The 121,896-nt window shown below is 46.3% G+C and overlaps 2 protein-coding genes across 2 annotated transcripts; both read left to right on the forward strand.

The window, feature by feature from the left end:
* The first annotated feature begins 12,124 nt into the window (after positions 1 to 12,124).
* ALDH1A3 (aldehyde dehydrogenase 1 family member A3) lies at positions 12,125 to 45,476 on the forward strand. Its single transcript, XM_066196210.1, has 13 exons — positions 12,125 to 12,237; positions 15,608 to 15,712; positions 21,098 to 21,238; positions 23,394 to 23,523; positions 24,760 to 24,821; positions 27,691 to 27,819; positions 30,178 to 30,291; positions 32,676 to 32,778; positions 33,757 to 33,941; positions 38,244 to 38,408; positions 39,950 to 40,107; positions 41,387 to 41,461; positions 42,807 to 45,476. The coding sequence occupies exons 1-13, from the start codon at positions 12,139 to 12,141 to the stop codon at positions 42,877 to 42,879; spliced, it is 1,539 nt and encodes a 512-aa protein (XP_066052307.1). The 5' UTR covers positions 12,125 to 12,138; the 3' UTR covers positions 42,880 to 45,476.
* A 1,606-nt stretch (positions 45,477 to 47,082) lies between these two features.
* On the forward strand, positions 47,083 to 119,591 carry LRRK1 (leucine rich repeat kinase 1). The gene is made up of 34 exons (XM_066196145.1): positions 47,083 to 47,257; positions 50,069 to 50,277; positions 66,510 to 66,673; positions 67,507 to 67,678; positions 69,972 to 70,151; positions 70,761 to 70,909; positions 75,523 to 75,749; positions 76,254 to 76,381; positions 76,518 to 76,681; positions 77,382 to 77,519; positions 80,258 to 80,370; positions 81,472 to 81,548; positions 84,766 to 84,895; positions 85,430 to 85,542; positions 86,392 to 86,606; positions 88,520 to 88,684; positions 90,613 to 90,785; positions 92,753 to 92,873; positions 93,115 to 93,274; positions 93,889 to 94,165; positions 97,106 to 97,277; positions 98,664 to 98,827; positions 99,985 to 100,124; positions 101,545 to 101,794; positions 103,207 to 103,373; positions 104,393 to 104,590; positions 105,221 to 105,498; positions 105,682 to 105,876; positions 106,641 to 106,792; positions 108,372 to 108,489; positions 109,794 to 109,910; positions 114,864 to 115,699; positions 116,280 to 116,381; positions 118,179 to 119,591. The coding sequence occupies exons 2-34, from the start codon at positions 50,211 to 50,213 to the stop codon at positions 118,354 to 118,356; spliced, it is 6,000 nt and encodes a 1,999-aa protein (XP_066052242.1). The 5' UTR covers positions 47,083 to 47,257; positions 50,069 to 50,210; the 3' UTR covers positions 118,357 to 119,591.
* Positions 119,592 to 121,896: the final 2,305 nt, after the last annotated feature.

A 121,896-nucleotide genomic window follows, 5' to 3' on the forward strand; every position in this document is an offset into this window, starting at 1 on the left:
ACACCATGCAGGTAAGTCTATAACCTTTGCTTTAAGAGAGATACTGTGATTAACCACAAGCACGTTGTGTCCTTGTTTGTCTGGGGAACGGTGATTTTCCATTTTAATTGCTTCCTGTATGACACATTTTGTTAGGTTCCAGCCTCCTGTCAGCTCTTCTTCTCACTGCATTTGTTTCCTGATGTGTGTGTAATTACAACCATGAAAGTCCATCAGCAAAACCACCATCAATCTGAAAGATTAACAAATCTCACGCTTTCCCTCTCTCCTCCCCCCAAAATTAAAAAGCCCACTGTGGTTTCCAGCACACATCTATCATTACACACTCCTGGGTCTCAGGTAAATTAGCAACCTGATTCTTTTCCCTGCTGTCACTTAGAAGAAAAGGGCTTCTTATTTGCCATCCAAGGAAAAGTACAGTAAACCTAGAAGTAGATAAAAGGGAAGTAATCAAATATATTTAACTGTACTCAGCCAAATCCCATTATTTGTATAGATGTTAGCTGGTGCATTTGAAGAATTAGGGAAGCCTTGTCTTTTATAGGAAATAGTACTGCTTGATTGAAAACTGCAATATCTGTGCAACTGTTCCTCTGCTTACTTAAAATGAGAAGTTCAGCTTTACGCATGAACAGTAGATATATTAAAAGGGGTTTCATGTCCTTGCTCTTCCACTAAGCACATACATTTGGGGTGAGGACAGCATCCCTCTGTGTTTCTTTCAGAGATGGGAACTGCCTCATCAGTGTGGGAATGTTCCTTCGATTGTCCTTCTCACTTCTACCTGAAAGATGTGGAGGAAATAATTTTAGATAAGTCACCTCCTACACATCTGAGGGAATCAACTCCCTGGGGTGTGAGGGACAGCCTATGGGGTGGAGGGATAATGTAGGGGCAGGCTGAGCAGCCATGGGGAAGAAACATACTGGGAGTACCCCATGGAGATTATAACCATGGTGAGGCAGTAAGGAGAGCACAGAAAGCCTTCAGCTGGTGGTAGGAACCCAGGTTTTGAAAGAACATGGACTACACGACAGCAGAACTTGTGCAAGGGGTGCTCCTTCCCTTGGCAGCTGGTTCTGTGGGAAAGGGGGAATGCGCCACCTCTAGACGGCTGCAGTCGCTGGTCACCAGACCTTCCCTTTTGGAAAACCCTCCAGTGCCAAAACAGAGGGTGCACAGCTCCTGGGAAAATACACCCAAATATACCCAAACCCGCCTCCTCATCCTTATCCACAGGATCAAATTGTCTTTCAGGTGTTCCTGTGCAAACAGTGTGAGTTTCGCTGTGAAAGTGTATGATTAAGGTGTTCCAACACAAGCATTGAAATTCAGGTCCCTGGATCAAGGGAAAGCTTCCCCTGGATTGTGCTCATGCCTGCACACAGCTTTTCTCAGCTCGGTTTTGTGCTCAGAAGACACAGTTTTGTGTGTTATCCAGCCAGGTAAGTGACTGGGGCTCTGCAGAGAGCTTGGGTTCTTCAGGGTGATGACCCAGCTCACCCTCATGACAATGGGTGTAGCAAGATGAGGCACACTTTGATCCCAGATTCCTGTTTTATTTTGCTTGTAGGGAACATCACAACTAAACATTGTTTCAGTACTTTGGGGAGAAGAAGAAGGCAGACAAGAGTCCCCACAATGTTTTTTCACATGCCTGAGTCAAATTACCCTCCCTTCTGTGGGACTTCTTCTGAAGTAACAGATCATACTGTAACCAAATATTGCCATCCAGGAAAGCCATTTTCCATCCAGCAAGGAGGCTTCTTCCTTCTCAGCAGCCAATGAAAAGGGCCTTTGTTCTCGGGCTGAACACCTGGAGAGTGTTATCAGCAGTGGCCTCTCCGGGCCGGCACACGGAGCAGCTGTGACAGGACCCAGTGGCTTTAGCGTTGGGAGCTTCAGCAGCACCTGGCAGCTGCTGGCACCCAAAAAATGTCCTGTCTGAGCCTTTGCATGGGTAACTTTGGGTGGCTCCTCTCTTCTGTGGGGACCAGGGTCTGTATTTTCTTTCTTTTCCCATCCTAAAATGAGCAGCCTCACTCCACAGGGTCTCTGGATAACCTCAAGGATGTGACACCTCTGTAGGGAATGGAGAACAAGCCTTGGCATTACCTTTCTGGAGACACTGGTGATGTTAGCAGTGAAAAGCTGGCACAGAACACCAACATCCTGGGCACAGGGTTTGACACCACACATTGATGAATAAGAGGTGGAACTGTTGCCTGGCATGAGGTGTAGGACATTCAGCAGAGAGGGAGTCGCCTGATGTGACCAAGGACAAGATTGCACAGCAGCTGATGTGGTCCTGGGCACAGCTTTCTGCTCTCTCCGTACAGTCAGCACCACTTCTATCTGTGTCTATGAAAAGACAGACCTACAGCTCGGAAACTCAAGGAAACCAAACACATTTGGCCCATCAGGTAATTCCCTGGAGGTAGAACTGCACTCTATAAACCATTACTGCCCTAGATATCAGCTTCAAAATCAAAAGGTTGTCATTCTTCCACCGGATTTTACAGGATCTGGAGAAAAATGTGTGAGGAAGTATGGAGAGTCAGAAAGCAGAGGTTGTCAGTGGATCTGCCGTGGGGTAACCTGGAGAGCTTGCTGACACTGTCAGGAACCTGTGCTGGGTCTGTGAGGGTTTTTACCAATGGCCTCAGTGGGAATTGTACCTGCAACCTGCGAGTTAAGCAGGTCTAGACCTACAGATCTTTCTCAGTGTGTTGGTTTTACAGTGAAGCCAGGCAGTCCAGATCACAAAAAACTCCCCCCAAACCCCAACATAATTCTTATTTTCCTGCTAACCCCGATAAAGTTTTGACTCTTACAAGGGAGTCATCCACTGGGGGATTTCAAAAATGCCTTGTCACAAGATGCACAGCTCTGCAAAGTATCCGTTCTGAAGCAGCTCTGCCAAATACCAAGAGAAAATTGCATAACATGAGAAGGAGCAAACCGCAGCTGGAGCTTCATCATCCACAGTGGCAGCTGAGCATGGACGTCACGAGTTCTTCCATACCCGATGGCATCCCTTCCATTTTCTTTGGACTGTAGGAGTGAAAGAATAAACATTTCAAAAGGTTCAAATGAGACCTTTGAGTGCCAGCACCGAGTCCCTGCGAGGCTGGGATAAACTGACAAAATAACATCCTGCAGAAGCTGTGCCTGGGACAAACCACCATTCCTGCATCTGTGTTCTGTGGTTTGTAGCACAGAGGCCACTTTAAACCTTGGTCTCTGTCCAGGCACTAGTACCAGCTCTCCCATGACTTTATGTTTGCATCTCTTTCTTCATCATGAAGGGAAAAATTCCAGGTTTGTTCCTTTTAACTTTGTTCATGGTAGCACTCTTGACAGAAGGACTTAGTGCCTATTTAATGTCTTTGCAAGGAAGAGAAACTTCTCGGTTACATAAAAGTTTGTATCAAAATTCAAGAATCCGGATTAATTATAGAAGACTTGCCTTGTATCATTCAATTTGTTTGAATAGCTTTAAAGATTAAGCAGATCCAAGGCCTAACAGAACCAGAGCCAGTAAGACAATAGCTGAGATTTTCCTTTGAAACAAAATATACAGGTGGTTTCTGTGAGTTTCTGTGTCTATCTGCCCGGCTTTTTTATTTTTATGTCGTATCCAATATCACAGAACCTGGCAGTAGAAATCATATAGCAATTTGTGAAAGCTTGTTGCTGTTCTAGATATCATATAGTCTGTTCCACACCAGCAAAGACAAAACCAATGCCTTTACTCCTCGAGTTTTCATTCAAAAGGATAATGATCTCTGGTAACAAAATATTTGGCAGTAGCATTATTTAAAATGCACAGAGGAAATGTTTGTCCCTAATTCAAGGGACTGTGGTCACACAGTCTCTATTCACTTGGTATTTACCAGCGAATGCCAAAGGCTAATCTGCAAAAAGCCCAGGAACAGAGTTAAGTTTATCACACTCCATCCTTCACCCATCCCATTGTAAGGGAGTTACAAAATAGTAATTATTGAATTTCTTTGTGGCCAGAGAACTTATAAACCGTGTTATACCCAGCAGGCTCTAATGGCTCCTTCGGTAAGTATCTAATTAAGTGGTTGGGGTGTTGGTTATTTTTCCTTTCACAGCATACTTTTGTGTTTTAAAATCCCTTTGCATTAAACGACTTCTCGAGTTTTCCAAATTTCTCACACGCACAGAAGAGGGAAGTAAGAAAAAAAGCAGAGGGGAGATTTCGGTCGTGGGAGCAGGAGGCAGAAACGAGGATTCGCAAAGGCTAAAGGCAAATCCTCCCCAAAATCTCCATCCGAAACACTGAAACCTGCAGCTACTGTCTGTCTAGAGAGGGGGAAATAAAGCCAGCCCGAGGGGAATGGGTGCGTTTGGGAAGGAGAGGCAGCTCCCCCAAAGCCCAAAGCGGTTACAACACCTCGAGGGCTTTGGACGGTGCAAATCCGAGGTCTGGGCAATTTTACCGACCCCGCTCGGCATCCCTCGCCCGCCGGTCCCCGCCACCGCGAAATCCCGCTCTACCCCGGGGCAGCGGAACGCGCCGGGCGGTGCCGGGCGAACGCACGATCGGGGTGGGGAGGAACTGTCCCGGGGAGAGGAGCCGAGCATTCGCCCCGCTCCCTCCTCGCCTTCGGGAGGGATGCTCGGCTTCGGCGGGGACGGCGGGAGGTGAGAAAACTGCCCATCTCCGGCCCGGAGAGTCCGGGGAATGCTACCTGCTCCCGGGAAAGCTACGTGCTCCGGGAAAGCTACGTGCTCCGGGAATGCTACGTGCTCCGGGAAAATGCTTCACAGCGAGCCACGGGGCTGGTCCCTGCCGCTGCCCACCGCGGTACCAGCGGCCACCGCCTCCCCGCAGCCTCGCTGCTCCTCCGGGCACCACGGGGACGCTCCCACCCTCTCGGCCGAGCTTAAACCGCGCAATAGGTTGGGGTTTTTTTTTTATGGAGCCACATCGAGGTGCCGGTTTTGGGTTGGAAGGGGCCGAGTCCCCGCATCCCGACTCGGTCCCGCATCCCGGCTCGGTCCCGGGCGCACCTGCCCCGGCCTCGGGGCTGCGGGTCTCTCCCGGGCTGCTCCTCCCCTGCGCCCCCGATCGCTCCGGCCCTTTCTCCCTCGTTAGGGAAGTGTTAGAAAGTTGCTGAAGTGCGAAATGAGCCTGCGAAACCTCGTTGTCCTCATTAAACTCTGACAAGGAGGGTGACAAGAAGCAGCGGAGGGGAAACAATGCGGCAGTGTTGGGGAGAGCCCCGCGCCGGGGCAGCCTTTGTGCCCGCACACAAAAGCTCTTGTTTGCATGTGTTAAAGTCCATTAAACCGCGGCAGCCCCAGGTGCAAACGCCAGCCCGGAGAGGCCGCGCCACCTTCCGCGCCCGCTGAGCGCCGCGGCCGCTCCGCGCTCGGCCCCGGCACTGGCGGGCGGCGGGGCCGGGGCACGGCCCGGCGGGCTCCTAATGAGGGCCCGGGGCTGGCCCTTCATTAACGGACACGGGGTGGGTTTCGCTCTCTGTGCCCCCAGATTCGCCTGTCCTCCGCCTCTCCGTCAGTGGCAGCGACGGGACACAATGTCGCCTATTGTGCTGCCCAGCCCCTCACCCGAGGGGACACGGATGGGACCCCGCGCGCGGCCCAGGGTCGTGGATGCTGACCTGGTGCCTAAGAGCCTGCTGGACAGGGGCCGTGGTTTGGCTTTTTCCCACTGTGGCTTGTAAAGCTGCCTTTGAACACCGTAACATCATCAAATCTTCACAGTAAGTACCGCCAAGGTTAGGAGCAGAGCAGTTTTCCGACTCCTGGTTCAAACAGCAGAATTCAACCCAAAAGGTGGAAAAGAGAGGAGCTGCGCAGAGAAAAGCCACCAAAAAAAAAGAAAAAAAGAAAAAAAAAAAAAAAAAAAAAAAAAAAAAAAAAAAAAAAAAGCCTTGCATAGGTCAAAGCCTACAAAAACAACCTCATCACAGTGTTACTGTTTCATATGACTGGCATGGCAATTTATCCAAGAAAAAGTATTTCCAGGTTCTGTTGCAACAAGTCCACATCACTTTATCCCCAGTGGTCTGCCAGGGATCTGCCCCGCAGCTATTTTAAATTGTGCTGCTAATAACAATTCATTACAGTTGATAGAACTGGGAGACTTGCCTTTTATTTTGCAATTAGCCATAAAGGCTCTGATCTGGCAAATGCTCTGCACTGTGAGCATGTGAGTAGCTGTGCTGAAGTCATCTGGGACTGTTCATGTGCTTAACATTAAGCCCATGTGGGTTTGCAGGATCAAGGTCTGAGACGGGATCATCTTTAAGGATGTTTGTTTACCTGCTCTGTTCTGTATTTTCGAGATTCACGATGGCGCCCTGCAAACCCATTTCTCTGGGAAGACGTGGAGTGTCTTGAGTCAGCTGGGCACAGCTCACAAGTAGCATTCTGAAGCTGAGTGATCCTTCCCGTAAACAAAAATGGTTTGCGGGAGCTTGATTCGGGAAGACATGACGGCACTGGGTACGTTGCATTGCGAACTGTTCAGCTGTGTGAGCCTGTGTGTACTGAGGCGTTAATGCAGAACTGTTGGGCATTGGGCCCAGAACAGATGTGATGATGAGTGAGAGCAAAGAGACAGGGAGGAAGGAGCAGAAGAAGAAAGCACATTTTAGGCTTCTCAGTTCCTGCCTAGACAACCACTGCTTCCAAAACCTGGGCACCGTCCCCAAATGCCTCTTATCAGAAGAAAGTAAGAAGCAACATGATCTGCGGAGAAAACAAACATATTTGTTTTTTTCATTTGCCAATCCTGCAAACAATAGCTGTTTGTAGGCAAATAATCCTCAGGTCTGCATTGCCAGATCAATGCAGGGAGTAGTTCCCATCGGCTCTGTGGTGCCAGACACACTGAATAGTTTGTAAGGAAACAGGTCCTTGAACTTCTCCACAGCACAGACACTATCTTAGTAGGTTATCTCACACTTACTTCTGTTCCTGCTCCCATTCTCCTCGTCTTCCAATGCTTGGCCTGGCAGGGAAAAGTGAAAACTAGAGGAAATAGACCTTGTTTTAATAGAAAAGCCTTCAAAATGTTCAGCTGTTTGTTATTTCCTTGCCACTTACTTTTCCAATTTACTTTTGGAGCCAGGCTAGCTAAAGGAAAGGCCAATCCTTGTGCACAGTCGCAGTTTAATACCTATGATATGCATGAAGAAAATTAATTTGACTGAGGATTTTGCTTCATGAAGTAATTACAGCATAAAGCATAAAAAGGCTGTGTTTTGTCTTGAGCCGCCAAAGTCCTGGTTTGCATTGTGAGGTCATGTTTAGGATTACAAATGCTTGCACAAATAGCATCTTACAGTATCTCACATCACCTCTCTCCACCTTTACTAACAGGACTTCTGGAGGTGGAGAGGAACAGGAAAAGAAACTGTTCTTCAATCCCAGACGTGTTAAAAGTGAAGCTTAAGCCCACAGGGCACGAGAAGAGCAACAGAAATGGGGGAGGGTGCTGAGTTCATGGGGCTGCTCACACTCCAAAATATATCCCATGTCTACTCATGGAAGGAGAGTTGTAGGCACCAGCGCAGCCCAATTAAGGTTGGATTGATACAAGAAAAACCCTCATGAAAGACATACCATTTCCATGGTGTCTTCAGGACAGGCTGATCTTTCTTATTTTGACTTTTTAAGGCACCTCTCTGGATTCCAATCCTTTTGAAATTGTATGTGAATACTTTGATAAACTGAGTAGAGCTAGTTTTGGTAAAAAATGGCAGATTTTAAAATTGATTTGGTGATACTTGCAACGAGTTTCACAAGTGAAGGCAGCACTTCAATTATCACTATCTTGCAGCCAGAAAATATTTGGAGAAACAAAGCAAATCAAAATGTGCTGGCAAAGCATGTCTCACTGCCTTCACATGGCCAGTCCCTATCAATCAGTCACTTCTGCTACCAGGGAGCCCATAAAATGCCAATAATACCACAGTTGAAAACAGTCCATCCTGCTGCTAACTTGTATCATGGCAAATTTGGTCAAGACTGATGAAATGTATTGGATTTTAAGTTTGCTTAGAAGAATTGACTCAAACTCTAGAGAACCACCCATGGGAAATAATAGTTACAGGAATGGTAAACTTACAAAACACCAGAAAATGCACAGATTAAAGTCACTGGGTAGCAATGCACTCACCAGCACTTTCTGCCTTACCTGGGTGTTTAGGTGGGAGATCTTTAGATCGAGCTTGTGCAATGACTGCTGGAGCTGAGCTCTGAATTTCTGTCATCAAAGCACTCGGGCTGTGGGTGACTCACATCGGGAAACTGAAATTATGAAGACCCTTTTTTTATTCATCACTGCCTGCCTTCTTTCCTCACTGATAATACAGGGTCAGCATCCTCTCAAAATGACTGGAAAAGGAAACGGTGCATGTGAAACTCTCAGACACTGCTGTCATGAGCACCATGGAAAAACCATACGGAAATGAATAATTTTGTGCCCAAAGCACAGTTTGAATAACAGGCAATAAAAAGCCCCTTCGCTGCACATTAAACAAGAGGAGAATAAATCATGAGGGGAGCTGCTCCCTCAGGAGCAGCAACCATTGCCAATGCAGAGTGAGGGGGATGCCTGTAGGAAAAGGGTGTGGATAACTCAATTACAGTTCATCTGGATGAGGAAAACCAGGCAAATTCTGGACACTCCAGACTGTTGAATGCTGGAGCGTAGAGCCTCAGTAGCATTTCAGAGTATATTGTTTCACACACGTATTTATGTTTGTGTGTGCATGGGCTTCGGGGGATATGGAAAATAAGTGGGATAAGCTTTGGCTCTGTTCCAGGTTGACTGCTCTACACAGCTATGGCACTGCTGGTCAGCTGGAAGCACAGGCTGAGGTCTAGATAAAAAAAAAAAAAATCTTTGAAATATCAACTGATCAATTTGTAGGGTATCTGTCAATGGCTACAGCACCACTGGCTGGGCAAACACTGCCCTCTAATATGTGCCCCACTGCCAAATCTGTAATCATCCATGGGGCAGGATGCCAAAGGGGTCTAGAAACACCCTATTTCCAGGTAGCCTGGAGATGCCCTCTGTATACAACTCCTGCACTCCTGGGCTGAAGGCAGGGCATAAAATACAGCAGAGTGTATTTGGAGGAGTTGCCCCCAGCAATATTCCCTTCATTAAGGTTAAATAAGGTTGGGAAGTGAAAGAAATTAATTCCTACAGGGGCACTTGGCATCCCTAAAAGATAGGGAGACAGCAACATCATAGCAGGAACATGTCCTAGGACTGTGCTTGGCACAGACAGGCAGGACAGCACAGAGAGTTGTGGTCAGGTCTCACTCACGGTGGCGGATTTAAGAGTGCACTTGTCCAACCCAACAGTGGGAAGGTGATCTTTGTTCTCCTTGGCAGAGCAGAGCTGGTGTACTGACAGTATAAAAACTCTCTGTGAGATACAGCTCTGCAGAGCAGCTCCAGGGCATCCACAGCCATTGCTGTCACTGCAGCAGCTTAAGGACACGTTGCCAAGATCTGTGTGACAGGAGAACACAGCAGAGTAACTCAGCAGTGATGTGACCTCTCACTGACAGACGCTCTTCCTCATGCTTGTGTTTTTGACACGTTGACCAACTGTTGCAAACTTAGGTAAAACCCATTTTTTCAGTCGCTCTATCCTAGTGGTGGCATGGCCCTCCTGAAACGCAGGAATGAATGTAAAATGTCTCACACTTGTTCTGGTCAGGGCTCTGATGATGCTTTTAGGGCTTCTCCCACTCAGAAGTCTGGAGATGTGAGTATTTCCACCCCTGTGGATCTGGTAGAAGCACTAAAGACACATCTGGTGACAAAAGACACATCTCTTCTGGGGCTGGTGGACTTCCTGCTTATGCCAGGATTGAGTTTGCCCAACAAGGGACCAGTCAGTGTCCACAAAACTCTGACAGCAGAACATTCTGTTACTCTTCCTGTGACGTTATCAGAGGAAGCACTGCACACGCTTATGTATATTCATTAAAGTCTATTATTTCAGCTCATTCATATGTTGCTGACTCACCATTCATTCACTTTGTACAACCTTTTAAAAGTCTTACACATCCCCAAACCCTGTACATGGAATTTCTGCCTTAGATGTATCTCACACTGCACCAACACTAACTCCAAGAGGCAATAATTTTCCCAGGAGTGTCCTGTATAAAATCTTCCTCATCAGAGATAAGAGACAAGGTCATTCCACATGAGCCAACCCACTGGAATGACTCTTTAGACACTGCTTGTTCTGGAACTTCTTATTCATCGTTCTCCTCATCCTGATATTTTGTCCACTAATTGCAAAAGTTCTTTCCACTTCCACTGAGTTTTTCTGTGGGCAAGGCAAAGACAGAAATGGATAAACTCCTCTTCATTGGGACTAGGAGTACATTGGGATTTGGCTAAGAGATTTCTTCTAGCTTGGGTTCTAGCATTTGTAGCTTTTGTGGGAAACAGCAACAGGACAGTTAAAAATGGACAGCTTAAAAATAAACATTTCTGCACCAATCACCATCAGATAGGTTTTCACCTGGGCAAAGGACCTCCAAAAACATCCTGCAAGCTACAGGGAGTGGGGGTTGATTCATCAAGGTACTTTCCCTTCTGAATCAGCACTAAATCTACGCCACTGTGATATCATGGGCTATCTGCCTTTGGAAGCTCTGAGTATTTTTAAGCATTCTAACAGCAAAGTGCTGACTATTGCTGGGGATTACAGATTCTGCGGAACATTTTGGAAGATAACTTCTGGCATCTTGCCACTTGTTATATGGAAAATATGTTGTATTATCTTCCATGTGTGTGGGGGTGTGAGGGTGCTCCGAGTGTCCTGGCCCTCAGCCTGCAAAGACTTACACATATTTTATGCAGAATAAAGTTAAGCAATACATAATGAACTTGTTCAGGCTCAGAGCCTAGATCTGTCACTTAAGACATGTTCCATATCCTTCAGGACTTCTCGAAAGACAGCATCTTTCTTGGCGCTCCAAGTACGCTACTATGAGGACCATGCTGGAGGTTGGCTGAGTGGGACACAAATATGCTGTTATCAGTGTAGGACTTTCCAGTGGAAGGGCCTGGTCCTGCCCCAGCTGGCTGGAGTCCTTTGATTGGGATAGTCAGACTGGGATGAACAAACTGGTCCCAGACTCCTGTATGCATAGCGGAACGTGGAGGAGCTGCTGTCAGATGCACATCAGACATTTGATGTCATGTTCTTCTCTTATTATCAGTCCTGGAAAGCTCTCCAGAGGCAGAGTGAAGGATGAGGTGTAGCAAGTTGAGGTAAGGATGTCAGGGCACCAGCAATAGCAGAAGGCGGCCCTTATTTCTAGGAGACAGTGGTGTTATTCCCATGGAGACCCCCTGCAAGAGTCCTCCCATGAATGACTTCTTGGTGGGTTTGGGTGGGATGCAGAGCAGAAGGCAGAGGGCACATCCTCCCATGCCCACCCCAATGCCACCCTTGGAGGGAAGCCAGGGTGGCTGCTCTACTCTCCAAAGCCATCTGGGCACATGCGGCTCCCCTCCCTCACTGCTCGGGGCTGCGGGGAGCCCTGCGGGAGTCCTGCGGGGAGCAATGCCGGAGCCGTGCGTGGAGCTCTGAGGGAGCCCTGCAGGAGCGCTGCGGGGAGCACCGCGGGGAGCCCTGAGGGAGCAATGTCCGAGCCCTTTGGGGAGTCCCGAGGGACTCTGTGGAAACCCTGAGGGGAACCGTTTATGGCCGGAGGGGAATCCCTTGAGTAGAATCCCTCTCAACCCTGTGGAGAGCCCTTTGGGATCCTGAGGGGAGCTCTTTGGGATCCTGTGAGTGGCCCTTCGGGAGCCCTTTGTGACCCCTGAGGGGACAGCGGGGCCGGAGCGCTGTGGGGACCCCGCGGCGGCGCGCGGGCGCCCCCCCCGCCCCTGCGGCGCGCGCGGAGCCTCGGCGGGGCGGCGCCGCCCGTCACCTGCGGCCGCGCGAGGGGCCGGGGCGGGGCCTGAGGGGCGGGGCCGGCGCGCGAGGCGGGGGGCGGCGGCCAATGGAGGCGGGCGGGCGGCGCGCGCGGCGCTCTTAAGGCGGCGCGGGCGCTGTCAGCGGGCAGAAGGTGCGCGGGTTCGACGGCGGGGTGATGGCTGCCCTCAACGGCACCGTGGAGAACGGGCAGCCCGACAAGAAGGTGCCCCCGCTGCCGCGGCCCCTGCGCAGCCTGGAGGTGAAGTACACCAAGGTGAGCCCGCCAGGCATGGGGCGCTGGGCGGCGGGTGGGCTTCACCGTGGTGTCGCCGGTGCTCCGTGGAGTCGGGGTGGCGGTGAGGTGTTATGTTTATAATACAAAATTTTCATTCTCAGTGTTGTTTTTCTTAGCTTCTGTTATTCCTTCTGCTGTCTGAGATAGTAGGTTTATGGGGGTTTGAGGTTGAGCAAGCAGATGACAGTGACGTTTCTAATGGAGCAACATTTGCCCCAATCCCTAATGCCCAAAACCTACCTTTTTCTTTTTAATAAAATAACTCCACCAAAGCTGTTGCTTTGCCCCAGGCACCCTGGGCTCCTCTCCCTGGCTGTGGTGCCTGACACCATCTTCCCCTCCCAACCCACCCGTGAACGCCTCCGGCTCCCCGCTGGCACTCAGCAAAATCCGATTTGGATGGGGTGAGCCTGGGCAGGGCGAGGAGGGGTTTATCCCTCAGGAAGCCGCTTGCTGGGGTTTTGTTCAACCGTCCTTGACCCACAGCTCCCCTGCGGGGAGGTGGCTCTGTGCCAGCGAGGGGTTTGGGTGGTGGTGAGCACAGGGCCAGTGTCTGGCAGGACTGGGCCTTGTGGAAAGGCTCTGCCATGAGACTGGAGCCATCCTGCAGCTCCTCAAGAGGAGCGGTGCTCATGTTGGTGACTCCTCGTCCCAACTCCATGGCTTCCCCACGGGATGAGGAGTCAGGCACTGAGCCCACACAAACCCTCACCTCTCCGCTCTCCATTGAGTTTCTCTTTAAACAGTTGCTCCTGACCTTTTGGTATAAACTAAAGGCTCCTGAGCTTGATATCGCTGTCCCTCAGTGGTGGGGCTGGCTTGGAGCTGAGCAGGGCTGCAGAAATCCCTGCTCCCAGCACAGCTGAAGCTCTGCGATCGCAGAGTCGCTTTTTGTTCCACAACAGCCTGACGCGCTGCCTTGCGCAGTGGGGAAAGCGTCCCGGCTGGTAATGCTGCTGAGGAGCCTTGGCTGCCATCATTTCAACTTTGTGCTTGGACTAAAAGAGCTGGAGGGGCTGAATGAGTATGTTAGTGTTGCATTTTTGTGTTAAGTGTTAAGAAAAAACAAAATTTGAAGCCCATTCCCTTGTAGCGAGAAGGAATGAACAGCAGTAGCTTATCCGGCAAGGTGTTGAATTGAATTATGCATCCAAAGTACTGAAACAGATTAGCAATTAGGAGTAATCACTGGACTAGACTAATTTTTAACATCCGAAATTTATCTACTCTTTATTTGTCAGATAAACTTGTCATTTAGTAGCAAATTGGATCTGCAGCTGCTGATTGCAGAATGGCGCAATGCTGCACAAACAGCTCTTTCCTGCGTCCAAAATGGACACGGCCATTTGAGTTCTTCTTAAACATCCAAATGTTCTGGTTTTTGTTATTTTTATTGTTGTGAACACTTTTAAACACTCCTTAGGGATCTTATCCTGCGGCCGGGTATGTTTTAAAACATGCAGTTTATGTTCCACGGTTTTGCCAGAGACCGTGAGTGCTAAAAGAGTCAAGGTAATATCTTTAAAGTGGAAACCAACGTAAATTAAAAGTGTGAGTTTGATGTGTGATCTGATGCTCCTGGTGCATCTGAGAATATAATGAGCAGTAGTCAATTTTCATAAAACTGTGAGGGGTTTTGTGTAAGCTCTGAGTTTCACCAGATGTTTACAGCTGACAGCACGCTTCCCTCTGCTTAGAGGAGATTTTTATTTTTGGTTCTACCAGTTATGGGGCTGGGGGAGAGGCAAAGTTTTTCAACAGAGATCTTTCTTATAGAGAAGCTTAGTACTTGTCATGGGTGTGTGATGGGAGTGATCTGTCCACAATTCCTTGTCTCAAATTCTGGCTATGAAGCATGAACTGCTGATATGTTATTCAATTTGATTTCAACTCCTGGCACTAAAGACTCATGATATGTGGTGGAGTCCCAGAATGATGCCATTGTGTATGTTACATTTAAAACAGCCTGATCCTGTCACTCGTGTTTTACTACTCAGTAGGAGCATCACTTTCCCACAGAATTAGCATTGAATGCAAAGGAAAATATCAGTATCCTTCCCCAATTCTTAGTTTGTGAGCATATACCTGATACTGTAATTTTATGGTTCCTGTCATATATCCCACATTTATAATATGACTTTTCTTCATTAGGGAAATAAGGAAAAACTGAAGTCAAAATGTGTAAATGTTAAAACCTAGCACTTGGAAAACAGGTTGTTTTGGAGCTCTGGTGTCCTAAACTGCAGTTAACATTTCTGACATTGTATCTTTTCTTGTGACTTCCCTTGGCAAGGTTTTTTGTGAAATTTTCTTTTTCTCAGCCTGTGTGAAACAGGTGGGTCCAGCAGTGCAATTTCTACGCCAATTATGCTTTGGATGCTTTATGCAGAAATAGTAAGAAAAAGTCCTTTCAGGAAAAAAAGCTGCCCAAGGAAAGCAAACTATGACCCAAAGCAGTGGGAATTCCGAATGTAAGAGATGCAGCATTAATCTCCTGGTGGTGTGTAGAGACTCATAAACAAGATTGCAAATGTGGATGGCTTCCAAATAAAAGTACTAGCTTACAGCCACTAGCAGGCTACTAATAAAGATTACTTCATCTAATCTTATTTAAAGTATATTTATAAAATATAACACTGCCAAGTCAGATCACAGCGTGGATAAGATGCATGTTGAATCAATTAATTGTATATAGGTATTCATGTTCTGTTTACAGTGAGTAACAACACTCCAGTATTTAATGCATTTTCAGTTACGCAACGTTGGGACTGTTTGTTCTTGCTCTGGAAATGCAATATTTTGAAACACTTAAATCTTGTCACAGATGACTCCAAGTGACGTGGGAGGCTTGATCTGGCCTGTGACAAGGCCTGGTGGGGTAGAACTGAGCCAGAACCTGCCTCCTGCAGACGCTGCCCCAGGGGGGAACAAGCTGTGGAGGTAGCCCAGGGCAGGGCACAAACAGCCAAGTAATGATTGTGCAGCAACACGTAACAAGGGGCTCCTTCTGCCCCAACCATACAAGTTTCTCTTGGTGTCTGCTTGCTGTTCTCATGGAGATGTATTTCAAAAACTGCCCGTTTCTCACTGCCAAATCCCAGTGTTGTTCTGTGTGGGACCCATGCTCTGCCTTCCTCTGGCTCTAAACTAACTGGGTGCACAAAGTTTGTAGAAATGCTTCTGTATTCTCAGCAGTGTCCCTGGGAGAGAGACTGAGCACACTTGACTCTGCCATGGATGGAAGTTGAAGAGCCTCTGGACCTCGAAGGAGCACTTGTGGGGTTTTTTTGTCTGTATCAGCTGGTTTTCTTTCTCCTGCCCATCCCACTCCCCTTGCTCTCTCTTTCAGATATTTATTAACAATGAATGGCACGAGTCTACAAGTGGAAAGAAGTTCCCCACTTACAACCCTTCAACGCTGGAAAAAATTTGTGACATTGAGGAAGGAGATAAGGTAAGTGTTGGACAAGCTGTGCGAAAGACATTTTCCAGGGGGTTTCTTTTTGTAGGGAAGCACACAGAGGAAAAGCTGGCTTTTAACAACAACATCCATCTGGCCAGACCGAGCTGGAGGTCTGGGACACTGGACGTGCTGCTCAAGAATTACATGGGCTGGGTGGCATCAATCCTGCCCAGCTTGTCAGAGGCACTTTCCCTGGTAGGAACTGGCTGCTGAACACTGTCAGAGGAATGAGATTGAGCATCATTCTTGTGCCATAGACAGGAAGGAAGTAGCGAGCCTGAGCAAATAGCAATGATGCTATGTGCACACCCCAGCAGGATTTGGGCCCTGTGTTGGGAGTATTTTGTACCCCAGCTGCAGGGCAGCCTGCTGGAGACACTGAACTGAAACTCCCCCTTTTTTCAACACAGAGAACCTGAGTGCTTGGGAGAGTTTAAGCTCGGTCATGCAAACATTGATCACTTGCTGCTGGAAATGTGGTGTTCCTTTTCCAGCTGGTGTTGTGGGTTCTGGCCTCCTCCACAAATGTGACAGCTCTCACTAAAACCAAATCAGTATCTCAGGAGCTTTAGTGCCTGGCTGGCCCTGGTGTGCTGTAGAGTAACCTGAGATGTAACTGCTTGGGTTTGGTAACAGTCTGAAGTGAGGAACAATCACATGTGACACTTCTTTTTGGTCCAAAGCAGCTCATCATGTATGGGCCAAATGGTCTGACCTATGGAAAAGTGCTGGGCCAACATCTGGCTTTGTGCAGGAAGTCATGGGAAGGTGATTCACAGCTGCTGTGCTGTGCCAGGGCTTTGGTAGCTCATTGCTATGGGCAGTGTGGCCATTTCTGCCTGCAGTGAGATCTTTTTCTTGGTATTTAAGCTTGTCCAATGCTGGCGAGGCAGCCTCCAAGACTTATTGCCACTGGGGATCTGTGCATCCATGGGGCAATTACACATTGAGGCAGAACCAAACATGATGTGTAATTTCTTTATCCTGACTGGGTAGGACACAACAGTGTTTAATTGCAGTGGCATGTAAACAGTGGAATTGAAGCTGACTGATGCAACTGTATTTTGATAGGCAGAAACCATGACGTTGTTATTGTTCCCTGAGCGAAGTGTCTCCTCAAGCAGCTACAGAGTATTAACATGAGCAGTTTGTGCCTGCTTCTTAATGTTGGCTAAAGAAAATTGTTACACAGAACTAACAGGCCAGTTTCACCTCCTTGAGATTTGTCCCTGTCTGAATTCAGCTTCTAGCTTGCAGGAGGGTCACTGTAAACTTTTCCAGTCAGTGGAGCTCTCTCCCTCTGAATGCTCAGTACAGGTGATTGATTTCTTAGTGGAAATTGCAGACAAAAATGTAAGCTAGATGTGCTTTGGGTGCTGAAAGCCTCTTCTCTACATTACACCTTTTAAAACAATATTTTGCTCCAGCTAGGATTTTCCAAGGAACTGAGTGGGGATTAGACCTGGATCTGGGTTAATTAAAAATAATCATGGGTGACAACCATCCCCAACTAGCTGTATGCCTTCTGGTGATACTTAACCATGTCCCACTCTCTTCTGGCAAAGTAAAGTCCCTGAAGCTTCTCTTGCATCTGGTTCATCCCCTCCTGGGGCTGTAACTCCAGTCTGCTGGAGTCACCACAGGAAGTGGTGAGTTGTGTTTGGTGGTGCTTTCCAGTGCCTTGTCCCCATGTGCTGCTGTACTTGCTGTCCTGGTCAGTGCCACTGTAGGGGTGGCGGTTCCTGCTACTGGCTCTGGCTTCAGCTGTGCTCTGCCAGGTTTGGCTCTGCCTTCACAGCAGGCTGAGAGCAGAACTCCCCTTCCCAAGCCCTGAACAGAAACCTGCCCCTCCCTGGCCATACAGAGTGTTTTGCTTAGGCTGCACGTGAGGGGTGGAAATTTGGCAGCCAATATCTCAGCGATGACAGTTTAGTCTGGTGCTGAAACTTGGCCAATGCTTTATAAGCCTAGAAGCGAAGGTTTTGTTGTCTGTTCTTTAGTTACAGAATTGTCCTTGATGGACAGTTGAGGGATAAAGAAAAGTCTGTGTGGAAAAAGAAGCCCTGAAAATAAAATGGTGGACGTTTCCACTGGATGCTGGATACCTCACAAATAAAAGCTTAGTGTGCAACTGTTTGCCAAGTTGATAATGGAAAAGGAGTAACTCTAGTGCTGTCCCTAACACTTGGAGGCAGGCTTTTTCCTTCTAGCAGCTTGCTGACATCCATCAAGGGCAGGGGAAAAGTGCTCCTTCCTCAAAGGAGTGCCCGGCTCTGTTGCCACAGAGGATGGGCAGCAGGTCTGCAGCTGTGACTCCCAAGTATCTGTCATGATCATTTCTAAACAGTGTGGATTTGCTCACAGTCAGCCTGCCCCCTTCAGACTGTAGTGGCAGGCTGGGGTAAAACCCCAGCAGACTTGCAGTGCCCTCAATAATTATTTTGGACATTTCAGACTGTTAGGATGCTGTTTGTAGCTGTTTTGAATTCGAGTTTGGTACTTAAAGCCTAATTCAATGTGTGGACACTTTGCAGGGGAGCAGGTCAGGGAACATCTTCTAACTGAAAACCTGTGACATTCTCATGCCCTTTGTTAAGAGTGCCTTTCCAAAGATGTGCACAGGGGAGGCTTTTTGAAGTCAGTAGGTGAATTAAAGGAAGAGGGTCTCCAGTGGGTGTGCTCCCTTCCTGGTACATCTCCACTCTGGGGCACCCTGAGATTGAAGAAGAGCAAGGCTTTTTTTGCAGATGTTTTCCCCACTCACAGAGCCAGTGGGGTGATGGCCTTCACTGTGCTCTGCAGCCTTCTGCTGGGGCAGGAGAGAGGAAAAGAGGATGGGAAAGAAAAAAGGAGTAGCCATGAGCAGAACTTGAGGTAGAGGAGGAATATGGATGAGGCAGCTTAGGACAAAGAACAGTGTTCAGTTTGTTCGGGGGGAAGGTATGTGATTGTGTAACTGGGGGTTGTATCATAATTCAAACACCCCAGGTGGGTATGAAGGTTTGTAGGCATTGCCCAACACTGTAAAGACCTTGCAATCTTAATATTCTTAGTGGAGCTTTTTTTGTAATGCTCAGTAAATCTGTTACAGATCCTAGTGGAGCACCAGGATGCATGGATCTCCTCCTCCTGTGGTTTTGTGCATCACAGGGTGTTCCTGGCACCTTGACAGTTTAGAGTCACTTTGTCACGCCTTGTGCCTACCTATTGCAACATGCCTGCAATGAACATGCCATTCAGACTCCCCTAATGCCTAGTCATAACAGGATGGATTAAGAATGGCATTTCAGCCTTCCTGAAGAATTTCCTTGTTTTTGCTGGTCTCTCAGGTCTGTTGAGGCTGTGCATTGTCTTATGATATCACTTGGTCGTGCTACCCCGAGGGTGTTTAGGTAAAGCCTGTTTGCCTGTGTGACAATGACTGCAGGCTCTGAGCCACTATTTGTACCCAGAATGTCTGAGAAAGACGGTTGTCTTCATTTTTGTCTCTACAGGAGCTGCAGCAGGGCTCATGTGTTCCCATTTTTAGAGGCTGGGGAACATCTGGGCATGCACTGAAGTCCTCTGCCCATGCAGTCATCTCACTTGTGTTCTGAGTGCCAGGGTGGAGGGAAGACCCTCAGTACCAAAGGCATTGTGCCACTGCAGACCCAGTTGCCTGCTCCCACCCTGGTTGCAGAACTAATTAATTCCTGCTAAGGGAAGACTTGTTTAAACCTGACACACTTATGTTCCTTTGCCTGCTCTGTCACATAAAATATTGCCTTCTTTCAGTTTAAGCCTTCATTCCAGCAGGCAGGATGGGGGGATACATAAGTGTGCAGTGGCTGGTGGTGCCTTCTGGCTTTTGTGATGTGCCAGGCTGAATCCAGATCAAGTCCAGCAGGGTGAGCCATTCAAAGGCCTGTTGTGCCCGTGGGTGATGGGCCCCAGGCAGGACCTGCCTGTCTGTGCTCAGTGGCTCTGGACACCTCTGCCCCACCAGCATCCCTTGCTGGACCAGAGCCATCCTGTGACACCACAAGTTTCCTCCAATGACTTCCCATCAGTGCTCTTCCAAACAGTGGGATTTCTTTTCCTGACAGTATAGGTCAGACTGTTTCAAAGCTGTGTGATCTTTGTAAAGAAATGGAGCCAAATTTAATGCAAGGTGCCATTGCCTGGGGTGATGACTTGCAGTTTGACCATGGACTTTTTAAGAAGGCAGCGTGTCTCCCTACAACATTTTTTCTTGGTTGGGCTCCACACATTCCCCCCATGAGGGGGATGTGGCCAGACCTTGTTGGATCAGTGCAGAGGCTTATTTCCTAATTGTGTCCAGGTAAGACTTGAGAAAAGGTATAGATGAGAGCAACTGGTGAAGTGCTGGGAGGAATGATCAAGGTCTGACACCCTCCATCCTTTCCCACCTTTTTGAGCCATATATTGCAGTGAGGTGCAAGTTCTGCATCAGCTGAAGTGAGGCTTGGGCTGTGCCAGACCTTACATACAGCAGGAGTCTGCCCAAAGCTTTATCAATGCTTGGGGTATGGCCTTGGCCATGTTGATGGCAGTGTTCCCATAGATTCCATTGGATTGGGAGCCCTTGGCTTCACTTTTTTAATCCATGTATGTGAGGTGAAGGGAGGAGTCCAGCGCATACTGTGGCCAGAGCAAATGTGTGAAACTCTGGGGGTGATGGTGTGGGAAGAAGAGAATTTACTCCCTATCTGGTTAGTAACTTGGTTAAACAGAGTTGGGTTTGGTCCAGAGGATGGGAAAGCTGTTGGAAGATGAAGGGAGAATGGCACTAACTTTGTGTAGGGAAAATGTCTTTGTCATAGCATTGAACAGCAAAACCTTTCCCATCTGGTGGAAATGTTCTGGGAATGTGTTCTAGGATCTAGGGGAGATTTTTAGTGTGTTAACTGCCTTGGCATGGGCTCCGGGGGAACTGGATGGTGGGATCTGAGCTGTAATTACTTCCCTGGGTAAAATCTTGATCTCATGGGGGATTTTCCTGCCCACACTTGTTTAGAGGAGGCTAATTCATGTAGGCCAGTGGCCTGTCATGATTCTTCATCCTCCCCCAGTGTCACATCCTGTATTGGCAGGAACACGATTCTGGATTATTTTATAAACAAGTCAGTTACATTAAATTACCCTTGAAAGACCCAATTGGTATTCAGATCTCAAGGTTGTTTATGAGCCCAGGCCAAACCTAAAACATATTCCAGGCTTGAATTCAAATCCAGGAGTGAAATGAAAGTGGTTTTGTTGGACAACTTGATTTTGGCCACCACAGCATCAACTAGGAAGCAGCCTGGCGGGGGGGTCTATGCCATTGCCCAGCTCCCTCCTTGTAACCTGAGGTTTCCCTCTGTGTGTGTTGTGTAGCCTGATGTGGATAATGCAGTGGAGGCAGCAAAGGCAGCGTTCCAGAGGGGCTCTCCCTGGAGACAGATGGATGCCCCAAGCAGAGGACGGCTCCTGCACAAGCTGGCTGATCTCCTCGAGCGGGACAGAGTCACCCTGGCAGTGAGTACCGGGAGCAGTGATAAACCAGCAACAGTTGGCTCATAACTCTGCTCCATCCCTCTGGTGTATCCATATCTACCTAGTATTTTTCTTTTCTCTCCCTTCATGAAGGGCACAAGAGTCCATACAGGAGTCATGACTTTGTTCCTCCTTCTGCAGGATTTTAGGGGTCTTAGAAGGCTGACAGTTCTTGTACATAGTTGACTTCTGCAGAACTTTAGCTAGTTACTGAAATGATTAAAGGTAGGAACACTTAAATTTCAAAGCAATATTTTTTTGGTTTTTTGTTAACCATCATTGATATTTATAGCTGTCTCTCAGCTCTTATTACAAAAAAAAAAAAATAAAACCTCAGACCAAACTACCACAGCTGACTCATTCTTTATTACAAAAATGCAGGTGGGTTTGAGTTCTGTGCAAATTCCTTCCCTTAAAATGGGGGGCTGGAAAGAGAATCTTTCTCTTGCTAGATATTATCCAAAGTTTAAAATGTATGTAAGTGGGAACTGTTTCTTTCCCTAATGAATGTACTTGCTCAGGAAAATCTCTTTATAGCTGTGAAGCTATGTTAACTTGGACTTTTCCACAGAAGAACTATTGCTAATGATTCCACGATCCTGTCCTGGAGGAGTCCTGCTGGTGAAGAACAAAGGGATAAGAGCCTGAGCTAAAATGTGCTCAGTTGGTAGAAGCCTTTGGACTCTACAGGCCTCGTACATCTTTCCAAATGGCACCCACAGATCCTCAGCTTGGGGCCGCTGTCCATCCACACCTAAGCTCTTGGAGCTGAGCACTCTCCAGTTCAGTGCTGCTCTTTTATCTTCAGGGAAAGGCATTGATGACATTCTCTGCTGTCAGATGTGCAGGTGACTGAGCCAGTGTCCTGCTGAGGTCAGTGGGAATTGACACTCGTGGGGTGTGCTCAGGAGCTTATGGCTGTGTGACTATTTTGAGCTGGGTCTCCTTCCACAACACAGTCTCTCAACCACATGACAGCTTTCAGTTTCAGCAGGGCAAAACCAAAACATTCAGTTTTGAAGACAGTTCTGGGCAGCAAATAAGAGGGAAGAAAAGAAAAAAATATATATATGTGTGTGTCTGTGAATAAACCCTGTTTATTTTTTGCTCACTTTTTGGTGTGACTGTGGAGCACCCTTAACCAGAACACACTTCAAGCTTTCTGCTCTCCTTCTGGTCTGGGGGGAGCTTGTTTGGCCTTGCTGTTTGCACTGCAGAAAACCAGCCTTGGCTGCGTGCTAAGCAAGGACTTGTAAAAATCAGTTGTTTTAGCAGACATTCAGTGGATAACAATCCTTGCCATTCCAAGGGGAATGTCTGTTCGAGTGCTGTTTGGACCCTAATGTCTGTGGAGGATGACAGGGTATGACTTCATGTGTAAACAAAGATGTTTCAATCTACCAAGGGATAGTACTTCCTTTATGGATGTGCTGGCCATTTGCACCAATATCCCATTTAATGACCTGAGTGGAGAACAAAGCATTCCCTGAGCTAATGTCCAGAACAGTGTGAAGGACACAGGCTCAGCCTGGATTTTGTTTAGAGCTGATCAACACCAGTGGAGCAACTTCTGCCTTGCCCTGGGCTCAGTACAGATATAAGCCCAAAGGTTACATTACCAAAACTCTGTAAAAAGTATGTTTATGATTGGACAAAAGAGGCTTTTCAGGGGTTGGGTTTAGGCTTATGAAGTAGAAAAATTAATTTTTTTTTTCTAATAGAAGGAAAGTAGCTCTGCCTGATTTCAGTGACACCATCTGGACTCCAGAACATCTGTGTTGGATGGTCAGTTAGGGTGAAGTCATGATACTCACATTGTTTCTGACCAGTGCCCCAGACCCCAGCCCTGTATCCCACCCACACTCACCTTCTGGAGACTTCTGGAAGGTGCTCTTTCAGCACAGCCCCTGAACAAAGCAACTCCTGTACCCATCACAGTTACTGTGTCTACTTTCCCTTCTGCAGTATTTGTACTAACAAGCTCATTCTCTAAATATAAGAGGAGGGAAGAACATTCCATGTCTTCAGAACAAGGCACAATAAAGCTAAGATGAGGGTTTTTTAAAAGCTCTTTCTTAAGAAAAAAACCCCAAAACACTGACTTGTCTGACAGTGCATGCAACTTGGTTTTTTTCAGACTCTGGAAACAATGGACACAGGAAAACCTTTTCTGCAGGCTTATTTCATTGACCTGGAAGGCTGTATAAAAACACTCCGGTATTATGCTGGATGGGCTGATAAAATTCAGGGCAGAACTATTCCAGTGGGTGAGTACCTTCAGACCCAGTTTCAGAGCTGGGATGGGATGAGGCTTGAGGGGGAGGGAGATCCATGGAAAGGCTGGCTTCTGAAAACCTGTAAAAATAGTCTGCACTTCCTTTCTATCTCAGGATGCCTTTTAGAGCAGATGTGTTTCAATATTGTGGCTAATGGGAGAACTTGGTTAATGCCTGGATAAATTTCTGAAAAATAATGTGTGAGCTCCTCTGTTGCTTTTTTAACAGAGAAACTTTTGGTCAGAGCAGTCACACAGAGAGAACACTTTGGCCCAGTATAGAAGTTCAAGTATGGTTTTAGTGAGAACCAGTTAAGAGAATGGATGCCCTTGTGGCACAATGGGCAATATGGAGTCTTTGCAAATTCAGCCTCTTCAGTCCCTGCATGTGGGTGACCACTGAGGCTGTGTGAAGGACAGACACTGTAAACAGAAATTAGTCACCAGAGGAAGGGCTCTGGAGGGCTGAGCTAGCTCAGTCTGTGCAGACAGCAACGGGAGCCATGTCAGTCATATAAACTGAGATTTGTCACCCTCATTCAGAGTGGTGTAAAGCTTTGCTTGTCTGGACACTGCTTGTTTGTCCTGATTTTAAATCACTTTGAAAAAGCATCATTAGAAATGTTCTTGCTCTCTTTCACATCTTCCCAAAGAAGCTAGGTGTTCAGCAAGAATGAATTTGAAAGGCAAATGTTCTTTCTGCTTTCTCTTTGGAAGACTAACAGCAGTATTTTAAGGTGAATAGTATTACTTTAGTTTCAGAGTTTCATCTTTTTGTGATTTCTTACCAGGAGTGTAATTCCTGTTACACTGAAGAGGATTCCTGTATAAAATAGTTTTTAAAACTCTCTCCCTTGGGGAGACAAGTGCTTTATGTTTTTTAGTAGTACACAATCTGAATGAAATTTGTTTGCTCTGCAGTGTGATAAAAAGTTATCCTCCCCTCAGCCTCAACACAGGGAGTTTGCAGGGGGAACTGAACCCTGGTTTTAAAAGGTCCCTGTGTGACTGTGAGTGGTGTTCAGCTTTCAAGCTGACACAGGACCTGTACTCAGATCTTCATCTGCCTGGGGTGTTCCAAAGACATGAGTCAGGATGAGCAGACAGTGTTCTGTCTTACATGGGTTTAGTTCTGTCCCTAGCCTGTTAGTGTGCAGTTGTCTCACACACTTTCTGTAAAAGTGAGGATTTTGACTGTTTTGTCCCCTTTTACTCTCTTGTCTTGCAGATGAAGATTTTGTCTGTTTCACCCGGCACGAGCCGATGGGTGTCTGTGGAGCCATAACCCCAGTAAGTGACAGTGCTGGTGCCCTGCATCTCCCGTAGAACTGGAAAATCCGTGTGCTCTCCATCCCACCCTGCAGCCATTTGCTGCCTGGTTAAGCACAGCTGTTCTGCAGGGAACTCCCATCTCAGTGGCCTGATGTAGTTTTGTGTTTTACCCCCATGCCAATTGCTCTTGGCAACAGAAATGCTCTGCAGTGGAAGGGTGGGTCTCCTAATCAGATGCTCTGTTGCTCTCTGAGGCTGACACCAGTCACCAGAGACCAGTCAGAGCTCTGACTCTCACACTGCTGGGACAGCCATCTCATCATTAGGAGTGCTGGCTTTTTGCTACCTCGTGTTGATGCATAGTTTTGAGTTTTAAATCAAATCCATTATCAATTAATTATGTCTGGCTGCTCTCTGAGCTTTCTGGGATTAAACCTCTCTGAATAGAGTTTTCTTTTCCTTGAGGTCTCGTTCTCTGCTGAGGGGACAGTGTGGCTAGCTCTTGGAATGCCTCCAGTGTTAGCATGTGTTGCTTGCTCTGTTTCAGCAGACAGCCAGGAAGACTTTACAGCTCATGGGAGACAGATTTTGTTCCTGTCTGGTTGTAAATGCTTTGAATGTGGTATCCTACAATTTGTGAGGCAAGTGGTGCTGTGTCAAGATTCTCTGTTTGGATACAGCACCAAGTCTGCCAGAGCTCAAGATGTGTTTGGACAATGCTCTCAGAGCTGTGGTGGGAGCCTTGGTGCTGTCCTATGTAGGTCCAGGAGTTGGAATTTGATCGCAGTGGATCCCTTCCACCTCACGATGTTCTATGATTATTTGGTGCCTGGATCAATTAGAGTTCATGGAGGTTTTTGACTTTTGAGATAAGGTTAAAGACTGAAAGAAATGCATGTGGGAAATTGGACTTGCTGGACCCTGGAAATACCAGGTCTGGACGAGATCCCAAAGATGTCTGGGGAAATTCTTCTTTTTCCTTTATCAGGACTGAATTTATACGCCAGATGATGAGAGGACATGGTCTCTTTGGCAGTGTCAGGGTGAGGCAAAGTGGGAGGTTATCAAACAATTGTCGTGGTGACTACGCAGCTTTTCTGGCTGAGCAAGCAATGTCACTGCTGGTGAGAAGAATTTGACTTAAGATCAAAATCTCAGGTTCCTCACACTGATCACTAGTTAAAAGGTATTTCCCTGTCACTCTCAGCCACCTTTGGCACTCAGCAGTGCTTTGGAAACTATCCCTTTAAAAGCCTACATGCAGGTTGCTTTGGAAGGCCACTGTAGGGGACATAGTGGGACTTGTAAGGTCTCAGGTTGACCCTAGACCAGCAATAAATACAACAGAAAGTAGAGAACCAAATTTGACTTAAGTTCAACACTGTGTTTGTATAAAGAATGGTTGGGGTCAACAAAACCACATCTGTCTTCAGTTTATTCAGAACGAATCTTCTCCAATTTTGTTTTTTTCCCAGTTTGATCGCGGTAACACCAACAGCCTGTGGGTTTGTATATTCCTACTTGATTGAAAAAGATTGTCACTGTTCTGGGTATGTTTCCCTAGAGCAATTAACAGTCCTCCCTTTTTCCTATGGCTTGACTATATTTAAAGCAATGTTCTTAGCAAGAGAAGTTCTTAGGAAGTGCAGCATATGGCTGATTTTTATCCCAAGGTGATATCATGAGACAGCCCTGGAGTCCTTTACTGTTACTTTCACCAGCCACTCTGCAGCAGAAAGCTCCTAATGGAGCTATTTCATGCTCTGAAACTGTAGAAAAGTAGTGTAGGTGTAAATGGCTCAAGCTGCACAGCCTGGCCTCCAAGAAACTTAGGAGAAAGAGACAAATGGGCAAATTATGGGATGTGGCCATTGGAGCAGATCACTGAAATGGAACAGGTCTGGGAAAAAGAGTGAAGCAAGTGGAAGAATAACACTTGAGACTAAATTCTGCTTTGTCTCAGAATAGAACTCTGTCTCTTTGTCTTAGAATAGAACTCATGGCTCAAAAGCTACACTGCTAATTTATTTGTAAGTGTGAATTTGTGGATTCCTGACATACTTGGCTTCTTTGTTGATAGCTGAAGGCCCTTGGCTTGAGTCTTGACAAGAAGTCCCCTTGCTGTTGGCCTGCTTCCATCATCCCTGAAGCAGTATTAATTATTTTTAATGAAGAAATCCTTTCTGCTGCCAAATGACCTTTCTGAGATTCAGTGTGAGCTAGATTTTCCACTTCTTGCTAAGACTCCAAGATCCCCAAATACATATGACCATGAAAGAGATTAGCACAGAGAAGACTGATGTAGACTGGTTCCTAATTCCAAATAAGAAAACTAATTGGAAAGGAACAATTTACAATATGAAGGGAGTATAAGATCTCCCCTAGATTTTCATGACTGAACAACTCACTGCAGTTTCCTAGTTACAAAACTGGAACTGAATGATATTATATAACTCCTAACTACTCAGCCAGTGCTTAACAGAGAAAAATTACGTTTTTTTTTTTCAATGAGTAGTCGCATTCTGTAATTCCCCACATACAGATGTTGTACAGAAGTGATGCATCAGGAAACTGCCTCCAACACAGTTTCTGTGAAGAGCCAAAATCACAAAATGTGATCAAACTCCTTTAAAGAATGAGGTCACATCGTGCAGAAGGCTGTCCAACTTACAGGATTAGTGTGAGGACTGCCAGCAATATCAGGGATCTCGGGGGGAAATCGAGGAAGTTATATTCCTTAGTCCAAACAAACACAGTATTATAAACAGACGCTTCTCTTTGTGGCTTTCCTCCCAGTTCCTTTCCTCCCTGAGCTGGGAAAAGGCTGCCTAGAAGTGAGTAGGTGACTGTGGCAGGCTGATCTGACCAGTGACCTGTGTTCTTGCAGTGGAACTTCCCCCTGCTGATGCTGGTTTGGAAGATGGCACCAGCGCTGTGCTGTGGAAACACTCTAGTAATTAAGCCAGCTGAACAAACTCCGCTCACGTCGCTCTACGTTGGCTCTCTGATCAAGGAGGTGAGGAAATCTGAGCAGCCCATCGAGGTTCTGTTCTCTTAAGGTCATAAGCAAGACTGTATTTTGAATTGGCTGTCCAAATTTTTGGGTTTTAAAGAGTTTGAGCATAACAGACTTCCAGCTTTAATAGCCTCACAAAGGAAAGTGAGAACAACCTCTTCAGTCTTTTTTTTTACAAAGGCCTTTGTGACTGACTGGGAGGTGGCAAACATCAGAAAATGCACAAAACCTGTGCAATTTTTCTCCTTTCTCAGGAAGCTGCAGGGAGAAAAAACGATGCTTTTCTTCCCCTTCCTTGTCTTCCCCTCTCCCAAATGAGGGAAAGACATCAGCTCAGTTTTATTAGACAGTGAGGCAAAAAGGAGTGTGATTAGACAGCACTGTTGTGTTTGTTGTTTTTAAGTGGGATAATTCAACCAAGACAGAGTGCCCTGGGAAACAATTCCTCATCATTTCTGTGGTTCACAGAACAATTTAGTTGTGTCTGGCCTGTAAAGTCAACTGAAATAAAGGCAAGATGATAGGTTGGGATTTTAAAATGCTGATTTAGGGCTTGTCAGTTAGTATCTTGTGTGCCAACAGATCTGTTAGTTGTACAGAGGGCGTGGGAGGTGCACAGAACCTTCCAGCACTGCTCAGTCCATCAGCTTCCTATAGCTATGGATGTGACTGACTGAGGAAAACTAAAGGAGTTGTAGATGGGCTTTTGCCTCTCAGCTGGAAGTCTGTTTGTTAGGCTCAGTCAAATGATGATTTTGTCCTTTCTTGCCTTAGCCTGAGAGAAAATAGACAAATATGTTGATAATTGACACTTAGGGCCCTTCCATCAGGAAAGGAAGTGAAAAAATAATACCAGTTAAGTATCTCCTACAGTTACTTGGCTTAATGAGATTACACAAGATGAGTGAGTGAGCACAGGGTGCAGTTGTCATGACTTCTAGTGAGCCCTGCCACACCACTGCTTTTTTCAACTCTGATATGCAGCTCCCCAAACACAGGCATAGCATTCTCCCCAGAAAAACATGATTCAATTCTGGTAAAAGTAATTTTTTTTTTAAGCTGAAATGCTAAGCTTGCTGTTTCTCACAGTTGTCCTTCAAGGCAGAAATGTAATTAGAGCAGAATAATTTTATTTGAAGATGCTCATTTCTCCACCCAAAATTAGCTAAATTCTTTTCAATGTTTCAGAAAAATGAGTTAAAGTTTTTGAGCTTTCATCTTTAAAAGGATGCAGAAGATGTTACCACACACACAAAGCTATGTGTTACGTTCAATGAAATAATTTTTGGCCAACCAAAATATTTTGTCTTTCGTTTTTGCTGAAAAACAGAGAACTTTCTGGCTCATGGTATTCTGAACCAATTTTTTGCTTCCTTGTGGCTTTGCTGCTGACTCCAAACACCATTACTTGCACAGTTTGACATGCATTCTATTTGCTTGAAAACTCATTAGCCAAGATGCAAACTCCATTAAATGCACTTTTGTCATTGTCACATCCACAGAAGAAATGAGACTGCCATTCCAGTTTATGAGAAGGAAAAATGGGAAAAAAAAGAGGATAATTTTTTGCAAGGCAGTGCATGAGCAATTGCTTCCTTTTTTTCTCTATTAAAAAGAAATGGCATTTATTGAGATTTTGTATTAAGAAGTCATAAGAAATGAAGCAAATGTATTATATTCTGCAGTTTCATTAGAAATTGCAGGGAAAACAACCTTGTTCTATCAGTAGTAGGGGAAGGCTAACCAAGAAGAGCAATAATCCTTGAAACTCTTGTTTCAGGAAGTAAAACCAAACCAGTCAGTCCCCCAGTTCTCCTTGCACTAGAATTTCACCTGAAGTTTTGCCATTTGTCTGTTTTGGCAAAATTACTAGTTGGCTAATCTAGGTTGTAAATGTGGTGGAAACTTGCATAAGTCTTGTTACCATCTGCTTTTGTACTCCTGTTTTATTAGCCCCATCATCTAGTGAGGTTTTACTGACTTCTTAATCCCTCTGGTCCCTGAAGAACCACAAATGTCAACCTTTGTTCAAAACAAACTTTCATTCATTTACCCTTTGGCTTCAGCTGCACTGCAGTAGCTGGGGGCCAAGTTTGGCAGAAAGACTTCACTCTCCTTTGACTTGAAACTGGGACTTCTCCAAGAATTCTTACTGAAACTTGGCATTTCCTAAGCATGGCTGTAGTTTCACCCACATCTACTCCAGCTGGTAGCATGCAGCCATGTTTCTGGAAAGTCTGAAGAACAGGGATGTATCTGGTAAGAGCTCAGAGGACTACAGTACAACTAATCCAGGCTTCCTGAGAAATGAGCTGTGCTCTCAAATTCTCTCCAGAGCTGTTTTAATCTCTGTTTCAGGTGGGTTTCCCTCCAGGTGTGGTGAACATTGTGCCAGGCTACGGCCCCACAGCTGGAGCTGCAATTTCTACCCATGACAGCATTGATAAAATTGCTTTTACTGGATCAACCAAGGTAGGTGATGGATTTCTCAGACACCTGCTGTTCCTCTTTCATTCTCTTGTAAACTGTCACCCATACAAGACTTGGACCTATGGAGTGTCAGTGATTTCTGTATAACCAACACTTCTTCCATCACATTCCCTGTGGCAGGATTTCTCAGGAGTGTTTGGTATTTGTCTAATTCAGATCCTTGTGCTTGTAATCCCACATCTCTGAAAGCTGGGTTTTGCCAAACCACCACATTTCTGTAAGAAGTAAAAGGTGCTCTGACACAGGTAAGGCTGGCAGTGACTTAACATCCTGTCATTGACCCGATGGAGCTTCTGGGCACGTTTGCCTGCCAGTCCTGCCCTGCAACTGGAAAACATGTCAGTCAGAGCCCTGAACAATTCTTCCTTGGCTTTAGTTACCTCTGAGGAACTAGGACTTAAATAAAAACATGGCTTCATGCCCAAGGCCTTCTCTGCTGACGTAGAGGGGATTAATATTTGAGCTTCATTCTGAGACCTGCACAGTAAAGCACCTTCGATTTAGCTTTTTTTCCTGTAAATAGATGTGTCTGGCTTGTTTATGAGAGGGGTGGCCCCAAGACCTCTGCACTATCAATCACTTACAGCCATCTTCTTCCATGCTTACATGGGCAAAGTGCCTATGGCTTGGCCAAGACCATGGAATTGAGCATAGCTGAGACATGCAAACAAATCTGACTGCAGTAATTACTGCTGAAAATTCTCAAACAAAAGCTTGCTTAGAAAAGTGACAATTTTTCTGCTGACTGCTTTAGATGTTTCTTGCAGTAGATCTGTACCTCCAGAATAGAGGCAGTGTCCAAAGAATGGAAATGCTCACACCAGTGGGGGCAGCTGAGGCAAATTCAGTCTCTTACTTCTTTGAGGAACACTGTTCTTGCTGAGCATTTGCTGAATTCATCCATTCTTATGTCTGGCCACGTAATTGCAGAGTGTGATGTGAATGTATAATGATGACAAATTACCTTGGAAGGTGTTCCTGGTCGGTAAAGGTAACTCCAAACACTCAGAAGCTGCAGCATTTACCAACACTACCATCTAGTGGCTTTGTGTACATCCTGTGCTTATCCCATAGGAAAAGGTGTGCTAAGCCTCTGTTTCTGTACAGGGATCATGGGAATAAACAGAACACAATAAAGTAAAAGTTCACACTGAGCTTTTACTTTCTTGATAGTTGGTCTAATCTCAGAGTTTACTCAGTTACATGCTTCTCTCCAAGTCCTAGATCAGAAACCTTTAGCCCAGATGAGACATTAGCTGTGTGAAAACAATAGAGCTTATAGACTCATCCAGCCCACATGGATCTGTTTGGGTTTTTAATGAAAAAGGAGTATCCAGTGGATTAGTGGTAGAAGGAAAATCTCAGCTGCTGGAGCCTGTAGGCAGAAAACTCCTGTAGGCACTGTGCTTGTCTCCTAATCATGGGTGTGCAGGAAACACCAAGGGAGACAGATCCTTTGCTAATGCATGTGTAATTTAGAAGTGTTTTCTTCCCCCTCCACCCATCTGTGAGTTCAGCTGCATCTCTGCAGCATTTGCAGCACAATGCTACTGTTTCTGAGCCAGGAAGTGAAGCTAATTCAAAATATATTTTGACTTAGTTATTAAGCCCCAGCTTGGGCTCAGTGCCAGCTTGGAAATACTGATCTTAAACTCCACGAGAGTTTTCCCATATAGCTCTCTTCTCTTAGGTTATTAACTTGCTCCTCTTTGGCCAGCCAGCCTGCAGTAATGCCTCTTGCAAAGCTAGGATGCATCACTTATTTCTGCCTCTAGGCCTAAGCTCTGAGTGACTAGAGATGATCTCTCCTAAGTTCAGGAGTCATGCGGGAGTAACAAGGGCAAACCAAGAGAAATGCAGACCTGTATTTGCCAGCCAGCTTCCCCACGCTTTCCTTCCTCACAGTTCCACTCCAGGGCAAGAGTAGTTTTAGTCAGAGATAAAGGTAAAGTTTCCATGTGCAAAGGTAAAATACAAGAAAACAGTTATAATATGAGCAAATTCAAATATTGCATCACTCTTAAGAAAACAGCCTGCCCTAACAACTAAACTTCCCAAATAGTTTTAATTCATACTGTTTCTAACAAAATTAGATTACTAAATTCTGAAAGCAGAGGAAATCCTTCCCTTCAGGGTACAGATGAAGTTCTCCCACACAACCTGTCCTTTCAGGCCTGCCTAAACCAATCCTAAATTCTGGGGCTGGTTTTGACCTAACTCATCACAGCAGTCGGAAATTCAAACCATTTCAGAGTGTTCTCCCTGACCTCTGCTGCTTCAGCTGCCATCCAGGCTCTTCCACCCTTGTTGGAATCACACTTGAGATTTTTAGAGGAAACAACTTGTGTCCTCTTTGTGTCTCACAGGTTGGAAAACTGATCAAAGAAGCTGCTTCTAAAAGCAACCTCAAAAGGGTGACGTTAGAACTGGGAGGGAAAAACCCCTGCATTGTGTGTGCAGATGCAGACTGTGAGTATGGGCTGCTGGGTGTGTTTGCTGTAAGAGGATTGAGGGTGGTGGGGTTTGTGTGTCTCTGCTGTCCTCTGGCAGCTCACAGGGCTTTGTGTTTCCACTCCAAAGGCTGGAGGAAACCTCTGTCCAAGGGCAGGATATAGTTCTGCATTCCAGGAGCTCTTCTCCAGCATGGGCATCATTCCCATAGCCTGTGTTGCCTTCCCTGGGGGTGGCTGCAGTTGCAGATAAATCGTGCACTTGTGTGTTTGCTGCTTGTGGGCTTTCTCTTTGGCTGGCAGTGCTGCAGAGCCTGAGCCAAGCACTGGGGAAAGCAGTTTTCTGCAAAGCAGCCCCTCTGCAGGCATTCCTGTGCAGGGGAATTTTGTAGGACCTGATCCAATCCGGCTTTCACCTCTATCCTGGTGGTCTGCAGGGCTCATTTTGTGTTTCATTGTGATTTTGTTACATGACTTAGTAGTACTCGGAGATATGTGTAACCTGTGACCACCAAAATGCTTGGAAATCCTGTTTAGCTTCAGGAAAATCCTCTCCAGTCCCGCACAGCACAGGTTGCAAATCTGAGGTATTTCTGCCAGCTGCTAGTAGTGAACATTGCAAAGTGCTGGCCAAAGCTGGCATGCTGTTTTCTGAACAATGATGACTGAAACTTGTCTTTAAGAACTAATGCATGGTCTCAAGAATTCCCACAGCAAGAAAAACTGGTAACTATCTTCAGTGAGTCCTTGTGGAAAAAAAATACCAGGAACTATGGTCGACTAGACCTCAAGACAAAAGGCAGAAAGGGAGGCAGATACAATAAAAAATCTGGTTTTGGGGGCAGTGAGGCCCTGTGAGTGCCTTCCATGGGTGTGGACCATTGTCAGCATTTTTAAAGGAGGTTTTCCAAAGAGAACGGAAAACAACAAGTCTGGAAACACTGGAATGCTGGAGCTGTGCATGTGTAACACTTTTCCCTCCTGGGTCATCTCACAGTGGACTTGGCAGTGGAATGTGCCCACCAAGGCGTGTTCTTCAACCAGGGGCAGTGCTGCACGGCTGCCTCCCGCGTCTTTGTGGAGGAGCAGATCTACCCCGAGTTTGTCAAGCGCAGCGTGGAGTTTGCCAAGAAGAGACTGGTTGGAGACCCCTTTGATGCCAGAACTGAACAAGGGCCCCAGGTAACTGTGTGTCTCAGAGCAGTTGTTGTTTGGTTTTTGGTTGTGGTTTTGTTTAAGTTTCCTTGTGTAAATATTATCCTTACGGATGCGGTCCCAGCAGAAGTGCCGAGGGGTGAGTAATGTATCGTGGCTTTATTTTTCCTCTCTATTTTAAATATCAATTAATCACAACTGTTGAAATGTTATGTTGTAATTTTTTAAAAAACACAAATGTATTTAATTCAGTTCTTATCCAGCTTTATGGAAGGGGCTGTCTCCCTGGTACAGTAACACAAAGCATGTTGCAGTGAGCCATAGCTCTGTGCAGAAGAGTGCAGCTAAATGGCTATTCAGCTTCTTGGCTGTGTGGGTGATGACAAGTAGTTAGAGCCCAGAGACTCCTGAGTCCTCACTTTCCCTCTCCTCCTCTGCTGCCTTTCTGATCCTTTGGAGAAGTTTCAGCTGAATTAGGAGGAAGAAACATGCCAAACTGCTGTCAGAACCAGCCTCCTCAATACTTCGAGAGCCTTCCCCTTAGTTTTTCCTTTTGAGGCAATCTGAGTTGTGCTGGAGAGCTCTGGGGGAAGATGATCCTTAGGTCACATCTTCTAACAGGCCCACTATTTGGTACCAAAAATAAAGCAAGGTTCCCAGAAACCTGTAGCCAAAGCCTCTTCTCAGGAATGCACTGTGGGTTTTTCTTCCTGTGCTGCCTGTGTAGGATCCCTCAGAGAAGGGGTGGCTCTGAGGACATTTGCCTCTCCTTATCTGGATCTGAATGTGCACATGATTCATGCATGGCAAAACCTCATTGCTTGCCCTTATGCAGGGGGAATAAGATGATGTACATCCCCTGCACATGCTGAGGCTGCATCTGGCCCTGTAACTTGCCTAGAGATTTCAAACTGCTCAGGACTCTTGGGAAAAGAATCCCATGCTGAGACTTGCTCCAGCAGAGATGAGCTGACCTTCAAACACTGATTTCATGAGACCAGCTCCTGAATCCATTCAGTTGTGAGTTTTAAAGGGTGAAGCACCCTGCAGTGATTGGAACATGTTGAACTGGGCTGCTTGTTTAACTTCATCGGTGTTCCCAGCTCTTGCCAGGTTGTCAGAGCACTTCCAGGGTGCACTAGGGCACAGCCCCATCCTCTTGGATCATTTCTGTGGCTTAAGGGAGACCCTTTGCATACAGACCTCTAATTAAGCCAACCTTCAGGCTGACAGTGGTTGTAGCTCATGATCTCTTTGGTCCTACATCGGCTGTAGGAGATGATAATCCTGTTCCATAAGAACATGAAGTTGATGTAAGCTAGTCCTGGAAAAGTGGTCCCGTGTTTGTTCCTACATGGCACTGCACTAGATTGGGGAACTGGCTGATTCAGGTCTAATCCAGCCTTTTTGGAAGTGAGGAAGAAAGGTTTTACTCAGGTCAGTCCCCTGATGTGGATTACTCTTCACTGGCATAGACGCTCATGGCATGGCAGTGGGGAAAAGATTGTGTCAGCTGCAGTATTAGGTTATGCTGATATAAACTATACCGCTCTGATTAAAATTGGGTCAACTTTAAACAGCATTAAATTTAGACAGAAATGAGGCATGCTTCTGATGAGACTTCTCCAAAACTCACATGTGTCTGGCAGTGCTGACTGGCTGGAATTCAAAGGACACCACAAGAAACCTGAGGGGTGATCAGGACTGTTTGAGCAGAGTGCCAACTTCAAATGCAGACCAAGGGCAGTTTTTAACTTTGGATTCCTGCGAGCTGTATCACAGGAAGCAATAAAGTAAATCTGCACAGATGGCAAACTGGTTAACCAGTGCATTATACAACTGTGAACAGCACACTGCACTAGATGAGACTGACATCTTGGGGCACTAGAACAGGGATTATATTAGAACAGGACTAGGCTGCTTTTGTTATTTTAGAACCCCAAATACTGGGATTTGTGGACTGCAAGACCTAGTCTACAGAAATAAAAAAGCACTAATCATGGCACTGTTAGCCAGTAATTATTCAGCCCAAAACACATAATTTGATTTATCAGAGTGAGTATTTTCCTTATACTGTAGACATGCACTTTAGGATTAAAATGTGAAAATAAAACATTTGAGTAGAAAGGGTTTTGTCCAACAGCCTGTTGGACCCAGTTGTGGGCTGTTTTGTAGGATTACAAACACTAGGTTTGCACATGGAAAAAATTCTCCATGTGGTCTTGACTGAAATGAAGCAAGAGATGAAGATTTGGGGGTTCCCAGATTTTCAGTATTGCAGTGATCCTTAGAAGCTCCCTTCTCTATTGAATTAGATGAACAAATAGTAGAATTTGCTTTACTAGATCATGTGTTTTTAATAGAATTCAATGCTTGAACCATAAATAATAGTGGAGTAGGGGACAGAATTTAAACAAGCCTTGTAAGCTCTAGTTACAATGACAAACAGTTCCACCCTTGCATGTCATTTTTACAAATGTTTTCTTTCCCCAGTGTCTTTTCATCTAACTGTATTTTGCCTTGCAACAAGTTACAGCTGTATAAATATCCTTGTTTTGTTTTCTGTGATGTGAAGTGGATGGACTGGATTGGTCTGGATCACAGACATGCCAGGATGGAAAGCACTTGCAGATATTTTTGAATTATTTACACTTGGCAACTAAGCAACCAGACAAATAGACAATGTGTATGACACCTGCCAAACTCAGCGTGACACTGTATCCTACAGGAGGGCACAGATTTCCTTGGGCAGTAGCAGGAATTAAGGGTGTCCTTGGGTAGCACCTTAACACGTGAGAGAACACAAGCACTTAGAGCACGCTGCCCGCAGTGCATGTGCTACACACGCATCTGTTTGCCTGGAGATGTGCTGGCCTCTGTTTCCACTGTGTACCAGAAGTACCTTAAGGGACACCCTCCTGCAGCTTTGATATTTGTCTAAAAGCATGAAAACTTGGATTGTGTGTGGCCAGGATTAACTAGGGACAGGATATAGTCTGTAATCTGGAGGAGTCAAATGTGGAACACTCCGTGTAAACAGTCCCAACTGGCAACTGGCCCTGCTGAAATAAAACCAGATGCCTAGGGAAGGGGGATTGAGCCAGAATAAGCATCTGGAGATACCTGGCAATCAGAATAACTGCCCAGGCTTCCAGGACACCTTGTACCAGTGGGTGGAGTCTTTAATCACCTCAATATATTTGTTGAGCTTTTCATTTAGATTTTCTTTTTAAAAACATCTCTGTAAGTCTTTTACTGTCTCCAGCATGCTGTCATGAGGAGTTTCATCACTTAATTCCACATCATGTCAAGAGCCAGGTCTGTTTGTTTGAAACCTGCAGTTCTGCAGCCCACTGCTGCAGAAGAAGGATCAGCAGTGATTGGAAGCGCTGTGGCCTTCTGCACCTCTTCCCAGCACAGAACACACTGTGCTTGTGGAGTACATGATGTGTCCTCCAAGTCCTGGTGCAGCTGTGCAGCTTCAGGGTCCTGTCACTGGAGTGGCCTTTCCCCACCCCTACAGAAATCGCTGGTTAAAGGCTGACTGCAGCACTCACTATGTGAGATTGCTCCATATTTAGGAGGAGGAGTTAGAAAAGGTAGTTAAAAGTGAGGATATGGCTCTCAGTGCAGGAAAAAAAATGCAGGATTATACCAGTCTCTAAGAACTGTGAAAAGTGATTCTGATTTTAAAAGCAAGGCTTTGGTGCAGCAGTTGTTGTGAAGTCACCCCACCAACAGGGCTTGTCTTAGAGGCTGTTCATGTAGTGTGCACTGTGGAAGGAGATGGAGGCAGAACTTGCTTGGCTCTTCCAGCTGGGGACAGAGAGCTGTGAGTAAAACTGCACACTGCAGCAAAATTAATAGTTCTGATATCCTGGTCCTCCCTCTCCTGTACTGATTCTGTTGTCAGTCAAATCGCTTGCTGAGCTTTCTACTCCATCTTAGTCAGTTCTCATACTGCTACGGAGATAAACCAGTGCTTGGAGAAGGTCAGCAAATCCCAGAGCTCAAGTGAGGTGAGCTGTGGGAGCACAGATTCAGGACAGGGAGGAAGGGAAAGTGGGGAGACCCCTCTATATGACAGCAAAGCATTAGATCAGATTAAACTGTTGCATATCACTTCACCTTCTGTTTCCTGTGGTTCAGAGCTGCGCCCATGTCCTGTCCTTCTCCCTGCTTGACTGCCACATCCTAAACTGAGCTGTAAACTGACCCAGTTTGACAGTGCCCTGCAAACGTCCCCCTGGGCCACATTCCATGACTCCTCTCTGGAACCATGATAATAAAGGTGCTGGTGTTTGTTTCTTTTCCTTTTGTGCCTGACAGATTGACCAAAAACAGTTTGATAAAATCCTGGAGCTGATAGAAAGTGGGAAGAAAGAAGGGGCTAAGCTGGAGTGTGGAGGTCTTGCCATTGAAGACAGAGGCCTGTTTATAAAACCCACGGTGTTTTCAGAGGTCACTGACAACATGAGAATTGCCAAAGAAGAGGTACAGTACAATGACCTAGAAAAACGTGCTTTGGAATCAGAAATAGTGATGATGGAGGGGGTTCTGTCTGAATCCTTAATTTTAAATATAAGTAACTGAGTAAAAATAACTGACACTGTGGCAGGCTGGAGCAGTTGTCTACCCTGTAACTGCCAGTGATAGTGGACAGTGTAATGTGTGTCCTTGCTCTATTACTTTGTAGAGAAGGGCTTGATTTATTGCAGAAAGGTGGGAAAAGAACTCTGGGACCTGATGCTGGTAAGGAGCAAAGGAACAGCCACTGAAGTTCTCTGAAGCAGCCTTAGCATCTGAAACAATCCCAGATTCCATTCTCATGGCAAAATCCCCTGAGACTGACTATTTCTTTCCTATATGAAAACATGGTCAAAGCCAGCAAAGTGCAGATCTAATACCCTGGCTTTCATTATTCATATGCAGAAATCTTGAACAAGCTGCATGTGATTAGATCCTGTGATATTCCTTTGAAATAGAAGTTAATCTACTTTTCATCATGTTCCCTAATGGAAAATAAGTAGTTGCCAAAGTCCAACTGGCATTTGTAGTTTATAGTTTAGCCTAGTGCTTTTTATGGGGCTGCTTGCTGTTCACTCCTGGCAAGATGTTTAAATGTCTCAGATCTGCCACAGAATCTCTAAGGAACCTGGGAAAGATATCAGTCAGTTAGGGCATGAGTTACATGCTAAAAATAGAGAGAAAAAGAGCTGAAAATCCCATGACAGACCTTTTCTTAATGAACTGACTGCAAATCCCAAGCCATGATTCACAAAGCTTATCCAGTTCCATTCATTGGCAGTTTTGTTGCAAATGCACATTCATCCTTTGCCTGGGATTGAGGCTCCACGTAAGAGCCTGGATATCCCGAAACAAAGACATTTAGAAACCCTTGTATGAGCTTAAAAGTGGCCCAAATGAGTCTGTATCTCACATTCAATGGGCTTTATTGTGCTGTGAGAGACTGCAGTCCAAGAAAGGGCTCCACCTTTGATACTGTACCCCATGAGAGACTCCATCCCAAAATCTGGGAAGCCTTCTGTATAGCTGTTGCCTCTACTGGCAAGCCAAGTTTGTGGTCAAACACAGGCATGGGTAATGCACTGCATGCAAATAAAATGCATACAGTGACAAAATCAGGGTTAAAACCAAGGAAGAAAGCCTTGCAGTCCTTGAAATAAATTAATTGTTACTTGAGTACACTCAGCTTCAGAGTTCAAAAGGAGAGTTGTAAATGGAGTAAGGATGAATCGTTTGTAACTTATCCAGATCTAACTCTGCTTATTTTGATTGTTACAGATGATCCATTACTTGTTGGATCTTAACATTTATTAACTACTACAGCACATCACAATGCTTACTTTGAAGTTTATTAGTAATTTTTAAGACACTCTATCAGTGACCCCTAGGAAAGCTAAGACATAAGATTTTAAATATATTATCCAAACAGAGCATCTGATTCTGATTACTTCAAAGTTGCCATGATTAGCAGATGCTTTCCTGTACTAAAGTTTAATTGATATGTGCAGATTTTTGGGCCAGTTCAGCCAATTATGAAGTTCAAGAGTATAGAAGAGGTGATAAGAAGAGCCAACAGCACCGAGTATGGACTCACGGCTGCGGTGTTCACCAAGAACCTGGACAGAGCCTTAACCTTGGCTTCAGCTCTGCAGTCAGGAACAGTCTGGTGAGCAGCCTGGGAACGGAGGGGGGCTGGGGTTTTGTTTCCTGGGAGGAGAAAGGGATTTAGGACTTGCAATCATGTTGGCAAGGTAATAAGGTTGTGGGCTCCATCCTCGTATCTGCTGTTCATTTAAGAGTTGAACTTCACGATCCTTGTGGGTCCCTCCCAACTCAGAATATCTGTGGTTCTCTAAATGCTGGAGGTAAGATGAATTAGTAGCCTGCCTAATTCTTGATGTTCTGCTCAGAAGCAACATCCATTCCTCAAAATAAGGTGGTGAGACCCAGACAGCATGTCAAGAAATGAACTGTTTTTTCCTTCAGTCGAGGTATTTCTTTGCCAGGGTTGTAGTAAGTTCCACCAGATGTGATGCTTTCCAAAACCCTGTATGTAGTAAAAAGCAATTCTCATGACCTTTAGCCAGCACCAGATGGGATTTTGCTGCACAAACCAGTATGGACAGTAGATGGCAACACACCACTGTCACACAGAAAAGCAGCTGTTTTTGCATACAAATTTTCTTATTTTATATTAGAATGGTTTTAAAGATGGAATCCTGATTTTTTTTTCCCACTCGAGACAGAAAGTTGATCTGGTGTCTGATTCTGATGCACAGGATTAATTTCAAGAGTTGGCACCAGAAGAATCAGCCTCAAATACTTACATAAAAATGGGATGCTGGGCTTTGAAGGATACATGCGCTGAAAAACATGGGGGTGCACACTCACAGCACAAGCCCCACCTGTGCTGTATGACCTTCAGTCATTTGATCTTACTGAAATGCTGTGGAAGTGTCTGCATTTTCTACCAAGTATCTATAGAAATGGGCCCAGTCCTTTTATTTTACTGTGACACAATTGTCTGACACAGTCCAAATGTTTTCTATACATGGAAGGGGATGCTGGGGCCTCATTGTGAGTGTTTAGACAGCTTTCTGAGTAAACACGTCCATTTCAGAACGCGCTTAATAAATTAGGGAATAGCTTGGATTATTTATTTTAATCATGACTTGGAGCATGGCATAAATTCTAGCTCAAGCATGAATATCTTTGCCATTAGAGGATATGAAGTGAGATGTAGGTCAGACTGAGAACTACTCAGATATTTTCGGTTTCTTCAGCAAAAGCAGATTTTATTGCAAAAATCTGATTTCTCAACTGACTGAATTGTATAAAAGAGAAAACGGAGAGATTTCAGCCTTTTATTGTATTGTTGGTGTTGTCATCATCTTGCTTTTCCTTGGTATTGAATTGTCTTCTAAAAATTGATGTTTTTATTGTAGGATCAACTGCCACAATGCGCTCTATGCTCAGGCTCCTTTTGGTGGCTTTAAAATGTCAGGCAATGGCAGAGAACTGTAAGTTTTGCTCAATATTTTGTTTCTGTGTGGGTGGTGAATGCAATAACATTTGTGACTGTGAAAACACTGTTGAATTTGCTTTTAAAGTTTAATCAGGCTTGCAGCATGCTCCACAGGGAGGTGCTAAGCCAGTGGAGCGTGGATGTAAAGCATTCCTTTAGGAGCACCTTCATCTGCTTTATAAGCTTTTAATGGCTCCGGTTCAGTCAAGTCTACTTGGAAGTACATTTCCATACTAGTTAGATTTTTAGATGAAGGGAGAAGTATGGCACCACGGCTGGGGACACTGGTATCCACCCCAAACCTGCTCCATCTTTCCATCGTGGTGTCTGTGCCTCTCTTGGCTGCTTGTATCATTGCTCCTTGTTCAGGTGGGAAGGAATGATCTCCCAAATTCTACATCCCATCTTCCAAGGTTGCTGCTAAATTACAGAAGAGCCCTCTGTCCTTCTTCCCCTTCTGGCCTGTTACAGTGGGGTTACCAGACACTTCAGCTCTTAATAGCTACTAAAGCTGAAATTTTTAAACCAAGGTCACCCCACAAGTTAGACACAGAGCCGAGACATTGTGTTAAATCTTAATTTTCTTCTTGTATAGAAGACAGGATTTCTTAGCCCGTTCAGCAGCTCCTCAGAGGAATCTAACACACCTTTTCTTTCACAAGCCAGATTTAATCCCAGAAACCATTTCCAGTAACTGTTCTGGTACATCTGCTGCTCCGAGACATTCAGGTGCCTCATCTGCTAAGCACAGCAAATAAATGAATCCTCGATGGGACACAGATATATATTGAGACCTTATGGTTTGCTTTGCCTGACTGCCTGGCTAATTAAAGGATGTCAGAGGTTTCCCATGGGAAAGGCATGGGAACAGAGCCAGTTATCACCAACCAAAACATAATGCAGTGGTGGGCTCTCTCATCAGTATGCATTTCTGGAGCAACTGCGTCCTCCTGATGACATGGTATCTTGTAGATAGAAGCTTTCTTTTGATGAAAAAATAACTTTAATTGCTGTCTAAGCACCAATTACTGTGTGTACATGGCTGTCTCTTGTATGGCTTCTCACAGCAGCACTCAGTTTGCACTAGGCAGAGGCACAAGTGTCATCTTGAGGGTTATGGTGACCAAAGCATTCGGTGTTTCTTTCACAACCGGGTGTAATTGTATGTACTTATGTGCATGTACTTGGTGGTTATTAGAAGTGGTGGGACAAGTGGATAGCTGGTGTAAATTGTTCAGGTCTGGTTTTAATGACCTGCTGTCAAAAATGCACATGTGTACAGGGAAATATGCATCAACATTCAATAACGGTTGTCCCTTTCCTCCTCTTTTCTTTTGCAGTGGGGAATATGCTTTGGCAGAATACACTGAAGTGAAAACAGTCACCATTAAACTCTCCCAGAAGAGTCCATGAAAACAGGAGGCCTGAAATGCTGACACTCTGAATGTGACACATGGGGGGACGTGTTCAGAGCAAGGGGGAGGGGAGGGGTGGGAAGGAAAATGGAAACACCTGTCTGTATTCCTCTAGAAACACTGAATCTACTGGACTCCATTTTGCCAACTGGCTCTTCAAAAACTGATTCACTAACCCTACTGGCAGTACACACTTGTACTCTACAAGTCTCTGGCTGTACATCTGGCTGCTCCCTGTGACTCAGAAGCTGGTCTGTCACAGTGTTGGTAGGACATCTGTTTCCAAACTGTACCCCTGAAGGACATGAACATCACTGGCATGTTAGAGAGCCTGCTGGTACCATCAAAGGTACTGGCAAATACCTTCAGAGGCACTTGGGTTTCCCTTGGCAGAGGTGGACTCGAGTGGTAAGAGTTAGAACAATTTGACTGGAGTTGGAGTTTGTGTGAAGATTGCAGCTGGAGTTTGGAATGGAGTGCAAGCTTTCATGGAAGGATCTGTAAGGAAATTCTCTTTGAAAGAGCTATCATGGTCTCTCTAAAGATATGTGCATTCTCCATCCTGGTGATATTCTAGCCCTGAAGGAGATTCGTGGGAGTTTCCTAGAGAACTCCTTTGGGGCCAGTATGTCACCCAGCAGAGCCAGCCTTTCAAGTGTCCTTGGAACCTGATGTTTGGGTGTGCACACACTACACATGCTGCAAATGCAAGTTGCTGACTTGCTGACCTTTCTGACTCCCAGTGAGTCACAGTTTTATCTCAAACCTTCACTACAGCACTTTTCCCAAGAGGATTTTGCACTGCACTTACCGTGGTGACACCGAGTTGGATGCTGAGCATGTAGCATGGTAGATACCCCACAGAAAACACTCCATACCAGTCCTGATCTGGGGAAGGAGCAGAAGAGCTGCAGGAAACTGTCCTGCACACCCTTTATCTCCAACTTTCAGGCTTTTTGAACATCTCTTTGTTTTTTGAGCCAGGATTATGAGAGTAAAACTTACAAGCTCTTCACACTGTTTCTTTATCCTGTATGAATGTAGCTTAAAATACATTCCTGGAAGTGCAGTGTGAAAAGGCAGGTGCTCCCAAGCACACCTTGAAGTGCTAAAGAGGAGGGTGTCCAAGCCAGTTCCCATGGAATAAGCTGTGGCTGGAGTTCAGTCTGTCGGCAGCTTTGCAGCCATTGTCCCTGTGAATGCTGTCACCTCGTGGCCAGCACAGAGTAGCTGATCCTTCACTGAGAAAACTGCCTTGGATTGTGCCTTGCTCACAGCTGTCTATGGAGTGGCTGTCACACCAAGTTCATGCCTTAGCACCTCCTGCAGTAACTTCTTTGCATGCCCAGACGTTATTGAGATTAATCAGTATGAGATTACTGCCAAGCCACAGGCTATCTTCAGTTCCTGGGTTCACTGCTTTTCTTCTTCCTCTCCTCCTGACTTTGCTGGAGAGCCCTGGCAAAGGCACAGCCAGTCCCATGTCTGCAGGAGTTAGTGGTGACAGCTTGTTAGGAAGTTCAGCTGCTCCCTCTGGGATTGTCCTCTGAGAACAAACCCACCGAGGTTCCTTATGGCTTATCAGCAGATCTCCAGGGAGCACTGATAAGGATTGCTGCTCCAGATGTCAGAGCTTGAAGCAGAAATGCAGGTCTGACCTCTCTTCTCTGCTGCAAGCCAGGATTTACCCAGTACCTTCCTTTGCTCACAGATAGGCTCAGACAGCAACAACTTCTGTTGCATGAGTGGAGCTTTTTTTGGAGGAGGAAGGAAGGTGGGTGGCGATAAGTAAGGAAAAAAGTTTGCATGAGCCTAAACTTCCTTATTAGTTGGTGAATGTTGAAATTGCACTTCAACATCACTTCACTTCTGACATGACATACCTCCAACAGTGTAACTAGGAGCCTGTTCTTCCACAGGGTGTGAGGCAGGTAAGTCTCCCCATCCAGTGATGAAAATGTCCTCCCTTCCCCATGAAAGGCCAAATGCGATCATTGTAAATAAGTTTCTATTTTTGTAAGACACTTAAAAGAGTGCAAACATCTTCTCAGACAAACATTTTACTCTTGCCCACCTGAGGGTTTCCTTGGGTTGCAGCCAGACAGTAGGGAGGTGAGGCAAACAGTAAAAGGCTGGTTATCTTGATGTATCTCTGTATTTTTGATAAACAGTGGTGGAAACTGAAATAATCTGAAATTCTTAAAATCCTACACTTCTGGCTTTATCTGTATGATATATCATTTCACTTTTTTCCCCCCTTATCAAGTTTTTAAAAAGTCAATGTATCTCTTATTGTATAAATCAGGGTTTGACTCTACACACTGAATTTTCTAAGTTATATAACACTAGACACTAACTTTAAAATAACCCCTTAGAGGGTATATATATTCCTCCATTGCACAGTAAGGCTTTCATATGAATACTAGTTGGTTTTTTTAAAGAAAAGAACTATATTTATAAATTAGGATACAGTTAATCTAATGTATTTTTATAGCTAAAGGTACATGAAAATGTTATGTTTAAACCTCATGTATATATTTAGACTACGGATATCTTTTTTGTAATAGTTCTTGTTCCTAATAAATGTTTAACTTTGTGAAATGGGTGTATCTGAGGATTTAGTAGCTCACTGGGGGACTGTGAGGGAATCCCCACTTGGATTATTTTTTGTAATTTGGGAAGAATTAGCCAATTTTAAGAGTAAAGTGCTAAGTGTGGTCAGTGTTCTGCACATAAAAGCTTGAGTTGTGCCATTTAGTATAAGCAGAGGGAGGAGAGGAGAGCAGAGCTGCAGCTGGCAGGGGCAAGCACAAAGTTGGATGGATCTTCTTTTCCTTCTGAGGTGAGCTTCAAAATGAAGTGCTCCAAGACACACTGGCTCCTGCAGCCAGATGGGGCTTCCTGCCTTGCTCTGGCTGCTCCCTAAACCCCTTGAGACACATCCACCACCAGTGTGGCTCTGCTAAATGTATTCCCAGCCCAGTTTTATTTCTTTCATCTGCAATGTAGATAGAGTAAGAACATTCCATTGTCTTTTAACTCTCTTCCCATCTGATGTGTGAGAAATTCCTGTCGGGGCCCTGCACAGGCGAAGCCAAACTCCTTGAATTTTCCACTCGCTGACAGCATCACTCTGAAGCTTTCAGACTCCAGAAAAGGGAAGGCTGGAGATACAAAGGCATTACTGTGAGTGACACAATCAATTGAGGCATAAGGAAGAGTGGGATGAGATTTGGGGAGGGAAAAAAGGGAAAAATTAGCTTGAATATGTGGGTAAATTCTTGCCAGAGGAAATTAGAGGCTCTACCATAATAAAAGAAAAGGAGTTATTTTAGGGTGTTTTCAAACATTATGCTAAGAAAGGTCGGGGTAAGAGCTGGGCTCTGAGGCATAAAAGGGAGCAGGATGGGTAAGAGGTGGAAAAGTGCTGAAACCAGGTAACGCTGTTTCTCAGCTAAGAGTCAGAAAACAATAGTATTGGTACGTTCTTGCTGTCTACCTATGGCTGCAACTAGACGCAGCTCGATGGGGACCTGAACATCGCGAAAAGCACCGGGGCACACCCATCTGTGTCTCCACAATCATCCCAAGAAGCCCCCAGGCAAATCTCAGGCTGCCGCAGCCGTTCTGTGAATGCACATCCACCCTCAAGTGACCATCAGTGACCCATTGCTAGGTACCGACCAGGGTAAAAAAACATCCTCTGTGTTTAATTTACAGAATAATTACGAGCAGCAAAGCAAAAGGCACGCAAACATCGGGGGATTTTTTCTTAGTTGTTCCGACGGGGGGGGGGATGGAGCAACCCCTGGCTTGTCAGAGGCTCCTGGACAGGAACGGGTCAGTCTGGGGAAGGGCTGCGCACACCAAGATCTGACTCCTTCCGAAGAGAGGGGGCAACCGCGCTCTGCTCTTCCAACGAGGACCAAACTCGCCGCGACCTGGGGAAGGAGCAACTTTCCAAGTCCGGGCTGTGCTGAGCGCTGCCGCGGTAAGGCCGGGCCCTGCCGGGACGATGGGCAGCGCTGCGGGAAGGCTCCCGCTCCAGCCACCGCCACTCCCAGGCTGGGTTTTCCAAGAAAATTCAAATCCTCGGAGCCTAAGCGGCTGCCTAAGGGGCGGGCGGGTGTGTGGGTCGGGTCTGGGGAAGGAGCTCCATCCTCCTCCGGGCCAGCCCTGCCCTCGGGGGCAGGCGAGGGGCCGTGCCGGGGGACTCGCCCTTGGCCGCGGTGCGGGCCGGGGGCCGGAGGAGGAGCCGCTGTCCCGCTCCCTGTGCTGCCGGGCTCCCTCCGCCTCCCGGGCCGCGGAGCGAAGCGTACGGGCGGCGCCGGACGAGGAGGAGGCGGCGGCGGGAGCGCCGGCCCGGGACGCAGGAGGTACCGTGGCTTTGCTGCCGCTTCTCGGGCACCTGCCCCGCCGCCAGGGCAGTCGGTGTGTGGTGGGCTGCCGGGGCGTTTCAGGTGGAAATGAGGGGGGGGGAAACGCGTTTGTTTTTAAAGAAAATGAAAGTTCAGAGGGAACTTTGCGGGTGGAGCGGGCCGCCCCGCCCGGCGGGGACGGAGAGCACCGGGACTCGCTCTGAGGGGAGGCCCCACCCCGGCGGCTGGAGCGCGGCTGGAGCGGCTTGTGAGACCCCCCAAAACGGGGTGTAGCGCCTGCTGTCCCCCCAGCCGGCGGCCCAGGTGTGGGAGTAGGGGATGGCTGGGTGCTCTCTGCTCCCCCGGGGAGGAAGGATCCGGGTCCCTGCGCTGGCGCTCCGGCCCCAGGTTCGCCGTCACGCCCGCTGTGACTCCGGAGCCCCAGCGCCTGCCCACCTGTCCCTCTCAGACCCGTGGCGATACCCAGCCCCAGGTGGGATTGTCAGAAACAACAGGTGGTTTGCGTAAAGCTCTGAAGTTTTAGCCGGGTTTTTTTTTTTTTTTTTAATGAATTAGGAAGCGATTTTGGGCAAACCGTGATGTTTCTGGGGGCCTGGCTGTTTTCCGGCACAGTGCGCAGGGTGGGACTGCGCGGGCTGGTGAAGTGGAGGAGGAGGTGGTGGTTCAGGTATGGGCAGTAGCAGGTGTCAGGGCTGGGAATGTGTGAAATGGGCTGTAAATCCCGTTTACACGTGTTCAGGTGTATTCTGCATGGTCCATTTCGTTCTGAACGAGATTCTGCAGAGCCCATAGGCTCCCTAAATCAAATCCACACGTGGTGTTTGCAGGTGTTACACTTGTGTGCACCTTGCTTTAAGGTAAAGCTCTGTAGGGTTGGGGTTTTTTTAATTATGTACTAAAAGGTCCTGAAATGTGGAAATCCTGCTTATATGGGCACTGTGTGGCAGTAACACATATGGCTACAGCATTCAGTTACTTGCAGTTATAGGGAACTGATTACCAGGACCACACCGCTGTTTTTCCTAAAACTTATTTTTCCTTTCACTTTATACGAGGAGAATTTCAGCCTGGGGAATAGACTGAGTAGAGAGCTAAAAATCAGGAGTGGGATGGTTTTCAAGCCTCGGGAGTCCATGCTGACCCCCGTTCAGTGTTTCTTGTACGGTTGCTGTGGGTGCACGTGGTTTGTCCCCATCTCAGAGCAAGGAAGTGCCTCAGAACCCATCGTCTGCTGCAGAACTGGTGGGTCAGAGTGTGATGGGGAAGTGTTCAGTCTCCCTGGAGCTGCTCAGTGCATCGAGGGCACAGAGCAGGCAGCTGCTGGGAGCATCACATCCCCACCGTTGTCAGAGGTCACAATCTGGACTGCTCTGGGGAGCTGTGAGAGCCTCCCTGACACGTCTGCCTGGGTTGTCCCACCTGTGGCATGGAGGGAGCAGCTCCTCCTGCCAGTGTGGCCAAGGGAAGCTGAGTCCAGGAGAGAAGCTGAGTCTGGTGGGGGCCAGCATGTTCCAGGGCAGAATTCAGTCCTCCACCAGCATGACCCAATTCACCAGTTTGTGGGTCTGGGATTAGGGATCACTTCCCCTCAGCCTCCTGCAGCACCCAATGCCCAGACTGGGGCACAGGGGTGTGAATTTTGGCTCCTGCTGCCAGGCACTGCGAAGTCAGGGTCAGCGGAAGCTGAGTGCACCTAAAATTCAAATATTTGCCTGGAAACAACTGAAATAGGATGCAGTGATTTTTAGTGTTGTTGGCTGGAGAGTGTTGTCTTCCTGGAGAGTGGTGATGGATCAGCATATTTTTATATTCCCCTTGGCCTTTGATCCCAGTTCGGGAAGCCAGTTCTGCTCAGGGAGAGTCAGGGAAGATCTCGGGCCTTGCTGTCTGGAGTGGGTTATGAGCTTTGCTGAGCTACAGCCTCAAACCAAAACTTCATCATCACTCACCAGACATGAGAAGAACCAGTAAGAGTCAGTTGAGGGGCATCATGTTTCATCTGAGAGATGTTTACTGAATGAAACTGAAAGCAGAGAATGAAGGAGCTCTGATGCTGGTTGGACAAACACTGCAACTCCTCCAGTAGTTTGAACGTCTGTATGAAGAGGTTAGGGGGTGGCTGTGCAGCTGTGAAAAGGGAAGGAGTTGGAAATGCCTCGGGAGACTGAGCTGTGCAATTTTCTGCTGCCTGTTATACAAGGCAGTTCACAAGAAGCCAACATTTAATAGCTCCTAACAGCCTGATTTGCCTCCCTGAATGAAGAAGCTTGATGCTTCCAGGGTGGGAGAGTTCTCAAAAACGACTGGGCAGAGGGGACAGGAGCTGGTGTGTTTCTCTTTTCTACAGAGGATTATCTCAGTAACCACATCAGTATTTTTCAGTTTCTCACAGTCTTACAAGAGCCGTGGTTGTCTTTGTGGATGGGAGAGGTTTTGAGGTTGCATTTAGGATTTTTCCAGCTGCACTGCAGGGTTTCAATGGTCTGCCTTTACACCAGCTTGTGGAGAATCTGAAACTGCAGCTGTATCCCCTGCCCACCCCCTTGTCCTCTGCCCAAAGACTGAGCAGCCTTGGTAGTGAAAAATTAATAACATTATCTTTCTGTAGTGCAGAAATTGTTGGTCCCCTCTGTTAATTCATGTTATGCTCTTAACAAAGCTGTTATGAAAATAACTGTATTTACAGGAGGATCAGTGTATTTCTGCAATGTGACATTTGGACAACTGTATTAATAGTGGAGAGGAATGAACATCTCACCATTGCTATAGCAGAACGATTAATTTGTTTTGTTGTTTGTTTTTAAACAGAATAAATGATCTTTCTTCGGGATGGTGCTCACTAGCAGCCTCTGCTCGTGGATTCACATGATGGGGATCGTTCAGCCTTGACAACACTGCTCAGTGTGAAGTGGAAAGTTTGTCTGTGGGACCTTCACAACTGTGACCCAGAATGTACTGGTGTGTGGGAACGGAGGAATCCGCTGTTTGCAGGGAGAGCAACATGGATCCACAAAATGGTAAATAGGAGGATTTATTTCTTCCCTGTTCAGACTGGGAACAAAAGGTTCTAAGAGAACTTAGTAGCCAGCTGCCACTGGGCTTTGATGAAGTTTAAAAATGGGAAAGTTCTTTGAGCCCCAATCTTTGAAAATTTACAAGTCTAGAACAAAGAATTTAACTTCCAGGGAGAGTGATGTTGAACTGTGGAGGTGGTAAGAATAGCATTCCCCTGAAGATGGATGTTCTCCAAAGGCCTACGGAATTAGTCAATATATGTATCACGTCTCACCAGTTCCTAAATATGTTTTACAAGATCTGTGCTTTTTCAGTGTGTGGATGCAGATATGTTCCCAGTCACTGATGCAATGGGTTTTCAGGGTATGAAAGCTGCTAAAATCAGAGCATCTCTTCTCAGCCTGAGCAGATATTAACCTGCTCCAGTTTTACCCTCAGCTCCAATTCAGTGGCTTGCAGTGATTTCATGTTGGGCTCGATTAGAAGGTTTGTGTTTATGTAATAAAGAAATTCCCCTTTTGGAAGGGACATATGCTTCAGGTTGCTTCCTGTGAGTTTTTTTCTTTTTTTTTTCCTGAGCAGGCAAATTATTTTTGGATGGTTTCTCTCGCTGCAACCCTCAGCTCCCAGGCACTGCTGCCTTTCTCTGAGTCAAACCCCAGTTATGTTTCTGCAGCAAGAAATAGCCTCCTGTTCTTGTGTAACGGTGTTCCCCCCTTGCAGCAAGTGCTTCATTAGGAGGCAGCATCTGCGTTTGAAGTGTGGGAAGAAGGTGTGTTTGACGCTTTGTAGTGAGTAAGCAGGCTTCAACAGAAGCTAATGTTTTTGCAGCCTTATTTTGGATTTTATCAGCAACTATGAAGCAAAACCTGATAGTTTATTCAGAGGCCTCCTTGTCTTGTTTGAAGACATTTCTCGCCAGCGTCACAGGGAGCTCTGGGAACTCTTCCCTTTCTCCGTACGTATTCTGCTTGTTCTGTGATACTGATTTTTCTGCTTGCTTCTGGTAATTGGCATTGTACCTTTCTGTAACGCTTGGTTATTGAATATTCTTAAAATTCTTGAATTCTGTCTTCTGTGTTTCTCTCTTGAAGAAATTATCTCCACTTGAATACTAAGCTATAAACCATGAGAAGAATTTTAATCTGCGCTAACGGTCTCAACTGTTCAGAATTGCTAAATTTTTGTTCTGCAGTCGTGATCTGACAAGTTTTCTCACTGCTTGAAAATACAGCAAATAAATTATTGTAGGAGTGAATAATGAAGCGAAAAGTGGAATAGTTATATTTTCTACATTTTGAGTTCAGTTTTTTTTCTGGGAACTTTATTACACGTTGCTGTTACGTAATTATATTCAGTTAAAGTGGTTAGCTGGAAGCATGCGAATCCCAGCGGTAGACTCTTCTATATGGATATATCTGGGTTATATTAAAATAGTCTACACCATTGGAAAACTGGGGAAGGGATCCTTGTAAAGCTTAAGATCCCTGAACAAGGCACCAGTACTGCCTCGGTGGATTTGCTCTTTACAAGGGTATTTGTACATGCTTAAACTCATTGTTATTTCAGGATTGTTTGGGTCCTGCCAAGAATGATTGTCATCAGCTAACTGCTCCACTCCCTAAGTTAGCTGGTCCTTGTTCTGCGCTGGGATCCCGTTTCAGGGGCTGCAGCAGGAACACGGTGACTCACTCAGCCTCCACATGCGAGCCCATTGTTTACGCGCCTTTAGGAACAATGTGGATGCAGCCTCCTGCTCCCATTCAACGGCAGCTGCTGGGAAGGGGAGTGAGATCCCGGATCATTTCTTTAGTGCCGACGACCTCAGTGCTCAGAGCTTGGAGTATTTTTTTTTTTTTTTTTTTTCGGGCAGTAGGGACCGACTTGTGGCTGTGGGGGGGTTTAACCAGAGCACGGTAGTGCCGGGGGCTCCGGGATGGGTCAGTTGGATCAGCAGGGCAGGAGGCACCTTCCAGCAGGTCCCTGTGCACCTTCATTATCTAAAACCTTAGGATTTTTAAGGAGTTGTTTTTTTTGTTTTTTTTTTTTTGTTTTTTTTTCCTGGCAGCTACAAACCCGTGGCCAACTGTATGTGGAGAAAACGTTCACAGCATCTTTGTTAGTTAGAAAATGTAACATAGGGTGCAGGGGCTCACCTTGCTCAGGTGTCTTCTCTGCTGTTCCTCACAGTTGCCAGTGATCTTCCTGTATGCCAGAAGGATGCCAGCTTTCCCCAGGAGTGGGTGAGCTGTGTGTCAGAACTGGAACCTCTCTGCCTTCCGGGGATGGTGCTCGACTTCTCTTTGTGGTGCTGACCCCTTGGAGGGGATTTGTCACCGGAGCACAGGATGAGGTTCCCTTGTGGGTGCACTCAGCATCTCCTTTGTCTCCTCAAACCCTGCTTCCCCTCTCCTGGATTTGTTCATCTTGTCCTAATTAAAAGAAACTGAGCAGGGATATGGGGGTGGCTGCAGTCTCTCATGAAATACAGGGTTTGGGGTTTTTTAAAAACTTTGTTAAAGAGCTCTGCATAATACAGAGGAGGTGATGTGAATTTTGTAGGAAGTACAATGGAAGCCCAAAGGCATCACTTTATGAATGTGTAGAAAAGCATAAAGATTCAAGCCTTTCTATGGGCTGATTGATTTCTTTGAACCTTATGAAATTTCACAGCTGGGATTTAATTCTTGCGTGGTTTTCTAGAAGACAGTTCCTCAGAGGTGTAGGAGAACAATCATTGCCTTCTGAAACATAAGGGTACTTGTTTTAAAAAGCTTATCTCCTTCTTACTGTGAACTTTATCCAGAGTCACAGAGGATTTATGTGCCGCTGGTGTGTCTCAGAGGTGGGACTGGATTATCCTTCAGACATGCCAGAGGGTGTCTCTTCTCTCCTGCTAAATCTAGAAATGAACACTGAAGAGGGTGGAAGGTGTCTAACATTACATAATCAGGGGCAACAATGCCAAGGAGAGCTGCCTGAAACTCGATAGTAGCTTTGCAGATACTAACTAACTGTACCTTTGCAATTTCTTTGGAGGCAGATGAGATGTAACTTGGTGGCTTTCCACTGTCCAGGGAAGCAGAGATGGACATGGACAGTGTGCCTGGAAAAGGGACCTAAATATTACATGAGGGACCAAACAAGTCACCAGAACATAGAACTTGAGTTGTCATTTGGAGTGGACCAGAGGCCCCTAAAGCTGTGCTTTGCAGGTGCTGTGGTGACCCTGCAGCTCACAGGGCTTTCTATTTTATCAGAAAGAAGCTGCCCACAATGGCAGTGACCTTTGCAACCCCAGCTGGGGCATGTCTCAGCTCAGATCTGACTCACAGGGAAAGCTGCTACCTACCCTGCTGCTTCCTGAATCCTGGAAAGGGCACTGGTGTGAGTAAAGGTTGAACTGGAAAAGCCAAAGGGTCGTTTAACAAGAGGGACTGCTCAGGAGCAAGTGCAATTTTAAACAAAAAGTTTCACAACAGTTTGTGTGGTGACAGTTCAAGGTTGGCCAAGAGCAAATGGAGCAGTTTATCCTCCTGGGGCATGCTCTGTGCCCCCAGCTTTGCTCCTGGTTGGCATCAGGGCAGGGTATGTGCAGTGGTGGACTTAATGGCCCTGATGGGCTCATTCCAGCTCAGCCTGTTCTCTGATTCTGTGATTTCCTCACAGTTCTGCACCATTGTTGCCTTAAATGTGAAGGGCAGGAACTTGCAGCATGAATGATTTTGTTTAAAAATCTTTTCCTGCTTAATAGAAGAGGAAGGGAAAATCAGCACCACTGATATCAGTTTGTTCCTCATGAAATCACCATGCAAACCTTAAAACCTTCCCATCAGCCCTGTGTGGGGACAGGAGCAGCAGCTGGGCCCTAGGGCACGCTGTGCTGTATAACAGGGGAAAAGTACTCACAGCCTGTGTCCTGCTTTTTCCATCCACACATCACCCTGTAGTAACATTGCCCTGAGTGTTTTGTGACAGTGTGGGGTGAGAAGGACAAGGAGAGGATCTGGGAGGTGAACTGAGCACACAGAGCACTGGAGAGCTGCAAAGTGTGTCAGTTGTGTGAAGTTCTCCATAATCAGACTAAATCAGCCTTGAAGGTTTTCTGGTTTTCTTCCTGCTTGTTAAGCTGTGAGTAAATTTGAGTCCAAACAGCAAGCTGAAAGGGTTCCTATGAGCCAAAAAAGCAGAAAATAGAGCAGGTTTTATATGTGAATCAGTCTCACTGCAGAGTGCCCTGCAGAAGGAGAAGTAGGAAATGCTCAGCAGGAATAGGAAGTACACCAGTAAGGCAGTAATAGGCTTGTATTTTTAAATATTTAAATAAACTCTTCATACAGAAGTGGTGCAATCTCACAAGGGGCCAAGGGCTCCTGCGGAAGGCTGGTCTGCAGCTGAACATGCCTGTGGTTAAACCTGCCCTCCTGTGCCGAGCTGGGTGTTACAACATCTCTCCAAACCCAACCTGCATTTCAAAACGGGGCAAGGAATGCTGAGGCATTTACAATTTTCCTGACAAAAGCCATCAAAGCCAGCCTGCTCTTGAACTTGAGGGCTCTATCAAGGAGGGCAGAGCTGCTGGGAGAGCCAGTGGTGCAGTAAAGATCTTGGGAAGTTAATTGAGCAGAGAGTCTGACCTGAGAGCCAGTTTGATTTACAGGCAGCAGTAAAACATTGATCTTTATCTGAGCTGCATCTGGAATTATTTGCTGCTTTACAGCTTTATTTTTACACCTTCATGTTAAAATGTATTTGTGGTTTATTACATTGAAATGTAACTTACGACAACTCTGTCAAGAAGCCTGGTAAAAACGAAGGTGATAAGGTAGTAAAGAAAATCCTTTGCCCGTAGAACTTGTACACAGGGAGTTCTTTACAGTGTTCCTGAGGTGTGATGTATGAGGAGGCTTTCAGGTGAGGGTTGATTCTGGGGTCATGGAACTGCTGTCCTGTTTCAGTGGGAAAAAAGCAATTGGTAGTGTTCACATCAACTCAGCCTTTACCAGGCCTGTAATTGATGTATTGTTTTGACAGAGATGTTGCCGGTGATTTTATACTTGCACTAAGAAAATGCTATGAATTGTGGGGTTTTATCCTCCCCAGAGTCTATGGGGGCCTTATCCAAAACCCATTAAATTCTTTGCACTGACATAATGGGATCTTCAGGGATCCTTAGAGCATTAAGTCTGTGGTTGGTTTGTTTTTCACTGCTCTGATCAATAATGGGGCTGCCAGGGCTGTGCTTGCAGAAGGCAGTGAGCTGGGAGGAACTGTTTGCATTGCAGATGTGGGGATGGATTTTATACCATTCAACTCCCAATCTGCTGTATAAAATCACAGAATCATGGAATTTTTAAGGCTGGAAAAGACCTTTAAGGTCACTGAGTCCAACTGTTCCCCCAGCACTGCCAAGCCCACCATTAAACCATGTCCCCAAGTGCCACATTGACACAGCTTTTAAACCCCCCCAGGGATGGTGACTCAACCATGAAGTCTGCCTCTTAATAGGTTCTGTTTCAGATCTTACATCAAGTCAGGCTGATATTTAATTCCTTCCCTTAATCCAAGTCTGTGTGCTCATTAGTGGGTCAGCAATTGCTTATTTGCATGATTATGTATCACCACAGCAGCAGCTCTTTTATGTAAGCTGCTGATATTTTCACAACAGAAGTGTCTCCATGTTTTTTAATTTGTGCCTTGCCCTCACTTTAGAGGACCTATTTAAAAAGTCTTTTAAGTTTTAGGAAAGGTTCTCACCCTTCCAAAAGCCCTTCTGCAGTCAGAGGGACTCTGGGAGTCAGCAGTGTGTGTTGCTGGCAGGACTTGGGGTCTGCCATGGAGATGCACAGTGGGAAACCTGGGGCAGGTCCTCTCTGGTTTGGCTCTCCCTCTGCAGTTGGAGTGGGCAGCAGATCCCTGGTGAGCTGCAGGAACTTCTCATCTACCAAGACAAGCCCCATTAGTGTCACCCAGGGGTGAGGGAAAGGGTCAGTGTGCCACGGGAAGAGTGGTGGGAAGGAGCGGGGATGTGGGGCTGGGATCTGGAGGAGCAGCTTCATTTCCTCTCTCATAGTCAATGTGTGGTTCCCAGGCATAAAGGTTGGCATTTCAGATACTGCTGGGGAAAACTCAGTCCCAGGCTGTCCCCGGCTCCTCTCTGTGCATGGCTGAAAATCATGGAAAAATAACGAACCAAAGCAGTGACTCAAACAAGAAGTCTGGATAAATTTAGCTCAAATATTCTTGGTATGTTTGTGGTCACTGTGGAAATTGCATCACTTCTTGTTTTAATGATCAAAATATTGCTTGGAAAACTGGCATGGCTACCCGAGGAGAGCTCAAAATGAAATCCTTTAGAAGCAAGTATGTCTTTGGAATTGCCTCACCTGCAGTTAATTGGTTTTGGGGGTTGTTTGTTTTATTCCCGTCTTGGTTAAGGAGTTTTTGGACTGGAGGTTATTGCTGCTTAATTGAAAAGCCACAAGGTTTAGAGCTGATGCACTCTCCAGCGTGATTATCTACTTCATATAAAAGTTCTGGCTGGGGAGTAGGATTCAAAAAGAGTGCTTGTAATTGCTGAAGACAAGACCTCCTCCAGAATCTCCCTGCACGTCTTTCTGTCTTTCACATCAAAGAGCCTTTGAAAATGCTCTTATTTTTGCATCAAACAGGAACTTTTTTCTTTTCTTTTTTTTTTTTTTTTTTTTTTTTTTTTTTTTTTTTTTTTTTACAACACTAATGGACAGGATCCCTTTTCAGATCTCATACATAGCCAGAAAAACAAAAAGTCTGGCTCCTTAAGTGAGCTTGTAATCCTGGCCATAATTCTCCCATGTTTTGCACCTTGGATCTTTCACACAGTGGCAGGGTGGGAATAAAAGCTGCCAAATCAAAGCCATTTGCATGGACAGGACCAGGTTCCTGGATGCAATGGGTGAGAGTTTGTCAAAGGTTAGTGGGGAGGGGAAGAACTGTGCCCTGCCTCATTTTGCTGTCTCTGCCTTGGAGCAGACATCCAAAAATGCTGTGAGCTGCAGCGGGGTCACACCATGGCCATAGGAGCCTCCCAGGCAGAATCCCTGTCCTCCCTTCACTGAAATGGGTGCTGGTATTCCCAGGCACCAGGAAGGCAAAACACCTCCCTGCAAAAGCAGGCATTTCTGCCACTTGGAGGTTTTGTCACAAGTAGGGGAAGGTTTTGTGGGGTTTTTTGGTAGCCCCATTAAAGCTTTGGTGGCTGCCTGGGCCAACAGCAGAGGACTTTGCATCAGGTTTCTCTTCTGCTCCAGACACAGCTGTTCAGGTGATCCTCCCTCTGAGACTGTCTGTCCTGGAAACCAGGATCATCTCTGACTGTTGTGGAAGAGGAGTCAGAAGTGGGAAGTGCTCACATTGAGTTCAGAGAAGCTGCAGTGGAGCCTCATTTTCTTCACTATTTTGTGTGGATTTTTGTTTTCTTTTCCAGACTAACCTATCCATCCCTTTCCCCTGGTGCTCTTCCCAGCTCTGCACTTCCCTTGGCTCTGCTGTTGCCAAATTGTCCCTTCAAATCTCTTCACGCCAGCCATATCCAATATCTTGATTGCATTTTCTTTTTCTCTGCATGCAACACTTTTACTTGAACTGATCCAGAGTGGTTGTCTTAGTGATAAATGGGAAGTGAGGGTAGCAAGGAGTATTTTATTAGTCAAGCAGGCACAGTAAAGAAGCTCATTGAACTGTGTCTAACATGTACTAAGCTTGGATTTTGCTGTGTGGGATGTTTGCCCCCTCAAATCTCTTGAAAGGCTTCTTCCTTTAGATGTGTCTCCTGAACCTATCAGGTTTTTTTTAATAAAAAAATATTATCTCATTCTCCAAACTTTAGTCAGAGTAGCTGGAAGGAATGTGTGGGTCAGTGTCCTTGTGTCACACTCCTACACCTTATGTCTTTCTGGAGGGATGGATTTTGGCTGCTTTTGTGCTCCTTACTTTTGACCAGCAGTGGGGTTGCAGTGCTGTAAATGGGTTTTTCATTGAGGAAGGTGTTTATGTGTATTATTAAAGTGAAACACAAGCTTAGGAGCTGCTTTTCCCAACTCAGAGAAGGTGTGGGATTGCTGAATGTGTCTTTGGTGGAGCTGGTAGAAGATTTGTGCTAAGAAGAGACCTGAGCAGAGACCTTGGGCCCATCTTCCTCTCACTCACACACAACAAATCCGTCCTGAGCCCTCCACACTTAGCCTCTCACAGCTGGGACTAAAAGCGTTTGCTTCTTTCTAAAGCAAATTTTAAATACTTGTCTAAGCAGCAGAAGTGGGCTGGCCATGAATTATTTGCATTCCCCAATGCAAATAATTAATATTTTAATTTTTTTAGAAGAAGAATTCTGAGTAAATTATTTCTGTGAAAGGGAGAAAACATTGGTGTGTGGGATTTTTTTTCCCTTTTGGTGAAAGCTTAAATGTTAGGGAAAAGATTCAGATGTGGAGTTTCAAATTAAATTTTATTTTGTGGAGTTTCAAATGAAATCCAGTCTTAGTTGGGTTTCATGACTGTAATATTTGATTCAGTTGGACAGGAATGGTCTCACTGGAGACACCTTTCATCATTTAACAATCCTCCCTTTCCAGCCATGCCTGGAAACGAACACAAAGAAAATCCAAAAGTGTTGTCGTACCTCTGCACGCTTAATGTATATCTTCCAATTTAAAATTTGGAAAGCAAGAGTGGCATAGCTGGCCTTGCCTGCAGAAGCACATTTCTGAATGATTCAAGCTGTAGGATGGGAACCAAATCACTGAGGCCAAAAGACAAAAATAGAAACTTTCACTCCAGAGCTGAGTCATTCGTATTTTCAATACAGCAACTCTCTGGCCATTTGGAGCTCTCAATAACTTCTCACTGGGGATGGAAGTTAACAGCATCACTGTTCTCTGTGGGCTTTGCTGATCCTTTGCCCCCAAAGAGGGTTTTGCTGGAGGGATGGGGGGTATTCCCACCTTCTGTGAGAGGCAGTCTTTGCCCTGTGCTTGCTGCCCCATTCCTTCCCTGCCCAGAGGGAATCACAGCCCTGCTCCTCTCCCACCAGCTACGGCCCAGAGCAGAGGAAGTGGAGCTGCACTTCACCAACAACCAGTGGGGAACATCCTGTCCTCTTGCAGAGGAGAGGCACGTCCCAATCCCTCGTTCCTTTTCCATGGATAACTGCAGGTGTCATTAGTGACCCTGGATCCATTTTGCACTTTCCAGTGTGGTTTGCACAGTGCCATGATAGGTTTGTCCTGACAATCATATTCCAGTGTAGTTCTTTGTTCTCTCTCTTACTCCATTGCCTTATAATGCCTTTGTGCAGCCTCTTTTATGCTTCAGCAAAGAATAACCAGCTCAGTTCTTGGACAATACAAACAATTCCCAGAGTCCCAGGAATTTGGGAAGTGCACACACAAATGCCTGCCCAGATCTGGCAGTGCTGGTGCTGCCCACTGATGCTGCTGAGTCCCAGTGTTAGCAGGATTTGAGGCTTTTCTGTTCCCTCTTCCCTCATTATCCTGGATGATGAAGAAATGATTGTGTAAGTGTGGAGCTAAAGCCTTTGGAGGCGTCTGTTTCTCATAATTCCATTCTGGAGCCCTGTGAAAAGGCAGAAATCCAGAGCATTTTTCCACCCGGGACTTAATATTTTCCTTTCAGGCTTGCATTAGCAAATGTTCTTTTTCCTTGCAGGTTAAAAGTGTTATAAATAGAAAATTTCCAATGATTCTGGTGATAATTGTTCACTTTACACAACTGTACCTAAAATTGTTAGTGTGCCCTGGGTGCTTGCTGGAGAATGTTCAGTGCAGATCAGCACAATGCATTTGTGGTACTGGCATGTAAACAATTTGAAAATACTTCCAGAATCTGTAATAATAGTGAAAAAGATCCCTTCAGTGCTGGACTTTTGCCTTTGAAGCATTTCTCTGTGTTTCATATCTGGTTTCTTTTGGGGTTTTAAGTCTCCTTTTGGGGCAGTGAGCATTGATTTTGAGCTCTGTTGTAGATGTGGGTGGCTTTTGTGCTCATCATCTTTTCCAGTGCCTTTGGCAGGCAGAGCTTAGTACAGAGCCACTCCTTTAATTAGCTGAAATAATGGATGTTTGGGGGAAATGGAACCACAGGAAATAGGCAGAAAAAGTGTGTGGAGGGCTCCCACTGTCCTGAGAAGCTGGCACATCCCATTTGTTGTGGGAAATATTAATTAGGGTCAGAGGGGCCATGACCCGGTTCTGGCACAGACTCTCCAGTGGGGATTTGGAACTTCCCAGATGAACCATCTTGTTCTCAGTGTCTTCTCGCAGGGGAATTTATTGGTAGTTCTGGCCATTCTTGAATCCTGACAGGAACATTTTAAAGCAGAGTTGGGTGAGCCACATATATTTCACCAAAATCTGAGAAAGGGTGAAGCAGATCACTGGCTTCTTGCTTGAGGCAGCTTCTGGCAATGTGGGCAGGTGGGGGGCACAAAGATCTTGGTCTGTAGCTTTATCTTCTAAGAAGTAAATGAATGAACAAAGTCTAGTAACTTTTTTTTTATTTGATAAAAAGAAACCTTCAAGTGTCAGCTAATTAGAGAAGGACCACAAAAGATACCTTTGCTTCATATAGCATTTTTACCCACTTGGGCTGACTGAAAAAATTATTTCTTTATTTTTTATTGAAGAACACAGGGTTTTGAGTTTTCTTCCTGGTTTAGGATGGGATTTTTCAGTATCTCAAAAATTTCCAGGGGACTGAAAAGTTTTTCTTACCCATCTAAATGGAAAGTGCATTGTAGGGCAGATCCATCATCCTCTGAAATCACTGGAGGTTTCCTGTTAACTGCTTCTCAGTTTGTTGGCCTGAAGTTTTCCACAGCAGCATAAGATGCATGAGTCTGTGGCAGAGACTCAGAAATAACATTAATTAATTTCTATTAATTAATTAATTAGTTAATTTCTATTAATTTTGCAAACCAGCTGGGTAGAGCTTTTGTGGAATAGTACTGAGAAATGTTCAGTGACACCAGTGAGTTTTGGAGTGTTTGGAGGTGCTGGCTTTAAATACTCAGCACATCTTCAACCTCATCCCTGTCCCATTTTTTTATCTGTGCTGTGGCAGCGCTCAGAAGTCAAAATGGCAAAATATTAAGCTGGTGAAGGTTAGCTGTAGCCATCTGGTGCTGTTGAGGAATTAATATCTGAGCTCAGCCCGGAGAGGCTCCCTGCCCACCCCCATCCCCACATCCTCTGCACCAGAGGCTTGGATTTCACTGTAATGGGACATGGAGATGAAAATATCTGTCAAGGCTAAACGGTGCTAGTTAATGCAGACAAAGGAGCAGCCAGCCAGCCATTCCATCCTGTGGCCACTGCAGGAGCTGCTGGTGCTGGAGCAGAGGTGGGTGGTTATCAGCCCCAGGAATTAACAGCTGAACTGGGCATCGCTGGGTGGGATGCTGTGCTAGAGCTTCAGCTCGATTTGCTCCCGTCTCTGGAAATACCTGCACACATTATGACAAGGTCAGTAGCGGTTTTCAAGTTGTATTATTATTGTAATTCTGTTTTTTGGAGGAGGTTAGCTTCCTGATTTATCCTGGGTAAAGCATCTCATTTAAATCTTTCTCTGCTAAATAAAAACATCCTGCCCAGTTGCCAGAGAACTGCTGGTTATCGAAGGGCCTAATGTAGCATTTACAAACTTGTGAGTTTGTGTGTCAGAGATGCAGTGATTTGGGCTGTAAAGACAATAATCATCTGTGCATTGTGCTGCCTTGTTATGCAGCTGTTTGCTGATTCACAGCACTGACCTGCAAACCCTCCCCTTGTACTAATGGCATGCTGTCAATTTAGAAATTTTAAAGGGTTTTTTTCACCTGCTGTAATAATAAGGCCTCTGACAGGGTCTAACTACACATGACCCTAAAATTCTCATGGTACTCTTTATTACTAAAAAAGGCTTATTTTTATTTTGTTTCACTGAGCTGGGTCAGCAGTCTGTTGCACATTAAAAGTGATACCTTGTGCCCTTTTAATGGCAATAAAATAACTTTGTTTTTTTATTTATAACCTCTGGTTTCATTGGAATATTTTTTAAAAGAAAATTAATCTTACCCTTAGCTTTTATAAAGGGTTGTTACAGCAAATCCAAACTTAAAAGTTATTTCCAAAGTATAAATCATTGAAATCAAGAGAGAAATAATTCCAAAGTTAGTTGCTTTTGTACAAGCTATTAAGTGGTGTGAGGAATAGATGATGGATGCATTTTTAGTGTCAGCAGATGCCTCCCCTTTTCCCCTCACTAACAGCCCTGGGTTTGCTTACAGCTTTTCGAGCAGAAAGCAAGAAAAGAAAAGAAGCTGTGGATCTGTGGAGAGGTTAAACAAATATGATGCAGAGATGCAGAGGCTGCACATTAGGGAGTAAACTCCATGGCTTTATTTTCATAGATGTTCAAAGGTGTTAGAGAAAAGAGCCCTCCTCAGTTCAAATAGGCCTCATTTATCTGCTTTTTGGTGCTCCTTTGGGGCAGTGCTCTCAGAGGAAGAACCTGTGCCAGCTCAGGAGCTGCCCAGATATGTGTGCAATAAAGCAGAAAATGGATGGTACAGGAATATCCAAGAAGTCCTGCTGGGCTATCATCCCTTGCTGAGCTGGTTTGCACACAGCAATGTGCATTGTGCAGTAACACAGACCCTGTTGTGCAAAGTGCAGGAGCCGGTTCCTAAATCCATAAAATCTGAGAATTAAAAGCACTTTGCTACATCTGTGCTCAAATGCTCAACGTGTTGCACAATCAAGTCCAAAAACAGAGGTTCAGTGTTACTGAGTTCCAGTATTGCTCTCCTGTCACATTGCTCAAGGCTGGGTGTGAGTGAGGTGACTCTGACAGGAAAGCCATGAAGAGCTCAGGAAAGGAGCAGGAGACATGTAAGGTGAAAAGCAGAGCAGAATTTCTTTGGATTTCAGCCCAGATTTCTGCTAAAAATGGCTGGTGCCTGTATTGGCAAAACTTTATTCCCAGCCTACATGAATGCCACTGCTGATGATAGGTCAGTCGTGCATCTTGTAGAAATAAAACAGTCTTTAGTCAATAAAATGTAGTTTTCGTCATTTATTTTCCCCCCACTGGTGAGTATAAATTAAGCTCATAGAACATGCTGGTTCTTAATTTGCCCTTGTATTTCAGAAGCCAATATATCATTTACGAAGTCACCAGGAAGTCTTCTGTGAACTGGGTAATCTTGTTGGTGAGATGCTAAGCTTTGCCTTGGATGGCGTTTGTGTTTTTTGGCAATTTGGGAATGGATAGCCAAGCTTCTCTCATTCAACCTCTGAAAACTCTTTTAAAATCTGACAGCGCTATGTGAGTACAGCTGCTGGTTGAGGGCAGCTCACCAGTTTTATCTGTATCTCACCAGTTTGCTCTTTCCAGGCTTTCAGTTGATAGTCACAAGGACTGTTTTTTGCTGGAGATTGGCAGCTTCTTCCCTCAGGCCTTAGGCAGGAGGTCAATTTACTCTGCAGAATGCAATCATAGAAGGAAGCTTTGGTGTAAGAAATTTGAGAGATGGGGTAGCATTATCTTGCTGCCAAGAATATTTAATATGGAAATATTGGTTTCAAACAGTAGAATTGCCCAGATTTCTTACATTCAGTGAAACCTTTATTGAATTCTACTTGATGGACATTCAGATGTTCAAAACTGAGCAGTTTTGATCAGATCAGTAAAAATTTGCCTAAAACAAGACTGAAATTGAGTTTAAGGACTAAAATTAATATACTGAAGATTCTTCTGGGAATAAACTCCATGGAGCCAGCTGTGACCTTCCAGTTCCTGGAGATCCCAGAATTCCTAGAACCTAACTCATGGCCCGTGTTCCTCCGGTGCTGGTGGCACCAGGGGTTGTGACTGAGCCATTGCACTACTGAGGACTTCAGAAATTGTGTGGGGTCCAAAAATGCAAGGGGAAGCCCAACACATTGGCTGAGTTGTTTTGTGAAGTAGTCATTTGGCAAAACACAGAAGTGGTTTTGGGATTAGGGTCAAGCAGGCAGAGTTCCTCCTTCCCTCAGTCACAACTCTGTGACCCTGCTTATGCTGGTTTGAGTGGGGCAGCTCCAGCAGGAGAGTTGGAAAATGCTCCTTTAAGGAGAGTGCTGTGTATGGGAGGTTGGCTGGAGACTTCTCTGCTCGAGGGGGATGTGACACCAGGATCGGATGAATCTCTGATCATGGGATTCTTGTACCTCCACCCTCCGAGGCCATGATCTAAAATCAAAGAGAGATGGTCCTGCTCAATTCTTTGGCAGAAAGGCCGTGCTTTTATATCTGGAATGGCTGCAGATGTGGGCCTTGAGTGACAGTCCCCAAAATCAGGACTGAGGCAGGAACTGAGTAAAATATGTCCTCCCTTTCTGCAATCTGTAGGAAGCAAATTGAGGTGGCTCTGCTCTGTCAGCCCTGGTTTGCTGGGCTCCTTGAGCAGGAAGCTGAGGAGCTTTCCAGCTGTTTTGTATCTCCAGTGTGAGGCATTTTTTCCTCCGAGGGGAATTCCACGGCTTCTCTCTATGTTCAGGATTTCATCACAGGGTGCCAAGTGGGGAGGCTGCTTGTTCCAGTAACTGCAGTGTTTGTTTGAATCTGTACTTTTAAAATTTTCTTAGTCCAGTTCTGAGTTGTTTTGACTGGAGAAATACTTTGCTCCAAAGCTCTCCCTTCCATCATCCTTTAAACATACTTGCCTAAGAATATTTTTTTCCAATCTTTGGTGTCCATGAAAATGAAAATTAAATCATATGTGATATTTTTCGTGATCTCTTATAGATGTGTGGTCTGCTTTAAAAGAGTAAACCTAATGCAGGAAGAATTTATTTTCCCTTGTACTCCCTAAAATTAGAGAATTACAGAAGCACTACACCCATTACCATGAACTCTGAGATACTGTTTGTTGTGCTGTAATTTAATCCCACTTTCATGGGCCTTGATTTCTGCTCCTTGTCCTTCACAAGTCCTGGGAAAGGTTATTGGTGAGGGCACACTTTTAATGGCACAAACCTCTGGAGCCATCTCCAGTGTCTGAGCGATTTGAGCTTCGTTTAAATAATTGATGAGAAGTGTTAGTCAGAACCTACTGGTGATTCAGACTGCATTATTCAAAGATATTTACTGACAGTTATAGATTGCTCCGAATTTACTTCTCTTTCCAGGCTCCATTAAACGAGGCCCTGCATGACATATGTGACTATTTAAAAAAAAATAAATCCTTGTTAATACATGTGAAGAACTGTGGGATTATGTGCCTTATTTAACCAGTTGTAAATAAGAAATAATAATTCATAATGCTTTAGCAGGAAAAATCACTTCGTTTTCAAGTGGAAAATGCTTTTTTCCTCTGTCTTGCTTGTTGTTCAGGAGTGGACCTGTAAACATCTTGTATTTCAGTCACTTTAATGCAGCTTTCCCTGTACTGGTAGCTGGGGAATGGTTGGGTATGAGGCTTCCTGCCTGCCTCATTAGCCACCAACCAAAGCATCTTCTCTAATGGCTTCATCTTTTAATCTCTGACACTTAAGAGCTCTTCTGGCTCTCAAAACCATTTAGGAAAAGAAAGTCTGATATAGGAGATTCTTCAGAATTGATTAAGGTGATACTAGGCATCTTGCAAAATCTCCTTTTACCTTCCCCCCCCCCCCCGAGTAAATATTTCCAATTTCTTTCATTTCACACTCGTAGAGGTGCCTAAAATCCTGATTGAAACTGCTGGAGGACAGTGGGATTCTATCAGGCTGTTGACAGGAGTGAAGTGTGACTAAAGCAAGGCCAGTAATACCAGATTTGCCTTTCAGATTCCTGGCTTTGTCAGAATTCCTGCAGGTGCCAGTCCCATGTAATTGCTCCTCTTCCCTTATTCCTCAGCGGGAGGAGGAGTGTGCCAGGCAGACGAAGGGTTCATGTGTCCATGTGTGTAAGCTTCCACACCTTCCTTTGGAAACCACCTCCAGGAGCCATTGGGGAACTCAGCGTCCCTCTCAGTTTCATGTCCCTGTTGGGAAGTACTTTCACATTTTATCACTTTCCTTTATCAGGCTCTTTTTTATTTTTTTAATTATGTGCAGTAAATATTCCACTGAAAATCACCAACTTCTTTTATTCCCAGGATTCAGTGATATTGCAGCTGTGCATGAGTAAGGAGCAGGTACTTCTACCTGACTTCTCTTTCCTGTTTTTCCTGCAGGAACTGTGGACATGGGTGGCAAACAGTCCACGAGTGGCGACGTCTCCGTCATCCAGACCCCTGTGACAGAAAGCATCCAGGATGCCTACAAAGCTGGGGACACCAGCAAGGCCCAAGAGTTGATTAGGTTGTCCTGTGAGGAGACTGCACTGCAAGTGGAAAAGGTTGGGTTGGGTTACTGCTCTCTCTCAGATTTTATTGGCAAAGATGCCAAAATTTCAAGGTGCTGCTGTCTTCTGTCATTTTTTCCTGGAGAAAATCCATTCGGTTGTATGGGGATCTGCAGAAACTTGCTCAGGGACACAGTTTGCCCTTGAAAACACAGATCAGGAGCGTGGGACAGACCACAGGGAGCAGTGTCTGTAGGAACAGGAGGCTGTGTGAGGAGGGGTGCTGCTGCTGTGGTCACCAAAACAGAGAAATGGATTTTTCCCTGTAAAAAGGAAGCAGTTTAAAGACTTAGCAAAAAATGTATTCCCCCATCAGTGCAGAGATGGTTAATGGCCCCCTGGGAAGATTTTACTGCCTGTGTGTGGAATTTTATCACAAACTCTGTGCCAGCTTCTGCGCTGCTCTGCCTTCAGAGCCTGCTCTTCACACAGAGCTCATGTGAGTGTTTTGGGAGGGTCCCTGCATGTCAAGTCCAGTCATTTTGGCTATCTCCAAAACAGGTAATACTGCATTTTGCAACTGAGCTGTGCAAATACTTTTTCTGTTGGTCCTTGAAAAATGGGTTTGCACTCACCTTTCTGTGCCTCAGGCACCTATGTGAAAAAACCATACAAAAGAGACATACTGTCATACAAACCCCAACAAATTAATATAATACATTTATCACCAACAATTACAATGGCCACTGGTGTTTATGACATTCCCAATTAACCACGGCGACAGTGCCTTGGCGTGGGCAGAAACAAACCCATCTACCTCTAGAAGCACTCTTTCTCTCCCTGCTGCCCTGAACAGAGAGTTTCTTCTGCTGTGTTCCCTTCCCCAGTGTCAGCTTTTAGGCATTGCAGCAGCATATGGAGATCTGCAGGCGGTGAGGTACCTGCTGAAGGAAGCGTTGGTGGTGTTACCCACAGAGCCCAACGATGACAATGCAGCGGTGGTGGCGGCGTATTTTGGGCACAAGGACATCGTGAAAGAGCTGCTGGATTCCCTGCGTGGTAAGCCCTGGGCTGACCCTGCCTCTCCTCAAGTTTTCAGGAGCTGTGTGCTAGCAACTCCGAGCAGGCATTTGGGTTTTTTTGCATTCCTTGGAAGGGGAAGGCTTTAGCCATGGGAAAGTGCGTGGAGGGATCAGATCTCTGCCGTGCTTGAAGAAAACTTCCCCCCTCGGGGGTAGAGAAACACATTCATAAAAGTATTCCATGTTTGCAGACTGGAAGTGGAGGAAGATGCCATTGAGACAGTTCATTCCTGTCAGGCCTCACAGCTGGCTAACATCCCAGACCCTACAGTGAAATTAGGGGATTTTCAGGATGCAGCATCATCCCACTGCTGATCCAACAATCTCAGTGGTGCTGGCAGTGAGTGGCCTGACTGGTCAGGGACACTTGGGGTGCACAGCTGACACCCACTTTGTTCTCTGCTTGACATTTTGTTTTGACTCTCAGGGGAATTCCTTCTTTAGAATAATCGTTATATTTTACTGAAATTTTATTACAGTAATTATTTCAAAGCAGAGACATTTTTTGACTCAGACACGATTCCTAAGGCAGCAGTGGGGGCGGGGGGCAGAGCACAACTCTGACTCAGGACTTAGAGCTGTGTTTGGGTCCCTGCTGCTCTCTCAGTGTTCTGTGAACTTGGCAGCTGCTTCTCCCTGGGGCTTTCCATTTGAGGTCCAGAGGTCCTGCAGAACATCTGGGGCAAATCCTTGACCTTAGGCACTGCAGTAACACAAGAGCTAAGCTGGCTTCTGCAATATTTAACCTCAATATAGCTCTAGCTCCTCACTGGGACTAAATAGTTGCCAGTGGCCTCACTGAGAGCAGGAATAACCTGTTGGGAAACCTGCTTATTTGGTATCCTGTTAGAGCACTGGTGAGCAAAATAAATGTTGCAGTTTGGGGGGGTGCAATTAAATGAAACATTTCCTTCAGCCAGAAAGGAAACTGAGTAACCTAGTAGCAAAAATGAAATTATATTAATATGGTACACTGAGTAATGAAAAGTGACTTAAGTAGTTTCTGGAAGCTTAGTTCAGAAGTGACCAAATTCCCTCCAACTCTTGCTTCGGGGGGGGTCAGGGGAGGAGCTCTGTACAAACAGCAGCTTTCAGACATCTTTATGCAGAACCTTCCAGCTGTTTTCTTGGGAAGTTACACAGAAACCAATCTCAGGGCTTAGGTATAAATTGAATAAATTTGCAATTTGGCTGTTGCACTGCAGTGATTCTCCCTGGAACAGTGAGAACTACTTGTGGCTTACAGCTTAAGTGGAGCCCATTTTTTTGCAGCAGGAGGGTGAGGGATTTATTGGAGTTGTTAAGAATGCAAAGAGCGATGTAATTTCCACATGGATAAGCTGCAAAAAAGCCTTGACATGTAAGACTTGGACTTGTGGATGTTCCTGTAGGTGTTTCAGAGAGGATGTGAATTTGTAAAATATATGGAGGTAGTACAGGAAATGAGGGAAGATTTGGGGACTGCTTATTGTTAGCGGAAATAATTCTGTCCTGGGCATTTAGTTACATGCCCAGAATTAGGCACACCTAGAGCAAAGTTGAGTTCTACAGGAAAACATTATTTCTGAAAAAAAAACAGTTTGAGAATGACTGAAACATCAGCAAATTCACGCAGAAATCAGAACATGGTGTTGTAGTTTTTAGCCTTAAATGACATTTGTCTGACTTTACTATGAATTAATAGTAAAGAGTTGACCAAAAATGAAATATTTGAAGGGGAAGTGAAAGTTTTTGTTGGAGACTTCAGGTTGCAGCAAAAACAAGCTAAAACAATTCTTTTTTTGTTGACTGAAGCATTTATTTTTATGTATCCATTAACATGAAAACTCATCTGGTTTTCCCCATTCTTTGTATCCCCTTTCATGAACTCAGAAGAAGTGGCCAGTCTTGGGTGTTTGGATCTAATGTCTGTTTGGATCTGGATGCAAAGACAGTCCTTACCATCCCTGTTTGGGGTCAGATGTTTATTTATCTGCTGGTGTTTCAGCAGAACTGTTGCTGCCTTATGAATGCTTAGGTCAGGGACAGATAAAAACATTCAGCCATTAGCTGGGTGGGTAAAGAAGAACAGTTAAGCAAAGCTGAAAACTTTGTGCCTGACCAGATTAGGACCCTTCTCTGACACACTTCTGCAGTGTTAACCTGTTCCTTTTGTCCTCAGGAGCTTTACCCTGTCCCAAACCCCTTTGCACAGCCACTGTCTGTGGGTATTCCTCGCACATCGCAGCCCAGTGCCACCAACTAAGCCACATTTTGTATGTTTTTGGTAGGTCCTAACACTTGCCAGCAGCTCCTGAACTGGATGCTGGCCATAGCCTGCCAGCAGGGCCATTTGGACATTGTCAAGCTCCTGATCCGTGCCTACAGTGCTGACCCTGAGAGCTGTGCAGTCAGGAAGAACGAATTCCCCGTCCTCATCCGCCTGCCCCTCTACGCTGCCATAAAGGCAGGTGTGTATTTGCATGCTTCCACATTTTGCCCCTTTTCTGCCAGGGCTTCAAAAAATGGCTGAGCTGTTCACACACAGGATGGTATCCATGGCTTGTCTGGAGCTGGATTTCCAGCAGGATGAATGAAGATAAAATTGGCTCTGAATCTTTCGGTTCAGCCAGATTGGAGTCAGGGCCTTGCGAAGTTAGATTACTGTAACTACTGAGAGGCTGAACTTTCCTCTATAAACTCCTTGGGAAAAGACCCTTAAAAACCAGAATCCTTGCAAGTAAAAGCATTATTGTTATGGACACTCTGGCACACATGCTTGATTTAGGCTGAATAATTTACACTTCAAAGCACAGCTGTGTGTATAGTTTAATAAGATGGGAAAAAAAGAGAAGAAAGAAAGAGCCTGGGCCAGCACTTTTGCACAGTGTCTTTGCTGTCTCAGTTTGACCAAACTGAGTCCTGCCACTGGAGGAAACAGCCTTTACACAGTTCAGTTTCTTTTTTGAACACCCCCACAGTTTTTTTCAGAAGTGGTTATTTCCCAGGATTTCTGTTCGGCTCCTTGCTGGTTCATTTACATGAGGTGAAGGGAGCAAACAATCTGCTTTTCTCCAAAGGGAATGAAGATGTAGCTGTGTTTTTGTTGCGGAATGGAGCTTTCTTTTGTTCCTACATCCTGATGGACAGTCCTGAATCCAGCAAACACCTTCTGAGGAAGTATTTCATTGAGACAACCCCACTACCAGGTAGTGCTCCAGCAAAAACAGTAAGTAACCATTTATCTGCCTGAGGAGATGCTGTTTTAAAGGGGCATCATGTTAATAACTGATAATTCTCTTTGCATGCTATGTGGCTGCTGCTTCTTCTCAACCAGGGGCCTTGTGGTTTGCTGCCCTTTTAGAAAGCCGTGAAAGTAGCTTTGATGCTGAATTACAGGATGTAAAACATCAAGGCTTTTAATTGCATGCTGTGCAAGACACAGCAGCACCTTCTGTGGGGCAATTTAAACACCATCGTGTGAGCCAGGGTGTGCTGGGCAGAGGAAACACCAACTTTGGGCTCAAAGTCTTCCAGAAAAGAAGCTGGGCTGCTTCTAGCACAAGTTTCCCCTGTGCCCCCAGGGTCATCACTTCCTTTAGGTTTTTGTTGTGCCCCCTGGTTGCAGGGTTATGCCACAAACTCTGTGGTGTCCCCAAGGGCTGGCATGGCACAGAGCTGAGCGTGGGAACCCTTCTGTGTCAGACAGTTGAGGTAAAAATGGGCTTGGGTGGCTTTGTGTTAACAAGGAGCATGAGCAAAGCAATGATCTGCTGAGTATCTTCCCTACTTCAGATCCTCAGCAGTAAAAAAGTGTCTCGCACTGGTATTGTTACTACTTAATAGGGAAGCACACAGTGTTTTGTATTATTTATACTGTTCTCCAGCAATTCAGATCCCTGAGCTTTCAATTCTTACGGTTTTAATCACGTCACAAAAATTTTGCAGTGAAAAGATGTCCCTAATCAATCCAGTTGAGTGTCTGCTCAGCTTGTAGCATTGCAGGCTGTTGCTTCTGCTTTGGTGTTAAGTGAAAATAAGGAGAGAGGTTTTAGTAGCTTTATAAACTTCTCCATTCTCTGTTTTCCCGCGAGAATCCTCTCACTGGGTTCCTTTTGACACCCTGGGTGTTAGACCACATAAGTGAGCTTGACTTCTTTAGGTTCAATCAGTAGATTTAGAGCCCTCCCTGTGCTACTCCTAATTCTGTTGATAGATAAACAAAAGGAATCTGAATTCTAGATGTGGATAAGAGTTGATGAAATGTCTTTCAGAAGAAAAAAAGAAATTCAACTGGATAATTCAGCTTGAATAAACTTGAAATAAATGTTTGAATCACAGGCAAGAGGTCTGTTTTCGATGAGAATTTGCTGGCAATATTTAACTTAGCTGCTGTAAAAATGACTCAGCTTTGCTGTTGTCACACCCTAAGCGAAAAAGAGAGCAGTCTTCAGACATCAGCTAATTGCCAGAAGGGCCTGGTTTGAAAAGAAAGAAAAAGAAAAAAAGCAGAGGAAAAAACGTAGAAACTTGACCTTGATTCTCCTAGTAGCTGTTTATTTTTAATATGTTTGCTTATTTAATGCTTTCTCTTTGAATTCATTTTGGCAGACTGGGACAGATTCAGGAGGATCTGTCCTAGTTTGTCTGCAGAGCTCAGATCTTTGGAAGTGACACTCACACACCCTGATAACTTCTTAAAAAACAACTTTGTGGCAGCTGCAGACAAACTACCTCGGCGCTTTCTTCTTGTCTCTGAGGGTTCATCCTGAGATGGATTTTGCACTGGGAGGAAGCAGAAATGGATTATATGGAGATTGGGACGTGTGTGGCAGCCAGCTGGATGTCAGAAAGTTCTCCTCTTGGACAGGGAGGGCAAACCAAGCTCTGATCATTTCAGAGTGAGCCCAGAACTTCAAAAGGCTTTGTCCCTTCTGTGCTATCTCTGAGTGGAAACACTTGAGCACAGCTGAGCTCCAATCGATTTTACAGTAGTGAATGCAGAGCTATGCATAAAATGTGCCTGAGAGCTGGTTTTGGCTGCCACACCTTCCAGACAGCTCTTGCACTGAGCAGAGCTGCCCTTTCTCAGGCAAGAGGAGTTACATCTCATTTTTCTAATATCTGTTTCTCCTTTTTTTTTTTTTCTTTCCTGGCATAAATTTATACCCACAGCAAACCACAGTTTTGCTAAAGAGAGGAAGTGGTCCATTTTTACAGGAACAGGTAACAAATGCCAAAGAGAACCTTTGCAGTGAAGTGGCTGGGCACAGATTCCAAACTTCAATAGACGTAGTCAGCAGGGAGATAAATTAACTTTCCAGTGTGTACAGTGTGAGATATATTTAATTTTTCCATTGCAGGCCAGAGAAGAGTTTTGTCTGCTGTATTTTCCCTAGGAGATATTTTACCAATAATTTTATATTCAAGCATACAAATGTATGTGTGTGTGTGGGATCCTCCTCTCATTTCTTTATCCTGGTAATCTCACTTACATCACCATCAGCACTGAGCTCTGCAGCAGTCCCACACAACATTCAGAGCAGGGTTGTTGATGGAGGGAGCAGATCCCTGTCCTCAGATTATCCCATCTGCAGCAGGAGCGAGGTTCTGATGGAGCATGTCCCGTCATTTAGGAGAAATGCACAACAGCCTTTCTTAATCACCTTACCAGACAGCCTCAGATTTAAGTAAATATTTTTCATATTTATAGTTGATCCTTTGCCCAAGAGCAGCGGGGTTTCTTGCTGCTGCACAATTTCCAGTCTTTTGCCTCAGTGCATCCCCTGACGTTGCTGCAGTAGAAGATTTCAATTTAGTCTTCAGGGCTTGTATTGAGAAATTCTTCCTTTGGCAGGAGAGGGGAGTCTGAAGAGGTTTTCCTTGGCCTTCTGAAGAGCAGGGAGCTGCCTGCAGTCAGCCCTGAGCTAACGTCCTCTGAACTCTGTCCCTGGTTTAGCACAGAGTTCACCACCAGCCCCAAAGAGAAGAGGGTTGGGCTGAGCTCTGCGACTTTGGCATCACAGACCTTTGGCATAAAAGAAACAGCTTTTCTGGGAAAAAACAGTGCAGATGATTAGGTGTCAGTTGGGGAGTGAATCCCCTCTCTTTGTGGCACTGCTGTCAGGATTTCTTTCACTTAAATAACATTTTCACTGAAGAGTCCTGAGCCAAGCAAACCCCTAACCGCTGATACCAGGTTACTGGTACCAGTTGAACTTGGTCCACTGTCTCTAAGTCAGATACAGGGATTTGGCAGGTCCTCTGTTTTGCAGAGACACTGACAGTCCTTTTCTCTGGATGGGAAGGAGGGCACTGATTGCTGGGATTCAAAAAGCTGCCTTGGATACATGCAGCACTGATAGCAGGTGCTGGATTTCACAATCTTGTCTGTGGTTTGAGAAGTCATTATCTGCATTCTACAGGTATCTCCTTATCACATTAAATACCCAGAGGCCATACCTCTGCATTTTTGAGGGGAACGATAGAGGGCAATCTAAATGCAAAATATAGAGATGGATTATCAGTCTGCAAAGAGGAGCAGCACAGACACAAGGTCCTGCTTGCACCCCCTGAAAGAAGGCTGTAATTTGTATTATTACTGCATTGGTTGGTGTACTCAAGGACAAGTACTTTTTTCCTAAGCCAAGGGAATTGTGGTACATGTTACAGGTGAGAGAAAAGTTCAGAAAACTGCTTACTGAATTTAAAGCAAGAGTTTCTAAGCAGGAAGCTGTTAAATATGCAGGCTTGGGATATCTAGCAGTAAAGCAGGATATGTTTGGTGTGAGAGTGAAAGCTTTGCAGTGCAGCTCCCATTGGGTGCTGTGCACTTTGCAGTAGCAGTGGAAAATCAAATCTGCTTAATTTGATTTCTTGTTGCTGCTGGCTTGCTGTGTTTTACAGGGGTGCCTTGTGGCATGGCAGTGGATGTAGCTTTAAACAAACAGCTGGAGCTCTCTGCCTTGGTTTCCCCAGTGGCACAATGGGCATAATATTTCCATTCATATTTGCAGGGCTGTCCTGAGGCATCACGAGTGAAGGTTTGAAAAGCACAGTGTCTACACTAAGCACAACTGCTGTCAATATCTAAAAAGTGCATCTGTTTGTACTTACCCTTTGTTCCATTCTCCTAAATATTTGAACTGTCTGATCTACATGACCAGTTCTGAGTCTCAAATAAGCATTTGAGACAGGCCTTTGTTTCCCTTTCCTTTCTCTCCCTTCCCCAAATACATTCCTTTTAATTCTAAATTTGGGATTAAAAGTCCAAAGAGCTAAATACTGGGTATTGGAAAGCAAATTGAATTTGCTGTCGGGTTCTTGCTGCCTCCTGGTGGAGAAGTAAGTCATTCCGTTGAGGCTGGTTTTGGGGTGAGTTAAGTCAAAAACAACAAGTTTATGAAAACGTTTTGGGAATATAATTTTTAAAACGTGTATTTCAGGACAAGGATTGGAATGCAATGAGGTGATCTTGAAAATGAAGCCTTGGGTTGTTTCCTTGCATTGATGACCACTATGTGTTCACACTTTCTTCTGTCCAAGCTGGACCCTGAATAATTTGGCTGGTGAAGAAGTCCAGGTCCCCTGCTTGAGCTTGCTCATGGTCTTTGGAGTGAAATCATGGAGCAGATATGGCAGGGCTGCTGATATCCAGGCATGATTTCAGCTCTGAGTCAGTTTAATTCCTAGAAGCAGATTGGAAAATGAGCAGAATGGGAAAGTGAGCAAAATGTTTATGGACTGTGCTCTGCTCTGCCAGATTCCCAGTGGTGTAGCACAGGCTGAGGGCAACTGGCATTTCGCTTATGTGGTTTTCTCTTTTCTCTTTGACACATGCAGGCTTTGTGTGTGAACTGGTCAAACCTCAAACTGCCCTGGGTGGATCTAGACTGGCTGATTGATATCTCCTGTCAGATAACTGAGCTTGATCTCTCTGCCAACTGCCTGGTGTCCCTCCCATCTGTGATCCCATGGGGGCTGATAAACCTTCGGAAGCTCAGCCTGGCTGATAATCAGCTGACAGAGTTACCCAGTGTGCAGTCCTCTGATGAGATCATTTGTACGAGGTGGGTGCTCCACACAAAGCTGAGCCTGTAGGGAGAGCAGCCTCAAACTGGGCTTGAGGGAGATTGTGTGAGGGGAGAGTGCATTGCAGGAGCTTCTTGGTCTGTAATCTGTCTGCTGCAAGGTTTAATTTAGGATTTGCTCCTCTGCGTTCTCAGAGTTTCCAAGTTTGTTGTCAGGACAGTTGTGGGGACTTTTATTCTTGTTTTGTCTCATGTTGCCTTTGCTCTTCTCCAGCTGTGGTGAGCCCCATTCCTCTAAGCTGGCTCAGAGTGACGTTTACTGCCTGATACCAATGATTTGACCTGCTATCTATCCAGACCACTTCTCTCTGCTCCCCGGAAGGGTTAATTTTCTAATTAGGGTTTTGTGCTTTGCCTTGTGAGGCTCTTTTCAGCTGCTTTCATTCCTAACTGAAGCTGTCCTGGTAAAGCAGATGTCTGTGGCAACAGGAGCCTTTGCTGCTGTTTCACTGATGCCTGACTGAGATTGTTCTGTACTCACAGGTTACTTGAGGTTGACGTATCCAGCAACAGGCTCTCCACTCTCCCTACTGGATTCCTACATCTTAAAAACCTTAAAAAACTCAACGCTTCCAAAAACTATATGGAGAAGTTATTTGACGAGGAAAACAGTACGTACAGTCCAGTGTTTGGCTTGCGTTTCAAGGCTGAGCTGTAGGGAAGGACCCAAAAATGTTAAAATAATGGCTTAAATTCCTTAAAAACACTCATGCTTATACCACGGCCACAATGTTTCATGTTTTCCAGCAACTAATTGGATTGGTTTAAGGAAGCTGCAGGAACTTGACGTCTCTGACAACAGGTTGGTGGAGCTTCCAACGGTTTTTCTATACTGCTTCAAGTCCCTAAACATACTGAATGTTTCCAGAAATCAGCTGAAAGTGTTTCCAGATCCCTGGGCCTGCCCCCTGGTAAGTTGAACTGCTCTGACAGAGTCAGAGGCTGAAAAAGCTGTTGAAACAATGCAAAAAAAAAAAAAAAATTGACTGTGATGCTTCAAAAGCTGTTAGAGGCTTAAAAGGCTGTTCTGTAGGAATGCCCCTGCCAAATTTGGTTTATGGGTTTCAACTCCAGTCTTTCTGAGGTTCCACCCTGTTCTCACCATGTTGATGGCATTGGTGGAAAAGTTTTAGAAATGTGTCTTACATGGATGTATTAATTTTCTCTGTAGTTCCTCTGAGCAGAAGTACTGTTAGGATCATTTTACAAACCACCCAGCTTTCACCAGAGATAACTTTGCCCAAACCCATGGCAAACTAGGACATCTCTATCAACACCCATCTCTGTGACTTCATTCCTCATTTTTACAGGGACAGCAGGGGAACAGTATCCTTCAGGGAAATTTATGGTTGAAAAACAAATGGGGGTGGGTGATTTTCAAAATAATTTTTGGAATATGTCTTGCCCTCTGAGAAATTGACCAGCAGTTGAGAGCATCTCCTTGGCAAACCCTATGTGCCTACATGCCAAATAATTTATTTAGATCAAGATATCTAAAGAGGCCACCTAGAATTAATTTATTAAAGCTTTTGACTTGTGACAGCTGATCTACCACATTATTTAAAGAGATGATTACTGCTCTGCAAGTGTGAGGCTTTTTATGTTTTCCAGAAATGTTGTAAGGCATCTAGAAATGCACTGGAATTCCTACCTGATGCATTGACTGTGTTCTGGAAAAATCACCTGAGAGAAGTGGATTTTTCTGAGAATTCACTGAAAGAAGTTCCATCAGGACTCTTTCAGCTTGAAGTAAGTGTCATTTTTTCATAGTTGTCATATTATTTTTCCTAATACTGACTCAGACCTCAAACTGACTGCTTGGTTAAGGTAGGAGCCCATGTGCTGGTTTGAACTGGTGCAATTGCACAAAACCCCTCCGCAGGCTGTCACCCCCCTGAATTGCCACATTCAGGCCTTCATTCAGTGAGATATATCTAGTTTCTGGCACAGGTCTTCTGAGAGCTCTCTGGATGTCTGTGGTTTGCAGAATTTGGGGGCACAGTTTGGAAGACAAGCCCTGCATTGTAGCTCCAAGCTCCAGTTATTGAAATCTTGATGTACTCAAGTACACTCACAAATAGTTGTGCTTTTTCTTGAAAAAAGTGTTGTGTAATTAGGAGTTAGTCTTTCTGTGCTGAAAATAGCATGTTTGAATGCCCTAAACAGTGCTGCTTGGGACCTCTGTAATCTTAAAGGTTGTAGATTAAATAATTCATTCCTGTGAACACCAGAGTTCCATGGGTTTATGTCAAAATTCTTCAGAATTTCTGCTTTCACGTGGTATTGATGTGAAACCAAGCAGAACTTGGGGTTTCCTCCAAACTTCCCTGCAAGACTGTGAAAATCAGGGTTGTGGAGAGAGAAACCGAGGTGCAGAAGCTCCATGCTTTCCCCTACTGCCCTCTGTGGGAAGGATGCAGAAGTGGTGGCCCATATCCATGTCCTCAGCTTTCCTGTCTGTTGCCTTCTAAAGGAACCAAGCAAGCCATGTCTTAGTTCTCTAGAATAGTTTGCTTCTCCTGAAGACACCTGGCCCCCTCTGGGTGGAATAATTCAGGTTAGACTCTGGTCAGCTTTTCCACATCATGAGCTGACCGAGGCACCTTAATCTGGATGCAGTCCCTTCACTCAGGTGTCATCTCACACCCCTTTGCATGCTGTGGCAGCGGCTTTGAAGGAAGTTTGTCTGCCCACTGCCATTGTGTTCCTTCTGGAGGCCCCCATTCTCACACTGAAAGGCAGTAAAAATGGAAAAATTAGAGAGAAGAGGCAAATTAAAAGGACTAGAGATCTCCAGAGTTTCAGTCATGAAGAACCACAGCCAGCTGACAGTCATTAGTTTTCCCCCCATGCCCAGAACCACTGGAGAGAAGCTCCCCAGGCTCTCAGTTCCCTGGAGAGTGGCCTTGGTCAGTGTTTGGGGGGACAAATACACGATGACTGAAAAAGAACCCCCGAGTTAGACCCCACAGAACACAGTTTGTGTTAATTCTGGGACGTGCAGCCTCCCTTTCCTCCCACCCCCTGCCCAGGGGTGCTTTGGGGGAGAAGTCGGAGGCACTGTCCTTGCACAGCCCCATGCTGACACTCGGAGAGAGCCCCACACCAGGAGCCAAGGGCAGGCTGGGCCCTCCTTCCAGGGGAGCACGGGTGATGGTAAAGGCACTGGCTGTCAGGATTCGGTTTTCAGTTTTTCAGTTTTCCCTTTCCTTCAGTTCACACAAAAGTGCAAACACTCTGTCTGCAGTTTTGTTTTCACCTTCCCCAAATGCCAGCAAAGCCCAGTTCTGCCCCTCTCCATCACTAGAGGGAGCGTTTTGCACGATAATTCCCTTTCCAGCCAGTGCTGGTTGTCCATCGCTTATGTCACATGGACACCTCATATTTTTCCAATCTAAAAAAGGGGAGGAAGGCCAACAAACTGGCTTTGTGAGACACTGTTAATCCTGCTCGATGAAAGGGGGCATAAAACCTTTTATATTAACGTGGAGCACATAAAACATTTAACTCACTTGACGCTGAAGTCTCTGCTGGTAAAACATGATTTCCATGTGGTATAATTCATTAATATTGCTGTCCTTCTGGCAGGAGATAATTCAGCTGACATTCTGCTTTATCTCAGTTTTTTCATGGGGGGAGGGGGGACTTGCTGGGTTAACCTGGTTGGAAACTCTACAGACAGCACTGTTTTTCAGTGGAAAATTGGATTTTCAGCCAAATGAAAATGATCGTTTGAGCCTCAGCATTATTAAGGGCAGATGGAAGAGCATAAACTTTACAAATCTGAAGGGGAACTGCATTTTTTAAAAATACATTTCAGTTAAATTCAAAGAAGATCTTGTGTTTAACTTGGTATTTCCAGCTGAGTCCTTTCTGTGTGGTGTTAACTGTGTGGTATCAATCAGGTTCACTTGTTTTTAAAATTCACGTCTGTGCTGAGAGGGGGGGGAAAAGGAGATGTGTAACTTGTATAAATCTTGGAAAGTGAATATAAATCCTGTCCATTTTAATAGAGATGTCATAAAAAAGCAATCAAAACTTTTCCTGGTGTGAAGTGGTTCATGTTTTGCACCTTGATTTTGTGCATGGAGTGCAGGTGTAAGCCCACTCTGACACCAGCTTGTGCAGACACACACATTTATTGCTTATATATGTAATCCATACGTGGCATCCTGTGTTGGTAAATCAGACTGTTCTTTTCCATTTGGAAAGGTTTCCTCACTGAAAAGTAAGATGTCTTCTTGCATGGGCTGTTTCCAAGTGCATCTGTCAGCAAGCGGAGCAATAATCTCCCCGGAGTGAGTGGTGCTGCTCCGTGCAGAACTTGCTGGGGACAGGGAGGAAATGTTTGCATGCTGGGCAGCACGGACAGGATGTTCTGATGAATAAGATGTACTTTCTTCGTGTTTCTGTTATTTAATAGCCATGCTTTAAAAGCTCTTTCTGTGTGTTTGGTGCTCTCTAACTCCAGGCTATTCCTCTCCTAGGCTTTGGTGTCCCTGAAGCTGCTGGGAAATCAGTTAGTTACGTTGCCTTCACAGGATAAGTGGAATTGCAAACAACTTAAGTCGCTGGATCTTTCGAAAAATCAGCTTGGGAAGTAAGTGTTTCTTTCGAGTTTTGGCTAAGAAAACAAAAGCTGGAGAAATAACAGCAAACCCAATCCCTCGTGTAACACAAAGGGTGTCAGGAGAGAATTAATCACCTGCATAGAAGGCATTGATACCCACATACCATGTCCTCAAGTATATTGTGTGTCTGTGACAGTGATGAATTATCCTTTGCTGATTCTTTGGGTATTTAGCACACTGCATCATTTATTAAGTAGATAGATTATTGATAATGGCAGTTTAATTTCTGAGCATGTAGGAATTTCTTCAGCCCAGTGTGTGGTTCATCACTACAAATATAAGTTTGTGGGGAGCATGTCTTAACCATAAACCATCTGGCTGGACTGCAGTTATTAGTTAGTGTGGGAGTATTGTTTTGGAAAAAATGAAAAGTCTTTGTTTTTTAAATGGAAGTATAACCAGCTGCAAGTTCATAGAGAAGTTTCCAACCTAAAGGATTCTATGATTCTAAGGCTGATGTTAATAAGGTCGTCCAATAAAAGAGTGACATTCTTCTGTTTAGAAATTCCAATAGGGATGTTTAACATAGAGAGTTAAAGGTCCTTTATCATCTCCAGAATTGCACTGAATTGTGTCATGCTGATGTCTTCTCATTTGGGTGCCTGTCCAACACAGTTTTTGGAATCCTTAGGAGTTTCTGTGTCAGTTGCAAAAGACAAATTACCACTTTTTGAATGTCCCAGTGCATTCCCAGAGTCATGCTGGTGGGTCATCTTGTCCCAGACTCCCTGGGGAGGGTGAGCAGTGGCAGCAGGTCGGTTCTCCAGCGCTTCTGGTGAAACTCCTTCAATTTGCTGTTTGACAACCACTTAACCCTGACACCCATAAAGCCGGGGGTCAAGTGCTCCCGCCCTGGGAGCTGGGAGCGCTGCCTTGAGGAGCTCTGTTGATTTGCCAGGAGAAAACCACTGGGCTGGACAAGTGTTGGAGTCTGATTGCACAGAGGGTTTCAATCCCATCTCTCCAGAGCAGGTGGGATCCTGTGGGAGCTGTGAGCAGGGTCAAGCTCTTCCCCTCAGGACCTTCCCATGATCTTTTCCCCACGAGTCCCTGTTTTGTTTGGCCCACAGGAGCGATGAGGGATTTAAAACAAAGAGGATCCCCTTTTTCACCATGAAGAACAGGGTGCGTGGTGGCCCCGAGGCAGGTAAGGCACACAGTGAGTGCTGGCAATGCCAGGTGAGCTGGGAAGCAGCAGGAATCTGCAGTTTGGCTGGAGGGAAAGCAGACTAAATTCCTCTGCAATTTTAAGTGCAAATGCATTTCATTAAGAGGAAATACGTTCAGATAAAATGTTTCTAAATAAATGATGCAGCTGGTTGGTACCACCAATATAGAAAGATGGCGTGAAACCTGTTTCTTTTGCTCATTCGTGAAGGTTATGCCTTTTAGCCAAAGTACTAAGTGGTATGTCGAAGGGAAATTAACCCATAATTATCCCTGTGGCTCTTGGGATTGTTTCTGTTGCTGAATTTGTAAATGACACATTTTCCCCTGCCTGTGATTTGCACCCTCAGTTTGGGGCAGAGCACATGAAATCCCAGAGAGAACAAAGGGATATCAGAAGATACTGCACTGCTTCCTGCTCTCTGTGGGATTCATCTGCATTTCTTTTGTTTGTTGTTTTATTTTAAAGCACTTGGGGAGTTTTCTCATTCTGGCTGCCTGCAGAATGCCTGGCTCAAAACATTCCCTGCCAGTTACAGAGTGGGATAAGAGCCGGCGTTGTCCTGACGCACATCCGAGCAGCCCTCGACTGCTCGTGGGAGGAAGAGGCCCTCCTGCAGCAAATCCTTCCCTCAGTTCCCCTGAAAACTGGGCCTGAGGTGAAATTGGTAAATGTACCATGTACAGCCATAGCTGTAGGTTAGAGCTGGAGATCCTCACCTCCAGTTGGCTCCTCGGAGAGGCAGAGGCCCTACCTGGACCTCTGGGCAAGGCTGATCCTGCCTCGTTTTCCTGTCCGTGGAAGTGGGGGCTGCTGTGCTATGTAAGGTGTGTGTGCCCCCTGAGGGGGAAAAGAGGTTGGTCTGTGCTGCTTCACAAGCCGGAAATGGAAATAGAAATGTTGTGACATTGTTGGAATACGGAACAACTGGACAAGGAGTCTGAACCTTGTGAATCTGTGGAGTCTGACGTATCCTCAGAGCTTTGCTGTGGAGTGCGACAGCCGCATTTCCCAAAGGGGAGAGAAGGTCAAGGAGCAGCAGGCAGGGGCAGCTAAAACCAGCTCTAAAAGGGAATTGCTGTCCTAATGGAAATCTCTACATGCTACAAACCCAGCATAACCCCCTGCAGAAAGCAGAAGATGGGCTCTGCATCAGTAACACTTGAACAGCCGTGGCACCTTGCATCCTGGAGCAACCTGGAGCTGCCTCAGGTGGCCTCAGGTAGCAAGGGGACGCAGAGCCCACCTGGCTGGTGCCACGGGTGAGCAGCCAGAGAGACAGAGCAAAGCCAGCTCATCCTTTTCTCTCTGTTCCTCTGCCAAGTATAGCTTGGTGAGACGAGAGAATGTGGCCAAGAATTTAAACATCAAGAGAAAACAGAAGCTGGAGTACATCAGCTGCACACAGAAGTCTCCTGGTGAGGTGGGGGTGGACAGGTTTTCATATGATTTACCAACAAAGCTGTTTACTTAAGTCTAGATTATTTAAAGAGAATAATTCATGGATGCTCACTATACTTGATTGATAAGTCTCAGAATAACTTCTTGCACACGCATATGTGGTGTTGGTAGCGTTTATTCATCCAAAAATACATTTTCAAGTTGGGATTTGTTTTAATTTTTCTACAGTTCTTTAAAAGAAAATTTGAGCTGAAGCCAGAGAAATCATAAATAACTCATGAATAAATAATTACAATTCATAAACACCTCGAGCTTGCTTCCAATATAGTACACTCCTTTCCACCTGGGACTCTTTGGTGAATTCAGAGTATTGCTGCTATTTTAGGAGTTCGCTCCTACGTGTCCAAGAGGGGCTAAATCTGTCTGTGTCAAGGTACCTACTGAAGAGCAACAATGCAAAGTTTAAGTCAGCGATGAGCCAGAAAGGAAGTGAATTGCACCCATGAATAAGCCTGCTGTTCTCCTAAAATAATCCCAAAGATGATTTTTTAATTTGAAAACTCAAAGGCGACTGTGACACTGCCCACACCAGACAGTCCTGTCACGTATATGAAACACCCCTGCAGACAGTGGGACTCTATCTTGCTCCTTTTCTGATCACAGCTCAGGCTGGAAGTGCTGTTAATATTAGAACTGGGGAGTTTTCTCCTGAGAAAACCTCCTTCATTTTCTTTCCCCTCTTTTTGGCTGAGTTCCTCATGTCTTCTCTGTAAAGGGAGAAGATCTTGGTAGAAGTGGAACTGTCCCATCCCTTAGGAAGAGGGAGTCATGCATCTCAGGAAGTTGCTTTGGTAGGCCATGGGGGCAGCAGATGTTGCTGGTTGTACTTTCCTTAATCAGACTCCAAACCTGCCTGGTTTTCCTTCATTTCAGGATGCTCTTTGGTAGATAAATGTGACACCCTCAATACAGCAGCACAGTCCATGGCAGCTTTTTGTGCTGCTATCCCAGGAGCCGTTTCTGGAGTAAAATAATGCTCTTTGGAACTTGGAGAGCTTCCCTTTGTTTGAACCTCTCCAGCAGCAGGAACTCAGCCATGCAGTTGATGCTCTTACGGCTTGGGTTGCTCCCAAAATCCCGAAGATGCTCCTCAGGCATAGAGGAAGTTCCCCGAGTCCTTCTGTCTAAAACAGAACAGAGGAGCAAACACCAGCATGTGTTAGAGACAGCGTAGGTCAGTCTGTCAGCTGCAGTTTGGGTTTTCTTCTCTGTTGTTTCTGACATTGATCCACCATAAATTACTGTGGGATGCAATGTGGGAGCCTGAACATAAATTCTGACTGTCTTCTGGCTTTTCTCTGGTAATAAGGAAAAAAACATGTTAAGAACCAGTTGTGCCCACGAGATGCTCTCTCTCACAGTTGTGCCAGCTGTTAGGCTGCAGTAGGGGCAGTTCACACGATATTACCATGTATTCAACAGCAGGAGATAAGGTGCCACACATCTCCTGAGCTGTTCTGGCAGGCTTGGAGTTCCTCCCTCAACACCCCATAAGTCCTGGACACTGTCACCTTCCAGCACTGTGACTTTAGGACATTGAGATGTGAACGTTGATGTTCAGTTGTCACTGAAGGCCATTTGCTTTTCTGCTCTTGCTTGGTGGTGGCCCCTGCCAATGGACATGACCTCATGTCCTGCCTGCAAAGTTCAGGTGAAGCTCTTGGTTCAGAGCCTTGATGCCTGTTTTTGTTGTTTCTTTTTTTAAAGGTGCAATTCATCTCCTGTCTCGTTCCAGGTCCTTTTTTGGAGTTTCCCACATTTCTGAGTGATTCTCTGGAGGTTCTTTATCTCAACGACAATCAGCTGGACTCTGTCCCACAGTCCGTTTGCCTCCTGAAAGGTTTAACAGAGCTTTATTTAGGAAAGTAAGTCCATGTCCTGGAAAAGCTTTGCGGTGTTATTTCCATGTTGTTTTAATGACCAGTCTTCTGTGGAGCTCCACCCCAGATGTCCAGTGCTTCTGAAGTCAGAAGGCTGGAAATAGTCAGCCCCTTGTTAGAACTGTGCCCATGGTTTGCTTTAGATAAGGAAGAGGCTGGTCTTTTGAGTTGGGGAAGATGATCTAATGCTTTGAACACAGGCCTGGGAATCTAATGTGCCTCTAGTTCATTCTGGCTTTTTGCTGTCGGTTTCTGTAGTGTTACATTCAATAACTCATCATTTCTGCCTTTATTTCCTCAACTATCCAGTGAAGATGATTACATTTGTCTGCCTCAGAGGATAAATTGAGGTTATACGTCACTTTTAGGATGGAAATTGCTATTAAAGTGCTGAGTAGTCTTATTAAAATGTTAATGGAAGATTTCTGCAAGGATAGAATAGCGTAATCTGAGAGTCCGTGAGAGCAGCTACTTACACACAAAGCCTGGTTGTTGGTAGATTTATTTGTTTTTGTACAGTAACCCTGGTATCCGAGAGCTTCCTCCAGAACTTGGACAGCTGGCTAATCTCTGGCAGCTGGATATCGAGGAACTAAATATCAGTAACGTTCCTGCAGAGATCAGAAAAGAGGGTAAGGCTGATGCTGTGTATTCTTTATTAAATTGACTGAACATCCAATAAAATCTCTTCCTTTTAATGGTCAAGAGCAGGAGCAGACAGTGAATGCCTGAGCCCTCGTTGGGGTTAACTGGAATTGCACAGGGAAACCTCCTACCCATATTTACAAATTTGATAGTCAGTGCTAAGCTCTGGCTGTAATGATCAATTTAAGACAGATGACAATATAAAATGATGACTTATAAATGCAGTGTTTCATTTGCGTATGCATAAATTCTGTGGCTTGCTTCCTGAATGTGGATATTTTAGGATATTTAGATGGTCTCTCTAAAGAGTGAAGTGTTTAGGATCAGCAGTCACAGTCCCATTGAAGTGACTTTATTGTGAGCTGCTATGTTTTTGGATCTATTACAGTGCTATCTTCTTTTTTTTTTTTTTTTTTATTTGTGCATTTTAATCAGAAAATCCTGTGAGAACAAAGTTATTAGGAATTATTCCTGCTCCAGCAGTACACTGTCGAAGCCTCGATCTAACTTTAACTGGAAACATAAAAGCAGAGGGAAAAACTGAGTATTTTCCAACACTAAATTAGTATTTTACATTTCCTTTCAGCTTCTGAAGCGTAGGAGCCCCAGCATTTGTTTCTCCTTACAGCGCTCCGTTGCGGAGCCCCCCGAGCAGTGACCTTTTCCTGGGGTCTCTGTCTCAGGTTTGTCCTCTGGAGGTTTCTTTGTTTGTTCTCAGCCCACGGCGAGCCTGCAGGGGCAGCAGGAGCTGAGGGGATGTGTGTGCAGCAGTGGGGTGTGTGCTGTCCCTGGCAGTGCTGGTGCCTGCAGTCCCCAGCCCCTTCTCTCCCGCGCAGGCCCCAAGACGGTGCTGGCGTATTTACGAGCGCAGCTGCGGCGGGCAGAGAAGTGCAAGCTGATGAAGATGATCGTGGTCGGCCCTCCCCGGCAGGGCAAGTCCACGCTGGTGGAGATCCTGCAGACGGGGAAGGTGCCCCAGATGATGCACAGCGATGCCACCATCCGCACCACAAAGTGGGAGCTCCCCAAGCCCGTGGGGCACAAGGCGAAGGTGAAAAACAGTCGGAGATCTGCAGGCTCCATTTGGGCTGAAATTGTCCTTTTGCAAAGAGCAGTTTCCGTTACCTCACAAGTGATGGGGTTTTAGACCCGTTGCAATTCTGTTTCATTTCCACTTGGTACTTAGAGGGCAGTTCTGTTTTCCTGACTAACTAAAGAGAGTTGGCTAGGCTGAGATTCTGGCTCTTCCACCTCGAGTGGACAGTAATTTTGAGAGAGTGCTTTAAATCAGCTTCTCTGCAACAGATTGTCCTTTCATTTGGGACATCAGTACCTAAAGCTGGACTTCCTTGATATCAGAACTCTCCTAGGTGGTGAATGTGGCTGGAAGGTGTGATCCAGGGATGTCTAAGGAATATCTTAAACACCCAAGTCTCAGACGGCTCATTCGTGGAGCATGTCATACTGAAATCTTTTGGAGAGCACTGATTTAATCCAAGCATTTGTAGGTGGCCCTGTCCACTGCCTGCAGGATAGCCCAGGGATTAGAGGACACAGAATTGGTCCTGAGGTCTTGTCAGAGCCGAGGGGGTGCAAACACATGATTCCACCTTCACAGATGTGAGCCATGACCACCAGATTGTTTTGGAAAGAGGGAAGAAGCCTGCTGAGTTCAGCTGTTCCACAGCAAAGAGTGCCAGGCCAGAGACAGAAAGAAAAGAGCAGCGCAGGCTGACTCCTTGAAGGGTAGACTTTGGTGGGGGAAGGGATTTGTGCATTTTGTGTTGAAGAGCAATTGAGTAAAATAAAAGTGTAGACAGCACCAGAGACCTGGAGTGGGATCAAGACACTGAACGGGCTTTTGTCCCTATCTCTGAGTCTGTCTGTCCACACACACCCTCACAGCTGAAGGTCTTTTGGGTGAACAAAGCAGCCCTTGTGCTGGTTAGGGCTTGGTTTCAACAATATGGAAGTTCTTCCAGCTGTTTTTGGGAGACTTCACACAGATTGCACAGAATCAGAGCCCTGCTGAGCTCCTGGCTGAACTCTCCTAGGGTAACTGCCATGTGGGATCAGTCCCCTAAACAGAGCTCACTGGGTGCTACGTGATGCTCTGAGGATGGTGGCTGGAGGAAGATTGATTTGGTTTTGTGTTCAGTCTCAGGGTTTTTGACTCTCCGGGGCCAAGTGATTTAGGGACAGAGCTTCCCAGGTGTGCAGGTACTTCCTGCTGCAACTGGGAGCCTGAATGCTATTGAAGCAGAGAGCCAGGCTCCCTCTTAGTGCTGTCATGAGTCTGCACAGAGGAATGGATGCAGGGATATTGGGAAGAGAGCCAGAGCTGCAGAGGCCTCCATTTAAGCATTCCCCCAGAAATCAGTGAGTCTTGCTCACAATAACTGTGATTCTGGCCCATCTCTGGCGTGGCACAGACGTCAGAAGCCTGGGAGCAACGTGTAGGAGGTGTTTATGGAAGGCCTGAGAAGCTTCCCATCTCCTGAGCATCTCCATTCTGCTTGGCTCAGCTCAGTCTGAGCTCAGTGGAAGTGATTTCAGCAGGGGTTTCCTGTTCCCCACAGCAGTGGCAGATCAGCAGCTTCAATGGTCTTGTCGAGCATGGCACAGGCAAGGATGAAACAGTTTCTATTACAGATGCAGTGAAATGCAGGGCTCAGAATGAGACCCTTGTTTGTACTGGAGAATCCACAGCATTAACTGGAGTTTTACCAGCATCAAGGGCACCTCTATCGCTTTAGCAGCAAGTAATTAGTCTTGATTTCCTGTGGGGAAGTGGTAGCCATGCTTAACAATTGCTTGTTGATTTATCTTTCCTGGAGGCACAATTAGGACATTGAACCCCTTCTTGTGTCATACATTATGCAGGCGTAGGTTTATACTTCAGCTATTATCTCCCAGTGATTTACTGCCACGGTTTGATTTGAACACTTCTCTTTGTCTAAGTAGGTTGATTCAGTGGAGTTCAATGTCTGGGATATCGGAGGCCCAGCGAGCATGTCTACAGTCAATCAGTGTTTCTTCACAGACAAAGCATTGTACATAGTGGTCTGGAACTTGGCACTGGGGGAAGAAGCTGTGGCAAACTTACAGTTCTGGTTGCTGAACATTGAGGTAAGAAGTCACTGGTGGGCTCTGGGATATCTGTTTATCGAGTAGCAGCTCAGCATGCAGATATGTGATATTGCAGATTCTTTTTGCTCTGCTTTTAAAAGCTCCCCAAGCTATGAATTTTGCACAGCATTTGGAATTCATTTTCCATTACGCTGTAGGCGTATCGCTATATTTAATGGTTTAAATTTATCATTTGCTTTGTTCTCCCTCACACACAGCAGAGAGCGAAACAAAAGCTGATTTATAAACCCTTGCTAAGTAAGGCTGAACATACTTATTTTGGAATTAGTGTTTGACCACACTGTGCTCCAAGGGGGGTTTGAAGCATTTTCTTTCTTGTGTGGGTTAGACACACATTAGTCTTGAGGTTATATTTTTAACACTTTAGATTCAGGTAAGCTAGAGAGTATTTCCAAAACAGCTCTCATTTAGACTCAGAGCTGCAGTGAATTCATTGCTGTGGATTGATTTTTGTAACACCATGTTCATAACTGTTTGTGACTATTATCTGATAATTGTTTTAACATTAAATACACAAAAATGGGTGCCTTTCAAAAAACAAACACTTTGTAATTATCGAAATATTAATGGTCAGAAGCAATCAAAAACCCAAACTAGGTAACAAAGCTGATAGGGAAATTATAATATGACGTGTCCTTAATACATCCCAGCAAGCACATAGTAACATAAGGAAAAATGCAGAGAAATGTGATCATGATGATTAAAAGAAGGGAAAGATGAAGAGGGCTGTATGTAGACATGATGGGGAAAGAAGAAAACCACAAGAGAGTCTTTGTTCGTGATCCTTTACAGTAGAATTAGGAGAGAACAAGTGAAATTGAAGCTTTGAAGCAAACAATGGGAAGTATCTTAAACACACTGGATAGCTAACCTGTGGAATTCACTAAAACTACAGTGGGCTGGGGGTACCAGAAACTGGAAAGACGAACTGGTGAATAAAAACTCCATCAAGTGCTGTTAATTCCGATATCCTCCCTCGTGCTGAGGAAGTCAGTGAGCTGCTGGGTACTGGGAGAACACACTGGGGAACATCTCTCCGTCCAACCCTGTGCTCTCCATGAGCCTCCAGGCAGCAGCAGACTGGGCCAGGAGGTCCTTTGCTGTGCCTTGGTGCAGCCACCACTCCTGGGCTTGTTTGGTGTCACTCAGGTTGGGACATTTCAGTGGATATCAAAGGAGGGAAATGGATTGCCTGCAAAGAAGGAAATCTTTCTGCCTCTGAATATTCTTCTGTGGTCAAAGTCACTTGGATGGGCAACGATCCCTGCTTAAGCCTATGCAATCCCATTGTATTTGGCAGCATTTTCCCTGAGATCTGGATATATTCCAGGGTCATAATACAGTCACGGAGGGGTTGGAAGAAACCACAAGGTCACCTAATCCATTCCTTTGCTCTGATTCAGGATAAAGTAGATTGAGACTCCTAGAAGTTTTTCTCATCTCTCCATGAGATTGCTGATCTGATCCTATGAAAATTACTGGTCCTATGAAAAAGTCTGTGTGACTTCCCCAGGTATCCATTCCAGACTGTATCTAGCCTTTTTCAGGGTGTCAGATCTTCTGGCTGCAGGTTAAGTTAACTTTGTCTGGGCAGACATGCTTCCCTTTATTTCACTAGCTCACAGCAACTTTATGTTAAACCCTGATGTAGAAACCCAACGTGGCAGTTTCCTGCTCTGCAGCAGCAGCAGATGATGAAGCCATGCTCTGCAGAACTTCTGTAATACCCAGATCACTTGTAGCTTGTGTCAAGCTGCCACGACAGATTGCCTTTATTTTATAAATAAATATATATATATATTCCATTTTATTAGTATGTGTGACTCCCTCCTCTTAAATATTGCACTTTTCACCTGTCCTCACTGATGTAATCTGAATGAGGTCACTGTCAGTGTTTCCTCTTGCAGGCCAAGGCTCCAAACTCAGTGGTGTTGGTGGTGGGAACACACCTCGATCTGATTGAAACGAAATTCCGTGTGGAGAGGATAGCAACCCTGAGGGCATATGTCCTGGCTCTGTGTCGGTCTCCCTCTGGATCCAGAGCAACTGGCTTCCCAGATATCACCTTCAAGCACCTGCAGTAAGTACTTGTGCCTTTGTGCAGTTCAGTCACTCACTCTTTATTTTATGACACTTTTAACAATTTTGAGATACTTGATCTCCTTGGCAACGGAACCAATCTAGAGACTCGTCAGCATTGCATTTCATCTATTTTTGACTGAGATAATGTATTATAATGAGAGAGAAGGTCAGTGTTGCTCAGGGGGCTGATGATGAGTCTGAGAGCTGGAAGCTCCAAAGTCATGACCTTGACCAGCCTGTTTACTGCTCCCCCTTCACTCAGGTTTCTCACTGTTTAATGGTGACACGTTAGTCACAAGGGGAGAAGGTGCAGATTGACTAATTAATGCTGTGAGAGCGTGACTGTCACAGGGTGGGTGCCAGGGGCTTTGCTGAGGGGAAGCTGTGGGTGGTACCTGACGTGGGAACACTGCTCACGTGGCACCGTCGACTGGGCAGGGAGGGGTCAGTCCCCTGAGCCCCTGGCAGCCCAAACCTGTGCCATCCATCCCCAGGTGTCACAACAGAGGGCTGAGGCTGCCTGGGACACGGGTGTCACTCAGGCCACGCAGTCTGACACCACTCCAAGAGAATGCCCTTGGGAAGAGAAGGCTCCTCAGGCTGGGAATGAAGCGTGTCTGTGAGCCAGGGGCTGAACATGGATGCAGCAGGCTGGCACCAAACAATGTGAAAATGCCTCTACCCTGGGGCAAGAGCAGGTGGCAGCTGGCAAGTGAGGAAGGGCCCTGTGATGTCCCCAGCACTTCCCATCTGCTGCCTGGCAAAGGCATCAGCCGACCTCCCACACACTGCTCTGCAGGCACTGTCAGGCATCCCAGGCTGTGTCAGGCTGCCAGCCAGCTCATCCCCATTAGAAGGAGCACCAGGGACCCACTGTGAGGCTCAAATGACTCACCAAGAGAAGGAGAAAACTTTTGTGTTTGTGTCACCTCAAGCCTCTTTTCCCGTCACCTCTGAGCATCGCAACACAATCTCCATCATTCTTTCTCAAGGGGACTTTCTTTCAGCCTGACAGGCATCCTGAGCATTTCTCTTCAGCTTCCTTTCCCCTTGCATTTCTTCCCAGCCTGATTTCATACCTTTTTCCTCCTGTGCCTCTCCAGACCCCATCATCTACCTGGAATATGCATGGTATTAAGCTCCAGGGCTGGAGGAGTGTGAGGAGTGTGAAATCCTTCTGTGGGTGACCCTGGGTGCTTCCATCAATGGTCAGGGTCATCCAGCATCCCAGTGAGTTTCACACTTCCCAGTGCCACGGAGGGCTGAGGTTGAAGATAAAGCATATTTCACTAGAGAAGGGTTTTCTGTCATGGGAACATGTGTAGGATCAGTTAGAAAGACCCTTTGTTGGGGAAAGTGGAATAGAACTGTTCTTATCCAGCCCACAAAAAGATAACTAGTAGGAGTTGAAGAGAGCAGGTATTTAGCTGCTAAAGAGATAATGAAGGCCAGCTTTTATGATCTAAGCATCAATTCCCAGATTGCAGGATCCAGCTGATCAAGGACCGGAATGAGGGTGGGAAAAGGTGTCTGGTAGTCATCATCCTGCCTCTTTGATCTGAGGCAGGGAGGACTGGACTTTGTCTCCAGGGGCTGCTGGGGCACAGAGTTTTCCTCCTCCCCACAGCCCCTTTCAGGATGTGTGTGGCTCTGCAGGGACAGAGGGGGTTGGCTTTGGTCAGGCTGCCAGAGATGTCCCCAGACATCACAGTGCACGGGGGGTAGCAGTGCAGTGAGTGAAGCAGGCAGAGCAGAGGTTGGAATAATACAGATGTGGCCTAATACATCTTTTCCAGGCAACTCCGTGTTCTCTCCAAAATATTCTAAAAATACTCACTTGACAACCTTCCTCCCATTCAGCTGACACAGGAAATTTAAAGTCAGTGATAAGGGAAAGTGAGCCTGGGAAGGAAACCAGTGCACTGATAAGGTTTGATAACCTTCTCCCTTGCATGACTTTTGCAGTGAGCTCTCATGTAAGACTCTGGAAGGCCTCGAGGGACTGCGGCAGCTGATTTTTCATGTCACTTGCAACATGAAGGATGTCGGCAGCTCCATTTGCTCCCAAAAACTTGCAGGGAGATTGGTGAGAACTGGGCTGTCTTGGTGACCCTTACCAAAGCAGGGCTTCTGGGGGGCTTGGGAGGTGAACTTCAGGAGTTATTGATGGAGTAAGGAGTTGATGCAGGAGCCATGTGAATATTTAAGGTGTCAGTCTGGCTTTGGGAGAAGACAGCAGTAAAAGAGCCCTGTGAAAGGAAGATGGCAGCCAGTTCATCCCTTGCTGGCTGATACTGATCCTGCTGGTTTTCTCATGTGGTTTGCAGATACCGAGGAGTTACCTCAGCCTGCAAGAAGCTGTCCTTGCAGAACAGCATAGAAGAAGTCAAAATGATGATGTGCAGTATTTAACAGACAGACAAATAGAGCTGATGATCGAGCAAACACCTGGAAATGATATCAAAGACTATGAAGACCTGCAAACTGGTAGGTCAGAGCAGACCAGTAATTTCTTGGAAATTAATATGTATGCCCAATTGAAGTATTCCACAAACAGTAAACACAAATTACACCAATATAGAGGTCACTTTGGAAATTGATAAGATGTAAAATTACTAGTGGGACTTTGGGGACAGGACTGGGAAGTTTGTAAGGTGGTCTGAGGTTACTGATTTCATTCTTCTTTTTTTTTTTACAAGCTGTATCTCATTTCCAGTCTGCAGAGAACTGCATTTCTAGTCTGTGTAGAGTGAAGGTTGCCATAGTTTCAAGTCTGGCTTCTCTGTAGGGCCCCAATCTTGTGATCTTTATGGAGGACTTGCTCTGCAGGAGGCAGGGAGAGCCCTTCCCTGTGAGGATGGCAGGAGGAGGGTGTAGGGGAGGTGGCCTGGGGACAGAAATACTGGCTGTGAAGAAGTGAGATGGGGGTTTTACAAGTGGAGTGTCAGATAGCAGCACTCCTTATAGATGTTACTCTCTTGGCTTGGCTGCGTGCTGGCTCTATCTGGAATGCATAAAACTGCCTCATAGTCTTACTCTTCTGCACTGTGGTCTCCTGATACTGGTCTGTTGCTAATCCCCATTTCTTTACTTTTTTGCAGCCATTAATTTTCTCATAGAGACAGGGACACTATTGCACTTCCCAGACACGAGCCACGGCCTGAGGAATCTCTACTTCCTTGACCCTGTCTGGCTCTCGGAGTGTCTGCAGAGGATTTTCAACATCAAGAGCTCCAAGTCTGTAGCTAAAAATGGAGTCATCAGAGCAGAGGACCTCAGGATGCTGCTGGTTGGGACGGGTTTCACCGAGCAGACTGAAGAGCAGTACTTCCAGTTCTTGGCCAAGTTTGAGATCGCCCTGCCTGTGGCCAATAACAGGTATGTTGATAATTAGAGAGGTTTAGTCAGGCTGGAGAAAAATGACCATTTAGTCAGTGGATATTAGCAGGCTTTGCCACTCTAAGTGGTTGTCTTGACAGGGTTCTTGTGCTGAGAAAATATCTGAGAGCATTCAGCAGTGTCATGGAAGGCACCCATCCATTTGGGCTGTATTTCCTGAACTGCGCATCCTCTGGGCCAAACCAGCCTGTGTGAAAGCTTTCCCAGAGTAGTCTTTGTCCACTGCGTGCATTGAGGCTGGTGACAGGCTCAGCCACCAGCCCAGAGGGGCAGTGACACCACCGGGGATGTGGCCACGAGCAGGTGGAAGCTGTAAGGGCTCAGCCGGCGCAGCTGCAGCCCAGGGAGGATGTGAGGCCACGGCTGCCAGGCCTGAAATATAGATGGGCTGGAGTCATCTGTTTCCAGTGAAAGATCCTCACTTCAGTGTGGCAGAAAACTTCGGGTAATCAATAATCGTGTCAGCCCTGAAAGCAGCAGCATTTTATTCCTGCTGAAATTGTAGCTGCGGCAGCAACGTGATTTACTTGGTTTTTAACCTCAATAGGTGTTGATCAATAGTTTTCCTAGAAATGGTCTAAGAAACTTCATTCTCTTTAAATGTTAATGAGCCCTCCTCCCCTCTGCCCCCCAATCCCTTTTCCTCTGGGCAGAGTTCCCTGTGATTTTTCTCTCTCCCATCTGCTTGGCGACAGCCTGTTGTTGGGCTAGCGGTGAGACCAGAGCTGTGTTGCACTTTTGATGTGGCATTTGCATTTCACTTCCTTGCCCTTGCAGGACAGCGCGGCTGCATCGCCCTGAGCCTCTGGGGAGCTCTGAATGCCAGCACAAGTGCAGCATTCTCTGTGCTGTCATTATGCCTGTCACTTACCCAGTCCCGGATGCCAACAAATTTTCTCAGGCTTAACACAGATAAAGCAGCAATGTTTCTGCTCAGTCCAAAGTGCCTTTTGGACTCCTTGTCACTATCTGCCATTTTTCACCAAGGCAATTACATTGTCTGTGCCTCGGGAACAAGGAAGCTGCTTTTTCGTGGCCTGCCCAATGTTTTTCTGAGCGATCCAAGCCACATTAGCAGAATATTCTTCCCACTGACGGGCTGTAGCTATAGCAGGTTGGATTAATTTAATGTACTAGCCAGACACAGAGCAGTTATTTGTTACTGTGCTGCTGCAATTATTGTCTAGATTGCCAGATAGGGTTTCTGTGCAGTCAGTAGAGAAAGCAGCTGCCAGTTTCTGTTCTGAAAGGGTGGATGGGGGCATGTTTCACATATTTTCAAAATTTGCATTGGCTGTTGTTCAAGAGCGTCGAATCACCATCTGTGTTATAATCCACTAGATAGTGTGGCCCAGAAGGGCCTCACTGGCCCTTCTTACACTCCTAGACCTTTTCTTGGATGTGCTGGGGGAAATTTATTGGCTGTCTGATGATGCATCCACTACTTTTATAGAGCGAGAAGTTAGTTTAGTTTGTTACACTCCACTTTTCTGCCTAAGGTGCATGTAACTTAGCTGTGTTCTGCTTCTTTAAATAAAGTTAAAAGCGTGACCATTCTTATTGTAATTTATAATTGAAACTTTTGCCCGTTTTACATTCCGAAGATGTTTCATGGAACAGATAATTTGATCATGTAATATGTCATCACATGTGACGTATGGAGAGAGCTGTTGTCTAATGATGGCTGTGTTTTCTGAGCTGATATTTCAGATTTTACAGAATTCTGCAGCTGCTAGAGAGAAAACATGAGAGGCTTTAAAGCAGTGGATTCTGACCCAGCATTAGTTCTGGTTGTTTCTAGTCCCTGCCCGTGTTATTTTGGTCAGGTCTCTTGGCCACGTGCCTTGTTTCTGTCGTTGTGCCCATCAACGATGAGCCCCAGATGCCAACACATTTTCTCAGGCTCAACACTGATAAAACAGCAGTGTGTCTGCTTATAAGCAAATAACATTTTAGATTGTACAGGCGTCCTGGGATGTGTTTGGTACAGAAGAGTATCACTGACAAGAGATTTACTGGCAAGTATTGAAAGCCATAAGCTCATGGTTTTCAAAACAGTTGCTGTGTTCCAGGACGTTTAACTTCCCAAATACGAAAGATCAGGACAGATGAGTATTCTGGGCTTACTGGGAGATCTGCAAATAATTTGAAAATGTTGTGGTCCCCTACAGCAGCATAACTCAGTTACTGCTGGCTGGTCAGGCACAGATAACATCCAGTCTCCTTCACACTTGGGCAAAGTACTTGATAATCTGATTGCAGAGGAATCTGAGCTAGGTAAGTGATTTCTATGCTGGCAACAGCCTGGCAAAGGGAACTCTTGCTTTAGGGGTTTGTCAGGGATGTGGCAGGGATCCACCAGCTGCAGGATGGAGCAGCAGGAATCCCTGTCATGCTGACCCATGAGGTTCTGTCATTCTGGGGCTGGGTTGAGGCAGAGCAGCCCAGTCCCTGCAGCCTGGAACTGCTTTCCCCCCTTCTGGGCTTACAGAACTTGAGCTGCTGGAGGTTGTTTTTGCTCTGAACTCCTGTTCCACAGCTGTAATTCCCTGCTTACTACCAGGGCAGAGTAGTACCAAAAAAAAAAGTGAGTCCAGACATCACAGCTGTTCTAATGACTCTCAATATTTTAATGCATTTAATTTGTGAGTACACAAATGCTCATTACATCAATTTTAGCCCTTTCCAATAGCCCTGGCTGAATTATGTAATGTCTGTTTTGCCTCTGCTTGCTTCCATAGTGTAAATTAATTTCTCCATGTATTGCTGCAGCGCTTTAGTCTAAAAGCTTTTTATATGCAGTAGGCTGTGCCATTAAAAATCTCTTTGGAGCCTGAATCGCCCTATTATCTGGTAACAATGTACTCACTGTTAAAAGCTGTAGCTAAAATCTGAGCTGTTGAACTTGATGTGTTTCAGCTACCTCCTCCCTCATCTGCTTCCTACCAAGCCGGCGTTAGATATCCACGGGCTCTGCCACCAGACCACAAACACGGTCCAGAGGGTCTTCAAGATGAGTTTTGTCCCCGTTGGCTTTTGGCAGAGGTTCATAGCCCGGATGTTAATTAGCCTGGCAGAGATGGACCTCCAGGTAGGTTACTGTGTCTGTCTGCAAACAAAAGTAGACAGCTAAAGTGGTTCAGTCTAAGTGGGATGTCTCTTCACATCCCGCTCGCTTCTGTCACAGTCTTCAGTAACATCATTTGAGTAAACAGGGAGAGATGAGGCTCTGCGCTGAAAATCTGATTCTGTTTTTACAGTAGGTGTCATTGAGAACAACAAATTGGCACTGGGGGAGAAAATCTGGGTTCTCCACAGCCTCTTTATAATGTGATCCCCTGGAAGGTCTCAGTTCCTGCAGCATCTTCCAATTACAAGTAATTGGAGTTCTGCCTGCGGCTCTTGTCCATGACCATTCCACCAGGCCAAACTCCCTCACGGCTTTGCCAGAGGAGATCTGGAATAGCTCCAGCAAAGCCAAATATCTGAATCTCTATGGGTTTAAATGGAAAGAAAATTACAGGACTGTTACCTTCCTGAGGCACCCCATTAGTGCAAGTGCTATGAGTGACATTAAAGTAGTGTTTGCAAGGTTCTGAGAGCCAAGTGGATTTTGATGCTGTTGCAGACGTGTTTGCAGCAGTTTCTATCTGAAACTGTAGTAAATACCTGCAAAATATTTATAGTACTGCTGTGGTATCTTCTTAGCAGCTCTCCATTAAACTGTGGTCTGTCAGTGATGTACAGAACATGGAAAACATGATACCTGTTTTTGGAAGTTCCTCTGTGTTCCAGGCTTCTCAAACCCTGTAATAACTTTACCTCTTTTAACGGGCTGTCTTGGCAGCCCCTTGCTTACATCCTCCTGGGCACTACATAGTCCTAGAGCACCTTTCCTAGGGGCTTCATCCAGTTCCTCATGAAGGGAGTGGAAAGGATGCCAGGCGTCAGACCTGTCTGCAGGCAAATAAATGTTGGAGCAATGAGTACAGCGGAGTCCTGCAGATTAACTTCTTGGTTTTAAAACAGAAATACATTTTGCTCTAAGTGCTGGTTTGAAGTGTCTTGGAGAGGAGCCATCTTCCTCCCACTAAAGCAGGTGGAAAAGTTAACTCTCTGCATTGAGGGCAGACTTCATAATTCACTAGAACATTCAGTACTTTAGGTTTATAAGACTTTTGCGAATGCAGAATAAATATGGCAAATGTCACAGTTATAGAATTAGCTTTGTGCACTGATACGAAATTGTTCTTTTTTGAGTGGCATGAAAAAGATTTCCACTGTGGAAAAATCAATTTTACCACATGTATTTCCATTCCATCGCAAAATTTTATATGAGCACAAGTCACTTTTACTGGAAAAGGTACAACAACACCTGTGAAAGCCAAAAAAAGAAATCACTTTCCTGCTTGATTAAAACATCCTTATGAGAAACTTCAGCAGTTTAACGATTTTCATGCTTCTCTGCTTGTTTCAGCTCTTTGAAAACAAGAAGAACACCAAGACAAGAAACAAAAAGGTGACCATCTACAGCTTCACAGGCACCCAAAGGAACCGCTGCAGCACATTCCGAGTCAAAAGGACTCACACTGTTTACTGGCAGGAAGGTCTGTTCGTTACCTTTGATGGAGGCTATCTTAGGTAATTTGTGTTCATAATGCAGCATGTGTGACAGGGGACTAATAGAGTGTATGAAACACATCACAGCTGAATGGAGATGAATGGGCCTGACCCAGACTATGTGCTCACTCATCAGGAGAAGAGGAGGCTCTTCTAATGGACGTAACTCATCTGGTAACAACTGGTGATAAAATGATGAATAACTGATTATTTGGCAGGTCTGAATGTATCAACCTTATCTGTTACTGCAGCCACAAATTGAAAGAGGCCTGAGAACAGAGAGTGAAATTCAGAGTGGGGCTCTGGCAACTTGAAATCATGCATTTTCGCATGCAAAGATTTCCTTACCTCAGTGAGTTTTCCACTGAATCCTAAAACTTCACCACTGTGTGGCTGTAATCCAGGTCATTGGAGGTGCTTCTGTGCAGCAGGGACTGTGGACAAGTGCCTCAGCCTGGCCAAGGCAGAATGTCTGCTGGCTGCAGGCCTGGGGAAAACCTCCTGTCCATGTTGTTTCACAAATGCAGACATTTAGGACTTTTGCTCCTTCAGTCCCTGGCAGTACAGGGAGGAACCATTGGTGCTGTTGCATGGTTGGAGGCCAGAAGGAAGCAGTGACCTTCCCAAGTTTCCAAGCTCGGTAGAGACTTGAACCCAGACCCTGCAAACCACAGGCTGGAATACTGAATTCTGGACTGTGGTAGTGGTCATGCTGTTACCTCTCCGTGTATTTCAGGGAGTTACACTTCCATGGGAATTGTGCAAAAATTATGTTCATAAACTATTCCTAATGGTTTCTGGAAATACCATTTTTATTCCACTGGAATTCTATTACTGATTTTACAACTCCCAACCTTCCAGCATTCTGTATAGGGCATTTCTGTCGAAACACTCCATTGTACTCAGCTCACTTAGGCCACAGTTTTCCCTTGGCCTGACCTTCTGTAGCACTTACCCTTTGTGAGGGACTGGCGTTTCTGTGCAAGAATTCTCTTCTGAAAGTCATTTTCAGAACAGACTGAGTTGAAAATCACCCTCGAAGTTAGATTGCTTTGTGTTTCGATGACTCATGAACTGTGTGTTATTCTGTAACTCAGGTTTCCTGCCAGAAGGAAAGTTTGTTGACACTGGTACTTCAGAAAAGCTTCACAGGTCTGTCTCTTGGCTTTCTCACACAGCGTTGAGTCTTCTGATGTGAACTGGAAAAAGAAAAAAAGTGGTGGAATTAAAATAATTTCCCAGTCAGAAGTGAGAGACTTTTCAGCCATGGCATTCATCACGGATCATGTCAACTCTTTGATAGACCAGTGGTTCCCTGGTAAGAGAGCGACTGTAATTTTCTGTGCAGTATTACATCTTTTCAACAGAGCGTTCTTTCACAGAGCTCTCCAGGTGCACAACATTGTGTGTTAATTGAAGACCCCTCAGGCTCTGACAGTCTCAAGCCAATAATGCTTGATAAAAGCTAATAAACCTGCAGACAGATCAAGGTTAGTTGCCAACACCCTTTGGTCTAGACATTGTGTCTTCCAGTCTGTCTGTCTCAGCAGCACAGGTGAAACCTTGCAGTTCAAACAGGACCTCTAGGAGTTCAAGAGACTCGTCCAGTGCTGGTAGCAGGGGCAGGATTGGCCCCAAACTGCTTGGTGCTGTCCCTTGAACTCATTTTGGGATCAGCTGGGATGAGGGTTTGCCCATCATTTCTAACTTTCTGTGAGTTACAAAATCGTGATGTGAGAGCTGTGAGTGAAATGGTACCAAGGACTCCATGCCAAGGTAACTTCCTTGACTCCTGCAGCTGCTTTTCCTGTGCTCAGCACAGATCCTGCTGTTACCCAGCAGGCAGTTTGCAACCCCAATATACTTCATTTGAAACCAAAACAAAATCTGAAGTGCTCTTTGTCATCCTACCCTGGCCTAGAAAGCAGTGCCAAAGTCTCTTAATTGGAGGCTCTGTGGAGGAAACAGTGGTGCACTCTCACATACTCACGTTCTACATGTTCTGAAGATAAAAGAACATTTTATTTGCCTTTGGATTAAAATAATGCTAAAGTTAATCAGCGAAGCTTGAGAAGAGCCACAACTTCAAAGGCTGCAGCCTTGTGTTCACCCTGACTAATTATGGGCATTTAACAGAGCCTGTCACCACAAAACCTCTGTAGTTATGGGAGAGGTGTGAACCTCCCAAAGGCTTAGTCATGGCAGAATCCACGTTTCCCCTGGAGGGGCTGAACACGTTGCCCATGAGGGAGCCCACAGGACCCATGTTCCCAGCCTGGGTGCTGCAGGTGAGTGCTGAGCCTGAGCTCAGTGTGCTCTGTCTGCCAGCCTGCTCCCAGCCCCATTCCCATCTCAAGCCATCTGGCAGTTTGCAGTCTGGGAAGAGACAGAGACGTCCAGCAAGTAGAAGGGTCTCTCCAATGTTCTATTCACATCCTTCTAATTTTTGCTGGTCCTGAGTACATTCACCTCAGAAGCCTGTGCACTGCCTGTGACCAGAGCAGGGTGAGTGTTGGGTTATAGCCACAATCCTGTCTCCCCAGCACTGTCCCTGTATACTTTGCAAAGCTACTTTCTATTCCAGTTGTACCCTGCAGCAAGCTGCTGCTGTGTGAGTGTCACCATTTCCAGGCAGCGGATCCAGGTCATGCTGCGGACGTTGGAATGCACTCGGGGATGTTGTTCCTTCTCAGCTGCTGTGAATGACGTTGTTCCGTGTTTGTTTGCTCTCTTTGAAGCCCTCACAGCCACAGAGAGTGATGGCACCTTGCTGATGGAGCAGTATGTGCCCTGCCACATCTGTGCAGCTGCCAGGCCAGGGCAGGGTGAGGACGGTGAGAGGGCAGAGGACGTGCAGTACTTCAACATGGAGGATTGTGTCCTGACTGCCATCGAGCTGGACTACATCACGTGTCCTAACCACCCTGACATCCCTGTGTCTCTCCAAGAGCTGGTCCCTGAGCTTTTCATGACTGATTTTCCTGCCCGGTAACGTGTGATAGCCTTTGATTGAGTTTCAGCGTACCTGTGTGATTTGGTTGGGCCCTTTTCCTAAGTCGCCTCTGCTAGAGGGACATACTGACCACAGGAAACAAATCCATCTGCTCTCAATCCATGCTCTGGCAGTTCATCCTGAACTGCACCCCTGGTGTTCAGCAACTTGCTTAGACAATAGCTGTGTTCTGACCGAGTCATCACACCAGGGGTCCTTTGAGATCACTGTGGTGCAATGTGAAAGCCCCTTTTTAAAGCCACAGCTGTCCTGCATTGCCCAGAACTCTGGCCAGGACTTTCTGTAGTTGGAGCCTTTCTGGGATCCCACAAAAGGAGATTTTAATGTGGCAAAACTAAAAGGAAGAGCTTCTGCATCACAAGATTGGCACTGGAATGGCCTTAATTTTGTAAGGGCCTGTAGGTGAGTGAGTTTATGGACACCACAGGAGGATTCACACTGAGCTGGGGCTCCTGCACAGCTGAGGGCTGCCGGATGTGTTGGGTGTGTGGCAGCTCTGAGCAGCTGAAGGAGCTCTTCCCACCTACTGCAGCACTGCCAAATCTTTAAGCTGCTTAACTGCATTCCCAGATGGGCTGAGTCTTACACCCCTTATTACTCAGTGCAGAGCAGGCAGGACAGGAGAGCAATGTCCCCTTTGGCTCCCACTCTCTCAGACCTCCGAGTGCCCAATGCAGAATCACGAGACCTCTAGACCAGACTGTCCTGTTGGCTGCTGTCAGAGCTCTCTGTGCTCTCACTGGCCCCTATTGCTTTGTTGGGGTCGTTTTTCTGGGCAAACACCCCATCAGCTCGTCACACCAGCCCTCCTCACACTATTATCTCCTGCAGATTCATTTGGCGGGTGTGAGGTAAGTGGAGATGTTTGAAGTGTGAACAGCCGTAAAAGTAGTCTCTGGGAGAGTGGGGAAATGATGAATTGCAGCCTGGGAACACTAAGCTGATTTGAATAATCAGGTTTCGGAGTGTGGAGCTGTTCATAAACATCCTGTCCTGCCTTGGTGGAAAAAAGAGGAATAGGAGGTAAATGGAGCAAAAAAAAAAAATCGTTAATACTGATAAATGGCACAAGTATTAGTACCTGTGTCATCTGCTTGGAAAAGGAGCTTATGTGCTTTCCAGATCTGTTTGATTCTTATGGGATAAATTAGCAAAAAGCCCTTTGTGCTTCTTCGCTCAAATTACTTTTTTCTGTGAGAAATCTGTTGTGCAGTGTGAGCCAGCATGGAGTGCACTGAGATGACCAAGGTAGTTTAGGTGATCCAGTCCTCTTGGTAGATAAGTCAGGAACCTATTAGGCATTTGTGAAAATGGAAATTACATTAAAAACATGAATTTACAACGTCTTTGAAACTTTAATTAAAAACCCTCAATTTCTATTTGGCAGACTGTTCCTGGAAAATAGCAAACTGGAATGCAGTGAAAATGAAAACAACGTTCTTGGCCAGGGTGGAAGTGGAACTGTTATATATCGGGCACGATACCAAGGAAAACCAGTGGCTGTGAAGAGATTTCAGATTAAAAAATGCAAGGGTTCTCCTACTTCAGCTGCAGGTACAGTGCACAGATTTGGTGTCAGGAATCTGGGATCCCAAGCTAAAACCAGAGTCTGCAAAGTGCTGACAGCACCTGATTAAACACAGCATGGAAGTAGATAGCAAAACTGACGGGTTTCAGTGGAGGAGAACAATGCATCTGAGAGTTCTTCATGAGCACTTGTAGTGGTGATGTAGGCTTCTCTCCTGCAGATCAGAGGTTGGATTTAGAGGGTGCCAAGGCAGAGCCCTTGATTTCAACTCCTGTTCCCACACTATTTGGCCATGAGGAGTGGGTTTGCTTGGGTTTGCGCTGAGGATTTGTGGGTCTCCACCTCTGAATTAGTGTTTTATCCCCTCTGTGCCAGCAGCTGAAGAAAGCAAACTGGGAATCCTTCTGAGCCCGCCAGCTTCTCCAGGCAGGGATGGGCTCTCCTGTGAAGCCCAGGTTTCCAGCAGAGCTTCAGTCCTTGGACAGGGGAAAGGGGAAAGTGCTTCACATCCCTCATTTTTGTCAGGGGAGGATGTGGTGAATCCCTGAGCTGGGGAGGAGGCCAGCTGCTGTCCCAGTGACAAATAACCTTTGGGAAGAGCCTGATCAGCCTGTGGTGGGCTGTGGCAGCAGGACCATTACTGTGATGGGTCTCTCTTCTGGCAGGGAAGCTGGGAAACTAGGAAAGAGCCCTTCCAGCAAAGGGTCTGCAGTGTGCTCTCTATACAGAGTCCCTGCTGGGAGAAGCACAGCACGAGTTTTCCAGCGCTGTCCAGGGGATGTGTGAGAGCAGCATGTGCCAGACACACCTGAGCCTGGTGTTGAAGGACCAAGGGAGCTCTTGCTTCCCGAGGCACCAGATACATCCTGCTTATAGCCAGTGTCTCTTAGTGGTTCACGTACCAGCATAAGGATTCAACTTAAAGCCTTGCTGTTGCCCTAATCCCACCAGCTGCCTTCCTCCTGCAGCCTTTTATCACCTCCCAAAGAGTTTGTGACTCATTTCCTGAGCCGGGCAGTGAGAAGGGGGTTGTGTGTCTTGCCAGATACCATGCTGAAGCACCTGCGGGCCATGGATGCCATGAAGAACTTCTCGGAGTTCCGTCAGGAGGCCAGCATGCTGCACTCCCTGCAGCACCCCTGCATCGTGTCCCTCATCGGCATCAGCATCCACCCGCTCTGCTTCGCCCTGGAGCTGGCCCCGCTGGGCAGCCTCACCACCGTCCTGTCTGAGAACTCCAAAGGTAAAGCCAGCCTCTCCCTCCACTCCTCTCCCGGTGACAAATGGTCAGAGATGATTAAATTACTGCTTGATTTGCTGGAGGGGAATTTTTTTTTTTCCCCAGACTAAGGGAAGTGGGAGGGATGGAGTTGTTCTTATATGGTGCTTCTGGGAACCTTGTAAAAATTGAAGCTCGGGATTCTCAAAACTACTTTGGAAACCTGGATTTTCATTTTCTCTGCAAATTAATATGGAGTATATCTCTCTTCAGTGCTGCATGGATGGTGCTGTGTTTTGTCTGGTACTCTAAATTATCTCATAATTATCTGTATTACTGTCATTGTCAAATGAACAACACTAATTCCAAGATAAGTTGAGGCCATCTGACCCTCTTGGCACCTTGGCTTTGTGTCAATTTTCAGTCAAACACTAATTTTCACCAGAAGATTTAGCAGCCCAGAAGTGCAAAGGTTTAAAAAAAGAATCTAATAGGACTGTCAGACACATATAGTAACATAAACAGTATCATTTCAAATGGTGGCATTGAGTGATGTTTCAAAAGGTTGTCAGTTATTGCTCTGGAGTTAAAGAGGGGAGAGAGGGGGAAGAAGCAGCAGTTATGGCAATTACAGGAGCTGTTCCTTTGTGCCAGGGTCCTCCTTTGTGCCGCTGGGACACATGCTGACCCATAAAATAGCCTACCAGATCGCCACGGGCCTGGCCTACCTGCACAAGAAGAACATCATCTTCTGCGACCTCAAGTCGGACAATATTTTGGTGTGGTCCCTGGACGTCAGGGAGCACATCAACATCAAGCTCTCCGACTACGGCATCTCGCGGCAGTCGTTCCACGAGGGCGCGCTGGGCGTGGAGGGCACCCCGGGCTACCAGGCCCCCGAGATCCGGCCCCGCATCGTCTACGACGAGAAGGTGACTGGGGGGACTCTGTGGGGCAGCCCTGGGATGGCACTGGGGGGCTGCCACCATCCCATGGCTCAATTCCCTTATCCGTGTGTGGGGTTGGCATTGGCTTTCCCACTGTGGCCTTCCTTGCTCGCCTCTCCACCCACCAACAGAGCCTTGCCCTGATTTTCCCTCTGTTTCTGGGTGTAGGTGGACATGTTCTCCTATGGGATGGTCCTGTATGAGCTGCTGTCAGGGCAGAGGCCTGTGCTGGGACACCACCAGCTCCAGATCGCAAAGAAACTGTCCAAAGGGATCCGTCCTGTCCTCGGGCAGCCCGAGGAGGTGCAGCTCTACAGGATGCAGGCACTCATGATGGAGTGTTGGGACACTAAGCCAGAGAAGGTACAAGACCACCCTCCTGAACCCATGTTCTCTGGCTGCCCTCTTTGTGCAGGAGGGCTGAGCTCGCTCCTGGTGCAGCGCGACAGCTCCATTTACCCCTCCTGCTGATGTGGCCCAGAATTTCTGTTGACTTAAATGAGAGTTTTATGAATGAAATGATGACAGATTTGTGGCCTTAGACATCTGTGGTGACTTGAAGGTCCCTCGATGTCAATGGCAGTTAGGCCGCTGATTTCACCAGGGCAAGACATTACCCATTATTTCTAAAAACAGCTCCAGTGTCATGCTGTGAGCACAACTACAAAGACTTCAAAATACCCAAGATTATAAAAGGAGGTATGAGGAAGAAAAAGCTTCAGAGTGCAAGAAAAGGATTATGCTGCATTACATTCTTCATTAATTTCATTTGGTGTTTTAGAGCTGCTGTCCTTCAGACAAAGGTCAGCCTGACTCTCAAACATCTACACACTGTCATGCAATGGGTCAGCTTCCAAAACTCGTAAGCCTGAAGGAATGAATCAGTAAAATGTGTAAGTGAATGACAGACCAAGCTTTTATAAATAATCATGGCATCAGAAAATGCTTTGGGTTGGAAGGAACCTTAAATGTAATCCAGATCCAGGGACACCCAGCCTATGCTTGTGCTTGGGATTGCCCTGATCCAGGGGCAGGACCTTGTGCTCGGCCTTGCTGAACCTCCTGTTTATTGTGGTTCTCCTATTTCATCTTGTGTGACGCGTCTTTCTCTTTTCCTTCCCCCTCAGCGTCCCCTGGCCATCTCTGTGGTCGGGCAGATGAAAGATCCAACCTTTGCAACGTTCATGTACCTGCTGCCCTGTGGGAAGCAGTCTTCCTTCTTCTGCTCCCTGGGGCAGGAGTACACGGTGGTGTTCTGGGATGGGAAGGAGGACACCAGGTGAGACGGCTCACATTAGCAATTTCTTTTTTTTCTTTTTCCTTTTTAAGTAAAAAAAAATCCTTCAGAATCTTCGCTTCTGCCTCTGGGAGGGAGGTAAGGAAGGTGAAAGTGAACTTGGATGAACGCCAAGAATACGGTGAACACTGTTTTCCCAAACTCTTTTAATTGGGAACAGTGGTTGCTTTATAAAGGATATTTAATGAGCTTAACTCTGCTTCAGTTAATATGAGGAGAAGATTAGGGCAGTGTAATGATTCACACACACAGGATGAAGCATTTGCACATGAGAACAGACGTGTTCTGCCTTTCCTAATGAGGCCATTTAACACTAAACCTTTCCTAATTGAGGCTGCAGTTCCATCTCTCTTCTGCAAAGCAATTAAGCACATGCTTAAATCCTATTGCAATCATCGGGAGTTAACCACATGCCTGGAGCTGTGTGTGCATCCAAGTGTGTACTGCCAGTAAAATGTGTTCTGGACTGAAGGCATGTGCTTAAAATGTTATTAAATTGTGACTGAGGTGATGGCATTTTGCTCAGCCACATGTGACCTGCGGCTAGTTAGGTTCATTTTTATGGATGCTGCTGATTTTTATTGCCTCAGTCTTCTTTGGAAACATTCACAAACTGATCTGAATTTTATATTAATGTGTTCATTATTTGTAGCCATTAAGCTAATGGGAAAAGCACGAGATTTGTTGCTGAACTATTTGTTTTGCCATTTGTGGTCCCTGGTCAGTTGTTCAGTGCAGGCAGTGTAACTTTTCCTACTGAACTGGTGAAGCACATGGCACTCCCAGATGTATTTTGAATACATGGATGTTGTCCAAATATTCACAGCAATATATCTCAGTGAATCTGCTTCCTGACTGGACAATCCACTTGCTGGAGACTGCTGAATAACAAGTTACTCACATGTGACAGATTTCAGGATGTGTAATTGCTTGTGCCACAGTTGGTAAAACATCTGGGACTCACAGATGTGGTTGTGAATATCCAGTTATTGTTCAAACATCCAAACCCAATAAACTTCCCCAAACAAACAAAGTCCTTTTAGCTACAAAAAACTATTAATTAGTCATACTTATAAATAATTTTATTTGGTACAGATCTTTGCTCTGTAGAATCATGCTCCTCTGTTTATGTACTGGAATAATAATGCAGCCAGATAATAGCAAGGCAGTGAACTTGGAGACCAGATATTCCCTTGAGAACCTAATGGGCAAGATGGGCTGAGACTTCCCAGCCATTAATTACTGCTATTCAGCTGGAGCTGTTTGTCTCGCAGCTCAATTACAGGAACAGACCACATATGTCCTCCTAACCCTGTGCAAAGTCAGGGAGCCGAGTGTAAATCTTCACAGAAGCAATTGCACGTCTGCCCCTGAGGAAGAGCCATGGCACAGCTTTCTTTTCCTTTGCAATGAGGAATTTACAGTTTGGAGGGGTGTAGATCCTTGCAGCATCGTGCACATCTGGGCAGTTGTGTTACGGCTTGGCCAAAAGTGCCACAAGTCCCTCGGCCCCATGCAGGATGAATGTTGGCTGTATGAAATTGTTGCTTGCTCCTTTCAGGAACTACACGGTGGTGAACCTGGAGAAAGGAGTCATGGAAGTGCAGAGGATGAGCTGCCCAGGAATGAAGCTGTGCTGCCAACTCAAATTTCAGAATGCCCTGTGGGCAGCCACGGAGGTGAGCACTGCCTGTGTCCCCCTCGAGAGGGGCCTTGTTAGGGGAGGCACAAACGAAGAGAAAGAGCCTGTTAAATTAGTAAAGCCAAGAGTGTGCCAGACAAAAGGCGTCTCAGATGAGCAGCGTGACTTTGCATCTGCTGTCTCCAGGTGTTTTGTTTCTACCTGACACACACAGATCCAGACTGTGCCTCCCAGAGCCCAGGGTGATCGTGGGAACCTCGGCTTTCCGAGGGGAAACTCTCTGGGTTGGAGCAATCTGTACCCAGGGGTTCATCTGGGAAATGTCCTTATCTGTGGACGATAAAGGGAGGCAGGGACAGAAAACATGCATTTAAGGGTGGGGTTTTGAAAGAGACCTGAGGGATTTGAAGGTTGGTGGGAAACAAGTACCCAAGTTTTGTGTTCGCCATGGAAAATTGCAGCTAAAAGGATAAGAATGACAGAGCGTGGCTGATTTATCCCCCAGAGCCCCTGTCCACCCATCAAAAAAAGCTGTTAAGTGTCAGCCAGTTCTGACACAATCGTTTCACACAAAACAAAACAAAAAAAAAATCAGCCAAAAAGTTAAATGTACCTGAAATTCAGTGTTTTAAGAGTGGGGTAAAAAAAGGCCACACTCACTGTATAAATAATTTGTGTTGGCTATTTCACTCTGCCCTGGCATGAATGCTGTGAGTGTAGAGTTTTTTTTCTCTCCATAAGAAAATAAGATATTTTTACTTTTTCTGTTCTCAAATAGAGATAAAGCTCAAATACTTTTTTTTTTCATAATAATAAGTATAGAAAAAATAAAATTCAGAGATACCAAGGCATTGTATTTCCACCTTTTGAATCAGAATGAAAAGTGTTGCTGGTTCCCAGACTGGGTGCTCTTGGTCAGTCTGGTAGATTTAGGAGGTGTGGGTCAGGTGTAATTCCACATAAAATGTAGTGTCCCTTGAATGGACAGATTAATGCAAAATAACATGCAACCTGCTTCAATTGTTGTTTGGGATTTTTGCATTCAGGATTGTCAGATGCTGCTTTTGGATGTGGTGATAAAACCCCTACACTGGTGATTTTTACTGACTTTTGGATAATGCATATATTATCCACAGCCCATTCTGGGGAATGCAGCACCCACTTTCTGCCCACATGCCAAAGGCTCTCCCTGGAGAACAGAAATTCACACTTTGGATATCAAAAAAAAAACAAACCAAAAAACAAAAAAACCACCAGTTTTGGAACCAAATAGATCTTGATCAGGTATCAAGATATGAAAAGCAGGTTTGCATTTATAGAATTTTATGTGCTCTTTTACAGGACCAGAAGATTTCTGTGTATGGATTGCAGGGCATGTGTCCCTTAAAGACTCCACTGAAGGGTTTAGACACCCCTGCCACTGTGAGCTGCTTCCTAGTGATGCCTCTTGTCAAAAGGGTAAGGAACAACCCAAAGGAAGAGGGGCAGTAGTGAGACTCTGCTGCTGGGCCAAGCTGCCACACTCAGCTGGTGCTGAAGGACTTTGCAGTGCCCAGGAACATTTTGGCACTGCAAGGAGAAGGTTTCCAGGTCTTTCTGCCTCTGCCAGAGGACAGAGGTGTAGGCAAGAACCTGAGTCAGGGGACCAAAGCTGGCACTTCCAAACCTGCTGGGAAAATAGTCAAAACAGATCAAATTCCTTGACAAGGAAGTTTTCCAGCTGCGTTTCCACTTCACTGGAACACAAGGTTTAGGCTGATCAAGCAAAGTAGAAAAGACATGACACAATAATTAGAGTAGAGATTTGTTAAGTGCTAATGCAGGACGTGGGTACATCCGGCCTCTTGTACCCACTGTTTTCCTGGGCTGTGTGCTGTCATTTGTGTGCACAGTCATCCTTAAATGTTATCTGGGCTCAGCCACACTCCTGTTTTGGTTTTGAATGAGAACACTTAGATAATACAGCTGTTTTGGGTAATGCTCTTACGGGTAACGTGGATAATTACTCATATGGGCATTAAAACAAGTTATATGTTATCTGCCCAACCCTGGAATTGCCAACATCCCGTTTCTGGCAGGAGAAATCTGACCTGAGTGCCTATTGCGGGCAAGTCTTGGGAGATGTATAAAAACTGTTTTCGAGCTGAATTACCTCCGGTTTGCTCACAGCCACCTCATGTGAAAACATATAATTATGCTGCAACAGTGCTGGTAGCTGTGTAGTCTTTGCAAATGCCAGCAGACTGGGATGTGTCTGAGAGCTCAGCAGCTCTCGGAGCTGCTGGTTTATACCAAGCTTGTCCTGAGCCGTTGTCCATTTCTGGCTCGTCTGCTGGGGTTGCTGCATGGACTGAATCTGAGGCAGATGGTTTGTGTAAGGTGTGCTGCTGCACTTCCAAACATGGTGTAAGTGGAACTAAAGTAGGGCATCGATGTGAAGTTGGCAGAGGGCTGGATTTCTCTGCATCTCTTGGCTTTCCTTGGCTCCTGGACCTGCAGCGTTTGTCCACCATGGAGTTTCATTTCTGATGTGCTGGGCAAATTTCTTTCTCATGCTGCCTGAGGTTCCATCCAGGACAGTCGAAGGAGTCTTTTGCTTTCAGCTTTTCCACTGTCGCACAGCTTGCAAAGCCATTCCTCAGGGGTTACGAGTGGCTTTATGTCTCCTGGTTTCTATTTCCAGTTTGTGGCTTGCCTAGAAAATGTCATAAATAATGCCAGGCCCTACAATAGCAATATTGAGTCTAGACACCTCCCTTCCTCCCCTGACCCTACCCAACCTTCCAGAAATCCACCTCCCTTCGGCTCACTCCTTCTTAGTTTATTGGACTTACTTTTTCCTCCCTCCTTTCTATGAATGAGTTTGGCAGTGAAATGGCCAGAGCAGCAGCCTGGGGATGTGCAGACCAGGTTGGCAAGAGCTAAACCAGCCAGTTCTTCCAAAAAACCTATATGGTAAGCTTACACTTGTCACACTCACTGCCTGTCCAGCAAGCTCTATCAGAGTTATCACAGTCATTGCTGTGCAGGGGAGGAGAGAATTGCATTTCCCTGGGAAGAAAACCTTTAGCTTGTAAGATGTGAGGTAACTTTTAGTCAGAGAATTGCCGAGGGATGTTGCTGGGAAGGGGAATTCTTTACGACTGCCTTGGGAAGGCTGATCCAAAAGAAATAGTTTCCAAAATTTGGTTTCTCATCCAAATGAAGCATCATGGAAATTTGAAAGCAGGCGAGAGGGGCCCAGAATCTGAAACTCACCCGCCAAGCAAAAGTCTTGTACAATTTAAGCTTTTGTTGCATGCTTTTTGTCACCAGGATGATTCTTCTTGGTAAACAATACAATTTTCAGAAGAAAAAAGAAAACAAATTAGCAAATGAGTAGGTTAAAAAGGGCAAACCAAGACACATTCTGCCTTGGTTTGCAGCTTTGTTACGAAGAGATGCAGAGGGAGAGAGAAGAGAAACCTGAATGGGTGCAAATCTCTGGCCTCGCGCAGAAACCTGGAACACATGGAAACAAAAGCTGCATTTAAAGGCTGCAGCCAGCAGTGCCAGACCCTGCTGGGATGAGAGGAGGAGGTGACCAGGCCCTGGTGTAGCGTTTTTTGCCATTTCTCCTGACCTGCTGGCAGCAGGACAGGACGTCTGGAGCCGGCTCATCCCCGCACATCCCAGCCCGGCACGGCCCCGCTCGGGGCCTTCCTCCTGGCAGCGCGGGGCCTTCAAATGCACTTTTGTTGCTGTGTGTTTTTGTTGGCTCTTCGTGGAGCCCAAATGTTGAAAATGAATTCTGAGAAAGTTACTTAAGGTTTCTGGAGGCTGCAGCCCTGCCTGCCTTTGGTCACTGCTGGAATACCCTGACTGGGGGAGTTTTGCCTCACCGGCGCTGGATGAAAATCTGGCAAGTGGATGGCATCTGTGGGGAGGTGGTTTTTGACATGGTCTTCTGTAGAATTGGTCACTCCCTCAGCTCGGTCTCATGAGGGATGGCAGGGTCAGGGCATTCCTCAGCATTTGAATTCCTGCTCCTTGTTTCGTATCTCTCTGAGGGATAACAACAATGGGTGGATAGAAACAGGTCCTGATAGCCAAGACAAAGAGCAATAAATGCCCCAATGGAAAAAAGATCTTCCCAATTTGCTTCCACCGTTGTTCCATCCCAGACAGGCCAGGATTTGGCATTGGTATTAGTGGTAACACCCAGAGGGGGTCCCTGACCTACCTCTCCCTGGTTATGGTGCTGACTGCTCTGTGCCAGGGAAATTTGGCCTGTGGAACCCAAAAGGGAATAGGGATTCTGTTCTGTAGCAGCTGACACTAATGAAGGAATTCAAAATAATTTTTTGTGAAGACTATGCTTGGATAATTCAGCGTTATCAAATCAAATGAGACAAAATTATAATCTCTGAAGATTTTAATAGCATCCTGTGTCATGCTGGGAGCAGTTCAGGTTGACATACCCACATTACAGTTAATATCTGATGTTCCCACTTCAATTTAAATTTTCCATTTCTAGTAAGAAATGCCTCTTGCGCGGGGTCCTTCAGACTGAAAAAGTTGGACTGTTTTTTGCCAGAGAAATGTGGGCTGTTCTGCTTTGTTTTACTCAGTTTTAAATAGTGGAACTCCCTTCCAAAGAAAAAGTAACCCAAAACCCAGCTTGTGCAAAGCATTGTGCCATGATCCAACCTACTGATGCAACTCCTTGGCAAAGCCACTTCCAGGAGCCTTTGCACCAGATCCACATGGCAGCAGGGAGATGGCACTGAACACTGCAGGTCGTTGGGATTTCTTTTAATTAGTGGTTAGAGAATTGGGACTGGACTGCGTTAGTCCAAGCCTCATTTCACAACTTTCCACTTGCTTTCCTAGTTTTTCCCATTACAGTAAAATTCTGCTGTGATTTGGATTAGTCATAGGGGCTCAACGCTCTCGTGGTTTTACTCATACTTGGTGTGCAGAGAGTGTCTCTTTGTCCAGGACTCTCAATGAGCCTTGCAAGCAGTGCTGTCAATTAAGGAGCATTTACCCTGCACTACCTGCCCCTCAACGGCTGGAGCAAGTCAAGATACTGATTTTTCTGTGGATTTACAGCCTGGGAACTACTGTCCAGGCCTGGCAGAATCAAAATCCCTGGGAGGGCACAGGGATGCTTTAATTTAATTTTTCCGTTCTCAGCAAAGGATGACTCTGAGCCCTCAGCCCACCTCACTGGCATCCTGGGCATGCCAAAGCCAGGGCTTTCCACTGTGGAGAGGCTTAGGAGGGGTGAGGTTGTGTCAACCCTGTGGTGCTCTGTCTGGTTCTGCTTGGTTTGCTGTGCTTAGTCCAGGCAGCAAAAAAGTCCTGGGTAAATTGGTCTTTTTTTAGAATTTATTGCTCCACAGGGAGGAAATAGAAAGGCCTTTGAGGTAAGTATTGTTTTATCTGCTTCACAGATGGGGGAGTTTCTGGTAGAGGCCCAAGGTCACGGGAAGTTTTGTTCCCAAGAGATCCATTTCCCAGTCTGTTTAACAGCATTTTTCCCCGCTGGGATGAGCTGGAGGAGTTGCTGAGCCGTGGCCTTCTCAGCAGCTCCTGCCCCTGGGACACGAGGGATGCATGGCCACGGAGCTGGAGCTGCATCCAGCACATCTGTACATTGAGGAACAGGTTTTTACCAACCTGCAGAATTGTTTGTGGTACTTGGCGGGGATGTCTGAGCTGCCAGGGATCCCAGAGCCAGAGCACATCCCTGGGAGGAGCAGTGCTCTCAGAGCAGCAGACTCTGGATGTGGAGCAATCACTGGATGCTCTTATTTGTGAGAATATTGGCTCCCTCTTTCCATTTTTACTGCATTTCTTCCATTCCTCTCCTACCTACATTGATAGCAATAGCTTTGCTCCTTTTTGGAAGTGAGCCGGGTTTCTACAGCTGGATTCCTAGGATCATGATGGCTGTCTCTGAACATACTCCAGCTTGAATTTGTTAACCTTCAGGGTTGGCTGCCAGGTCTGTCTGTCCGCCCTTGCCAGTAGAGAGGTAACACTGGGTGAAAGGAGTGTGGCTGTGCAGCAGCTTCTAGGGAACGACTTCTTTTTATGTCGCTGTTATCGCTCTTTTGGGGTAAGTTACTGGTATTCTTGCAGAATATGAGAAGCAGGCAGAGCATCTGGGATTGAAAGCTCTTCCATTATAGACAAGTAGAGAAATAGGGGAAAATACTTTGCTATGAGGGTGGTAAGGCACAGAGAGACTGCGGACTCCCTGCCCTGGAAATGTTCAAGGGCAGGTTGGACAGGGCTTGGAGCAATGCGGTCTAGTGGAAGGTGTCCCTGCCCATGGCAGAGGGATGGAATGAGATGATCTTTTAGGTTCCTTCCAACCCAACCATTCTATAATTCCATGAATTTTTTCTCTCTTTCTTGCAGAATTCATATATGGTGCTGGCTGGCTTGTCCGACGGACTCGTAGCTGTGTTTTCAGTGTCCCAGGGCCTGCCAGGGGACAGCTGCTCCTACCTGTGCTCCCACACAGCAAACAGGTCCAAATTCAACATCTCGGACGACGACCCGCGGCAGAACCCGTACCCGGTGAGGGCCATGGAGATCACCAACAGCGGGGCCGAGGTGTGGTACAGCAACGGCCCCGGCGTCCTGGTCATCGACTGCGCCTCCATGGAGATCAGCAGGAGGCTGGAGCCCTTCAGCCCGCCCTCCGTCATCGCCTCCATCGCCTGCAACTCCGAGTGCCACGGGGAGGAGGTGGTCTGGTGCCTGGACAATAAAAGCAACTTCCTGGTGATGTACCACGCCTCCACCTACCAGCTCTGCGCACGCTACTTCTGCGGGGACTGCAGCCCCCTCAGGGACATGTTCACCATCCAGCAGCCCTCGGCTGCCATCCCAGCCACTGCTCCCATCAGCCACGGGGCGATGGAGAACAACCCTCAGGGGGATATGAGCATCATGTACAGCCTGGATGTGGGCACCCAGATCCTCAACCACCAGGACTCGCTCACAGATTACTGCTCTGTGTCTTCCTACTCCTCCTCGCCTCCCAACACGGTAACCCGCTGCCCCTCCAGCCTGCCCAGCTCGCCCCTGAGCTCTTCCAGTGCACCGTTCTCCACAGATTTTGAGGAGTCTGAGAAGTTCCACGAGCTGAAGGCTTCCCTGGATCACGATGCTTTGGCCGCGGGTGACAACACAGAGCATCTCCAAGCAGTCAAGGTTCTTCCTGTAAAAGACCTCATCTGGATCCCCAGGTACGTGGGTCACTTATCCAGGCATCCTAGTCAAAATCTCTCCTGGCTGAACATGAGATTAACTCAGGCTAATTCAGCAGCTTTTGCATTCCCAGTATGATTCGCCTGGCCAGAAAGTCAAGTTGCCTTTAAGAAATTCTGTTCTCAGTATAATGGAACATGGATTTTCTATGCCTTTTGAAAGTACGTGGTGTTGAGCAGAATGGCCACGTGGAAGGCCTTGCTGGGTTGGTTTCAGCAGGATGAGAAGGGGGTGGTCAGACTCCAAGCCGTGTTTCCCCAGCTACTGAGGAAACAAAGAGCAGCAGGCAGCCTCCTTGCTTGGACACAGCCCTGGCAAGTCCTGCTGCCTCCTGTGGAGCTGATGGGAACCTCTGGGAAGCTGGTTTTGCTTGTCACAGGATCTCTCACTGCAGTGGATTCAGGATGCCCCCGTGGCATCACAGTGCCTCCTCCCCTGCAAGACATCATGTGGCTGCAGGTGGGCATGGAGCAGAGGATGGATATCCAGCATGGATCTTCCTCAGCTGACAGCATCCCCAGTGCTGAGGATGTGACATTTCCCTGGTTTCTCTTCTAGGAGAGGCGGGGACATCATCGTTATCGGGCTGGAGAAGGAGTCGGGCACCCAGCGCGGCAGAGTGATCGCGGTGCTGAAGGCGGGGGAGCTGGCTCCCTACGGGTGAGGCTGACTGGGCACACCCAGGGGCACAAGGGGCTGGGGGGGCAGAGGGGGGCTCTGCAGGCTCTCAGGGCTCTTGGGAGCTTCCTCTTGGCTTCCAGCAGCATCTGGGGAGTTCCCAGTGGGAGGACACAGCGTTCTGGTTGCACATCAAGGTGTGTGCACGCTCTTAGAGAGAGGCAGACAGCGAGGGGAAGGCACTGTGTCTACAGCCTGGTCTCCAAAATCCACAGAGACCGAACACTCCGTAATGACACAGACAGGACCGTGCACAATGTGATCAAGTTGGCCTGATCCTGCCTGGTGCTGGCTCCCTTTGCTCTGAGGGCACCTGGCAGAAGGTCAGAGCAGCTTGGCAGACTCAGGCCCCGCGCTCAGAACAAGAAGTGCATTTATGCAGAGCACGGCGCTTGTCTGTGGCTGCATTCACGTGGGTCAGGTTGATGTTCTGGCTCTAAATGAGCACCTTTGTGCTGTGGGCAGTGACAGGCCGGGGGACGGCTCCTGGAGCACAGGGGAGAGCAGTTATATATGTTAATTTAAAATGTTTCATACAGCGAAGGAGAGTCCAAGGAAATAAATAGCTGCTGGAGAGGTGGGGGTGTTCCTGCTGATCACTTAAATACCGGTCTGGGATTGTACTATTTATGTCCAAACAAATGCAGGTTAAGCAGTGCTAAGGATTATAAATGATCGTTTATTACCACCAGGCAAACACATCAGGAGATCAAAGGCTCCTGCCATTCCCTCTGCTCTGAAATGAGTGTCTTTATCAGTTAGCTGGAAGGAGAGAATTCTCTTTATTGGTCACAGATACTCTTAGGTTGGTTTTGATTAACCCACATCGAGTGTGGAGTTCAGGCAAAGTGATACCACATCTCACACCTGTCCTGCCCTGCTGTCTGACTGGAGCAGGCACCGTGGATTGACCCTGTTTGACCAGCAGGATAAAGAGCAGAAGGGGAGGAAAGGGAAGGGGCAGAGCAGAGAGGGGAGGAAGGGGAGGGGGCTTCCTTGGGGCAATTGGTGATAAAAACCAGCTGCCAAGAACAGTCCTGTGGCGAGTGCTCCCAGCTGGGCACCTTTCTGGGAACAGTTTGGGACCAGCCTTCCCCATCTGCTGTGGGAGCGGTAGAAGGAGCCCAGTGAGGGCTGGACTCCTGTCCCTTGGACCCTACAAAGGAAAAGTGTCACTGCCTCCCTCTGAGATCCCTGCAGGGCCAGCTTCAACAGGGACCACGAAGGGAAGCACATACAACACGGACCACACGGATCCCCGAGTGCTGCCACAGCTGTGGGGCTCAGACCCTGAGCTGACACAGGCAGGCCCCACCCCACTTCCATGCTTTATTCCAGGCTGTGGAAGCTCTTGGCAGCCTGTCAGCTGTGTTATGATGGAGCTGTTCTGAAAATGCCCAGCTGGCAGCAGGAACAAGAGTCTGTGGATTTAGCAAATCAGGAGATTAGCAGCAACTTCAAATGCCACGGCAGACTTAAGCCCTCACCTGCATGTTTAGGCACCTGAATCCCTTTAAAAACCTTTTCCCATGTCACTGAGCTGCTTGGTTTTGATGTGACACAGTTTCTGATCCCTCTCTTTGTTACGTTCTCCTTGCTGAAGGATTTGCAGCTTATAAAAAGCTTGTGTAGCTGGAAGGGAAACTCATGAACCAGTGCCGTGCTCGCAGAGCTGTTCTTCCCCTTAATGCCCTTCCCGTAATGTCCTTCCCTGTAATGCCCTATCCTGTCATGTCCTTCCCTGTAACGCCCTTCCATGCTCTCTTCTCCCTTCCCCAGGACTCTGGTGGATGCAGCTCTGGTAGCAAAGGACACAGTTGTGTGCTGCTTTGAGAATGAAAACATGGAGCGGTGCCTGGCTGTCTGGAGGGGCTGGAGTGCCAGAGACTTTGACATTTTCTACCAGGCCTACGAGGAGCTGGGCAGGCTGGAGACCTGCATGCGCAAGAGGAGGTAGTGCCTGTGGCACTGGGATTGACACTCAACGGGAGACAGGAGCATCCTGGACTCGGAGGCACGGCCCAGAGCAGGGGTGATGGGGGGAGTGTGTGTCTGGTTTGCTGCTAGTGTGCACCGTGGGGTTCCCAGAGCCCCATCAGGGCTTTTGGGGAATGAAGAAGCCGGTGTGAGCAGGGCTGGGACAGGCCTGGGAGCTGGGCCAGCTCTCAGCTCCCTGCTCTGTCACACACTCCCCTGCACGAGAGCAGAGGCAGAAGTCGCTGCAGTTCTGCTCATCCCCCCATTTCCAGTTTGTTCTTCCATGTTTTGAATTCCTTCCTCACCTTCAGCATGCCCTGGCTGCTGCCGCTCTTGTTGTTGTGTGTGTGTCAGCCAGGAGAGCTCTGTGGGCTCTTCCCTGGGACCCTGAGCACGTTTCAATCCCAGCTGCCTGCTGGCCGGCAGTGCGGGCACTGTGGGCTGATTCACCCTGTTCCCAGGAGGAATGCATCTGTGAGGCTGCTTCCCACCTCCCTGCAACTCCATTAGGGGCTACTTCAGGTGTAGTCCCTGTGTGGAGACACCCTGGTGTAGGAACCAGCGAGAAGCTGTGGCTGGCCACTGCATTTCTGGTTCCTAAAAGCTGTAGTCGTGCAGTGTTCCTGTGAGGGAGCCCAAAACAACCTGGCAGGAATGCTGCACCAGGAATTAGTGAGCTGGTTCATGGCACTGCTGCCTTGTTGATGGAGCTGATGGAAAGCAAAGCCACTGGGGGTGACAGATATTCCTGGTGGAAGAGAAGGGAGCCCCCTGACTAGGAAGGTTTATAAGCTGTCCCTGCTCCACTACTCTTTCTCTTGGGAAATGCACTCTGGAGCAGCAGGAACACAATAAGCTCAGTTTGCCTGTGTATCTGTGCAGCTTCCGCCCACCACAGCTTGTATTTTATCTTCATTAGTGGCCTGGGATGCTGTATTGGCTCTGAATCCAATTGCACTTAATTATCCCAAGCATGTACAGCAGTGTAAAAAGTGCCCCCAGCTAAGCACCCTGTATAAAGGTGTACAGTTTGAATTTTGGACCTTTCTTTTTCTTTTTTTTTTTTATCCTGAGAATCTTGTGTGAGCATCGGCAAGGCTGGCCAAGGCCGAACGGGCAGGTTAACCCTCTGGTTCACATTTCTGTTGCAGGCTGCTAAAATATCCTTCTTCAGAAACAGAATGTATCTTAAAATAAACTGATTCCTTCCCAGGATGACACTGCATTGGTGGTTTTTATTGGAAACCCAACTGGCACTGGGCATTCGGGGTTTGCAGCGTGATTCCAGTGCTTGCCGTGATGAGCACAGCTGGAATCAGGGCTCCGAGTACAGACTGTCTCCATACCTGGCCTTGCTGTGGCTGTCACCCTGTGCCTCCCCAGCAGCTCGTGAAGCAGGTATGGCAGCACCAAAATTCCCCTCCCTTGCCAGGACATGCTCTCTGCCTGCTGTCTCAGGGCTGGGGTGAGGTCTCATGGTCACCTTCTCCAGCTGCCAGATTCCTTTGACTTGCAGGAACTCTTCCTGTGATACCCGAAGCCCCAACAGGAGCTACAAAGGGGCTCATTCTTTCATTCAGCCTTGCAGGTTTCCTTTGATGGAACATCCTGTGGAACAACCACAGCAGTTCCTTATTGTCCCTCTTGACCGGAACACCTTGGGTGCTGTGCTGCTTCCAAAGCCATTCTGGGCTTGTGCCCACCAGGGGCTCCCCAGTGCCCATGGAGGAAGCTGGAGCATCTCCCAAACCTTTGGTGGGCCCTGGCCAAGGCCTGGACACAAAAGGGCTTTTGTTCTGCTGGACACTGTGCTCTGGGGCTGTTACTGCACAGCACCTTTCCTGACACACCGAGACATCCCTGCTCCTTGCCAGGTGGGTCAGGGTGGTCAGCTGGGGAGGGAAGAGAAGAGGTTGGCACCTGGGTTTCACAGGACTTGTGAGAGATGCTGCAGTGGTGTGTGTGTGTCCCAAATCCTGGGAGCAAGGGGTTGGTTCCTGAACCCTGAAATAAGAACAAATTCCCCCCGCCTTCAGCAGACCTGAAACCTCATTAGCACAAGGCTCCATTAAGTGAGCCCTGCACGTACTGCTGGAATGATTCCCCAGGGGCAGAAATAAACAGACATTAAAAACAAAATTAAAACAATTTCCACCAGGTCAAACAGTTTGAGATTTCAATGCTCCTTTCCATCTCTCCCACCAGCAAAGCCTGTTCTCCTGATGGCAGGTACAGGTGAGGGGCATCAGGCATCCTGGGGGGAAGGAATGGGATCACAGCCAAAGGCAGGAAAAGCCCCTGCACAAGGGGCAGCACGAGCCCCAGGTGTGGGACTGGGGGAGCTGCACCTGTCACAGTCCTCACTATTGTAGTTCAGCTGATCAAAATAAGCCCAAGGAGAGCCCTGGCAGGGGGTTATTCCTTCAGCTGACTGAGGAGAGGTAAACAAACAGCTTTGGGTTTGTTTTGTCAAGGTCAGGTTTCCCCCAGGCAGCCTGGGAGCAGCAGGAGCGCATGGAAGGGGCTCGGCACTGGGAGGGAAGCGGATGCTCTTGGGTGGGATTAACCCCCAGCACCAGCAGAGGGAGGGCAGTGGGTGCCAGGGCTGTTAATTACTCCTCAAGGAAGCAGAGAGAGAGGAACAGGACCTGCCTGGGATTGAGCCCAAAAGCCCCCCCCCCACCAGCTTCACTCCCTCACTCAGCTGCCTGCTGAGAGCAGAGCCACACACGTCCCTGGGCTTTTCCCTGGAGTGTTCAGTGGTCCTCTACCTGCTTTGAAAAGATTATATTGAATTCCCAACTGGATAGTGATTCCTGTTCCTGGTTTGGGCTGTTCCTTTGCTGGCATCAGTGCAGAGTCAGGCCCTGGGATGAAGAACAGCTGTGCCCAATACCAGCATCCCAGTTTGGGGCATGGCCTGAATATCTTTTGGGGGGAGGCATGATGTAGGGGCAAACCACTGGTTGCTTCCCATATCCAAGATCCCATATCCTGATGCTCACTCAGGACATTTTGAGGCCCCAGCACTGTGGGTGCACAGACCCCACCAGCCTGGGTTTGTTCAAACCCAACCTACCCCTCCTTGTGCAGGAAAACAGGGAGTATTACAGCTCATTCTGATAGGAAAAGAAAGAAGGGCTGGCTCTGGACAGTGGGCAGGAACTGTGATTTGATATATTAGAACAAAACCCCACCTCTTGTGTCCCCAAGACAGGGTGGGGGCAGCTGAACGTGAGCTGGATGCTCCCCATCCCACACAGCACCGAGGGCTCTCAGCTTCAGCAGAAGGAAACATAAGGTGATTTCCAGGGGAGGTGGGGAAAGGGGCAGCGCTGGCTGCTTTGTATTCTGCCACTGAAAGGACAGAGGAAATTAGTTTTCTTTAAGCAAGCTTTAAAAGGACAGGAAATATCGTGGCTATTTCGGGCTGCCGGCCTGTCCTCGGCTTACCCCGGGCGGCGGCGCTGGGATGGGAGCTGGGTCGGGCTGCAGTGGCTGAACCCAGCTGGAGGAGGGT

The sequence above is a fragment of the Chamaea fasciata genome, unplaced genomic scaffold (genome assembly GCF_029207755.1).
Source record: "Chamaea fasciata isolate MVZ Bird 193981 ecotype frontalis unplaced genomic scaffold, bChaFas1.0.hap1 SCAF_14, whole genome shotgun sequence".
Lineage (NCBI taxonomy): Eukaryota > Metazoa > Chordata > Aves > Passeriformes > Sylviidae > Chamaea > Chamaea fasciata.

What these genes read in the sequence shown, in the direction of transcription:
- LRRK1 (XM_066196145.1), top strand. Translation starts at nt 50,211, where the DNA reads ATGTACTGGTGTGTGGGAACGGAGGAATCCGCTGTTTGCAGGGAGAGC. An exon ending in CCGTGGGGCACAAGGCGAAG is followed by an intron (nt 86,607 to 88,519) that starts GTGAAAAACAGT and finishes TTGTCTAAGTAG; the next exon opens with GTTGATTCAGTGGAGTTCAA. An exon ending in TTCTCCTACTTCAGCTGCAG is followed by an intron (nt 103,374 to 104,392) that starts GTACAGTGCACA and finishes GTGTCTTGCCAG; the next exon opens with ATACCATGCTGAAGCACCTG.
- ALDH1A3 (XM_066196210.1), top strand. Translation starts at nt 12,139, where the DNA reads ATGGCTGCCCTCAACGGCACCGTGGAGAACGGGCAGCCCGACAAGAAG. An exon ending in CTTTTACTGGATCAACCAAG is followed by an intron (nt 30,292 to 32,675) that starts GTAGGTGATGGA and finishes TGTGTCTCACAG; the next exon opens with GTTGGAAAACTGATCAAAGA. An exon ending in TGTGTGTGCAGATGCAGACT is followed by an intron (nt 32,779 to 33,756) that starts GTGAGTATGGGC and finishes GTCATCTCACAG; the next exon opens with TGGACTTGGCAGTGGAATGT.